The 139,867-nt window shown below is 41.5% G+C and overlaps 5 protein-coding genes across 7 annotated transcripts; all 5 read right to left on the bottom strand.

Annotated features, from left to right (window-relative positions):
- Nucleotides 1-20,157: 20,157 nt before the first annotated feature.
- LOC124130896 (uridylate-specific endoribonuclease-like) lies at nucleotides 20,158-54,534 on the bottom strand. The gene is made up of 7 exons (XM_046493953.2): nucleotides 54,389-54,534; nucleotides 27,053-27,172; nucleotides 24,958-25,080; nucleotides 23,321-23,474; nucleotides 22,265-22,464; nucleotides 21,390-21,616; nucleotides 20,158-20,422 (listed from the first exon to the last, which is right to left on the bottom strand). Exons 1-7 carry the CDS (start codon nucleotides 54,450-54,452, stop codon nucleotides 20,192-20,194), a joined length of 1,119 nt encoding a protein of 372 aa, XP_046349909.2. The 5' UTR covers nucleotides 54,453-54,534; the 3' UTR covers nucleotides 20,158-20,191.
- Nucleotides 34,947-53,399, bottom strand: LOC124130895. 3 transcript variants are annotated; one of them, XM_046493950.2, is made up of 8 exons: nucleotides 52,670-53,399; nucleotides 50,797-50,959; nucleotides 47,037-47,521; nucleotides 44,729-44,881; nucleotides 42,539-42,641; nucleotides 39,776-40,150; nucleotides 39,011-39,197; nucleotides 34,947-37,798 (listed from the first exon to the last, which is right to left on the bottom strand). In XM_046493950.2, exons 3-8 carry the CDS (start codon nucleotides 47,501-47,503, stop codon nucleotides 37,416-37,418), a joined length of 1,668 nt encoding a protein of 555 aa, XP_046349906.2. In that variant the 5' UTR covers nucleotides 47,504-47,521; nucleotides 50,797-50,959; nucleotides 52,670-53,399; the 3' UTR covers nucleotides 34,947-37,415. The 3 variants fall into 3 exon arrangements, with proteins under 3 accessions (XP_046349906.2, XP_046349907.2, XP_046349908.2); XM_046493951.2 differs by lacking the exon at nucleotides 52,670-53,399 and adding an exon at nucleotides 52,307-52,645; XM_046493952.2 differs by lacking the exon at nucleotides 52,670-53,399 and adding an exon at nucleotides 52,345-52,645.
- Nucleotides 54,535-56,719: 2,185 nt separating the features above from the next.
- On the bottom strand, nucleotides 56,720-68,649 carry LOC124130974 (uridylate-specific endoribonuclease-like). Its single transcript, XM_046494026.2, has 6 exons — nucleotides 68,506-68,649; nucleotides 63,450-63,581; nucleotides 63,047-63,257; nucleotides 59,267-59,466; nucleotides 58,069-58,295; nucleotides 56,720-57,385 (listed from the first exon to the last, which is right to left on the bottom strand). Exons 1-6 carry the CDS (start codon nucleotides 68,567-68,569, stop codon nucleotides 57,155-57,157), a joined length of 1,065 nt encoding a protein of 354 aa, XP_046349982.1. The 5' UTR covers nucleotides 68,570-68,649; the 3' UTR covers nucleotides 56,720-57,154.
- Nucleotides 68,650-73,142: 4,493 nt separating this feature from the next.
- On the bottom strand, nucleotides 73,143-91,822 carry LOC124130973 (uridylate-specific endoribonuclease-like). The gene is made up of 7 exons (XM_046494025.2): nucleotides 91,710-91,822; nucleotides 90,370-90,483; nucleotides 80,171-80,287; nucleotides 77,589-77,727; nucleotides 75,736-75,917; nucleotides 74,564-74,787; nucleotides 73,143-73,387 (listed from the first exon to the last, which is right to left on the bottom strand). Exons 1-7 carry the CDS (start codon nucleotides 91,795-91,797, stop codon nucleotides 73,169-73,171), a joined length of 1,083 nt encoding a protein of 360 aa, XP_046349981.2. The 5' UTR covers nucleotides 91,798-91,822; the 3' UTR covers nucleotides 73,143-73,168.
- A 4,227-nt stretch (nucleotides 91,823-96,049) lies between these two features.
- LOC124130894 lies at nucleotides 96,050-135,673 on the bottom strand. Its single transcript, XM_046493949.2, has 9 exons — nucleotides 135,400-135,673; nucleotides 107,420-107,625; nucleotides 106,212-106,402; nucleotides 105,209-105,282; nucleotides 104,372-104,417; nucleotides 103,245-103,316; nucleotides 99,797-99,921; nucleotides 98,439-98,648; nucleotides 96,050-98,045 (listed from the first exon to the last, which is right to left on the bottom strand). Exons 1-9 carry the CDS (start codon nucleotides 135,524-135,526, stop codon nucleotides 97,042-97,044), a joined length of 2,055 nt encoding a protein of 684 aa, XP_046349905.2. The 5' UTR covers nucleotides 135,527-135,673; the 3' UTR covers nucleotides 96,050-97,041.
- Nucleotides 135,674-139,867: the final 4,194 nt, after the last annotated feature.

The raw sequence follows: 139,867 nt of genomic DNA, 5'->3' as shown, positions 1-139,867 counted from the left end.
ACAAAACATTTTTATGTTTTCAGATAAAACAGTAAAAAAACCAGTAAAACTCTGTGGAATGTAGCCCCCACCCCTGTCATACAGACTCTGAAACAAATATATCCAATACAGCCCATGCAAGTCTATAAGATTTGGCAAGTCTAGATTACTGCAGTATCTGAAAATGACGAAAGTCTCTGGGCCCCTTTTTTATTATATTTTATAACTATAATTTAACAACTGTTTTTTCTGTGAAATATGTTCATTTCATAGACTAGATGTTAGTCTACCCCACCCCCGGACAGACTGTCGTTGTTTCGGTGTAGTTGACCAACATGCCGAGGTATTGCCCCACCGTCGTCGACCATAAGCTGGGGGTAATTTCCGATGAGTCATGAAAGTAGGATATACCGACTGGCCTCTAACATGTTGGTATTTCGTAGATACATTTCCAAACCAAAACATGACGAGTAGTTCCCATAGTTTTTAAACGCGACGGATGCGGTGGTTATTTTTATAACATTTTTTTTTCGTGGGAATTTCTGGCCAATGCAATCTTTAGTGAAAAATACAAAAAACGGACAAATATCTTGGAATGATCCTTGATGATGTGTCTGTACTTTGTCCGTCAAAAACGGGCCGATATGATAGCCCAGTAGATAAGGCGCTCGTTCATCCAGCCGAAGACCTGGGTTCGATTCCACACGAGCCGAATGTGTGAAGTTCATTCCTTGTGTTCGTAGCCTTGGTATTAATGAATACTTTTAGTAGCTCCGTGAAACTTAACAGCATTCTTGTCTACTGTATGGGAAAGGTTTCAAAGCCGACAAACAGAATTCCGTCGCCACCACATCATCAAACAGGAGAATTACTGATGTCCACAAGGCGAGACACGACCCCGGATGTAACGAAATAGGATATTTAGAAGTATCGACTATACTGATTGCCGATGAACTTATTAACGAATGTAAGATATGTTTTTGAATTGAACTGATTGGAATTGAAATGTTGGTTGTAGTGTGTGAGAAAGTGAATTGAGTTTAACGCCGCTTTAAACAGTATTCCAGTTATATCACGGCGTGCCAGCTTAATGTGAGAGGAAATCCCGAAGTGATGCAGGTCTCAGACGTTTACCGCTTGGGTGAAACCCACAAGCACGGGTATGGTGCTGACAAACCTAGAAACATAATCGGGGCGAACCGGGATTCGAACCCACAATCATAGGTTTCTGGTGTGCCTAAGGGTCGCAACTCTGGACAGCGAATTGCAGCGCCTGAAGTGACTGGACTACTGGTGTTTGTAAACGGGGTTGAGGACTAACCTACGTCTGACAACACACTACAGGTGGAAAATGGTCAAAAATCCGTCGTCAACTCAGCAAAACGGTGGATCACAGTAATTATACATACGTATGACGTGTAATTATACACGTATGGAGCTATCCAACAAACGAAACGGTTCATTCTCCACTGATGTTGCTGACTGTCAATGACCACCGTATTAATTACGTCATCACATTTCGTGTACGCATCACCGACGTTGGCACGTGCTGGTCTCACCGCCCTCTAGCGGACAAAACATCTATGGGCAGCTGAGGAGAGCCATAGGAAAAATGACTAATATTCAGTAAATGACTCGTGTCGCGTAATGGGTGTAATATGTTGAGGAAATTACACATTATTCGGATCAGCCGTAGTAGATAGGTCTCAATTGTAGCAATTAGCTTCATCATCCAGTAGTTAGTACGTGCTTAAACACATGAACATCTTTCTGATTACTTTAATGAGATCATCGGCTGTCATGTTGTCGTGTGATCGCATATTGGAGAATATTATGTGACACAGAAGTTAACTAATATTGTATACCTGTCAGAAACGGCTGCGGATGTAATTATACTTAAACAGTTAATAACGAGATCATCACTTCAGATCAGAATATATTATAAGGTATCAACGAAATAAATTATTCCAAGTCGACTGATAACATTTGAATTGATCGGCTTCAATCTTGTATGTTTTTAGATGCGATTTTTGCATTATTTTGTTGTCCTATCGACGGTGTATTTTTTTCATTCTAATTGCCACTCGCCCCCTCCCCCCCCCCCCCCAAAAAAAAACAAAACCAACTAATCGTTTTATTTTTTTCATTAAAAAATATATCGGATTAACACTCAAACACGTTCTGCTACGGTTGAGTAATCTCTTAGTGGTGGAAAGTGTTTTGTAATGTCGGAAATGATTCTTTTGTAACTGGCACCTAACATAATCATTTCTGTTTATTTCAAAATATCCAAACTCTTTTCCCAAGCGGACTACCGTTTAAATAAATTGTGGGTATGGTTTGGGGAACGTTGATAACCACTTCTATCATCTTCACTGGAGGTGATTTGTGGTAATCATTGCGAAGTACTAGTCACGCTGTGAAAATATTATTATTATCATTAACGTTCTTATATCAGCTTGCATTAATCTAGATGTATTGAATGTTTGTGTGAACACGACACGGTTTGTGATGATGAGACTTAATTTACATAAACATTTATACTGGTGACACATAATGCTATTATTATTATTATTTTTATGTATAAACGCCTATTTTACGACTGTTTTTTTTGTTATTGTGTACAGTGATGAGACAAAAATAAAATATCTGTCAGTGCGTCTGCTAGCTTATTGTAGGTTCAACAAACTTTAGAATAACACCTGACAATTGAACTCGCGGATCTTCATGCAGTCGATAACAATTTTATAAAAAAAAGTATATTGTCCCCGAAAATTCTTGAAAAACATAATTATGCTGTTGAAAAAAACCATGTCTGCCACAAAAAAACACATGTTTTTCCTCAAATAGATTCAGGCTCATAGGTTAAGATAAAAAAAATTATCTGTTTTTTTAGCTGTAGCCGAAAATATTTAATGTTGATATAAAAGCCCAGAATATCAAATGTTCGGTCCCTAATAAGTAAGCAATCTCAAGTGCCCGGAGTCAACTTGGCCTGTATACTCCCCAGGGAGTTGAGAATGATAACTAGCAGGCATACGGATAAAATAAAGCGCACTTGAGCAGATACTTGTATCTGGATAAATGTGGTACATAAATGTATAATATACTAAAGAAGTCACAGAATATTTAGCCAAGTTTGAGACTCTTACAAAAGCCTTCATGATTATTACTCCATTACAGACCATGGTGAAAACGATACAACATTATAGATCCGAACATTCCGAACTCTCAAATTCTGAAGTCGAGGAACACATATCGTACCATTGCCTCAATGAATAATTCGTAATTGTCAGTGTGTGTTGTTTTTTATAGCAAGTGACTTTTATTAATGATTGAGTTTATGTTCTTCAGCACCCAATTTCAAGCATTTATTTTCTATTGCCTGGTTTAAGAATTATTTATCTACACAACAAAGGATCGATGATGGAAAAAAAAAATATACACAGTTGCTAAACAATATTGCTTAAAGTCGTCACTAAATAGTAAACAAATGGTAGCTATGAAATTAAAGAACTACATGATCTGTTTTATAACAGTTAAAGCCAAGAAATCTGTGACAAAGCACGGAAACAATTATCAGACAAACTCTCTTTTATTCCATTTACGTTACGAGCCCCGATTACCATTAGACACAGGATTCCTTGACGTTATATATTTTTTTTAATCAATTGTTTTTCAGGAAATTCATTTTTTAAAGATTTTAAGTAGAATTTGTTTTGTTACACTTTATATTGATAAATTAAAAAAAGAAAAGAATCATGTAATTTCATTTATATTTGCTAAACTTTTTAATTGCTAATTGAAGTGTACAGGGAACATTCGGAGATATAATAATATAAAAAAGTTATAAATGCTGTACGTATTTAAACACACGAACGAAAATTACGTATTATTTATGGCCAATTATCAATTGATAAATACATGTAATGGCATATCAGGGGGAGACAGTAATCTTCCCACTTCCACTCAGATATGCGGACACGGCGCCAAACTGTTTAAAAACACAACAAATAAAACATTATTTCATTTCAATGTATCATCCATGGTTCATTTTCAAAGAGTCTCCACTCCGACCCGTAATTGTATATTAGAAGTTGTAAATGTCAGATTAGGTTTGGAAGGCTACAACAAAGTAATTACTTGTTCGTTCGATAAAAAATATTTCTGTTTGCAAAATATTTGGTAGCAAATGTAATAACATTTTACAGTTACAATAGACCCGCGAAGATCCGGGTTAGAAAACCGATGCTTGTCTTTAGAGTCGAGGAACAGGATCGGGTGGTCAGGCCCTCTGACTTGGTTGATGCATGTCATCGTGTCCTAAATGCATAGATCGATGCTCATGATGCTCATGATGTCAATCACTGGATTATCTGGTATTTACAGACTGCTGTCATATTAGCTGGAATATATCTGAGTAAAACAACAACCAAAAAAACAAACAAACAGCTGCTATAGGGACTGTTACCTATGAGCATGTACACTTGTACCATGAGAAATAACGGCTCGTAAAAAAGTTTTTTTTTTATGGCGCTCGAAATGACAAAATCTAACTCTAAGTTATATTATAAACCGTTTTCCACTTTTCCAAAGTTTCTGTTTCATTTAATTGAAAATTAAACGTTCTGTTGTTGAACTTGATTATATCTATTTAATCATCACTCTCTGCAACAATTTGTGAAAAGATATTCTGTGGCTGGATAGTGTTGTGTAAAAATAAGTTGCTTCAATGAAGACCGGAGTAAGGCATGGATTTGAAAGTACGTGACCCCAAGCATGTTTGAAATGTTGAAACTTTGTTTCGCAAAAAGCAAATTTATTGATTTTCAAAAATAAGATGTCTAAGATACCATCAGCAGCTGTGTAGTATGCAAGAAAAGTTTTAAATCAAATTACACTCTAAAAAATAAAACCACGTAGGAGTATACTTTGAGTGCTGACAAAGCGCCTGTACAAATTTGTTTTAATATAATATCGCTAACTTCAACCATGATAAAATCAATTGAAATAAATGATTTTTCAAAAGAAATATATTTGTGTAATAGTCTAGTAGTACCGTATAAATCTTATATTTCTGGTACAAGAGAATCAGTCCACATATGCTATGTGGTCTCCTGAAATGCCTATAATCAAACAGGGGGCACGGGGGGCTTGCGTCTTTGAATAAAAAATATCCCAAATTTTATAATATATTACTTGTCATGTCGAGCAGAACATGCTCTTCCATTTTGAGAAGTCATCACTGATTATCAGTAATCAATTCACATAATTTTCATCACTACTTAGTATTTAACGCTCAGCTCTCTGTTTCGGCAGATAAACGAACCTGATTGTTCTCTTGGGTTCACGTTTCATATTTTCAAAAATAATGACATTTGTAATATCTTACAGAAACACACGTCTAGCGATATTATTTTAATTCCGTGCTAAATATGTGTTGTATGGTAACGAAATTTTGTTTATAATTTTCGGTTAACGAATTGACATTGTGAATATTTATTCACCATGTCCGTCGAGCGAGTGACAGTCGGGGTACAAAATGCGAATGAGTCCCTTGTGGACACGCGTTAACAAAGTTGACGTGAAATAAACATAAGAAACACAATAACTGGCCTTAGAAATTCTACGTTAATGTCAATGTGAGATTGAGATAATATCTTTGTTAAATATAGCTACAAAAGGGAGTAACGGAAAAATGCAAAACAAAAAGGCAAAAGCGGCGAACAAAGGAAACACACGATCGATTAAATAATCATTTAATAACCCGCGGACTATGATTCTGTCAAGCCCCCTCCCCCTCCCCTTTCCTCCCGTCGAACTCCTCCTCCTCCTCCTCCTCCTCTTCCTCCTCAACTCACCATCACTCCGTGGATGCATGCAGGTGCGTGGAGGTTTGTAATCAACCAATACGTCCTTCATTAAAGATCGTGTCCCAGTGAAGTTGCTCACTTAATTTCACATCGCACTATGCGGGATGTGGTTTTATGTTAACGATGGCTAATTTCGAAAGTTCAAATGGATATTAGTAATTCTGGAAAGTTCATATACGTCAACTATGTGATGTAAATCAGCTTGAATAGACAGATTGGAATATTCATCACTGTGTGAAATTATGACTGTGATGACAGACGATGACTTCAATTACAAGTATCTTTATAAGTTAATAAAAGGTTAAGTTTAACGTTATACATTAACTTATAACAGTAGCAAAAGTTACACAAAATAATACTGTAAGATACTATTTCACAAAATAATACTGAAAGATATTATTTCTAGAATCAAATAAACTTGCTACCTTTTGAAAATTCTTTGTGTCCACATCAAACATATTTTAGGCTTGACCGATTTATTCATCGTCTTTTGACAAATACTACTACTACTACTACAACCACGACTACTACTACTACTACTACTACTACTACTACTTCTACTACTACACCACTACTACTGCTGCTGCTACTACTACTACTAATGATAATTATATAGTTCGCGCGCCGATACAGTGATTACAGTCTCTAGTTTTCTATGTCACATTGAAGCGTAGATCTATATATATTTATTTTTATATTTCCGCACTCAAACGTAAACACAATAGCATCCATTTAACAGAGTACAGTGTCGATATATGCGTTCGGCGTGAAAGGAAAGCGTCCCCAATGCTCTCGTTATTAAATTAATCGCCGCATCAACGCATTAGATCAATATACTGGTAGATTATTTTAGTCCTTAAAATATGATAATTTATAAAATATTAAAATTCATAATTTGTACTTCACTGATGTAGCAAGCAGTGGGACTACTGTGGGACGTCTGCAAATACAACATTGTATAACTGCATCTGACAGAAGTGTTTACATAACTGATGCTTCACCTAACGGTAATATAATCATTTTCATCCATTATAGGTGAGGTGAAATGGATTATTGCAGTTATATAGCGACGTGTGTGTGTGTGTGTGGCTGCTTGTACTAGTCCGGACTGATGCCGATTTATAGTGTTAACTCACTGAGAAAACATGCCGCAGTTTAACATGAATACCCCACTCAGACAGGGTGACAACAAGTACCATCTTTTAAAGTCTTTTGGTATCACGCGGTCGGGGATCGAACCCCGGACCTTCCGCTCTCCGGGCGGACGCTCTACCACTAGAACACGAAGGCGGTCTCATCCATTATAACTATAACTATATACATTTGTTCAGCGCAAATAGCCAATATGAGAAAGCTACGCGATAAATCGCAAAGAACAATGAAGAACGAAGTGTGGTATATTTCACAATAAAACATTGTTCTATCATGACGTAATTTCTGGAGATTCGAACATGCACTCGCAAACTTGATGACGTCGTACATGGGATGACGTTAGTTTTGAGAGGGGAGTGTTTAGTGAGTTGTTCCCCATAGATGTAGCTAGGCCACGCAGGTTAACGCGAAGGCTGGACGATCGTATCCAAAAGCAAGAGAGATGTGACAATCGGTATTGGAAGAAAAGGTACAGGTAATAGACATTAGGATTGTGTGAATATGCGGGAAATAACCATCTGTGCCCAAAATGGACTGTCCGATACTATTAAGGGAGTTGTCATTATTTAAATACGGCAATATTGTTAAAGCTTGTAAACTTCATCATCGTCCTTAAAGAGGCTGTACAAAATGTTGATATCTCCTATGAAAAATCGACCCGTGGTCGTTGTTTATCGTACAATAGAACACTGCAGGGAGAATAAATATTAGTGGTTTATTCTCCCTGCAGTGCTTTATTGTGCGATAAACAAGTCCCACTCGTCGTATATTTCTTAAATAAACTGCCGCTCAAACGCGCTGCCGAGTCCGAGTAATGTCATGATAGACAAAATGAAGAAGTCTGAGCACTTCATAAACCTGCTTCAATTTGATCTTAGAGGTTGCAAGTTACTTGGTTATCTAACTTTGACAGACACCGGCGCCGAATCAATTTCGCACGTGCAACACGTTTCCGGTGAAAACAACGAGTGCGCAGCCATTTCTTTCATAAATATAGTGAGTAAGTAAGTTTGAACAGTTTTCAAGTTATACCACAATTTGTCAGTTTATGTAGGCGGAAATACCCAAGTGATGCCTTCTCGGACTATCACCACTTTGGTGAAACCCACGAGCACGGGTATGGTGCTGACAAACCTAGAAACACAACAGAACAGGGATTCAAACCCACGACCATAGGTTTCTGGCGTGACCAAGGGACGCAACTCTGCACAGCGAATTGCGGCGCCTTAGACGACTGGGCCACCCGTGCCCCCTGATTTCTTAAAGGGTAAGGGAAAGCATACCCTGTTCTAGCACCCGCCACATTCATATCATATTTGTCACAAAAGCTTGCTTCATCTGATAAAAAGAGTATCTGCTTGGTGTTAATGTTTCTTTCGATATTTGGATATATCGGCATATCCTTGCATGTTGATATGCCTCGATCATTTCAAGAGAGTCTCGAGCCGTAACATTATCATCAATTTAAAAAACAACATTATTGTTTTAAAAAGTGATGGAGAATGTTGCAAAAATGATAGAAATTATACATCACCCCTCGTCGATAAGAGAAGATATGGTGATTCATTTAACACAAGACGCTGTGAGAGTCTTTACATTGTCAATATTATTGTCTCCATTAACTATAATAACATTTGGGGGGCACGGGTGGCCCAGTCGTCTAAGGCCCCGCAATTCGTTGTGCAGAGTTGCGTCCCTTGGGCACGCCAGAGACCTATGATTGTGGGTTCGATCCCGGTTCACCCTGATTATGTTTCTAGGTTTGTCAGCACCATACCCGTGCTTGTGGGTTTCACCGAAGTGGTAAACGTCTAAGACCTGCATAACTTCGGGCTTTCCTCCCACATTAAGCTGACACGCCGTGATATAACTGGAATACTGTTAAAAGGGGCGTTAAACACAACTCACTCACTCACTATAATGACATTACTAACGGCACATTAATATTGCTTCATATAACCCGTCAAATCGAACTAGCAAAGCTCTTGTTGACTCCTGTGTTTACACCATACACTGTGGACGGTGGGGTAGCCTAGTGGTTAAAACGTTTGCTTGTCACGCCGAAGGCCCGGGTTCGATTCCCGACATGGGTTAAGTGTGTGAAGCCCATTTCTGATGTCCCTCGCCGTGATATTGCGGGAATATTGCAAAAGGCGGCGTTAAACCTTACTCACTCACACCACTCACAATACTCATTAGGAGTCTCCACACAGCCAACAATATTGTCTCCATCAACATTTCTAACTGCATATCAAAGAACTATAATATCACTTAACGCGGCTTCAGTTGATCAGAGTTTATTCAAGAGAAGTATTTGAATTTCGGCTTCATCTGATCACGTGGTCGCGACAGTTTTACCCAATTCTTCTCTTTTCGGCTTTAAGTGGACAATAGCTAGGGCGCATACGAGTCAATAAAATTGGGATCATTGTGTGTGATTGTTGCGGAATGTGGTCTCTTGTCATCACATCGGAACGTAGCCTCCGCTGCTCGTTTTCAGCCAAATTACAAAATTGCTATCTATTATTGTCAATTTGATTAAATGTATCTGCGGGCCGTTCCAATCTTCCTAAATCTGCCTTCATAAACAAGATTCTTCAATCGAAAGTTTACAAACTCAAAATTGTAATTTTAATACAAATCCGAACTGTGAAATGAAAATAAGAATGTTTGAATTTCTAAAGCAACATGGCTACACATATGTCAGAGAAGATATGACAATATATATTAATGATGTTCTCAAAGAGCAGGGTGAACTTTAGCCGCGATGATTAGTGCTTAGATTTAGGCTTGAACTTTAAACAACCAGCTGCGAGTTATTTAGGCCAATTGAAATCCGTCAACAAAGTTCTCTGTGCTAATAAATAAAATATTTTAACCGATTAGTCATCGCACACGTGGAGAGACGATCGCCATTTCTGTAAGCTGGTACTTCAAATGCCAGAATTGAAGGTTGTGTTTTAACAGAAATGACTAGAAAGATATTTGATGAAATAAATACTGTATAAATGAATGAAAAACGTGGGCCCATATCCTGAATATTGGTCAATCTGTCCAACAAGCATGCCGGACAGTTTAACTTAAAAGCTTGAAACCTGATAAAAGTAGCTTTTTAAACATTCATATAAAAAAAACCCCGTAACATAAGGAAATGAAATTAAACAATCTTTAACGTATACAAAAAAGACGATAAACGTTTTATCTAGATTGAAGCATATATTCTATTTTCTCCTTTTATATAATGACTTGTAAACAACCTTTTTAAAAAGTTATTACCAAGTAGTGATTAGGTGATAAATCCACTCGACACCTATAAAAGAACAATCACAGTCATAATGACTACAATCAGTTATTCGATACTAATTACTGCTAATATATGACACGTCCTTTGGTGTATATGTGATCTATCCTCGGAGTAGTCAAATAGCGATAAACTGCTGAATATGGATATATAGTCAGAACGATAGCTGAAATAACAGCAGAAACGGACCATCTCTAATTTGTCGCTTATTTGGCGTGGTCTAGGAATTCTTCACCATTGACACTATTAGGGAAAATACGTAAAAAATAACACATTGGAAATGTCATCTTGCGCTTCCTCGTACACAATGACATTACACGTTGTGATTATCAAGTACACAGTGGCATTGTCATATTGGGCATAATAGATCTATAAATTAATTACAATGCCGAAAGATGTTTAGAATGTGATTATTTTTTTGGATAATGAGGGATGTTGTTAATAGTGAGGCAATTCGATACAGTAAACTACGGTTATAACGAACTCAAAGGGACCACTAATTGGAGTTCGTTATAACCGTAGTTCGTTATAAGCATCTATACAGCATACCTACAGCAAATAGTCGGGACAAAAAAGTAAGTTCGTCATATCCGTCAGTTCGTTATAAGCGTGTTCGTTATAAACGTAGTTTACTGTAGTTTTAATTCCGTTTTTTACGATAGCGTAAGATCGTATCTCAACTGCTTAGAGCGGTGCTCATGATGTTAATCACTGGATTGTCTGGTTCGGACTCAATTATTTACAGACCGCGGCCGTTTAGCTGGCATATTGCTGAGAGGGCGTTAAACAACTAACAAAACATTCGCCAACTTACTGGTGATGAAAAACGACTGATTAGGTAGACTGTAAATAGGTATTTTACTTGTGTAGGCTACCGTAGGGGTGAGTGAATTTGGTTTTACGCCGCTTTGGCAATATTCCAGCAATATCACGGCGGGGGACACCAGAAATGGGCTGCTACTGTAGGAATTTCGATTAACATTTACATATGATCTGTACTGAATCCATAACATTTGCAAAGTTTCCACATTGCTGACCGCGAAGGCAATAAGGGACACACTACCCGCCCACAGGACCTCGTGATTGATACAGCAACTGACAGCTGAGAATCGGATGGCTAAACTGTGTGACCTGGCTGTTTGTGTGTCGTCTTACCCCGACTGCGTGGATGATGATCACGCCGTTGAAAAGTAGCTTGCCTGGCCTACTTGTACGCCTATTTACTGCCGCTGATAGAGCTGAAATACGGCGGGCTGCGGCATTACACAACATTCACGCACTCACTACGCTTTAGTTTAGTTTAATCATTTTTTATTGACAAAACAAAATATGATTGGACAAAAGTGATATATCATATCCTCACTGGGACATCAATTAAGGCATTGGCATCTATGAAATCTACAAACTCAGCTTCGGAGTGTGTCGTTATAATAATAATAATGATGATGATGATGATGATGATGATGATGATGATGATAATAATAATAATACTAAACATTCATATTGAGTTATATTTCCACACTACAGAGGGCCATGCTCAAAGCAGATCAGTGGGCACTCGAATTACATTTTCAGCTCCCTGGGGAGTATACAGCCAAAGCTGCCCGTGTAGTTGCTGTGGTATTTTTCGTTCAGAAACCTTCACCTACTCCCCTAATGGCTCAAGGCAAAACTGATGTGTTCAACATACTCCGATTACCCTAAACCTCCGAGCTGACACGCTCGACAAAATTGTCCAACAATTTTATAACCCATAATTTGTCGTGTACGTTATTTATTGAAAGCATCTACCCAGGCGACGGGCAGACGACACACAAGTCGAGCAATTGGTTCGCGTAGTGGTTAAGCAGTGCTGACCTTTACTTGACGGGCTATGGAGAGGTGTTGGGCTCAACGCACGGGCAACACGTTCACACGCATGCCGGAAATGATTCACTCTCGGGCAGACACGGTACAGCGGGGCGTGGCACCCGACCTGACATTTCCATAAACACAGGACAAACAAGTGCGCTTCACTTTCAGACTTCGTCAACACACGCATAGACAGCCACACACATTCCCCGCTCTTCTCTCGCTGCCTGATTATGTAACTCTCCATGTTAGTTTGAAAATTAATCGTCGTAATTAATGTCCTAGCTCTATTTTTACAAGTTTTGAGTAAACGAAAATTTAAAATTTGAAGTGCTGTATAATATTCACTTAAAAGAGTGAATGAGTGAGTGAATAAGGTTTTACGCCGCTTTTAGCAATATTCCAGCAATATCACGGCGGGGGACACCAGAAATGGGCTTCACACATTGTACCCATGTCGGGAATCGAACCCGGGTCTTCGGCGTGACGAGCGAACGCTTTTACCACTAGGCTACCCGACCGCCCTTCACTTAAAAGAACAATATGCATTTATTTCACATGAAGTATACAAATACAAATTAATTGATATGTTTTTAAAGCAAAAGTAATTATCTATTTTCTCACTTAAAGATAAATGTTAGTTTTATGTAAGAGTGCGAAAAGAGTTAGGACATTCCGGCGTAGTCTGATTATTCTTGACCCAAGTTTTCACCCAAAGGAGAGATCACGTATTTCAGACAGCTTATCGTAATGAAGTCATCACCTTTATTTCAGCTGACAGATCAGAAAATTCACTCCCAAAGTTCACATTCTACAGTTGATAAATGATAACCAAATGGTTCTATCTCCAAATGATTTGGGACCATGCGGTCCTATCTCCTTGTCACATGATCTGTGTCAAGTCATTTGATTGGACACATGGACATTAACATGAACATAGAACAGGCTGGTTCTAGGTAACTTATGGTGAGTGAGTGAATTTGGTTTAACGCCACTTTTAACAGTATTCCAGTTATATCACGGCGTTTCAGCTTAATGTGGGAGGAAAGCCCGAAGTGATGCAGGTCTCAGACGTTTACCACTTTGGTGAAACCCACGAGCACGGGTATGGTGCTGACAAACCTAGAAACATAATCGGGGCGAACCGGGATTCGAAACCACAATCATAGGTTTCTGGCGTGCCAAGGGACGCAACTCTGGACATCGAATCGCGGCGCCTTAGACGACTGGGCATCCATGCCCCCCCCCCCCCCCCCCCCCCCCCCCCCCCCCCCCCCCCCCCCCCCACCCCCCCCCCCCCCCCCCCCCTACCCTATTTGAAGGACCGCTGGATTATAGTCATAGTTCCAACGACATCTGGGTGCAGGATTACACTAAATCAGCATGGTCCCCAGTGAAGATCCGGGTGAGAATTAGTCTTCAGCAACCCATCTTGTCGTAAGAGGCGGTTAACGGGATGAGGTGGTCAGGCTCGCCGACCTGCATGCTTGATGCATGTCATCGTATACGAATTGCGAAGATTGATGCCCATTGTCACGGAAAAAAACCCTATAATAAAGTAATAATAGAAACGTGGTAATAGGTTCACATGTTTATTATCATCAGCTAGATGTAAGCATAGATGACAATAAAAAGGATAAACAAATAAATTTAAACTGACAACGAACACTGATTAATGAAACCAGAACAAACATACAAGCTGATTGGCTAAGCTACTGTAAAGCAGTAATTAAAAAGAGAAGCTAAATCAACAGTTTGACAAGATACAAACAAGATGCACAGACGGTCAATGAAGTCAGCTGCGACCAATTAAAACCCCTGAGAGTATAATTAACTCAACACTCTAATGAGTGAATAACCTCGACTGTATTAAAAGCGGGAAATAAACACGTAGAGCCTATCCCTAACATAAGTGTTTTGAATCATATAATAGACAACAGACGCCTGAATGCAAACTGGTCTTATGGACTAAATCCTCAGTCATTTTGAGTGGGCAAGGACATTCTAAACTTCCAAAACATTCAAGATACTGGAGGTAGCTACATAGGGAGAATCTAAGCTCACAATCTTTGAAAAGGGTACATGACCAAAATAGTAACTTGACACCCAATAGTAATTAGGTACTTGGCCTAAACTAGACAATCGCGGGAAAATTGGTTTTCCACGGATTACTAGAAAAACGGGTAGGAAATATAAAAGCCTATCCAATAAGTTTAAGCTCCGTACCACCAGAGTAAGTCGGTACCAGAGAGAAAACTACCCTATAACCATTTACAAACGAAACCCAAGTTTCGACCTGATCAAACCAGTATCAAGACGACCCGTATATGGTCGAAGGATACACGTGAAGATTCGGGGATAGAATAGGTCTTCAGCTACCAATGCCTGCCGTAAAAGGCGACTATGCTTGTCGTAAAAGGCGACTAACGGGATCGGGTGGTCAGGCTCGCTGATTTGGTTTATGCATGTCATCGGTCCCAATTGTATCGATGCTCATGATGTCAATCATTGGATTGTCTGGTCCAGACTCAATTATTTACAGACCGCCGTCATATAGCTGGAATATTGCTGAGTGCGGCGTTTAACAACAACAACAACAACAAATAAAACATCTAAGGATACCTGGGGGTGAAGACACACGATTTCCCCCAGGGTTTTCACCCTGATGCGCGGACCTCGGAGAGGGCAAGGTGCCCTGGTCACCCGGGGAATGCAGTATCCTGGCGAGGAGTGAGTGAGTGAGTTTGGTTTAACGCCGCTTTTAACATTATTCCAGTTATATCACGGCGTGTCAGCTTAATGTGGGAGGAAAGCCCGAAGTGATGCAGGTCTCAGACGTTTACCACTTCGCTAAAACCCACGAGCACGGGTATGGTGCTAACAAAACCTAGAAACATAATCGGGGCGAACCGGGATTCGAACACACAATCATAGGTTTCTGGTGTGCCCAAGGGACGCAACTCTGCACAGCGAATCGCGGCGCCTCAGACGACTGGGCCACCCGTGTCCCCGCCTGGTTTTCACCCTTATGCGCGGACCTCGGAGAGGGCAAGGTGCCCTGGTCACCCGGGGAAAGCAATAGCCTGGTGAGGAAACCAGAGTGTGTTTCCTGACATAAGGAGACCGCCTCTGTGGTCTTGTGGTAGAGCGTCCGCCCGGAGAGCGGAAGGTCCAGGGTTCGATCCCGGGCCGCGTCATACAAAAAGACGTTAAAAGATTGTACTTGTTGTTACCCTGTCTGGCGCTCGGCATTAAGGGGCTAAAACAAGGACTGGTCGGCTCGGAGTCAGTATACTGTGTCTGAGTGGGGTATTCATGTTAAACTGCGGCATGGTATCTCAGTGAGCTAGCACTATAAATCGGCATCAGTCCGGACTAGTACAAGCAGCCACACACACACATACACGTGCATGCACGTCGCTATGTAAGTGCAATAATCTTGGACGCGACGTTAAACCCAATTTCACCTCACCTCACCTCACATAAGGAAACACAGCAAACTAAGTACTTAACCAATACGGGAGATGTAAGTACCCACATAAAGCACTGAAGATAAGATATCCAACGGCTCCAGTTAAGATTTACAGACAGAAATGTACTAGTACAATTACAAGTACTAGATAATCCCGCTACTGCGTGAAAATCTATGTTGCTAAAACAATTCCAATGCATGAATAAGTTTGCAGACATACACGAGATAACATATAACATACGTGATACAAATATGCGATTAAACCGCTAGCGAATAACAATAATGGGTCACAAATTTTCTAACAATGAATTTATAATATTTATATATGGCCTAGCTTGTATGGATATAATCATAAAACCTGTATCTGTCGTTCGGAATACCCCGTGTTAAATATTTCGTGGTTGCATGATTAGACAACACATTCCGACAGTCACTTTCATGATCTGGTAAGCGACGCTCTGATTGGTTGGATGAAAGGTCGCTCTGACGTGACCCGTAATTGGATGTCCTCAGATCTTTGTTTAGCGATAGCGAGAACTAAGATCTGATTTTAATGAGATTGCGCCAGACTTTACGTGGGAAGCCTACAAATAGGAGAGAGGGAAGCGGCGCGGTCACTAGACCGTGACCAGTCTGGTTTTACGACTCAATGGCACTCATGATGTCAGTCACTGGTCAAGAGTCGATGATTTGCAGACCGGAATATAGAATGCACAGCTGCAATATTGCTGAGTGCGGCGTTAAACAACAAATTAACCAGGTCGGTAAAATCGGACGGTTTATATGTGTAGTCGTATACAAGTTGAATACACAGTACACACTGTAGACGGGATCGCAATCAGGGCGTAATACATCGAGCCGTGTTTTGATGATTCGATTCGGTACCAAATGACATCGACACGTGAAGATCCGGATTAGTTTTGGTCCTCAGCAGTCCATGCTTATCGAAAGTGAGTGAGTGAGTGAGTGAGTATGGTTTTACACCGCCTTTAGCAATATTCCAGCAATTTCACGGCTTGGGACACCAGAAATGGGCTTCACACATTGTACCCATGTCGGGAATCGAACTCGGGTCTTCGGCGTGACGAGCGAACGCTTTAACCACAAGGCTACCCGACCGCCCCTTATCGAAAGAAGCGAATTACAGAATCGGGTGGCCAGGCTCGCTGAGTTGGTTGATGCATGTCTTCGTATCCCAATTACATGGGTCGATACTCATGATATCATTCACTGGATTTTCTGGTCCAGATTCGATTAATTACAGACCGTCGTCATATATAGCTGGAATACTGTCGAGTGCAGCGTTAAAAAACCAAACAAACAAAAACCAAAATGACATCACATTCACGCCGCACTCAGCAATATTCCAGCTACATGACGGCGGCCTGAAACAAATCGAGTCTGGTCCAGTCAATCCAGTTATTGTCATGATGAGCATCCATCAACGTAACTGTGATACGATGACATTCATCAACCAAGTCAGCGAGCCCGATCACCAGATCCCGTTATATCAATACTAGCGATCCGAAATTGTTGATATGTATTGCCTCGATGTGGCACTCCCAAAAGGGGATAAGAAATGATAAGATAATTATGAAAGCAATGATTTGTGTTTTGGCACACATGACTAACCTACTTTCTGTCAGCTCTGCCAACTCAGGTATTACTCCTGGTTTTAAAGAACACACACGTGTCCGTCTTTATCAGTCCGTCGTCTGAATGGTGAAGACCGCACCGAGAGTTGTACATGTGTTGTGCCGGGGATGTCGAGTGGTCCAAGACGCGGAGTTTTGAGTTTTGTTTTGTGTCTCTGAAACGCCACGATGCTCTATTTGTGAATTCGAATCCTTGATTCCCCCAGACCCTTGAAGATCCAGGGCGCAATAGGTCTTTAGCAACCAATGTTTGCCGTGAAAGGCGACTAACGGGATCGGGTGGTCAGTCACGCTGACTTGGTTGACGCATGTCATCGTATCCCAATTGCGTGTATCGATGCTCATGATGTCAATCACTGGATTGTCTGGTCCAGACTCGATTATTTACAGACCGCCGTCATATAGCTGGAATATTTGTGAGTTTGGCGTTAAAACAACAACAAAACAACCAAGCATAACAACAAAACCAATTTTGTCGTTAAACAACAAACCAACAAAACATGGTTTTATTAGATACCTTCTTTTCCCCGGCAGTTAAGTAGCCTCCCTAGCCCTGCTTAGATTCAGGTAACTCCAATAACATGGGCACTTCCAGTCAAATTTTGTGAGTGGCAGGTGCTACCAGTAGGGCAGGACAGGCTTACTCTTTTCGCGAACACCTGATGTCATCACTGATTTTCAGTGATCCATTCATATAATTTCCATCGCCTTTTGCCCTTAAGAACAATGGAATCTGTTTCGGCAGATAATCGAGACTGGTTATTTTCTTGCGTTAACGTTATACATTTTCATTTTCTTGCGACCGAACTTGCACCTCCTGTATAGGGCCCGGTTCCACAAAGCTAACGTAGCCATGAGACGATCGTAACTCCCATATTGCAACATAGACTTACGACAGTCGTAGCACTGAGGCGATCGTAACTCCCATATTGCAACATAGACTTACGACAGTCGTAGCACTGAGACGATCGTAACTCCCATATTGCAACATAGACTTACGACAGTCGTAGCACTGAGACGATCGTAACTCCCATATGGCAACATAGACTTACGACAGTCGTAGCGCTGAGACGATCGTAACTCCCATGCTTCAATACAGACTTACGACAGTCGTAGCGCTAGGATTACTTGGTGGAAGGGGACCCAGGCTGTTCAGTGTGTACCACGGGGCACTAGAGGCTGCCTTTAAACCACTGTGCGTCTTCAAAATATGTGAAAAGTATATGAGTATACAAGTATTCGGGGGCTTATGCGCTGAACGTTCTTGTACCCACCTCGAACGACTTACGAGCTGTGGGTTCTGGAAGTTAATATGTAAGCTACATATGTGACCCAGGACTTCTTCATTTCATGAAATTTAAGCTGATGCTCAGGTACGTCTAACGCAATATGAGAAACTATTCAACAATTCAATAATTCACCTATTTCACGAAAACGATCTGAAATGAACGAATCAACGGACCTCGTCGGTCGTTTTCGGAATGTGTTTTAACAGGACGGCAACCTGCCAATCCAACAGCTCGATTGTATGATCAGTAACACAATATATGACATCTGTTTCCCCCTGTTCAAGAAAGTGGACGTATTATGCATTGTTTGAGATAAAATACAGTTTACATAACTGTTTTAGCATCAGGGCGACCTTCCTCTGCATTGTTTGTTTGTTTGTTGTATCACGCAGCATTCGCCAATATTCCAGCTACATGACGGATTTTGGTAAATAATCGAGTCTGGACCAGACAATCCAGTGATTGACATGATGAGTATCGCTCTACGTAATTGGAATACTGTGACATGCATCAACTAAGTCAGCGAGCCTGACCACCGAATCCCGTTAGTCGCCTCTTACGACAAGCACTGTCTCCTCTCCAAGCACCGACAAGATGACTTTTGTTATAACAGATGGTATATTTCGGATAACACTTTCGCAGTAAAGTACAGATTCTCGTACTATTGGGGGTTGAATCCGGTCTGTAACATTTCACCACTTCCTAAATGGCACTGTGTGTTCATAGCTTTCGGCCATGGGAGCTGTGCCACTTTACACTTGTCAGAGGGGTACACAAAGTACGTGATCTAGACTACCAGTTGTCGGACTTTCATTTTTGTGAAAGCCTCGGTGGCTGAGTGGGTTAGATCGCTGGCTTTGTGTGATGGCAACTAGGTGCCCCACTCTGGCAGTGTGGATTCGAATCCCGGACGATACTCAACCCCCAAAAGTACGAGAATCTGTACTTTACTGAGAAAGTGTTATCCCAAATATAACATCTGTTACATTTGACCACTTTCTAAATGGCATTGTGTGTTAATGACTTTTGTTATGTTGTACCAATTATATATAAGCAGCGAAAATACTGTCTTTGTACTGTCTGAAGATTAATCAAGAATAATAGACCTATGACCGTAGGTTCGAATCCCGGTTCTCTCAAGGTTTGTAAGCACCATACCCATGCACAATTGTCTCACCAAAGTGATAAAAGTCTTAGACCTGCATCACTTCAGGTTTTCCCCACATTAACGTGTATGGATATTTACATGACTGATGTCTTCCTAGAATAAGTACAATGTGTGAAGCATTTCTGGTGTCCCCCGTCGTGATATTGCCAAAAGCGGGGTAAAACCATACTCACTCACAAGTAGATCGTATTATTTACCCAGTACGAGTAAAGGTTGGCCATTATTTCAATTAATGGTTTACACATTCTCCTTTTCCAAAAACACGTTCCACGATCGAAATTAAAATTAAAAATTAAAAACTATATTGAATTTTTTTTTCAACACTGAATTTATTTAACAGAGGATTTTCTTTTTACATCTGTGAATAGTTAGGTCGGAGTAGCGATGAATAAAATAATTGAAAAACGCCTTGAAAGGGATGGCTGTCCTGGCATAACCAGTGACGTATATTCTAGAAGACGACGTACGCCGTTGCGAGTTGGGGACCAGCTGCGTTAGAGGCGTCCCACTGTTTTATCCTGAACTGATTGCCATTGAGACTGAAGTCACACTCCGAATTGGGTTTGGTGAGGTAGCACACGGTGCCCAGAGCCATGTCGAACGCCGGACTGGAGCCGACGATGAAGGAGTTGGTGTCTTTGTAGTGGCCGTTCCAGGTGAATGGGAATTTTACCATTTGTTGCTGCAAAGGCATAATCAATGGGATGAGTGAGTGATAGAGTGAGGGATAGAGTGAGTGAGTGGAGGCTCTCGGGTTATCGTATTCCACAGCTAGATTACCAGTAGTCTAAGGCGCCGCGATTCGCTGTGCAGAGTTACGTCCCTTGGGCGCGCCAGAAACTTATGATTGTGGTTTCGAATCCCGGTTCGCCCCGATTATGTTTCTAGGTTTGTCAGCACCATACCCGTGCTCGTGGGTTTCACCGAAGTGGTAAACGTCTGAAACCTGCATCACTTCGGGCTTTCCTCCCACATTAAGCTGACACGCCGCGATATAACTGGAATACTGTTAAAAGCGGCGTTAAACCCAACTCACTCACTGACAGCTAGATTAATGTTTATATGAATTACATGTATATCTTAAAAGTGTTTATGTCTGAGCTGGTGTTGAATCAAATCTGTCTCTCGATCCATCACTGTGAGTGAGTGGGTTTAACACGGCTTTGAACAATACGTCAGTTATAACACCGCGTGTCAGCTTCCTATAGGAAGACACCCGAAGTGATGCAGGTCTTAGACATTTACCATTTTGTCGAAACCCACAAGCAGCGTTATGGTGCTGACAAACCTAGAAACATAACCGGGGCCCACGACCATAGGTTTCTGGCACCTTTAGTAAGTGAATATGGTTTCACGCAATATTAGCAATATTCCAGCAATATTACGGCAGGGGAACCAGAAACGGGCTTCACATATTGTACCCATGTGGGAACCGAACCCGGACGTTCAGCGTGATGAGCGAACGCTTTAACCACCAGACTACCCAACCATCCCCTGGCATGCCTAAGGGACGCTTGCAACGGAGTAATATTTTTTCGTTTTAGGATGACCATAGCAATAACAAATGTGACCAAAATGCCCCCGTCCCCGTTAAGCTTAATTCACTAACCAAACAAGAACCGGCCAACCGATGCATCAGAGGTACTTACCCCCCTATATTTGCTGTACCCGAGGTAGTTGATATGGCCAGCCTTCTCCTCTGAGTAGAAGCGCACCCAGTTGTGGAGCCCCTCGGTTTTCGTGCCCTTATATTCTCCTACAAAGACGTGTTCAAAGGCGCTGCTGTCGCGGGGTTTTCCTTTAGACCTCGAATAGGGTTCGAACCACAGTGAAAATATCTTCTTCCTGAAGGCTGCCATGTCACCAGTATATAGCCCTGGAATAAAGATAGGGCATTATTAACAAGCAATAACTGCATATGGGATAGAATCTATTAATGACAGCTAGCATCGCCCGTGGGGATTGCGGGTAAGACCGTAGATACTATGTTTCTCGTAAGAGGCGACTGAATGGAGGTAGTAAGGTTATGTGACTTGGTTGACTGGTTGATCGATGCGCATGATGTCAACTATGGAAAGCTGTGCGAGTGGAATTCATCGTTTGTTGGATATCCACCAGGATAACGCCCTCCCCACTCTTCACCTAATGAAGCCCTCCTCCCAACACACACATACACAGCGCGGTTGCTACAGGTTTATGTTAGGAATGGGCCGGGATAGAACAGGTCTTCAGCAACCCATGCTTGCCGTCAGGCGACTATGCTTGTCGTAAGAGGCGACTTACGGGATCGGGTGGTCAGGCTCGCTGACTTGGTTGATGCATGTCATCGTATCCAAATTGCGTGGATCGATGCTCATCATGCTCATGGTGTCAATCACTGGATTGTCTGGTCCAGACTAGATTATTTACAGACCGCTGTCATATAGTTGGAACATTGCTGTGTGTAGCGTGAAACAACAAACAAACAAACAAACACAACTGTGGAAATGGGAACATCCATGGTGGTTTAATGAATTCAACTTGCCGTGGTCCACGAGGTACGTGTGCGTCTCCTTTATCACCGGAGAGGCCATGACGACATCCAGAAAGTGACCGATCTCCACCTTGTCCGACCCATCCAGAGGATCTGACACACCCAACTGGGGCTGGTAGTTGTTGTACAGGGAGAACAGAGTCGTGTAAATCGGCCGAGCCAGCAGGTTGGAGTTCACACTGGTGAACAACCTGGAAGTGAACGATCGGCCATAAAATCAGCTGGAAGAATTGATTTTCAAGATATGTCTTGTCTTCATGTAACGTAACAGTCTTATGTCTTATAAACAAACTTAGCAATGTCCGAGTTTGTGAAATTCCGCAGAATGAATAATTGAACTTTAAGGGAATTAATGTTAATCAAGAGGTGATGGCAAATAAACACATATGAACAACACACACACACATCATGTCACATTGGTAAGTTATAACATACGGGGGTTACCTTATCCATAAATCATTTCATTTTGGAAACTTTAATACAAATTGAAGTTGATATTTCCACGTTCTTAGCGGACATGTCACAATACCCTTAGTCAGATATGGGGCGGTAGGGTAGCCTAGTGGTTAAAGCGTTCGCTCGTCACGCCGAAGACCCGGGTTCGATTCCCGACATGGGTACAATGTGTGAAGCCCATTTCTGGTGTCCCCCGCCGTGATATTGCTGGAATATTGCTAAAAGCGGCGTAAAACCATACTCACTCACTCACTCACTCACTTAGTCAGATATGACACTTTCGGTTGTTCAAACGACCATAGGGATATCTCTAAAAGCCATCATCACCACATTTAATTAAGGATTGACTGTGTATTTTTTTCGGTTCATTGTGGTATGAATCGAAAAACCGATGTGCAAACTGTATGAATCCGCGTAATTAATGATTTTTCAACCACCATCGCCCACATTAAATGCTTATCCGAAATATCGGGTTTAAGGTATAAAGAAAATTTACATAATATGACTTTTGGAAAACGTCAAATAATCGAGATTTTACAGAGCCTGATGAACGATAGATGGTAATCTGGTTCTATAGTTTTGTCCACTCACGGTAACGGGGATCTGTCTTGGGTGTTGCCTGCGTAGGTGTGACCGCCGAGGTTGAGATGGACGTCTTGGGTGTCGAACTTGTCTGGGTCCATAGTCCACAGTCTGTCCGCCAGGGTAGCCTGGGTGATGGAGGTGTGGGATGTCGAGCTGCCACCTTCATGGTTTTAGATTGCATAATTATCCATGGTGCAATATTTTGTAAAATACATTAAAACTTTGAATTTGATCGCCCAAGGGATGTTGATTCTCAATGACATCAAGACCATACACAAGTGACAATGCTCCGCAATACTTACTAAGAACGGCTAAGTGGGTGAGTTGGGTTTAACGCCGATTTGAACATGGTTTTAATTATCGAATAGAGGTGGGTGAAGTGAAATGAGCTTAATGTCACGTTCAAGACTTTTGTATGCACGTGTGTGTGTGGCTACTTGTACTAGGCCCGACTGATGCCGGTTTTATAGTGCTAACCCCATGCCGCAGTTTAACATGGATACCCATTCAGACACTGCAGAGCTCCAGATAAGCTGCGTATCTGCGTGAAATACGCATCAGAAATGCAGAAATACGCAGTAAAATAAAATCCAAGCGCATCATATACGCAACGAACATTACAGATACGCTACAAAAATAAAACTTGGGGGTATCATCAAAATATTGTGAAGTAACCCTGCGTATTCGATTAGCAAATCAGCAACTTATTTTGAAATTATAAACGGGCATTCCGTCAACCTTGCCAAACTCCACGATGACAGTTACATCATGATCATTTGCCATCACACTTTCTTGTGGAAGTATCGCGGAATTTTTGAGTCCTATAAAGCTCTCGAACCCACACGACACCAGTTTGCAGGGCCTAGATGAATAGTGTTTTTAAATATTTAACTTAAATACCCACATGTGTAAAAAAACTAGTGGGTAACAGAAATTTGAATACCCAGATAGAATTACTGATATCCATTATCCAATGATTTTAAATTGCATGGGTAAAATACCCACAACACCAAAAGCTTATCTGGAGCTCTGGACACATAGTATAATTAAAATTCAGAGCCGACCAGAACTTGTTTTAGTCCATCTTAATCAAGGGTTGGTGAAGACCTATTTTGACCCGGACCTTCACCGGGGGAGACAAGCATTGGTTGGTGAAGACCAATTTTAACCAGATCTTCAAAGGAGTCACGTCAAGTGGACCATACCGTATAACTTACCCAAAGTGGTTATCTAAAAAGACATTAGCAATATATCGTTTCTTTTTCCAGCTCTTGATGAGGCCACATGATAAAATAAATGTTTCTCGGTCACATACTTCTCAAAAGTTATGAGGGACGAACACTTTTCACTACACCAAGCACACCTAAAATCACAGCTGGGCACACAATGAACTCAGCTCTTTGATGAAATGTCAGTTTCCAGCATGGATCACAGTGCTTCATTTAGTAATTCTATTTTTTTTAAATTTATTTTCTTTAATTTTTTTTTAATTTAATTTAATTTAATTTAATTTAATTTATTATTATTATTTTTTTATTTGGGGGGGGGGGGGGGGGGGGGGGGGGCAATAAGGTGACACGCCAATACCCGAGAAACAATTTCTTATTTTTGTTAGCCTCCTAAGAGTCTGTCTCGTGGTCTACCTCCGCACGCCGTGGAGAAGTCGCTGCAGCAGTTGGAGTGGCTGGAGCAGGCGGTGTTACACTGACACGTGGCGCTGGGGTCATAGTTAGACAGACACCGGCTGACACATGACTTGTCGCCACCTGCATAGCAATAATGATGATGATAATGATCGTATTAAATAATATAAACAGAGACATTGATAATAATAATAATACATAACAAAAAGTATGAGGAACTGTCATAGGAGTTATTACCCAGATAGCATTCAGACGTTGGCAGTGTCGCGGTCGGATTTCATACGTTGGCCCAACGTTGTTACCACGTCAGGTAGCATTTCGGAAATTATTTCAAATGGGCGCTACTCTTAATTGAAAGTCTCTCATAGAGGGCGCTGCGGGTTTTTTCGCCTCTCGACGAGCAGACGACGCGACACAAGCACAAGCTCGATCATCGGAATACTGATTTCCTCGAATATATAGAGGTAAGTGTTTAATTAATGTCTTGTTATAATGTTTAAATAGTACCCGAGAAAAAACAACCATTGTTCTTTCAGAAATATCAACACGAGTAATTATTTTCCAGAAATTGAAAACACCACGTTCACTAACTTCATGACCGAAGCCGAATAGGAATATGTCAGTCCGATTACTTGCAAATATAGCATACTATTACTAGCATACCCAAATAATCGAGCTAGTCATAAAGCTATCATAAAGTTTGTCGTGATCGTGAGGACAAGTTAGTGCAAAGAAATGTGCACCGTATCGCGTAAGTTGCAGTGTCGATCTTAGCTAGTTCTAACAGTTGGAGGGCGGTCGGGTAGCCTAGTGGTTGAAGCGTTCGCTCGTCACGCCGAAGACCCGGGTTCGATACCCGACATGGGTACAATGTGTGAAGCCCATTTCTGGTGTCCCCCGCCGTGATATTGCTGGAATATTGCTAAAAGCGGCGTAAAACCATACTCACTCACTCTATTAGTTGGAGGTCACCGGACAGCGAGCGACCACATGACTACCTAAAAAATACTGACTGTGGTATTTGTAAATGAATACTGGTTGTTTCTATTCTCGCGTATGTTTAAAAATAACAAGCAAACTCAACTGAAAAGGTCAAATTCGTTCTCGTTTGTGACAACTTTACGGTCAAAAAGATCAATTAAACTGAACAATTTAGAACGAGGCTTCTAAAACTCAAAGCGAACACTAGGCTACACGACCGCCCCCTTTATAATAAAGATATCTTGCAGCACCCAATTGTTTATGATAACGGTAACCATGGAGCGTTCATTCAAAGCGCTGCTTTATCGATAAACGAGACTTAAATTAATGTGCTCTATAGTGTCATGAGGATGTCGACCCACAAGTCCTTGTTTTACGACATTCATCACCACTCGCCCCTTTCCGTAACCTGCAAGAAGGCTTATCCCTGAATAACACGAGTGGGTCACGAATGGTTTTACGAGGCACGTTCAATCAAGATGTGATAAAACTAGTGTCGTGTGCACAATGGCGATTCCACTGTGACGTGTTAAGGTCTTCGAATCGCGTCTTTGGGTATAGGTTAGACTAACATTTAGTCTCTGAAATCTTATATTACACAATATCCTTCTTGACTCTAAATAAATTCCCTATGCTGATTTCAGAGCTAGTTTGAGCTGGCTAGACTTGCTTTTGTATGCATTTCTAGATTATTATTTTTTTCATAAAATAAATATATTCCACGATCCTGGTGCAGGACTAGGTATCGCTCGATGCCTTCATATTAAACATTTTTGTATGCCAGTTTTGCTACCGAATCAAATTTTATTGATTCATTCCATAAAGAAGTGACATTTCACTGTTTGCCGGAAATGCCGAAATTTGCTGTGCAGAGTTGCATCCCTTGGGAACCACACCATGATCGTGGGTTCGAATCCCGGTTCGCCCCGATTATATTTCTAGGTTTGTCAGCACCATACCCGTGCTCGTGGGTTTCACCAAAGTGGTAAACCTCTTGACACCTGCGTCACTCCGGGCTTTCCTCCCATATTAAGCTGACACGGCGTGATATTACATGGGAACTGTCCAAAGCGGTGTTTAAGTAACGGACTCCTGACCCCAACACAAACCTTACCCTCACATGCCAGGTGGAAGTCAGGGCAACAGTTGCCGTGCTGGTTGCATTCGGCGTTGCACTGGCAGATGAGAGACGGGGTGTACGCCTGGAGGCATCGCTTCTGGCACGACCCTGACACTGAGCAGAGAAACAAATATGTTGATGAAAAACACTTATCAGTTTAGGTGTGGACTGTGGACCCTCCGTGTCCGGATTCAAAAACGAAATGCCAAGGGGAAAATTTAATTAGAGACCCAGGATCGGCTACAAAACGCCATTTTCCAGTTTCGCGAAATTAGTCCGTCCAGAGGGACGTACCTTTGCAGGGGCAGATAACTCTAAACGGGAAAACTGAAAAATGGCTTACAGTATTCGACGTAATAACACTGATTCTCAGCTAAATGGTCTATTTCACATATCAAATGTTAAAAAATATATTTCTTGATATTGAAAAACTTAACTTATTTTCAGTAAAAACAGTATTCAGGCTTTCAGAATCAATCATTGGGGGACCCAAATGACATCAGAGTTGTTTTTAATGATAACGGAAATAACATATGTCAAATGTCCTGTAGTCAGATACGTTAGACTGCATGTTATCATTGCAATCAAAATATATTGCACAGCATTAATTAACTTGCAAAAAGTGCTATTGTCATTTGCATAGGACCACATATTATATCATTTTCAAACGAAGTCATTGCCTAAGGATCATTTGTCTCCAAATAGGAAAGTGTCGCGGACACCTGTTCAAGAAACACATTTTCTACAGATATTAGCAAATAATAACAGACACGTGTTGGCTATGAAAGTTTGTTCATTTTGCAAAAATAACTTGATAACAAACATTGGTACAAATATCGAACAAACTACATGCCAAGTCCCTGGCCTTCAAGAATTAGTCTACTGAGAACACAGCAATAATCTTCAACTGCAAAAACTGACGTATCTGATGTCAACCTGAATCAACAACACAAGTTCACAAGTGGCCGATCTTTGGCTTAAAAACGTCTGAAGTTTAAACATTTATATGAAAGATGAGGTTTATATTTTCTCCATATGACATTTAGCACAAACTCTAACATAACGTATCTGATGCTTTTTGAGGCATTGTGGTTGAAATCTTGGCAATTCGTAAAAAATACAAAGTGAATGTTCATTTGAATGCCTTCTCAATACGGGCGACGTCACGTGCAGCTACGTTGTACTGGCGCCTTGTTTTGCCAATAGCGACCGGTTCATCAATAAAGCAGAGCACATCGTCAAATTCTATCCAAATTTCATCAGGACGAGATGGCCACTTGTAGGTCTTGCCTTTGTCTTGTGTTTTCTCCATGAAAGTTATTTTGGTATCGCCATCATCTATGTCAACTTCGAGAACCTTCCCGATGAACCAGTTACCATCATATATGGCAGCCAGAAATCTGCCAACAACTGGGACAGCAGGTACATGTGGTGCAGCAGGTACAGGGGATACAGAAGCCTGTGTGGGCTGCAGTACATGCGTTTCCTGGGATATGGTTTGGTCAACATGGTGACGGCGCCAACCAACACATAAGTCATTGCCGCTCAGACAACCTGTACAGTAGCATGATACAGTTCTTGAAAAAAGAACCCCATTCTGCTGCATGACTGCGTGCAACTTCATTGTGCCATGTACAACCTTTGCGTTAGAGGTAGCTATGTCCTGTGCAGCCTTCTCTACTTCAGCAATAGAGTAGAATCTGTATTGGATTGATTTTTGATTGTGTCTCGCCCACTCATAAAAATCGTGGGCATCTTGAATTGTCGCTTTGCCTTGTTTTACTGCATCAGATGCCTGGCGTTTACATGCACCTCCTAGTCCATCACATGGACCTTTCCCGTGTCCACACTCAAAATAGTTCCAACGTGCCTCAAGCCCAAACAGCTCCTTATGCTTCAGAATGACATCAAACATGTACCGATTTCGGTACTGTGATGACGGGCTATCAGTCCAATAGTGAACATGCGTTGCATCAGGGAAAGTTGTTTTCAGTTCAGGTAACATCCGTTTTAGGATTGTAAGTACCGCAGTCGAGTTGTGCTGATTGACGTCAGACACATAGATAAAGTTTTTGTGTACCAGTTTGTCCAACTTGTAGTATACCACTACAGGGTGAAGCGTGACATTTGTTGGGTTCCAGTATGCACTTTGGATTTCATCCATGCTGGAACATGTAAAGTTCTCAGCAAAGTCCATCTGTATGATGATATGGCCATCTGGGAGTGTATCCTTCAACTCATGGATAGCTGCATATTGCGACTTTACTCTTCCAACGTGGTCACGGAACTCAGCAAATTCAAGTAGCATATAATTCTTGAAGTCAGTGGCATTCTTTATTATCTTCACCACCTTCATTTTCTTTTTCCCCTCAACATCCACACGCCTCCACTCATCATATTCAACGTCATCCTGAATAGTTTCCAGCATCTGATCCATTGCGTCCACGGATACACTGTCATACGCCATATCCGGTGATTTTGGAACTGTAATCCAACACTTCTCAGACATTTGAGTTTCATGGCCATATTCTGATGTTTGTTGCATAAGCAAGTGTTTCTTGAAATGTGTGATGTGAGCAAGATGTATCTGGGCCGTAGCCTACAGAATGATGCAAAAGACAGTTTCATATTCTGGTTTTCAATCTTGAACTTAGCATACACCTCAGACAGATAATCATTCATTATTCTTGTTTGATGTTTGACACCATTTAGGCTCTTGGAATCTGCTTTGCCTGGCATACATACGCTGATATCATCTCTCTCCATGAATGAGACAATTAGTCTCTTAATCTGCTCTCTTACGAGAGTGAGACGGGCTCTTCCTCGAATCTCTATTACCTTAGAGGTGGTCCGAGATAAACCTGTAGCCTTGTTCAAACCCGACACACATCTGTACTTCTTAAGTACTTTCCCTCCAACAAGAGATGTCATCACATTCATTTTGCTTTGCTTTTTGTTGGCTGCGACACTTTCTTTAATTTCTCCAAAAAGTACATTAGCCATTGTTAATTGTCTAACAACAGTGGCTGGCAAGTGACTGGGACTCACACCGTTTTCCCGGAGATCATGTCTGGTTTTTGTTGAAGGTGTTGCTTCAGACTGTTGTTGAAGACTGCCTGTCGTCTGATCCGAGCTATTTTCAGTATTGTTGCGGCTAGTCTGTTTGGATGTCCCATACTTCCCCTTCATCCTCTGATATCGTTTCTTCCATTTCTGTTGCTTCTTTTTGTAGCTAGAGAGTTGTTCAGTCAACTCTTTTACTTTTGTATTTGCTCTTTTCAGTGCACACAAGCGTTTTGGTTTTCTCTGTTTATTTGGAAAAGTCATTTTGACCAAGAAAGGACCTGGGCGTGACCTTGACTGCCGAGATGCATCAGTACTGCTTGATACTGTGTCGACCTGGTCAGTTTCTGCATCAACGACCACATCTGTGACCTCAACTATGCTGGCACCTTGTGCTTGTTTGTGTGTTTTCTTTCGATCCCGGTATGCTTTACTATAGAGTTTATTCCTTTCACGAACTGCCTTTTTTTTCTTTGTTTGCATTTGATCAATTGGTATTCTGTACCCTTTGACTCGAGCACGTTCTTTGGCTAGATATTGACTGTCATTTCGTTTCTTTCTTTCCCGATACACCTTTTGGTTTTCTGCGTCTGTTTTCGCCATTTTCTAAAATCAAGCATAGACAAAAACATGCTGAAACAGTCGTCGAAGTGAAAGAGATGTTTGCACTATGAAATAGCCACCCTTTAAAAATGTTCATACTTTATTCTTTGTGAAATATGCTAATTTCATCAGATACGTTATAAAAATCATCACATACGTTAGTTGGTATTTAGGTGTTTAGACAGGAGCTTGAGTAAAATATAGTACTTTTCCTATCAATGAAATGCATACCGACAGAAAACATCAGTAGAATGTTGTGGTCTTCACTTCAGAAACATATCTAATCATTAAATTACATTCGTAAACTACGTTAGGTTGGCATCAGATACGTTAGGTTGGAAAACATGCTCTTTGGGAATTGCTAATATACAGTAAGGGATTCATTTTTTCCATCCTAATGAACAGAATCTATTTTATCAAATAATTATCACCTATGGGGTGGCTTTCAATTCAGATGACCCATTTACTAAGATGGCAAAGATTACTTACCAATTTGTGATGGATTGTTGAGAACCGAAACCAGGTTGCAGGACGTTCTTGGCTGAAAATCGGAAGTAGAGAGGTGGCACGGCGCGCATGTGCATTGATAAGATTCAACTTATCGAGATTACTGAAGTTCGATGACCATCTTCCGATGTCGCTGGTGTTATCTAACGTATCTGACAAAATTGTATCTGATGACAACTTTGCGAATTGGTCAGAAATTTCGAAAGTATACTCATGTCAAGGTTTGGGATGGACATTTCTCATAGGTGACACGTTGTTTTATGAAAGTAACAAACACAACATCATATATTGTAGTTTATCAGGCGTGTGCGGCAATAAATCATGCTAACGTATCTGATGAAAAGTATCGTACCCAGCTGGTATAATTTTGTGATTTTGTGATTCATGATTTTTCTTTAAGTTTTTTTAAGAAATTGATGATAAAAAGTGTTAAGACTATGCTTGAACAAATCATATCTGACACATTGTGTTATAATGTTTGTTTAGTTGGTGTGTGACTTCTTCACACAAAAGTGACCAACGTATCTGATGGTAAAATCGGGGACAGTAGAATATTGCTAGCCAAAGATATTTTATCAGAACCATTGCTTGAAAACTGCTGGTAATGCTGATATATGATCATTACGCATGAAAAAAAAGAGTAAAATGCAGTAAAAATGTGCAGAATATTTAATTATTCAGTGGAAAAGTCACACACTGAGCACGGGGACAAGGCTGGGGACGACTTTATAAGCAACACTAGTACTATAGACTGGTGAAGATACAAACTGAACGAAGTACATCAACATGTGTATTCATTTAGCCGTTCAGCTTGCATTATATGATTTGTAACAGAAAATATATTTTCAGCTAAGATATTAACCAGGTTTTCCGCAGGGGACAGCACAATTGTGTAATTTACCATTTAGCTGAGAATGAATGATAAGCTCCCAGGGCGCTCTCAAATTAGATATAGGGGGCTCTTCGTAGAATATAATTCTGGTGAAAAAAAAACAGAGTTGAAAGATCGTAACTTTCGTGGTTTATGCTGACAGCCTGAAATATTACAAAAGAAAAGTCTCTGCGTATTATACACGACAGTTATATTTTTCCAGAATTTAATTGCCCGTTATTAATGGTATATATAACACACGACTGCGTATTATAAAGGGATAAATAAGTCTTGTGTACATTAATCAATCGAAAGGGGTGCTTATTGGGATTGTTCACTAGCCAAAGTAGAAATCGCTGTGGGAGCTTATTAGAGCGGGGCGCTTATTACGTACGTCGGATACGGTATTTAAGATATGTTAAAGTATGACAGGTTATATATTGGTGGTATACTGATTACCCGAGACCAAGCAGAGAACAGTGAACAGGTTATAGAATGTGTGTAATCACCTTTCACCGGATAATAGGATAAGATAAAGTTTATAAACAAACAAGGCAAGCGACAATGAATTAAGTAGTGTTCAACTCCCAATAATCATTAATAGAGGTCACCACACGAATATAAGAAACCTCTGAGCATGTTTCTAGATGACGTAACGCAAATGACGTAAGACATGGCACGTGACCCATGCCATGGCTGGATCCAAAGGTTCTGCGGGACAGATAGGACAAGACAGAGACATTTACAACTGGGTTGATTTGAAATACAAACAACAATGAAACGTTTCCTCATTAGGATCAAAGTTTATTCATGTTTTTTTCACAACAGATTGGTACACTGGTTAGTACAAACAGAGATAAAAGTAAATTGATGAGATTAACTAAAACATTTTTTATTACCATGACCATTTTGACTTTTTGGCTGTGACCGTTATGTTTTTTCTGTTTGGGCTACAAAACGACTGTGGGTTGTAGCCGTTTTGACTGTACCTTTTTAGGCCATTCTGACACGATCCCGTTTTGTTCGCTCCCTTGATGATTTGGTTGGTTGGTTTGTTGTTTAACGCCGCACTCAGCAATAGTCCAGCTATATGACGGCAGTCTGTAAATAATCGAGTCCGGACCAGACAATCAGGTGATTGATATCATGAGCATCGATCAACGCAATTGGGATCGATGACATCAACCAAGTCAGCGAGCCTGTCCACCCGATCCCGTTAGTCGCCTTTTACGACAAGCATAGTCACCTTTTACGGCAAGCATGGGTTGCTGAAGACCTATTCTACCCCGGAATCTTCAAGGGTCGCTCCCTTGATGAAGCATACATGCCCATTTATATTAATCACGTCTAGCTGCCATAACCGCATCTCTGTGCTGCTCCCTTCAAAAGATTTTGATTTTGACTTGTCGCTTCACAGATTCCCACTCGGAATTCACTGACAGAAATAGTAAAGCTTACTGAGTATGAGTAAATTGCCACGAAAACATGTTAGTAGACTTAATTGACCAGTCAGCATTTCTTTTACAAATTAGAGGAGTAGGTGACCCATCGTACATTAGTACAAATTACTAATCAGTTAGTAGAGATTACTATCCGTCCTTCAAAGACTTACTGGTTTAAGTCGTAGATTATTAGGACGATACACCAACTGTGCGATCTGATACGTTTCACGATACTTGCACGTGCTCTTATCTGTGATGGGTAAGCCTTCTTTTTTCATAAACAGGATGGACAAATACCTGGCACACTGACAATTTACAGTTGGCAGTGTCAAGTATGGCGCAATGGATGAAAATGTTTACATTTACACAACTCATTTTTACTAGTGATAAGTGTTTGGTGTAACATTTATTAAAAAATACATTTAAGGTAAGAATCTATTCTTTTGAAAGTGAAAAATCGCGTAGCATCGGTGTATTGTCCCACTATTTTAAATTATATAACTTAATAAGTGCTATTTACTTATCGTCTTCCCATAATTTACAACTTGCAATAATATATATTTACTTATCGTATAGTAAGTTTTACTATACTTTCATGAAGGCTGTTGATATCGCCTGAACACATTGGCAAATAAGTAAATAACAAATAACAAGCAATACAGGTCAAAGATAACATATAATGACTTTCCCTGAAATTGTAAGTTTAATTACACAATACTACAAAAAGTAATTTACATATCATCAAAATATTATTTTTACAAAGCCAATTCATACCAATCAGACTCAATCACCAAAGGATATCTTTATCTCCTTGTGGAAAAGTGAACAAGGTGTGTGTGTGTGTGTGTGTGTGTGTGTGTGTGTGTGTGTGTGTTGTTTAACACCGCACTCAGCAGTATTCCAGCAATATGATGGCGGTCTGTGAATAATCAAATCTGGACCAGACAATCCAGTGATTTACATCATGAGCATCAATCCAAGCAATTGGGATCGATGACATGCATCAACCAAATCTGCGAGCCTGACCACCCGATCCCGTTACGACAAGCATAGTTGCCTCTTACGGCAAGGCATTGGTTGGTGAAGACCTATTCTACCCCGGATCTTCGCGGCTCTGAACAAGGTGAAACAATAAACACATTTACATGTATAGAATAATGTGAATGTCCAAACATTGACCTTGCTAATAGAAAACAAGAGTCATCAGAAGCTGACAAATCTTTGGCAACACCATTAAAATGCCTTTCATAAGACCTAACACATCCATGAATCATGTCAATATTTGTTTTGTTTGTTTGTTGTTAAACACCACACTCCGCAATATTCCCCACCTATATGACGATGGTCTGTAAACAAATAAGTCTGAACCAGACAATCCAGTGATTGACATCATGAGCAGCGATCTACACAATTAAGATAAGATGACATGCATCAACCAAGTCACCGAACCTGACCACCTGATCACTTTAGACGCCTCTTACAACAAGCATGGGTAGCTGAGGACCATTTCTAACCCGGATTTTCACGGATGCATCCTATCAATGAAAGTTACCATTATGGACTAATAAAATGAAATTTCTAGTTTCGTGTTTGCAAAATGTTTAAAAATATAAACAAAAGTATCCAAAAATATGTAGGGTCACGATAATTCTTTATCATACATTTAGATATGATAATATATAAAATCAACTCTAACAAAATATATTCTTAAAAACTAGGAGACTGCAGTTTGAAGCGAAAGAATAACACACTGGTCAAGTAACAAAAATGCTGCATTGCGAAACAAACAGTCTCAATTGACGAGTTAAATGAGAAATTTACAGTTTATAATGAAACATTTTCAGCGTCAGTAATTAGTACTAGTTCTGTAGTCCTTGCAAAACTGCCCAATAATTGAGATATCATATATAAAGGACTAGTAGAAATTTGCCATTCTTAAGGGTTTTGCTATATGTTATCATTGTAAGGACTTGTGGACTAAAAATGTTAGTTTCTACTGATGATTTTCGAGAGAATAACAAACAGCAAGAAGTAATATTAACTCCATAAATTACCATCTGCCATTATTTTGCCATGTCACTGTGGAACTAGTGTAAATAGGACGTCAATGTTTTGTGTATGGGCTAGACACTTATGATAAAGGGAGACAGTTTAAGGGGAGGTAACTCTAGTATGACAATATATCCGTGTCATGTTCACAGCAGTGAAATATCAAGTGATATGTTCACTGCAATGAAAATGTAACTTTTCTCAAATTCAGAAAAGTCAGTCTTTCACACTGAAGTATATAATAAATAGAAGATATTTCATGTGTTGAGTGAAATATCATGTTTCCCTCATCTCGTGAGAGGGGAAAAGGAGACATTTTCACGAGTGGCATAGCCAATAGTTCCCTCAAAGTTCTATATGCACTGCAGTGAAATATCAAGTGTTATGTTCACTGCAATTGAAAATATCACTTTTCTCAACCTCGAACAACTCAGTCTTTCACACTGAGGTATATAATAAAACCCATTTCTCCAAATTATTATACAAGTACATTGATAAACGTAAGTGTTACTATGATCATGATAATACAAATGATGATGTTTAATATAGCTAAATCAAGCCCTGCAAGATTAGCCAAATGCTGCAAAGACACCTGTTTTCATTCATATTTTAAGTCAACAGCAACAAAATAAGCTTGTTTTTCTTTGTGTAAAATATATCACAAATTGGATGCCATGATCACTTACAAAAGGATCAGTATCCAGGAATTTATCTAGACTAGCTAAGAGGCTGATATTTGGTCCCAAGTGTGCAGCAAATGATAATAAAAATTCAAAAAATAATTTTAAAAAAATAAATAAAACTGTGACAAATACCAACATTGCCATACAGCAGGTTCTTAAATGACATGGCTTTAATAGGTTAAAAAAAAAATAGTCCTGGTTTACAGGCACCGCTTGTATCATCAAAAAGTTCGCTGCACAATTTATTTTTATTTCCATTTTACAAACAAACAAAAATATCCTTTAATTTCACATTGTATTTCAGTATTTTACTCATCAAGGAATGTATTTATGTAGGGAGGCCCTTTCCCAGGTTGATTGTACACAACTGTTTATTTGGTTTCACACTTGTTTCTTAGGTTACATTCTAGTTTGAACAACACCGCCCACCCGCACTATGTTTTTAAAAGCCGTTGCCTGAGAAAAAAATTCTTTTATTTTTTTAAGCATTATATAATTGTGTAACAAATGTTTTTAAATGCCCCTGTACATAACAGTTCATGATCTGTAACTACAAACCTCTGTGTACAGTGCAACCTCATGGTAGCAGTGTTCGCCATCACGTCAAAGACTCGGGGTCGATTTCCCACATGGATACAATGTGTGAAGTCCATTTCTGGTGTCCCCTGCCGTGATATTGCTGGAATATTTCTTAAACGGAAAAACGATACTACCAAACTCACTATCTATAGTAATAACACAAAATGTACACTTTCAGGATAAAACAGCAAACAGAAAACTACAAAGTTGAAAAAAACTTTATAGATACAGAAAAAACATCAAATAAACAAAATTATGTTCATAGGTCGTGATTCAATGAAAAACATGTCAATGACTCACACCATCCATTCACTTGCAAAAGGTTCTGTCATCAATAGGGGCGGTCAGGTAGTCTAGTGGTTAAAAGTTTCGCTCGTCACGCCAAAGACCCTGGTTCGATTCCTCAAGAGGGTACAATGTGTGAAGCCCATTTCTGGTGTTCCCTGCAGTGATATTGCTAAAAGTGGCGTAAAACCAAACACACTCACTCTCTCACTCTGTCATCAATAAATACTATCAAAGTTGATATCGCGTCATGAAGGATACACTCTGGTGTCTGTTTATTTGGAATTATTTCTTTCTTTCTGGATTTGGGCGAGGACTGACACTATCCTCTTGTCAACTTGCTCATCATCTGCCAGTCTCAGTACAACTTTCTGAATAAAAAGGAAAGTTTTTTCGCATTCTTTTGGATAAGCAAGATTGAAGGTGTAGATTGCCGCCATGAGACCTGCTACAGCCTGCATGAATGTATCTCCTACAAACACGAGGTGGCCTTCTAGGTGGACTTGGAAGGCTCCACTGGAGGTAGTAGAGATTTTGTCCAATGCAATAAGCTGGATAGCCATCTCGCCATCAGGAGTGTCCTTGACCTTCACGACCTTCTCCATCTTCTCCTTGAAGAGGGTCCCTAGTCCCAACACCGCTGCACACTGACTTGAATCTGTTAAAACATACACAACAGTCTTCAAACATTACTTACAGACAAACAACAATGCTTCTTAAGTTCTAACATGTTCACAGACTTGGTTTATAATAAACATCCTCGCGTACTGTGTTTTTGAGCCCGTAAGAAGTATTTCTCTATCATGTCTAATATTACAATTGCAAAACAATAAAATTAAGTCTTATCTTTGAGAACTTTTATTTCTGTTAACAACTGAAGAGTCACATGACCACATCTTGTCAATTTCATCGTGATAATGCCTCTTAAAGCGAGACAGTCAATCAGGCGCTATCTCATTACCGTCACATGATTTCGAGCCCTACCATGACAGTCAAGTTAAAAATAGATGCAAAACATGATCAGTCACATGACATGACAGACAGGAAATTTACAATCAGCAGCCAATACAGCATTTGTGCATACGATTATTCTGTTGCAAAATTATCGTCAGATCAAGTTTGATTAAAATGAGTATAAGTGCAATCTCATTAAAATCAGATCTTAGTTCTCACTACCGCTAAACAAGGATCTGAGGGCATCCCATTACGGGTCACGTCAGACCGACCTTGCACGAACTTTGACTGACCAATGGAAAGACCAATCAGAAGGCAGCTTTCTCGTGCTTTACGGCACTAATTTCAAATTGGCAACTACGCTTCGAAACATATTTTGACAAATTCTCGATTACAAATTTGAAACCTTAACAAAAGAACATTCTTGAATGGCTAATATATGGTCTAGATTGTATGGATTCAGTCGTTAAACCCGTAACCATCGTTCGGAATACCCTGTGTTAAAGTTTTCGAGGTTGTATGATTAGAAATCACATTCCGACTGTCACTTTCATGATCTGGTAAGCAACGCTCTGATTGGTCGGATGAAAGGTCGTTCTGACGTGACCCCTAATGGGATGTCTTCAGACCTTTGTTTAGCAGTAGTGAGAACTAAGGTCTGATTTTAATGAGATTGAGCATAAGTGCAAAAGTCAAGTTTTGAGGTATGTTTTCTTACTTATTCAATATCTAACCTCGTGCAGCTTAACGCGTAACATAACTTTAGTGACAAGTGCGTTGAAGAGCTTTGAAGAGCTTTGAAGTGTCTACCTTGATTAGGTCATCACGCTCATGGTTACCATGGTTACATATTGTTTAGGGGCTTGAAAAGGGGTGAGGCTCGAAAACATGTTACATGGGGATATATATGTCTTACACTTTCGTTGGGAGTCAATTCTTAGAAGCAGCATTTCTTCGTAGAAGTCCCGCTGGAACCTGGGCATCTTCCTTCCCTTGGCGAGATGAGTGATGGAATCGTGGTACTTGCTGAAGCCATCCATCAACAGGTCGTCCATGTTCTGGCAAGCTGTGTTCGGCTCAAGTCGGCTGAACTCTGTCAGCAACTGTGACACAAGGTGTTGAATGTATGAATACTTGTCGTTTAGGCCGCCTCCTGGGTCTAGAGGCATAGCGTCCGTCGATCCCCGGCCACGTCATACCAAAAGACTTTAAAAGTTGGTACTTGTGGTTACCATGTCTGGCACTCGGCATTAAGGGGCTAAAACAAGGACTGGTCGGCTCGGAATCAGTATACTGTGCCTGAGTGGGGTATTCATGTTAAACTGCGGCATGGTATCTCAGTGGGCTAGCACTATAAATCGGCATCAGTACAAGCAGCCACACACACAAACACATGCATGCACGTTGCTATGTAAGTGAAATAATCTTCAACGCGACGTTAAACCCCATTTCACCTCATCTCACCTCACTTGTTGTTTAAGAGAGACAAAAGTGAAAGCTTGACAAACAATGACCATTCTTCTTCTAGGCATGTTAAAGTAACCAAATGAAATTAATTTAGCTGCTGTCATACGGAATAATAAAATGATGCATGCAGGCACACAAACAAAGGGAATGAGGCAAGTTAGTCCAAATTGTATAATCATTCTAGGAATAAAATCAATGTACTTAATGACCTCACCTGTTCTCTTTGATGTAACCATGGATACTTCAGCAGAAGGTCACCGACGTCAAGACCCTGTGTAATTACATTCCTCCGTCTTTCTGGAAAGGTGAGGTTCATCTTCAGATATACTTTTGGCATACACGGAGCTGTCTTCTTGAACTCCCTCTGGAGCCAGTCGACGTGTGCTTCGATGGATTCACTATCCTCAGACGTAAGTGGAGGAGGCAGGAAGTTGGCCAATCCCCAAGTGAGGTTGACTCTCTTGGAAGCAGGTTCCTCGGAAGGTTCTGATTTTTTTTTTCGTGTTCTTGCCTGAACTTCCGGCCGATCCCTGTCCCTCACCTTCCTCTCATTGCCCCATTTCTGTTTCAGCTTTTCTCTCCAGTACACCTGTACCGAACAAAGAAGGTCACGTTATAACACCATGGCAGAAGAGGTGAGGTGAGGTGAAATTGGGTTTAACGTCGCGTCCAAGATTATTGCACTTATATAGCGACGTGCATGCACGTGTATGTGTGTGTGTGGCTGCTTGTACTAGTCCGGACTGATGCCGATTTATAGTGCTAGCTCACTGAGATACCATGCCGCAGTTTAACATGAATACCTCACTCAGACACAGTATACTGACTCCGAGCCGACCAGTCCTTGTTTTAGCCCCTTAATGCCGAGCGCCAGACAGGGTAACAACAAGTACAATCTTTTAACGTCTTTTTGTATGACGCGGCCCGGGATCGAACCCCGGACCTTCCGCTCTCCGGGCGGACGCTCTACCACAAGACCACGGAGGCGGTCTCCATGGCAGAAGAGTAAGTCCGTCAGTCAGTCAGTCAGTCAGTCAGTCAGTCAGTCAGTGGGTGATTGAGTCAGTGGGTGAGTGAGTGAGTCAGTCAGTGGGTGAGTGATGGAGTGAGTGAGTGAGTGAGTGAGAGTTGTGTTCACCACCGTTTTTAATAGTATTCAGGGATTTATCTAGCATTCGATACAAAGAGCCCTTGTCGGCTAACTTGGGAAAAAAACATTACTTTATTCGAATTTTGGATTATTTCAAATGTTAAATGTTCTTAGCACCATTTACTGCCACTGTTATAACAGCTTAGTTCTGCCAATTTAAACATAAGTGTCCACCTTATAATAATGGAAGTGAAAACAGCACAAGTGGATGCAGAAAAACAAGTGGAGAGAGATAATACAGAATATTTTTATTAAAATTTGGTTCATAGGTTACCATGGTTACTTTAAGAATTACACAGTAATAGGGATTTTCATGGAAAGGTGCAAAGGTGTTAACGTCTTGACGCATCCTGATATAAATCTAAAAGGATTGGCGTAACCCCATCGTTTTTTAAACTCAGAAGTATTTTAACGTAGCACTTGAACACTGCATTCAATGCAGTAACATACAATTTTGCGTTAAAGGCTCTCCGTGTTTAATGGTCCTGTTGTCAGTGAAATACAATCCCTCTAAAACCTAAGTGAACATGAATTGGGAAATTTTAAATCCCAATCTGGGAATGTTACTGACATTTGCTGCAGATTCGGGGCTGTATAACAGCCTCTGATTACGTCTTGACCAATCCACGGTATTCCAGTTATATCACATCGTATCAGCTTAATGTGGGACGAAGGCCTGAAGTGATGCAGGTCTCAGACATTTAACGCTTTGTTGAAACTCATGAGCACAGGTATGGTGCTGACAAACCTAGACTCATAATCAGGGCGAACCGGGATTCGAACCCACAATCATAGGTTTCTGACATGCCCAAGGGACGCAACTCTGCACAGCAAATTGCAGTGCCTCAGACACCTGGGCCACTGTGTCCCACCACCCCTGGCATAACGCATAACAATAACCGGTACAAAACCTACAAGCCATTATGACAATCTTTGTGCTATTCTAGTAATGGAACGATACGCCGATGCATCAGTAGATCGCGATTCTTTACTTCTCGATATAAGTATCGATCACAATCGCACACAAAGTAAAAAATATCGATTTTAACCTTTAGCATGTTTAGTGTTTGCTTTAATAACTGTTAAACCAACCACTACTTAGTAGTGAAAAATAGTAGTGAAAACGTACATATTTTCACCCATTGTGCCATACTTGACAGTGCCAACTGTAAATCGTCAGAGCGGCAGGCATTTGGTCATCCTGTCTGTATAAAAATGGCGTATCAGATCATGAGCAAAGTAACATGGTCTGTTTTGGATCACAGTTGGTGTATCGTGCCAGCCCTCATCTTCCCGAGGCAAGTGAGTTAACTGACTATAAAAGTCCAGTTTCCACCCTTGCCGAACTAGGCTGGTATTATGGAGTTACTTTTTGGCTGGATTAACGAGTCCATGCATAGTTCATTCAAAATCGCGCACCGAAATCAAAATCCGGTTCGTAGAGTGTCATGCAGATTTCGGTAGACTGCAGGATTTGTAAAGCATGTGCACTGCTAACTCGTTGTCAACAGATATTTTCTAAATCTTTTCGTGTTTTTAATCAAGGTGCTCACGTGATTTGATGCACTTCGCGATGTAAGACTCGTTTTATCACAATGTAGATCTTGATTATCGATCAGATCGTCTTGCCTGGGCGCCACCATTTTGTTTGAAACAAACTCGTAATAGCCACTGTTGGCGCTACGATCGAGCCCAGGAATTCCAGCCTAGTTCGGCTGGTGGAAACTGGACTTTTAAAGTCACTTAACTCTCTTGCCTCGGGAAGATGGCCAGCCCTATATTAAACACATCACTGCATCAACAAACACACGAACCAGGTCAACTTACCCTGATTAGATGAAGGGGCATGTCTTCACCCTGCTTGGCCAGATAGGGGAATGAGCTGAGGATGGTATCCACCAGCAAACTGTATCGTTCCACAGATGGGTACCTACAAATGGAAAACTGATCAAATCATACAAGTCAAGTTAAAGTGAGTGAGTGAGTGAGTTGGGTTTAATGCCGCTTTTAACAGTATTCCAGTTGTATCACCGAAGTGATGCAGGTATGCGTTTACCCCTTCGGTGAAACCCACGAGCACAGGTATGGTGCTGACAAACCTAGAAACATAATCGGGGCAAACCGGGATTCAAACCCACAATCATAGGTTTCTGGTGTGCCCATATTATACATATATAACCATGATAACTTGCAAATAAAATAATTTCTCAAACAAAACACACACACACACACACACACACACACACACACACACACACACACACACACACACTAAATGAAGCTGAATCTAAACACTTTCACACTGCTTTAAATACGCTTTACCAAAACCTTGAATGAAATTACTTCACAGAAATTGGTATATTCTGATACCTAATCAGTTATCTTTTACAGAGAAATATTTCTTAATTAAAATAGAAAAAGCTTAGAAAGGTATTTGGAATTCATAGCAACTCAAATCAGCGTAATCTTTACCGAATTTAAACAACAACTTTAAAATCACACTCATTCACTTATTTGTGCCCCGTGGAGATCCGGGGTAGAATAGGTCTTCAGCAACCCATACTTGCCATAAAAGGTGACTATGCTTGTCGTAAAAGGCGACTAACTGGATCGGGTGGTCAGGCTCGCTAACTTGGTCGATGCATGTCATCGATCCCAATTGCGTGGATCGATGCTCATGATATCATCACTGGATTGTCTGGTCCAGACTTGATTATTTACAGACCGCTGTCATATAGCTGGAATATTGCTGAGTGTGGCGTTAAGCAACAAACCAACCAACCAATCACTTATTTGTCTATTGTTTGTATGTACCATCTTCCCCAGGCAAGGGTGTTAACTGACTTTAGAAGTCCAGTTTCCACCCTTTCTGAACCAGGCTGGAATTATGGCGTTATATTTTGGCTGCATTAGTGAGACTATGCATAGTCCAATGAAAATCATGTAACAAAGTCGACATCCAGTAAGTTATCTTCTGTGCGGCCGATTTCCAACTGGGCATCAACAGATATTTTCCAAATCTCACTTGATGCACTTTGTGAAGTAAGACCTGTTTTATCCCAATATAGATATTGAAATCGATCAGATCATCTTGACTGGACGCTACCATTTGTTTGAAGCAAGTGCATTGAAGTGGTATGAGGGGTGGAATCCAATTGGTCAATAGGAGGGACATAGTTCATAATAGCCACTGGTGGAACTACAATTAAGTTCAGAAATTCTAGTCTAGCTTGGCAAGGGTGGAAACTGGACTTTTACAGTCAGTTAACTCCCTTGCCTGGGGAATTCACAAATACAATAACAAGTCAGCAGTTGATGTATCATTTGTCATATTCAGCATGTTCAGTGAGGCAACAACAACATAAATTATTTGACATGGTTTGTTAATTTTTAATATATTATTAAATATATAATTCATTTATATACTGCATTTATCCAGGTACTAGTATCTGCTCAAATGCAACAATGACCAGTGACCACAATACTGTCAAATTAAATAGTATAAGAGTGTTGCCTTATGAAGAAATCTATGCATAAAATATGTTCTTATGGGTATTTTTTTTATGTAAATGCATATGCTTGCATATTCATAAATATTCAATTCTAGTGGCCACGAATAACGAATTCAATTCATGAATGGATAAGGTTCGATTCACCGAATATGCGAGTGAATTGTAACAGCCCTAATTTTTAATATGTCTTTTTAAAAATAATCAAAGTATATCTTCATTCACTTCAGGAAACTTTAGAAATGGAACAGGAATACAAAGCCTGAGCGAACTGACCCATTTATTATGAAGTGCCAAACAGTTTTCGGCCATGTTTGTTTACATCGGGAAACCTGTTATCTATTGTGGAAAGTTTTGCAAAGGTTTTGCTGCAAATTAGCATCCCATCAATGTATATAGTTTTATGGAAAGTAGTTCCAACCAGATAATCTCATTTGCATATTTATCAGATTAGTTTATTGCATTGATACACTATCCATTATAAGATAAACTACATTATAATACTCACAGTCCCCCTTCGTACAATGAGGCATCCTTGTATAAGATGTCTTTGAGGAGGCTGATGTCCCGTTTTTCCAAAGGTTCCTGTGTTTCCAGCTTCTGCAGCAGAGACCTGGGGCAGGCTGCAGATGGGAAGACATAGGTCTTCGGCCATGGCTTTCTTCACAAAAAAGTAAGGTTACATATTAATTCAAGCAAAATTGGATGTTGGATAAAAAAGACAAATAAAGGTAAATAAATGAGGATATTTCATCCAAATATTCCTCACAATCATGTATTTCATATCATACATAATCTGTTACTAAAACCCCCTTACCATGCTTAAAGGTGACTATGCTTGTCGTAAAAGGCGACTATGCTTGTTGTAAAAGGCGACTAACGGCATCGGGTGGTCAGGCTCTGGATTGTCTGGTCCAGACTCGATTATTTACAGACTGCCGTCATATAGCTGGAATATTGCTGAGTGCGGCGTTAAACAACAAACCAAACCAACAAATACAGCATGTACATTCAGGCCTCAAAGTTGCGACTAAAATGGTCGTCAATTCGACCTAAATTTCAATTTGTCTACTGTCTAAAATTCAGAGGTAGCCAAATGACTACCGTGAAAAACATCTTGTGGCAACTAAATTCTATTGCTTCACATTTGAAGACACAAAATAGATACTAGCTGATTGTGGAAAACATGTCTGCTAATAATTGTACTTGCGTATAATTCCTCCTTAAGTCGATAATAAACAGAAATACAGAAATATTAATGTAATAAGTATTTATTTTAGTTGTCAATGCTCATTGGATAAGCAAGGATATATCTCAATAATCTTGTCACATAAATTGCATCATTGTTTGAGTCACAAATAACAAAAATCAAGTAGTTTCCACTAATATACAATTTCAAGACAAGTAATATGACTTGTACATATTATAATAGTTATTTGATAAAAGACAACTTCAGATGCTTTTGGCTACCTACAATATTGGCTTGACTTCTTGATTTTAATACTGGCTACCTAGAAAAAAAATACTTGTAGCCATATGGCTACTTGGTAAATATTTAAACTTTGAGGCCTGACATTTAAAAATGTAAACAAGATAACTAACTGTCTCATCTACACACAGATGTTTCGTTTCCAGCTATTTGACACTGCAATTCTTTGAATAATTAACAGGCATGAAATACTCCTATCCCACCAATATGACATGTCTGGACAGTTGTGCGCAAGATATCAGCCCTCCGGAAACGAGCACTACCGCCATTTTCAGTCTAAGTCGTTGCAATGGAAACTTGAAAAAATAATTTTTTCCAAAACCCCAAAATACCGGTATCAAAAGGCACCAGTTTACTGCTTGAACCTATCTATGTGCCAAGTTTGGTGCAGAAATATTTTACGGTTTTCAAGATCTGCTCCGAAAAGGAGCACTACTGCCACGTTCAGGCTAGGTCAAAGTTGTTGCCATTGAAACTTGAAAAATAAAAACACCAAACTATGAAAAGGCACCAGTTCACCACTAGGCCTGTTGATGTGCCAAGTTTGGTTAAGATATCTCTCATGGTTTTTGAGTTCTGCTCCAGAAACGAAATGTGAAGGATATGTGGACAGAAGGCACCATCCCAATATCCCACCTTCACTTCGTGGCAATCTCATTAAAATCAGATCTTATGTTCTCGCTATCGCTAAACAAAGATCTGAGGACATCCCATTACGGGTCACGTCAGAATGACCTTTCATCCGACCAATCAAAGTGTCGCTTACCAGATCATGAAAGTGACAGTTTTCTGATCATGCAACCTCAAAAAAGTTAACATGGGGTGTTCTGAACGACAGTTACGGCCCGTACGACTGATTCCGTCAAAATTACCATCTATCTCTCGCTTCCGTGGGATAAACATTTGAACAGAGGAGGCATTTCACAGTATGTGGGAAGAACTGCCATACAATCGCAACCACATATAAGACATTCCAGAATGGTTTTTTTTAGTTTTAAAAATTTTAATCGAGAACTGTGTCAACATATTTTTCAAGCTTAGTCTGAAATGGAAGTCGCCATGTTGAAACGAGTGCCGTAAAGCTCAAGAAAGCTGCTTTCTAATTGGCTGATGTTGACTTCTCGTTCGGTCAAAGTTCGCGAAAGGTCGTTCTGACGTGAACCGTAATGGGATGTCCTCACATCTTTGTTAAGCGGCAGCAAGAACTTAGATCTGATTTTTATGAGATTGACTTTGTGTTGGGGGATAAAAATATGCATCAATACACTAACAAATCACCTGTGCCTTGTCAGAGTAACTACGCAGTGTAGAGAAGTTACAGGCTTACCTGTTGGGGAGTTCATGGGTAGACTCCAATCTGCCGTCATCAGCTGGTGTCTTGCATCCTTGGCTGTATGGAGGTGCTTCCTCACTGGTTCTCGGTGCATCCGTCTCCATCTTCACCTGCTGTACCTCAACCAGCATCCCCGAGGATGGCTGGACCTCATCTCTTGGGGGCTCTCTATGCTCTCGTTCTTGGTCAAGTGTGGTAACCATGGTAACGCCAGCCACTTCAGTATTTGGAATGGGAAAAACCCTCACTTTAATTACTCTGTCCTCTTGAAGATCCTCTATGGAAGATTCTTCCAAATCTACAAAGTCTTCCACATCCTTGTCCCAGTACTTAGCAGTGAAACTTGTTATTCTGAACTTAGCCCTGATATTTTCAGAAACTAAATTGAGGGTGAGAGCTCCGCTGAAAACAACCTTCTTCGAAGAGTTATAATATTGAAGTAGCAGAAATCTCTTCTCCATGATGAGTAAAGTCTGGAGCTGAAAAATAATATTAAAACATAAAGTAGTTTTAGTGTCACAAAACACCATGCATGTATGTTTGTTTGTTGTTTAACGCCACTGTCAGCAATATTCCAACTAAATGACGGCGGTCTGTAAATAATCGAGTCTGGACCAGATAATCCAGTGATTGATGTTATGAACATCGATCCACGCAATTGGGATACGATGACATGCACCAACCAAGTCAGCGAGTCTGACCACCCGATCCCATAAGTCGCCTCTTACGACAAGCTTAGTTGGCTCTTACGGCAAGCATGGGTTGCTGAAGACCTATTCTACCCCAGATCTTCACAGGTCACATGCATATTCAAACAACAAAATTAACATGATCAAGCTGATAACAAGTCTCAATTTTAGGATCCTGATCTAACTTGACATGAGAACCAAGATGCACCAAAGAAAACTAGGTTGCACCCTGGTCCCATACATTTATACAAGTTGAAACTCAGGCTGGTTGTTTAATGCCTCATTACTGTAAACCAATAGTTGGTGTGTTCCCCAATCTAACTGGTCATCCTACCTCGTCAATTATCTTTCAATTCCCACAAATCCAATTAAGCCTTTTAACTGAGTATGAACAATGAGTGAGTGAGTGAGTTTGATTTTAAACCACTTTTAGCAATATTCCAGCAATATCACATCGGGGGACACCAGAAATGGGCTTCACACATTGTACTCATGTCGGGAATCGAACCCGGGTCTTCCGTGTGAGCTGCGAACACTTTAACCACTAGGCTACTGTGTATGAATAAATAAACAGTACTATTTCTCAAGACAAGCCAAAATGTCAGAAGATAATTTTCAGAAAATTTAGATTACAATTCATTTTCATATGACATCAGAAGTTTCCGCTAACATGGCTAAACCAATCAAATCTTTATCTCGCTAGTGAATGTGATGACCAGTTGTCATATTCAAGTTAAAGGTATGATCCATTTCTTAAAAGGGCAAAGTTTTAGTACAAGAAATCACATAAGACATGATAAGAGTTGAATGTTGAAAACTTTCCAATTTTGCACTTATAAAGTTCACTGCACTTAACAGTGAAAATGTGTCTTCAAGTTTTATAGCTCTAGTAATAGCCATTTCAAAAATACATGGGTTACCTCCCTTGCCTTGTCATTACAAGGAGATTTGAATGTGAAAATAACCAGGGTTTTACCTTGACTAACAAAAGTGGCGGTCTGGGGGATCCCTAATAATAAATTTTAAGGGTTCTTGCAGGCAATATGGAGATCCTGTAAGGTAATGAAATGGTGTAGTGTACTGTATGTACATTTAGAGTCTGGAATGAATCAATGATCATGTTTTGTTTGTTTGATTTGTTTGTTGTTTAATGCCACACTCAGCAATATTCCAGCTATATGACAGCGGTGTGTAAATAATAGAGTCTGGACCAAACAATCCAGTAATTGACATCATAAGCATCGATCCATGCAATTGGGAAACGATGACATGCATCAACCAAGTCAGCAAGCCTGAACATCCGATCCCGCTAGTCGCCTTTTACAACAAGCAATAAGTTCAAGCATAGTCGCCTTTTATGGTTAGCATGGGCTGCTGAAGACCTATTCTACCCCAGATCCTCAAGGGTCCAATGATCATGTGCACAGTAGTCATGACCCATAACTGCTCGATACGCCGTAGATACAATGACGATTATTGTGCGTCTTTCAGGATGCAGCATATTTTCCTTTTGCGTCCATTTTTCTACATTTGAGCGTACTGGACACACATTAGTGCGTCGCATAATCCCTGAATAAAACACCTCGTAATTTGAAGACATCAGTGAAATCTCAAGACGGAACGTCATTAAAGAATTACCTCCCTACCGAGTTAACGTTCTTTTCGCACGTCAAATAAACCTCGACAAGCTCTAAACACCATGTAATCTGAGTGCAGAATTGAAATTTATGTACGCCTTGAAATCTGTTGCTGAGTCCGAACCGGGTCAACTGTGGTGGGAAGTCTCAATCTCTACGTTACGTTACTCTATGTTTCATGAAGAGGCATGTACTGAAACATGCTGTTTCTTCAGTATACCCTGTGCATGAAGATCATACTCAACAGATGTTACATTGCCAAAGTGATCCTTAATATACTTATTTATTTGGTGAGGTGAGGCGAAATTGGGTTTACCATGGCGTCCAAGATTATTGCACTTGTTTTGTGATGTGGATGTACTTGCGTGTAGCTGTTTGTACTAGTCCAGACTTTATAGTGCTAGCCTACTGAGATACCATGCCACAGTTCAACATAAATACCCCACTCACAGAATACTGACTCCAAGCGGACCAGTCCTTGTTTTAGCCCCTTAATTTCGAGCACCATCTTTTAACGTTTTTAGTATGACGCGACCGGGGATCGAACCTTGTGCCTTCCGCTCTCCGGGCGGACGCTCTACCATTAGACCATGGAGGCAGTCTATTTTTTTGGTACTCAGTATCTAGAGCATTGCAAGCATCTTCAACTTGTGAAGGATGATTGAATATATGGTTGGTTCTACTCACTCGTCATCTGATCCATTTTCCACCAGAAATCATCTAATCTTCTTACTGAGTGAGTGAATACAGTTTTATGCCACTTTTAGCAATAATCCAGCAATATCATGGTTTGGGACACCAGGAATGGGCTTCACACATTGTACCCATGTCGGGAATCGAACCCGGGTCTTCGGCGTGACAAGCGAACGCTTTAACCACTAGGCTACCCGACCGCCCCTTGGGACACCAGAAATGAGCTTCAAACATTTGCAACCCAGACCTTCAGAGTAATGAGTGAACGCTTTACCCACAAGGCTATTCCACCGCCACTGAGTTCTGCATCATGTTTAACAACCAGACATATCAATTTCTGCAAAACTTTTGATATAACCATGATAACATGGGTGGTTCTTTTGATTCCCCCATTAAACTAGCCTCCGTGGTCAAGTGGTAGAGCATCCGCACAGAGAGGGGAAGGTCCAGGGTTTGATCCCCGGCCACATCATACCAAAAGATATGAAAAGATGGTACTTGTTGTTATCCTGTCTGGCGCTTGACAATAAGGGGTGAAAACAAGGACTGGTTGGCTCAGTATACTGTGTCTGAGTATGGTATTCATGTAAAACTGAGGCATGGTATCTCAGTGTGCTAGCACTATAAAATTGGCATCAGTCCAGATGAGAAGAAGCAGACACACACACACACACACATCCCTATATAAGTGCAGACCCAGTTTCTTGCTCAGTGCTTGGTGTTATGTTCACTTACTTCATTCAAAGCCTCATCGTCGTCATCATCTTCACAGACAGAATCATGTTCGAGAGCATCCAGAGGCCCACTCTCTCTATCAGACTGCTTCCATTTTGAAAAATGTGCTTGATAGAATTCAGGATGCTTCAAGTATTATCCTGTATGTCTGTAGCACATCTGTCTACAGAACAAGAGAACGCACAATCTCAGTCTGGTACACAAGCTTATAGTGTAAAAGTAGTTATGGCAGGTGTCTGCTTTGAAAATGACACTCAACACATGGATACATATTTTATTCCAGTGGCTCAAAAAATTATTAACTGTAACCGATGATCAGATAGTGTGCTGTTACACAATATGGATCATTAAGCACCATTCCAAAATTACCATATTCGACGGAATAAGCGCCCAGGGCGCTCTTAAAATTAGAAACAGGGGGCTCTTATTAGAATATTATTTTGATGAAAAATAAGGGAACATTGATTATTCGGAAGGGTGCCAATTGGTTCACTAGCCAATATATTAGCAATTATCGCCGTGGGCGCTTATTAGAGCGGGTCGCTTATTACGTCGAATACGGTATGTTTAATTTGGCAGACAGCCACTGGTAATCCAGTCTTGAAAAAATCTGATGTATCACTATCAGGTACATAGAAACTTGAATGATTGTTTGTTTTATAAAAGTATGTTCAGGTCACATTCACATGTGCCATTTCAATGCGTATGCACATACTATCACTTGTTTAGCTGAACCCATATGTCACCTACATAATTTCCTGCCTCAACATATTTTACCATGTCTTGTAAAAACTTTGTTTTCCCCATTCTTATGTATGGTGTAAAATAATCTTCTTTTCTATGCTCTCCCATTGTTGCATCCTAACAAATGAAATACATTATAATTCATTAATGTCTTATCCGAAAATACTACAATTAACCAAACCAAATTGCTTTTGATAATTATTCAGAATGAATTTTGAGAATATGCATGAAAAATAATGATCATGAAAAAGAATTCCTCATACCCGGAACTGCAAATTATTTTAATGGAGCTGTCTCAAAGTAATAGAAATATATGCCCAGGTGTTTAATTGAGGAAATACGGTACAATAAATGGATAAGACTATGATTGTTCATGACTTGGAACCATGAAAAATAAGTGTTTTTTTTCGGTGATTTCCTTGAAAATAACATGGGAAAGAAAACAATAACAAGAAAATGTTCAATAAATTTTAATGTTTGGGTTGACTTTTTTTTAATTTTCGAGAAAGAAGGAATTTTGTGCACCTTGAAAAGGTCTATAAATAAGGACTGACGTGCATACACAATATCATTTACCTGATACCACATATGAAGTTATTTTACATGCTGAGAGTGAGACTGAGATATATATATCCTTCACTCATTATATCAAATGGGTCTATTTCTTATGCCGTGCTAGATTCATTATTTGTTTCGAAATGAACAAGTAATCGGCACCCAATTAAACATGATTAGAGTTCTGTCACAGAACAATAATAGGACCTACTGTCCAGCTTGAATACTGCCCACAACAGCATTGTTTACCGTTAGATGCAACCCATGTTGTCCCACTTAGCTGTACTGTTTTGTTAGAGTTACCCGCCCTTGATTAACAAGAAGACATGTAAAATCACCAGGGTGCATTAAAACAGCATTGCACACAAAGAACACGAAGAAATATCAAGGAAGAAAAAAGTTACAAGAAGTTATATTGATGGTTGCTTAAATTACTAATCTCCAGAGGTCTAAATGTGAAGCTTGAGAGCGTGAAACACGAGATATATAATGGCAACAGTGCATATCGTTGAGGCTAGGAATAGCAACCACCAGTATGAAGACGAACATTTGTGATCAATATGAAATGTCTTACCTGGAGTTCGATAGATTGATAATTTCTCAGCAGCTCCCCTGTCTCCTCAAAATGGCGAGCGTGACCGCCCAAGGCGGAAGTGAGCAATGTTATCAGGTCTTGGCACCGAAACTGAAATATGATAGCCTCGTCTACCATTCTCATCACCGCCGCCGCGGGCAATCGAGCCTAGACCTACCAGACACGAGCGTAGATTCGCTGTTTACTAACCCCCCTGGCTGCTGTTACTAATTAAGTTAGAAGAAAGCACAAGGCTGTTTAGCAGTGAACATGCCGCACTAACAACCCTGCCATAATGTATATGAATGGTAATCCCACGAAAACTGCAATACGATTCGCTTCCAAAAACACTAGCCTTCAAATATGTGACTAGCGGAGCGACCTGGTTTCGCAATGGACCGCTGAACCCCGTTATAGCGCGCACGCGATAGCGTCTCGTTTTATTTTTCCTTGGTTTCCGGCGCTAGCCCGATTCTATTTCCGTGTATTAACGAGTGACCACGGGAACTAGCGAAGTTTTACTCTTGACGCGGTTTCATGAGAGAGAAATGTTTATCCGAAAATGATAAAGAAAACTTACTCTAAAAATTGTTAGGTATTATTAAAACACACCCCATGCATATATATTTAAGCACCTTGCTTAAATACGTTGGAAAAGACACCCAGACAGTGTCACGTGACTAACTCACGCCTGAACAAAATTCCAACAACACGATTCTGCACATTAATTTCCGACGTTACTTACTCAAAATGTAATTCTAAAACCTCATTTAGCTATTTTTCCGAAAATGCCTAAACTGTATATAAATCGACCCATAGTTCATAGATAGTTTCAAATTGATAAAAGCATATCTTTAAAATTTTACAGAGAAATAATTATGAAAGCCGAGGTATGTATTGTGATGTGTTCAGTAACAAGATATGCACCTTCCCGAGGCAAGGGAGGTAACTGTTAACTCGGGAAGATGCAAGTTCCATTAAATAATATCATCATAACCCCGGATACCCTTTCATTGCTCTGTCATATATATCGATCGGGTACCGGGTACACACTCACTGCTGTTACATTAACATCGGGTACGAATTCACTGCTGTGTCGACCCGTGAAGATTCGGGGTAGAATAGATCTTCAGCAACACATGCTTGCCGTAAAAGGCGACTATGGTGGTCGTAAGAGGCGACTAACGGGATCGGGTGGTCAGGCTCGCTGACTTGGTTGATGCATGTCATCGTATCCCAATTGTGTGGATCGATGCTCATGATGTCAATCACTGAACTGTCTGGTCCAGACCCGATTAGACTCATTAGTTACAGACGGCCTTCATTTTGCTGGAATATTGCTGAGTGCGGCCACGGACTTGTCCGTGGTGCGGCGTGAAACAACAAACAAACAAACACTGCAGTGTCATAACCATATCGGCCCCTGGATACCCAATCTTTACCCTATCATATCATCACATCCTACCAGGTACCCAATGAATCCCGCATCTTCACTATTTCACCCTACCAGCCTCCAAACAGTGATCTATCGGAACTACCCCATCCTATCGGGTACCCTAGTCACAGCTGTATCATTACCATTTCATCCTACCGGGTACCCATTCACAACTCAAAGTAATGGTGTTTTCCAACACATCAGCCATTACACTCAACTAACACTCAAGCGACAACAGACAGTACAAAGAAAGTGAACGTTATTAAAGTCCATGCGTTACTTACGTAGGAATCCTTCGACGACCTTCAGTACCAGAATACTAACCAGCAAGTCTGTACTGCCCTTCATGTGTGCAATTTCTCAACATTAAGATCGTACAGATGTTTCGTAACTGCAGGAATGAATCTGCCGATTTCTTATCTCCCTACAATAGTCGTTATCTTGGTCAGGAAAAAATGACATGTTGTGTCACTCAGACCTGAATATACATTATAATACTCAGGCATGGTGACATCCTAGAAATATGTCAAACTTTGACATACATTTAGACTTCGTCCACTCGTTACAATTAACTCTAGTGAAACGTGTTGTGTAACTTGTATATTGAAAAGCGATCGTAAACAGTGTCAAAATGAGAAATTGTGACGTAATTACTGTGTGACCTCATGACACATCAGGCTGATAGTGATGTCGGTATGACTTCGACAATGGTGTGAGCTTTGATTTGTTTGTTTGTTTGTTGTTTAACGCCGCACTCAGCAATATTCCAGCTATATGACGGCGGTCTGTAAATAATCGAGTCTGGACCAGACAATCCAATGATTGACTTCATGAGTATCGATCCACGCAATTGGGATCGATGACATGCATCAACCAAGTCAGTGAGCCTGACCACCCGATCCCGTTAGTCGCCTCTTACGACAAGCATAGTCAGCTTTTATGGCAAGCATGGTTGCTGAAGACCTATTCTGCTCAGGATCTGTGAGTGCTTTGAAATATGTATTACAGGTATGTGTCATATTGATAGTAAGTGATTCCTTCATCCTGAAAAATATATATAAACTGAACTGCAAAAGAAACTTTACACATTTGAAAATAATATGATTTTAAATTAGTTGTACTGGTTAAAACCCATATAGGCACAAACACATCGCCCAAACACATCGTTGTTGTACCTGTAATTTTTACCGGCAATGCGCACGATGTTTTCGAGAAAATGCGAAAAATGTAAAATCACGTGATGTAATTGCTGGTAGAATCGCACGTACCACAGGGGTGTAAAAACTGCGCAGTATCAATGTCAAACATCCATATTGTAAAATAAAACACATTTGAAATGCCAAGACTAATATCAGAACAGCGTGAGTCGTTCCTTACAGTGGAGGTGGCGTTATGGTGTGGGGTGCAATTTGTGGATGCCAGTCAACGCCCCTCGTCGTCATCAATGGAAACCTCAATGCGCTATGCTATAGAGATGACATCCTCCTTCCAGTAGTGCTGCCCTACCTCCAGCAACAATCCCGATGTGTTCTGTACCAACACGACAACGCCGGACCCCACACAGATCGTATCATAGTGGACTCCCTTGCCAACAACGTCAACGTCTTACCGTGGCCTGCATGTTCTCCTGACTTATCACCCGTAGAACACCTCTGGGACGTCTTGGACCACACCCTACCGCCAACACGCAATAGTTGACACCAGCTCTACACCAAATGAATGGAACCGCTTGCCACGTGACCTCATCAGACGTTTGACGTTTTCCGTCCGACGCTGAGTCTTTGCATGTATGGAGGCACGGGGTGGCCACATTCGGTATTAAAGTGACAAATTTTGTGTCTGTGGTCACTGTCCGTGTTCGAATGAATTGTGGTAAAAATCTGGACAACTGAATTTTCAACTCCCACTGATTTTGTTTATCTGGTGTACAAATTTAACCGCAAAATGTCAAGTTTGAGTTGTTCAATTCTTTGTGGAATTGCTGGTGTATTAATTATACTTTACCTCAAACTTTTTGTTATTTTTAGTTTATCAATTACAGTCACTTCAATCTGGTGCAATGTGTATTTTGCCGTTCAGTTTAGATATTACATTGAGCTGTTGAGGTCATTGATTGATGTCTTGAAAAGCAAACCTTTTTTATATGAGTACGGTACAGAAGTTTAACTCCATTTTCCTGGGATAAGTACTCTGCACCCACTCAGTATCATTGCTTCGTGTTAAATGGCGTTTCAAGGCTAAAAATAGCTGTCCAATCAAATCACACCTGTAATATTAGAATCGGTCTACAGCAACCCATGCTTGCTGTAAATGCGACTATGCTTGTCATAAGAGGCGATTATGGGATCGGGTGGTCAGGCTCGCTAACTTGATTGATGCATGTCATCGTATCCCAATTGCGTGGATCGATGCTCATGATATCGATCACCGGATTGCCTGGACCAGCCTTGATAATTTAGAGACCGCCGTCATACAGCTGTAATATTGCTGAAAACGGTGTTAAACAGCAAACAAACAAACACTATTATTATGATTAAGTGTTCAGTTACTCCAAACGTGAAAACAATGTCATTCTTCTCCAAATGACAGCTACGAAGATATATCAATACATAACACACACTTGAATCTTTTATTGAGACAGACATACGTACATGCATGTATCCGTTGTGGACTAATCGACAGTTTGACACGTACAAGTACAAACACGTAAAAATGCACATAAAAATATCATACACTTTGTATAACCCTGAATTCCGGTCTTTCAACCAAATCCTAAATCATTATATTGTGGAACCTGGCTAATGCGGAACTCGCACTTACTTCTTAATCCGGAGTTTCTCTAATCCGTGCGCATCTTACAAGACCAAACCATGCTGTTAAAGAGGTCCCAGAATAATAATATAGGATATACCCGTTATAAAATACACACGACTCACGCACTCAATAGTCGAGGTATGCTGGAATATAGCTGACTGCGGCGTCAAAACAAATCTATTCACTCACTCACTCACACCATTAACGTTACAGAAAGGCGAGGGCTCACACTGTGTTTAGAACACAGTATAGGCAGTGGCGAGCTGTACCCCGGACGTGTGGGCCTCGTCGTACTGCTGGATGTGGAAGCTGTGGCCGTTGAGGGTGAAAGGACAAGAAGAGCTTGGCCTGGTCAGTATACAGATTGTCCCCAGGGCCATGTCGAACGCTGGACTCGACCCGATGATGAAGGAGTCAATCTTCTTGAAGTGACCGTTCCAGGTGAAGGTGAACTCAAGCATCTGTGGCTGAAGAAGAAATCAACAGAAGGTTTGTTTTTTGTTGTTTGTTTGTTGAACGTTGATTGTTTGTTGTTTAACGCCGTGCTCAGCAATATTCCACCAATAAGACAGCGGTCTGTAATCTGTCTGCTAATCCAGTGACAGACATCATGAGCATCGACATGTACATACGCAATTGAAATACAAAGATCAGTGCATCATGTAACATGGAGATTCATAAGCATGTCAACCATTGCAAGCGTTGTCCTCGAGGAATATGATCTGCACCAGAGAGCTACACACCGAGACGACCCGTGAAGATCCGGGGTAGAATAGGTCTTCAGCAACCCATGCTTGCCGTAAAAGGCGACTATGCTTGTCGTAAGAGGTGACTAACCGGATCTGGTGGTCAGGCTCGCTGACTTGGTTGATGCATGTCATCGTATTCCAAATGCCAAGATAAATGCTCATGATGACAATCACTGGATTTTCTGGTCCAGACTCGATTACTTACAGACCGCCGTCGCATAGCTGGCATTTTGCTGAGTGCGGCGTTAAACAACAAACAAACAAACACAAAACCTACGAAAGATCAGTATATCATGTAACATGGAGATTCACAAGCATGTATATCATTGCAAGCGTCGCCCGCGAAGAATATGATCGTGGACACCCTGCACCAGAGAGCAACACAGCCAGACGCAACCTACCCCGACTTGCTTGAGGTACCCGAGGTAGTTCGCATGTCCAGCTTGTTCCTCCTTGTAAAAGCGCAACCAGTTATGAAATCCCTCCACTATGGACGACTTGTACTCGCCGACAAACACGTGTTCGAATCCGCTGCTGTCCTTTGACGACCCGCCAGATCGGGAGTAGGGTTGAAACCAGAGGGAGTAGATTTTGTCTCTTAAGGCTGTCTTACTTCCGCTATATATATCTAAAATAGATAAGAATATATCTGAAATGTCAAAAATATATTTTAAATATGTTGAATGCTGTAGGCACCATTGCTTCTGTCGCTCGGTGGTTCGTTAAACTTTGAGACATGGCCAGGCAGATCAGGGGTTTATAGCAACGATGACACACATCCAGATCCTTTAATTTCTTGCCACTTCTACGCTTCTATGCATGGTGTACACAGGACCTTTTAAGGCCAAGTATCCCACTTGACGAGTTAACTTGTGATAAGTTGTGTTTCAACGAAATAATTATCGTGCGAATGGATTGTCTGGTCAAGACTCGATTGTTTAGAAGCCGCCGTTGTATGAGTGAGTGAGTTTGGGTTTACACCGCTTTCAGCAATATTCCAGCCATATCACGCGGGGGACACCAGAAATGGGCTTCACGCTTTGTACCCAAGTGAGGAATCAAACCCGGCGTGACTAGCGAATGATTTAACCACTAGGCTACCCCACCGCCCCCACCGTTGAACGGCGTTAGGCAACACTAACTTACTCTTTTTCATGCAATTTGTGTGAGTTGCGGGTGCTACCGGTAGGGCAGGTCATGCGTACCCTTTTCGCGAACACCTGGTGTCATCACTGATTTTCAGTGATCCATTCATAAAAAATTCACCACTATTCTGCCTTTTACGTCCAATGGAATCTGTTTCGGCGGATAATCGAGACTGGTTTTTCTCTGGTGTTGATTTTATTTCTAACTTATTTTTAACTGTTGAGACTATAAATTGAGTTCGAGACAACCGGGAAGTCGACACAAACTTGATGTTGTGCAAAAAATGTGTTGTGACACCCACCCCTCTTACATTTAAAAAAACCCAACAACCTTGTATCTCTTGTATGGTAATATTAAATGGTAAGTCCCGAATATGTCAGGCACTCCTGAAAATGCAGACCCAGCGTTAAACGTAACGTCATGCTGCGTAACGCCCGCTACATCAGTACGTACGCTGGTCGACGAGGTAGTTGTATGTTGTCTCCATGACAGGAGAAGCCATGACAATGTCAAGGAAGTTGTTGATTTCAGCTTTGTCGGCGGCGGTTACTGGGTCTGCGGACCCTCTCGTCGGGTTGTAGTTGTCCCAGAGCGCCATCAACGCCTGGTACACTGGCTTCCTTAATGGCGCAGCGTTCACATTACTGAACAAGCTGAAACAGACAAAGAACATTCATGAACAAGGTAAGAGGATATTATCTGACGCCAATGTCGGCAACATTCCAACTGTATCACGAAGGCCTGTGTGGAAATTCTGAAGTCGGGACCTGGTCATGATAGCATGAAAAACGAACCACGACATCAGATTATGATGTAGTTCGTCTCACCGACTACCAATTCAACATATATTTTTTTAATGTGAAGTTTACACGATATACACCTTTTTCAATGGACGAGCCGTAACATGACCGCGAAATTGACGTTCACAACTGTAAGAACGACAAAACATTCATACGTTTTTCACGAGACCATATTCTTGAAATGACCAACCACAGACGGACAACTTCCACATTCTTTGGGAAAGCCTTGAGAATTCCCTGGCACGAATACATACAGAAGCGCTGATTCCGATCATTTGGACCCTATTATCTCAGCATACATTGAGAAATGTCAGAGAGTTTGACTGCATGATCTTTACAAATATCCCCACTACGAATACAATACATATCGATAAATAATGAATACATAATGTTATCATGATGACCTGGGTGATGAAAACCATTATTTATTTCTACAGGACTATTTGGACAACATTAGTACACATAGTCTCAAGATATCAGACTCTCTGCCTAGAGATAGCTTGTGAATATGTATTAATTTAAACTTCCCCTTGAGAAGGACCTCAAATGAAGATTTAAATTGACGCCATATGTAATGCTTACATATCTGGATATTTTAGAAAAGAACATTTATGTATGTTTTTTAATTCCTTATGGCAATCCCACAGAAAAAGTGTTCTTAAGAAACCACAATTTCACTAGTCGCCATCAAAAACAAATATGCTACTCTTTAACCTCAACATACTAAACTGATGTCCTAAAGAAACCTTAGAACTTAAAAAAATGAGTGAGTGAGTATGGTTTTACGCCGCTTTTAGCAATATTCCAGCAATATCACGGCGGGGGACACCAGAAATGGGCTTCACACATTATACCCATTAAAAAAATGAAATAGCAAAAGATTTAAAAACACAAGTTCAAACTAAATCAATGCAAAACACATCGTCCAAATACAACAATACTCTATGCAGGGACCTTTTCGTATGCGAAAAAGTGAGAAACACGTGCCACTCTGGCCGACACTACACGTGCAATTAAAGTATATACGGACGGCATGTCACCGACACGACTGACACCCGAACAACGCGAGCGGGCCCTCGGCATGATGCAGATTGCTAGAACCTTTGGATGCTCCCTTGTTGTTCTAAGGACTTCTTCGCAGTCCGAATCACACAGAACGTCCTTGCAGCCAACAACGACGTGTTGCCTTGGCCTTGCACGCTCCCCAGACATTGTCCCCAGAGAACACCTCTGGGATGTCATGGATCGTCGTGTTCGACAGCGCGCGACTACACTTCCAGCCAAGCGACAAGAACTGATCGAGGCCCTTCAAGATGAGTGGCGACGTACCCCACGTGATGTGTCATCAGACGACTGACTTTTTCTGTGCGACGGCGAGATTTTGCATGTCTTGTCGCATGGGGTGGTCATACACGCTATTTACGTGTCATTAAACTTGAGCGATTTTTTAGATGTGTGTGCCCTTTGTCCATTACGTCGAAAGTTTGTTTTTACTACCCAACCTCAATTTGGGCAACTGTCATGCCAATATCGGATGACTTTCATTTTAAATGTTGATTTCTTTGAGATTTTGGTCTTTCCAATACATTAGACTTCATGCATCTATCTATTGTGTTTTTTTTTAACTAGAGTGATTTAGAACTATGGTAAAGTTTCTTTTGGCCGTCAGTTTATGCACATAGTCTTAAGTGAAATTGGGGGCACGGGTGGCCTCGTACTCTCAGGCCCCACAATTTGCTGTGCAGGGTTGCGTCCCTTGGGCGCGCCAGAAACCTATGATTGTGGGTTTGAATCCCGGTTCGCCCCGATTATGTTTCTTTGCTTGTCAGCACCATACCCGTGCTCGCAGGTTTCACCGAAGTGGTAAACGTCTGAGACCTGCATCACCTCGCGCCTCCTCCCATGTTAAGCTGATTCGCCGTCATATACATGTGCTGTTAAAAGCGGCGTTAAAACCAACTCACTCACTCACTTAAGTTGAACAAAATTCTGTTCTGGGACATACAATCAACAGTGTTACAAAGTCTAGTCATCTGATCTCCATTTTAGTCGCTTCCTTTGACAAACACGAGTACTGGGGACGACTCTGAATCAGGGGACACCAGAAATGGGCTCCACACATCGTACCCATGTCGGGAATCGAACCCGGGTCTTCGGCGTGACGAGCCAACGCTTTAACCACTAGGCTACCCGACCGCCCCGTAGATGGACTGAAGGAGCGGGTATTGATTTCCGTATTTTAAGGTTTCAGTACATTAATATATGGTACCAGCATTGCAATAAATGTTTCCAACTGACTACTTGTTTCAGCTATAAACACATAAATCGCCAACAAGTGCCATCAAAGCCTCTTTTAAACCTAACGACTTGAGGACATGTCAAAGTGTTTCGTCGTTGACGTTACATGATGTGTCGTTTGTTTAGCTTGCTGATCTAAAAGTTTAGAATTTGTTTGTTTATTTGTTTTTTAACGCCGTTCAATATGACGTCGGTGTGTAAATAATCGAGTCTGGACCACACAATCCAGTGATTGACATCGTGAGCATCGATCCATGCAGTTGGGATACGTTGACATGCATCAACCAAGTCAGCGAGCCTGATCACCCGATCCCGTTAGTCGCCTCTTACGACAAGCATGGGTTGCTGAAGACCCATGAGAGAGACCTGGTAATATGGTAATACTTAAAGCTATTTGTTTCCTTTCGGCTCAATAAATCGAAGATGCACTTATAAAATCAGTACAACGTCACGTCAACTATCGCTTGCGTTCAAATGTGGGCTATGTCACCTGTTGAATTTCCCAATCGATTCCATATTTGGTTCATCCTTATATGGTCATCAAATGATCTAATCTCAGGTCACGCGACAAATAAAGGTCTAACTTAAGAATGTAGGTCAAGGGATCGGTACAACGGGATTGTTTTTTTATTTAGATACACACATTGAAATACAATCTATAAGATTGGCATAATTTGTAGCATTGATAACAGAGATGAGTGAAACGGACGATTATCTTTATAAACTAGGCATGGGCAGCGGGGTAGCCAAGTGGTTAAAGCGTTCGCTCGTCACGCCGAACGTCCGGGTTCGAATCTTCACATGAGTACAATGTGTGAAGCCCATTTCTGGTCTCTCCGGCCGTGATGTTGCTGGAAAAATGCTAAATGCGGCGTAATCCCTAACTCACTCAAACTAGGCGCCACATCAGCTCTTCTACGTCACCGAAGGTCCATGGCCTCGCCTGTAGCTTTATCCTTACAGAGACTGGGACCTTGGCCATGTCGATAACGGTTAACAATATTCTGACATTGGTTCTGAGTTAACATTTCACAAACTGGTTTGAATTGTTGCGTCACAATAACAAACACGAACTGTAGTACGTTATACCCGGGGTTGATGGAAGTTAAAAAGATAAGTGAATTCGTCAACTTACTTGCTCTTGGAGACGTCCGTTGTCTTTCCACTGGTAGCGTGACTGCCGATGTTAATGGTGATGTCGGCCATGTCAACCTTATCAGGGTCAACCTGCCAGAGTGCATCTGCAATGTTGTGACTGCTCACTGGGGTGTGGGGTCCCTGTGTGTGTGGTGCCTGTGTGTGGGGTGGTGCTGTACTCGCCCCAGCCTGACTTGTGGGGTGGGTGCCTGTATATACAACGGAAGAGTGGGTGGGTATGGTTTTACGCCGCGTTTAACAGTAGCAGCGACAACATGACAGTGACACCAGCAATAGGTTCCACACATTTTCCTCATAGAGAATCGAACCCGGCCTAACCTTCGGCCTTCACTATATGTCTATCACTCGAGCTTAACAATGTGTCTATTCGCTGGCCTTACCTTTGTGTTGGCAGGCGTAGTCGAAGTCGTTGCAGCAGTCGCCGTATTTGTGACAGATGTAGTTGCACTGGCAGCCTTGAGCGTTATCCAGGTGTGTGTAGCATCGACCCAAACAGCTGTTGTCGTCAGATACTGGCACAGAAACATGAGCCATTGAATAATGTTGATTCTGTCGTCTACAGTAAAACAATAAAATGTTTTATTCAATTTGGTGGCCACATATCCAGTATGTCATGTGAAAGAGCGTTTTTGTAAAAGCTGAGGGACAAAAATCCCAGAACTCTCGTGAACCTTCTATTTTATTTTGAAAAGTCCCCAATATTCTTTTTTCAGGACATCTAGCAATATTCGTCGCCAAAAATATTCTTTTCCTGTATATTATCGCTCTGAGTAGGTTAGGGCGGGTAACAAGCGGTCTATGATTTGTGCACAGCTTTACTCATTCATGTGCACGACGTCACCCATTGATGTACACGACGTCACTCATTCATGTGCACGACGTCACTCATTCATGTGCACGACGGCATGTCGCCACGTCACTTCACCAGCCACGTTAATTCCAGTAGTTCTTCATCAACCATCACCTTACCTATCTCAGTACATGTGCAGTATTGGCCACTGAGGAAATGATGGACAAGACCTCTGTGAAACTTATGGCAACACTTAGTGTGAACCAGTCAATTTAAATCTTGATCAATTCATAAAACAAAATCGGGAAATTTGACATCTTTTCGGTTTGTGCGTGCGGCAAGCTGATTGCTTGAAAACGTTAATTAAATTGTTTTTTATAAGGATTTTTTTCTCAATACCAAAATTCTTAAAACATGACATCCGGCTTTGCTTGGCCTGGTTTACTGTACTCCGCATTCTGTTTTATAGGCAGGTTCGGCTTTCAGAGCAGCATATGACGTCACCCATTGTGGCGTGACGTCATACAATTCTAGAGTGACGTCATGTCTGTCTCTTAATTGTGAGAATTCACATATAATGACAGTTCTACGGAAGTTCGCTGATAACGTAAATATTTTACAAGCGTGGTTTATTTCGCGATAAAACATTGCTCTATCATGACGTCATTTCTGGAGAATCCAACAATCGCTCGCAACTATATGACGACGTTTTTTTTGAGAGGGGAGTTTCTAGTGAGTTGTTCCCCATAGATGTAGGACATGACGATGGCCAAAAGCGTGAGAGATATGACAATCTGTATTGGGGGAAAAGGTACAGGTTATCGACGTGAGGATTGTGAGGATTGTCCAATGGAAAAGCCGTATATCGTGTAAACTTCACATTGAATAATTATACACTCAATAACACCCAAAAATCTCCCAAATACCTACATTGAGTACATGCAGAGTGTTCTACAGTTACCACAAAGACATACCCATGACCAAACCCGTATTGTTAGTTTTGTTCAGTCACAGCGTCATCTGTTTTGACACATCAGTGTAGTTTATCAGTCAGTATACAGATTTCTGTAGATTTAACCATTAAATTGAAACCAAATAAGAATTCCAGCACAAATACAATGGACATGTATTTCGCGAATTCCTAGTTTGTTTGTTTGTTGTTGAACACCGCAATATTCCAGCTATATGACGGCGGTCTGTAAATAATCGAGTCTGGACCAGACAATCCAGTGATTGACATCATGAGCATCGATCCACGCAATTGAGATACGATGATATGCATCAACCAAGTCAGCGAGCCTGACACCCGATCACGTTAGTCACCTCTTACGGCTAGGATAGTCGCCTTTTCCGGCAAGCATGGGTTGCTGAAAACTTATTCTACCCCGGATCTTCACGGGTCGCGAATACCTGGTGTCATCACTGATGTTTTGGAGGACAATGGAGAGTGATTACTCCCTGGCGTTGACGTTATATGCATGTATTATGACAAAATAAATTTATTACAAATCAAACAGTTGGAAACAAATCAAGACTAGTATGGAATATACCAGGTGATGTGAACGTAAGACACCGGGTGTTCTACAAGTGCGGCAGAACCAAGGCTGCCATGTCTGGAACTGAGACCACCAGAGGCGCTATCTATGTCGGAATGTCCACCGAGTTCCATCAGGTCAGTCAAGTGGACCGCACCTCTGATTGTTGTACTGGATACTCCGTGGACAGATAAGGTCACCGCGAATAAATCTGTTTGAAGCATTCTACACTTATCCGTAACACAAAATCACTTATGATCCTAAGGAGACATTAGTGACCAACTCGAATAGCGACTCGTGGCCCTCTCGTGGCTATTTTTGCGACCGGGTTCCGTCTTAGCGCAAACGGGCATACCTAAAACAATTGTCAACTCGTTGCGTAATGGTTCACATTTATTTCCCCATATATTATATAAATTTCAGATGCAATTTAAAGCACAACGGGAGATGCGGAATTGTACAGTATGAATGAACACATTTAACTATGTCTTGGGTATATGTTAGATGCAAGACATATGTAAAATCAAAAATTATTTCTGAGGGATTCTTTGACGAAGAACTTGAAATCATACGCGCATTCTGATTGGTTTGTCGTATTTTCGCACATAACATTCATCGATAGGGGGACGAGTCTTCTTGTAGGTTACGGAAAGGGGCGAGATGTGACGAATACCTAAGGACAGTCAATGTCCCAGCCAATGAGCAGTCGTTCAAAATAATTTAAAACTTTATCTCGAGTGTCACGATTCAAATCCGTTTATCCGTTTCTATCGATTGCCACAAAGAAAAATATTAGGTGGATAAGTCGAAAAGATAAAAATATAAAACTTACATATTTCATTTTTTTATTTTCTTAAAGGGTTCTGTAGGTACCATAAAAAGTAGGGGCGGGAAGAATAGGGAACGAAACAAGCTTAGAGTTGACCTCCCTTCCGTTTAAGACACGGATATATCGAAGTTCGTCATAATTCATTGTGTTTTGAAGTTTCTAAGATCAATTTTCTACAGGTTTTAATAACTGTATTTTAAGTTTTAAAATATTTATATTGATAATGACAGTACATGAGTGTTTCTTTTTACATTTTACTTATTTCTGGTCGGGGGAATAAAAATACCCATTGTTTTTTATTTTATTTTTTTGCATTTCAATTTCGGGGGATTCGTAAAACCAAGTGTTATAAAAGTTCTGACCCAAGAGCACATAGCCCACATATTAGGTTCACACAGGGTATGTCTAGACGTCGACTGGACATGGACCGCACAGCATTGTCTAACGTTCATCTGTCATGTCTGTGCTCGTGGATTTGACCAAGTGCATCACTTCGGGCTATCCTCCCACATTTAACAGACACGTCGTGAGGTAACTGGAATATTGTTCAAGGCGGCGTTAAACCCAACTCCCTCAAGTCTTTGAACGGCCGGGTTTTCTTTCTAGCAACTTCAAAGTCTGTCTGTTTGCCAACTCAGTTAGCCCCGACGTGTACCTCGCAGTTGGTGAGTCTTCTAATTCCATAGACACAATGTGCCGGTTGCACACACGCCATTCATTGCAAAGTCTGTTCAAGAATGGATAAAGGGAAACAACAGTTGCATCACCCCCTTTAAGAAATGCGTATGTTAAGCGTATGGGGGTTACTAGACCGATGAAATAACTCATGCCTGGTTCGTACAGAATGCCAGTATAAATCGTGCTAATGTCTGTTGCAGATTGTAATGATTGTTTTGATGAGTGACGTTTTAGAGGACTGCAATTTTAAGTGTGATGGTAACAAAACCATTAAAACAGATCATTGAACAAATCACTTTTAGACGTTTACACATACATACAGTTATAATTATGTAAGTAGATCGGAGATTCACATCTCTCAACGTGTGGTAGAATATAAGAACAATTTTACATATTATGAACAATCTAACGTATTAGCAGATGGAGACTAACGCTTAACGGGCCAGAAGCTAATTGCATCGGTTCATTTTCAGAAAGTGTTCCTTTAATTTAGATTCATGAATCAATTGAAAGATGTGGCCTTCATGGAGTATGTTTAGTACACACTGATAACCTAATTCCTGTAGTGCTGCGGGGTTCAGAACTGCTTACTAAGTAAAACAAGCTCCATTGGGGAGGATCAAGAAGAAGAAGAAGAAGAAGAAGAAGTTTATTCATGAATGAAGGCCACATGGCCCAGAGTTCATTTACATGAATAATATTTGCTTTGCACATGCATATATTTTCTTCTCCATTCTGGTGGATCAGACATTGAATGAAAGGTACTGGCAAGGTTCGTTTTTTTGCAGGTTTTGTTTGTAGTATCAATAACAAATCTGAATGAGGATGCGAAATGAAAATATCTGAATAATCACAAATGTCTGTCATTTGATGTGTCTCTGCTTATCGTATCGCATATATTCTGCAGAAAATATATTTTTTTAAACGTTCAACTTGGCAACATGAATTTGTGCCAGGGGATCGTATATGTCGCTGTCATTACAAGTTGATGGGAAAAGGTTACATATTTTTTCAAGAAAAAGCGGTTTAATCAGTTCAACGGTTAACCTTATCTTATTGCCTGATATGTGGGTACTCTGAAATGTGTGTCGCAAGTATGTCAAATCAATATGTCACCAAATGAAACGAATCTTTATCAGTACATTCTATGCGTTTACTCATTAATGATACACACAATTCCACGTGCACTATTCAACATATTAATGACGAACTCTCATCCGTTCTAACTCTCTTAACAGTTCGCCATCTAGAAGGTCGACAAATCATTTTGTTTTGTTTTGATTTCTACCATCATATAGATATATGCTTCATATTTCTCTGAAACTAATAGGCAAATAGTTCACTTACACGTCATTTAATGTCATTTGATGTCATTTGATGTAAGCTTTAAAACAAAAGGTTACAAAGCCAAAGTTCACGCAATGCCTAATAAAGCAAAAATACAATTATCTGATTAATATACAAGTTATTATTCAAAGCAGCACAACGCCCTTTGAAAATATAAATATTTGCATGAACAAAATGCTTAGCGCTTAATTGCAGATACCAACATGTAACAAGACAAAACAAGTTAAAGTAACCAGGATGCAGAATGAGGTACTCACAGATGAAGGCAGCAGCTATGTGGAGTCCCAGAAGGGAGGAGGCGACGGCGGTGAAGACCTTCATGCCGCGGGTTCCGTCAAGACTGACCTCAACTCTTCTCGGTCCGACTTCTTATCACGCCCCCGTACACTCCTTCAGCGTTTTGTAGTACACTGTATGACGTTTGATAAAAAGCAAACAAGGCAAGAAACACGACGCGTTCTTTGGTATTTCCAGTAACCAGTGGTTAGAAGCATGCATTTTTGTATTACGTTACATATTTCGGATAATAAATCAGATGGAAAATAGAAAGCCATGTCACAAACTTTGCGATTATTATTTTTATATTTATTATCATTATTATTATCATCATCATTATTATTATTATTATTATTATTATTTACAGATTAAAATTACAAATGCAGCAAAGAGGGTTTGGGTGATCCTGGGACAGTCAGGCTGGTTAGGTTCATCATCAGCTCAGGACCCTTGCCCCCTCTACACGCAGCCCAGACAGTGAGTGGGACTTCTCCCAGGAAGCTGCCTAGTCAAACCCTTCCAGAACTTTTCGGAGAATGTGAAGACTCCCCAACACTGCAGCCTTCTGCATTACCCATACTGTCAGAAGGGCTGTATTCCTGGTAGCAAACCCGGGTACTCTCCCAATGTCAGTAAACCGATTGGGATGTACCAAACCTAAGGCACAGACAACAATGGGGAGTCGGACAACTTGGTACTTGGATGCAAGCGTGACATTTCGGAAGCGAGGTCCGCATATTTGCCATATATATCCTCAATCTTGTCAATCACATTGTCAAAAGGGACAGAAAATTCAATGATATAAATGATTGAATTGGATTTATCAAAATGGACAAGATCAGGTTTGTTTGCCTGGATACGTCTGAGGCTGTATACGGGCCTTTTCCAAAGAATTTTGTATTTATCATTTTCCATGACGCCCTCTACATATTCCGGGTCGTACCATGGTTGGACCTCTGTGTCAAAACCATAAGCATGTCGAAGACGGTAATAAAATGATCGAGCCACGCCGCCATCATGTCGCTTAAGATACTGTGTTTGTGCCAAGGCTGGGCATCCACTGACAATGTGTTGGACAGTCCCATTAAATTCATTACATAATCTACATTTCATGTTTACATTTTGATGCAACATCACACATTGACGGTTTCGATTAGGAAGTGACTGGTCCTGAGCAGCAAACAGAAAGCCTTTTGTTTCACTTTTCAGGCCAGATGACTTCATCCAAGTGAAGGACTCTGCAGGGCTGCTGACCTTCTCAACACACTGCACATACACTCGATGCAGTAGTCGTCCAGAAAGCCTCTCCTTGAAAAACTGAGTCTGGGCCGATTTGCTATGGCACTTCCCTTGGTTGACACTCATTTCTATACCGTCCAGCAGTACAGAACCATCAACAAAATCAACATTGACATTGAGATTATGTCCCACACCCTTGGTTCGTTTTAGAAAACTGTGGAATGTCATGTTCTCATCATGAGTTTTGACATGCTTCACAAAAGGATCATCAGACAAATAAATGTGTGCAAAAGTGCACAAAACAATTCTATCATGAAGAGCCCAAACGTTAATCAAACCACGTCCTCCCATAATGATTGGTAAATATAAGCGATTGAGGGAAGAGCGAGGGTGGTGGAATCTATTGTCTGACATGATTCTTCGTGTGAGGGTGTCAATACCCTGAATGTCTTGTTTCGTCCAATCAACAACACCAAAAGTATATGAAAGGACGGGCACAGCATAAGTATTTGTGGCTTTTACTTTGTTGCGAGCGTTCAGCTCTGAACTCCGGATTTTCTGAAGTCTACATTTGTACTCTGCCCGAGGTTTTTCCTTGATATGGGCATTCTGGAGTTTGTCTCTAATCTGCATCCCTAAGTACGTATATGCCTGACCTTCCACGAGATGGCCAATAACTCTTCCTCCAAGTAAACTGTCTGATCCTCCCTCTTCTACCTTGCCACGTTTCAAATGAAGAATGTTGTATTTGTCGAGTCCAAAGGACATGCCAATATCATTAGAAAAGGACTCGACAAGCAGAATCTGTTTTTTGAATGTGGATCCCCCACTTCAGTTCAAGGTCATCCATGTAAAGGATGTGAGTAAAGGGTGTTGGGGATCTGTGCCGAGGAGGTCCAGGATGATAACCTTCCTCTTTGCTAAGCAAAAAGCTTAAAGGATTTAATGATAAACAGAAAAGCAAAGGACTGAAAGAATCGCCCTGAAATCTTCCTCTTCTAATAGAAATGGGTTCCGAAGTCACCACCTGCCCCTGCGAATACATCTCAAGTTGAGGTGACCAGCAATTCATTAAAGACTTGAGTAAAACAAGTAGTCGCTCGGGGAGGTCAATACATTCCAGTGACTTCAAAATCAATCCGTTAGGTACAGAATCATCAGCTTTTCTGTAGTTTATCAAACACATTGAAAGGTTACGGTGGTAAGTTTTAGCCTCTTCGAGGATCATTTTCTGAACCAGCAATTGATCCTTACAACCCCAACATCCCTTTCTGGCTCCTTTCTGCTCCATGTAGATAATGTAATTCTTCTTCTTCTTCTTCTTCTTCTTCTTCTTCTTATTATTATTATTAGTGGTTGTAGTTGTAGTAGTAGTAGTAGTAGTAGTAGTAATCAACGGTCCCAGGCCTCCAGAGTGAGTGAGTGAGTGAGTGAGTGAGTGAGTGAGTCATATAATCCTATTGTTGACACAACCGTGTTATGTGTATCAGGCGTCTGTTCCGCGATCGTGTCACTGGATTTTCTGCTCCATCACTAGATTGTCTGGTTTGTTTACAGGCCACCGTCGCATGGCAAGAGTACTGCTGTGCAGGGTCCGATAACAAACTCCCATTTTGTTTATGCAAATTGTATAAATGGCGGGTGCTACCGGTAGGAAGGGACACGCTTACCCTGGTGTCATAACTGATTGTAAGATAATGTTCGTCGTTATTTTCCTTTTACTTCGCTCGTCACGCCGAAGACCCGGGTTCGATTCCCGACATGGGTACAATGTGTGAAGCCCATTTCTGGTGTCCCCCGCCGTGATATTGCTGGAATATTGCTAAAAGCTGCGTAAAACCATAGTCACTCACTCACTCACTCATTATTTTCCTTTTATGCCCAATGGGGCGTGCTCCGAACTAGGCTGATACTTCCAGGCTCGATCGTAGCGCCACCAGTGCCTATTAAGGGTTAACTGGAAACTGGACTTTTATAGTCAGTTAGCTCCCTTGTCTCGGGAAGATGAGTTAACCATGACCAACCCTTATCCAATCTAGTCAACCATTGCCTTTTCGTATTTAAAATAGTTAATCAATGTCAACCCTTATTTAACCTTGTCGACTCCTCCTATCTAACCTTGACAACCATTGACAACCCTTTTTCAATCTTGTCGACCATTGCCTTCTCGCATGTAACATAGTTAATCAATGACAACACTTATTTAACCTTGTCGACCAGTGCCTTCTCTTTTAAACATAGCTAATCAATGTCAACCTTTAATTCAATCTTGTCGACCATTGCCTTCTCGCATGTAACGTACTAAATCAATGACAACCCTTATTTAGCCTTGTCGACCATTGGCTTCTCTTTTAAACAAAGTTAATCAGTGTCAACCCTTATCTTACCTAGTCAGCCATTGACGACCCTTTATCTAACCATTTTCAACTCTTTTATCTAACCTATTCTAGTAATGCAAAGCCTTATCTAACCTAGTCGACTACTGGCAACCCCCATCTAACCTCACAACCATTGCCTTGTTTTATCTAACCTAGGTTGCCAAAACCAGCTGTAATCTAACCAAGACAACCTTTGCCTTCTCTTTTCTAACCTTGTCAACCATTGTTCTCATTTGTTTAACCAGTTTAACAATGACAACCCTTATCCAACCTAGCTAACCATTGTCAAACCGTATCTAAACTAGTCAATCATTATTTACTCTCACCTACTCTAATCAACCATTGCCGTCTCTTGTCTTACCTAGTTAACCATTGTCAAATTCAAAGTCTTCATTTCTCCATAGACCACCGACGGTGGTACAAGAGCATATATACACTACAGAAATAAATCAAGAAGGCTGTGTGCATTTAGATTTAGCATTCAAAGTGGTAAATACAAATAAAACATAGTTTGATAGACGTTTAACCTCGTTTAGTTTAGTTATTGAAAATAGACTTTTTAATGAAAACACATTTGACCAAGTTAAATATCTGCTAGGAATAAGTAAAAGTTATCAAAAGCTTGACATCGAAATACATAATGGAATTCATCAGCTATTGCCGGGGAGTGACAGAGTGAACAAAAACGTTCTCTAGGTACATTATTCCAGCGGCCAGTCTCGCCTGGTAAAATGTGGTTATCAGTGCGAAATTTTAAGAGCGGGTAATAAACCGATTTAGGTAAATAGCGATAGTTTTCAAACAATGGCATTTCTTTAAGATATTTATAATAGAAACCTTTTGAACTCGACATTATTGAACTTTTCCAGGATTGTAGAAAATGATCGGTCAAACTTATATTTTTGGTGGATGACGTCAGGCTTGGAACGTATACTCCAGCTGCCGTATAGTAATTCTCCAACATCCTATAAAACGAAATTTGAACAAAAGCCATTTTCTGGGACATACTGTGATCTTTATTCCAACATTACAAAGCTGGGTAAGCCTCGGTGAGCGCTATCCCTTGTCTGTGAGTCACGACTCTGAACGGCGTGCTGTTGATGTTATAACTGCAGGTTCCTGTGGTATTGCTAAGGGCACAGATGCTGCTCAAGTTGATGTCAAACATAGGACTGCTTCCGAGGAAGAAGCTAGTGACGACTGACCTGGTGTTACTGGGCATTGTAAACACTGCTTCAACCAGGAACTGCAACACAGAAGAAACTGTCATGTATACAAACTGTAATCATAATGTTATTACTAGTGGTATACAACAAGAGCTAGGAGAGTTATGTCTCTTTGTAAAGTAGCCAGCAAGCTCCTTCCCAGCGCGTGACACCTTCGTTACACTCTCGGTAACATCACTGCCACCATTGTGGGAGTGGCCATTACAAGAATCATGAAATTTGCCCTCTATCCCAAATGTAGTAACGTTTATACTTTTGTTTATGTCTTTGGGAATGCCAATACAGTTATTTTATAAAAGGTTTATGACTGACCATATTTTCCAGATGAATTAACCTTTTTGTTTGTTTATCATCGACCCTATATATAGAGTGTATTAAGTGTCCATGGTTTTATCGGATTGGTTCGAGATTGCAAACGAACGGAAAGTCAACCAACTTCTCCCTTACATTCTTACCATACCAATTACACGATAGTTGTAAGGAAACAGAAATTCAAATTCACAAACAAAGAAAGTAATTTAGCAGGGGTAAGAGTATTCGGCATCACGGCAGTCATCACTTGTTGGAAAACATAACGGTCAGTCGGTTGCTAGTTCAACTCAAAGCATGGCTGTAGCCACCTATCACAGTATAGAGTTTTGATTGGTGGCAGCGATAGTATAGGGGGCTCCGCGAACGGGATATCGCAGCAAGGAGCTGACATCCATACATTTTCTTGTCATTATTTATAAATGAGTTGGTTTTAACGCCGTTTTTAACATTATTCCAGTTATATCACGGCGTGTCAGCTTAATGTGGGAGGAAAGCCCGAAGTGATGCAGGTCTCAGACGTTTACCACTTCGGTGAAACCCACGAGCACGGGTATGGTGCTGACAAACCTAGAAACATAATCGGGGCGAACCGGGATTCGAAACCACAATCATAGGTTTCTGGCGTGCCCAAGGGACGCAACTCTGCACAGCGAATCGCGGCGCCTTAGACGACTGGGCCACCCGTGCCCCCTATTTATAAATGATGCGAGACTGGGTGTAACAATACCACGATGTCGTTGTGATTTAAAACACCTACTCAGCTAAATCCATCGTCGACTTCACACATTCACATACACACACCGATTGATGGTTTGGTTGTAAACTTAATATTTTTCAATAATTATCGATTATAGTATAAGATCTATTTCGTGCCAACAACCTACGTCGGTTTTCTTTGTGTATCCCCAATACCCGATTCTGCCGGCTTTCTCTTCAAGATAGAATCGAACCCAGTTATGAGGCCCTGAGTTACTGGAGCCTCCCTGTCGACCCAACACCATAGTTTGGAAGCCAGTTGTGTTAGACGTTGATCCGCTGCTCGTGTAGGGTTTGAACCAGAGATTGGTGAGAGCGCGGCGGTAATCTGACAAGTTGCCTTTGATATAATCTGAAAAGGAAACATAAGGTAAAACCTTCACACAGTAAACGTTTCTTTACCATAAAGACATGATTATATTAAGTAAAAATACGTATATAGGAAGTTATTGTGACCTCCCGATCCTGTTAGCCGCCTAACGACAAGTATAGTTACCTTTTACGGCAAGCATCGGTTGCTGAAGACCTATTGCATCCCGCATCTTCACGGGTCACGTGGTAACGACAGCCATTTAGTGTACAGGTTTGCTCTGTTTGATACGCAAACACGCCTACATTCTATTCAGTTCATATGTCGTATACCGTGCCTTTGCATGTGTTTGTGACGTGTGCCACCTGTGTGACAGGATACGCTTACCTTCAGGCAAACACCTTGTATTATCACTACATGATACTGATTCATAAACACATGCTATAGACGTAGTCGGAATTGTACAACGGACTCTGCTTCCTGCCGGGCGGTCGGGTAGCCTAGAGGTTTAAGCGTTCGCTCGTCACGCCGAAGACCCGGGTTCGATTCCCAACATGGGTACAATGTGTGAAGCCCATTTCTGGGGTCCCCCGCCGTGATATTGCTGGAATATTGCTAAAAGCGGCGTAAAACCATACTCACTCACGCTGCTTCCAGCAGGTATTTCTTATAATTATGGAAATGGTTATGTCGAGTGTACATTTACTATACGATATCTCGAAGAAGTGATATTAGACCCTCCCCCCGTAATCCGCATGCAACCGATCCCTCCGCAGACAGCTGAACGTCGTGCACCAGAAATGTCTTTTATGGTTTAGAGACATGACGTTTACAATTTGACATCGAGCGAAATTTGCAAACGGAAAACGAAAACCCCTAGAATGTGAACCAGTGAAACTAGTGAAGGCGCTTCCAACATACAGATTCATTCAATGTTAGCCGATATTCATTCAATGATGTGTGCGGAGCGGCTATCCTTGGACAACTTACTGTTTTTAAGGAGATGCGCATGCGCTGTTCGTGTTACCTCCGACGTAAACAACGCATCTAAGAAAGCGTCGACCAGCGATTGGCTAGTTTGACCAGTTGGGGGATCGTAGCTGTTTATAAGTGCGATAAACGTCTTGTATGAAGGATAAGTGAAACGACTTTCATCCACTTTGGTAAATAATCTGAAGAAAACATTAAATATTGTTAAAATAGTTCATAATATTTTTCCTAAATGATTCCTACCGCCTATTAGACGTGACATTGCCATTTACGAGAGATGACTGACAAGTTCTGAGCCTAACTATGAAGGATGAATATTACACCCATAACAAGTTGTATGCATTAGGTGAGGGGAAATTGGGTTTAACGTCGCGTCCAAGATTATTGCACTTATATAGCGACGTGCATGTACGTGTGTGTGTTTGTGGCTGCTTGTACTAGTCCGGACTGATGCCGATTTATAGTGCTAGCTCACTGAGATACCATGACACAGTTTAACATGAATACCCCACTCAGACACAGTATACTGACTCCGAGCCGACCAGTCCTTGTTTTAGCCCCTTTATGCCAAGCGCCAGACAGGGTAACAACAAGTTTCATGTTTTAACGTCTTTTTGTATGACGTGGCCAGGGATCGAACCCCGGGCCTTCCGCTCTCCGGTCGGGCGCTCTAACACTAGACCACGGAGGCGGTCTGCATGTATTAAGTGCACTTTTGTCCATGGGTACAGGCTGCATGCGACACAAATATTCAACCAGGCAGCATATGTCTGAAGGCATCAAAGTGGCTAGTTGATGGAAATGGACAACACTGGCTATCGCGCTGCCATCACGTATTTCCGACCGAAAGGGCGACTGAAACCACAGCAGCCAACCATGCGGACATAGTGTCAACTTAAGGGGATGATGCTCCTACCCTTGCCACTACTAAGAGGTGTGTGTGTGTGTGTGTGGGGGGGGGGGGGGGGGGGGGGGGGTAATTGGGAAGACCTCCAACTGCCACCACTCAAAGGAAATGTTGATGAAATACATCATGACTGTGGGTGATCTGCGACTCACCACATGTAACATAGCCAACACAGTAGGCGTCTCTCGTGAAAGACTTCGGGACATTCTGGGGAATAAACTGGGTATGACAAAGGGTTTCAAAGCGTCTGACTCCTAATCAGTAACGCTCCACGTTCACCATAACTTATTAGAATGTACGTTATGTTCAGTGAGTGCGTGAGTATGGTTTTACGCCGCTTTTAGCAATATTCCAGCAATATCACGGCGGGGGACACCAGAAATGGGCTTCACACATTGTACCCATGTCGGGAATCGAACCCGGGTCTTCGGCGTGACGAGCAAACGCTTTAACCACTAGGCTACCCGACCGCCCACGTTAGTTTGAAGCAGACCCAGCTTATTGTATTGACCGATGTGTAGCCATGGATGAGTCTTGGGTTCATCACTATCGGCCAGAGATTAAACAGAGCAGTGCAAACATCTAACGTATCCTCCACCGCAAAAGTTAATGTCTGTTCCACCGGCGGGCAAGATGATAGTTTCGGTTTTTTGTGACTCTAAAGAAATCCTACTAGGGGACTACCTCCCGAAAGGTCAGATCATAAACTGTGTACATGTATGCCTAGTTTTCAAAACTGTTGGTGGTTTTAATGTAACTACAGTAAACTACGGTTATAACGAACACGTTTAAAACGAACTGACCGATATAACGAACTTATTTTTTAGTCCCGTCCATTTGTTGTTTATATGCTGTATATATGCTTATAACGAACTACGGTTACAACGAACCAAAATTAGTGGTCCCTTTGAGTTCGGTATAACCGTAGTTTACTGTATAAACTTACGGTTGTGATGTCTGGTTGAAACTTCCGTTAACGTCCACGTTTGGTCCGTAGTTGACTGTGATTTCGTCTGGTTCAAATCTGTCCACATCGATCTTCCACAACGTCTCTGCTATCAAAGCTGAGGATGCTGAAGATCCCCCTATGAATCAGAACAGGAAGACATCGCGCTCTGATCAAAGGTATTCTGTCATCATACTTCCGTAATAGAAAATTATCTATTATTCAGTTTCGTCATATAGAGGGTATTCTGTTATGATAGTGACGTCATACAGAAGGAATTCCGTCATGATAGAGACGTCATACAGAGGGTATTCTATCATGATAGTGACGTCATACAGAGGGTATTGTCATGATAGTGACGTCATACAGAGGGTATTCTGTCATGATAGTGACGTCATACAGAGGGTATTGTCATGATAGTGACGTCATACAGAGGGTATTCTGCATTGATAGTGACGTCATACAGAGGGTATTCTGTCATGATAGTGACGTCATACAGAGGGAATTCCGTCATGATAGTGACGTCATACAGAGGGTATTCTGTCATGATAGTGACGTCATACAGAGGGTATTCTATCATGATAGTGACGTCATACAGAGGGTATTGTCATGATAGTGACGTCATACAGAGGGTATTCTGTCATGATAGTGACGTCATACAGAGGGTATTGTCATGATAGTGATGTCATACAGAGGGTATTCTGCATTGATAGTGACGTCATACAGAGGGTATTCTGTCATGATAGTGACGTCATACAGAGGGAATTCCGTCATGATAGTGACGTCATACAGAGGGTATTCTGTCATGATAGTGACGTCATACAGAGGGAATTCCGTCATGATAGTGACGTCATACAGAGGGTATTCTGTCATGATAGTGACGTCATACAGAGGGAATTCCGTCATGATAGAGACGTCATACAGAGGGTATTCTGTCATGATAGTGACGTCATACAGAGGGAATTCTGTCATGATAGTGACGTCATACAGAGGGCATTCTGTCATGATAGTGACGTCATGTTGAGGTTGTTATTACGGTAACGTCGCATACATGGTATTATCTCATCATAGTAAAGCCATTTATAAAATAGCTATGTGATAAATCGCAAAGAAAAACGAAGAACGAAGCATGGTTTATTTCGCGATAAAACATTGTTCTATCATGACGCCATTTCTTGAGATTCGAACGTGCACTCGCACCTTGATGAGGACGTTATTTTGGAGTGGGGAGTATCTGGTGAGTTGTTCCCCATAGATGTAACAGGGCAACGCAGGTAAACGCGATGGCCGGACGATCGCATCCCAAAGCGTGAGAGATATGACAATTAGTATTGGGAGAAAAGGTGCAGGTAATCGATTTGAGGATTCTGAGAATATGCGGGAATTACCCACATGTGCATAAAATGGACTTTCTGACGTTGCCGAGGTCGGACTCTATATTATCTAAATAGGTGTTAATATAAATAAAGCTTGCACATTTGAACATCCTTAAAGAGACTGTACATAATGTTGATATCTCATATAAGAAATAAATGACTCGTGCTCGTTGTTTATCGTACAATAAAACACTGCAGGGCGAAAAATACTCGGAGCTGCGCCCCGCATGGTTTATTCTCCCTGTAGTGTTTTATTGTACGATAAACAACGAACACGAGTCCTTTATTTCTTAAATGGAGATTACTCCGTCATGAAATCAGGCCATAAAGAGGGTAGGTTGTCGACATAGAAGCTTCAAATAGATGACTGTCTATCATTAACGTAACGTCATATAGAGGGCATTTTGACAAAGTTGTAATGCTATGTAGATTACTGTCTATCTTTAAAGTAACGTCATATAAAGGGTATTTTGACAAAGTTGTAATGCTATATAGATGACTGTCTATCTTTAAAGTAACGTCATATAAAGGGTATTTTGACAAAGTTGTAATGCTATGTAGATGACTGTCTATCTTTAAAGTAACGTCATATAGAGGGCATTTTGACAAAGTTGTAATGCTATGTAGATGACTGTCTATCTTGTTGTTACCCTGTTTGGCCCTCGGCATTAAGGGGCTAAAACAAGGACTGGTCGGCCCGGAGTCAGTATACTGTGTCTGAGTGGGGTATTCATGTTAAACTGTGGCATGGTATCTCAGTGAGCTAGCACTATAAATCGGCATCAGTCCGTAGTAGTACAAGCAGCCACACAAACACATACACGTACATGGACGTCGCTATATAAGTGCAATAATCTTCGACGCGACGTTAAACCCAATTTCACCTCACCTCACCTCACATTGGGCGTAAAAGGCAAAATTGCCGTTAATATTGTATTATGACACCAGGTTTTTGCGAAAACTGCAAGCATGTCCTCTCCTACCGGTAGTAACCGCCTTTTACACAATGTGTATAAAAGTATGTGCTTGGTACCTGATGCCGCGCAAACAAACCAATCAAGTGTTGGACGAAAAAATCCAGTGACACTATAGCACATTTTGTTGTTGTTGTTGAAACCAAAATCGTTGTACTAATTTTGAATTACGTCTGATGTGTACAAGGGCAGCGATTCTGCTGCTTGGAAGTATGGATCTAACACACGTCACCTTCAGGACATGCTGTCTTGTAGTCACCACAACAGTTGCTGTACTGGGAGCACAGGTCGTTACACTGACAGGGCAGTGCAGAGTCGTAGAAATTGTGGCACTTCCCGGCACATGTGCCTGTCAAACACAGACACCTGCATTAAACTACAGGATATACAGCACACGGAGACCTGCGTTAAACAGGAGAACATAGAACATACAGAGAACTGCATTAAACTACAGAAACATAGAACACACGGAGAAATGCATTAAACTACAGAAACATAGAACACACGGAGATCTCTATTACACTACAGAAACATAGAACACACGGAGACCTGCGTTAAACAAAAGAAATATACAACACACGGAGGAGACCTGCATTAAACTAGAGAAACATAGAACACACGGATACCTGCATGAAACTACAGAAACACAGAACACATGGGAACCTGCATGAAACTACAGAAACACAGAACACATGAGAACCTGCATGAAACTACAGAAACACAGAACACATGGGAACCTGCATGAAACTTCAGAAACACACAAAACACACGGAGATCTGTATTACACCAGACAGACATAGAACACATGGGAACCTGCATGAAACTTCAGAAACACAGAACACACGGAGGCCTGTACTACACAAGACAGACATAGAAAACATGGGAACCTTCATGAAACTACAGAAACACAGAACACACGGAGATCTGTATTACACTAGACAGACATAGAACACATTGGAACCTGCATGAAACTACAGAAACACAGAACACACGGAGGCCTGTACTACACAAGACAGACATAGAACCCATGGGAACCTGCATGAAACTACAGAAACACAGAACACACGGAGGCCTGTACTACACAAGACAGACATAGAAAACATGGGAACCTGCATGAAACTACAGAAACACAGAACACACGGTGATCTGTATTACACTAGACAGACATAGAACACATGGGAACCTGCATGAAACTACAGAAACACAGAACACATGGGAACCTGCATGAAACTTCAGAAATACAGAAAACACGGAGATCTGTATTACACTAGACAGACATAGAACACATGGGAACCTGCATGAAACTTCAGAAACACAGAACACACGGAGATCTGTATTACACAAGACAGACATAGAACACATGGGAACCTGCATGAAACTACAGAAACACAGAACACATGGGAACCTGCATGAAACTACAGAAACACAGAACACACGGAGATCTGTATTACACTAGACAGACATAGAACACATGGGAACCTGCATGAAACTACAGAAACACAGAACACACGGAGGCCTGTACTACACAAGACAGACATAGAACCCATGGGAACCTGCATGAAACTACAGAAACACAGAACACACGGAGGCCTGTACTACAGAAGACAGACATAGAAAACATGGGAACCTGCATGAAACTACAGAAACACAGAACACACGGTGATCTGTATTACACTAGACAGACATAGAACACATGGGAACCTGCATGAAACTACAGACACACAGAACACATGGGAACCTGCATGAAACTTCAGAAATACAGAAAACACGGAGATCTGTATTACACTAGACAGACATAGAACACATGGGAACCTGCATGAAACTTCAGAAACACAGAACACACGGAGATCTAGATTACACTAGACAGACATAGAACACATGGGAACCTGCACGAAACTACAGTAACACAGAACACACGGAGGCCTGTACTACACAAGACAGACATAGAAAACATGGGAACCTGCATGAAACTACAGAAACACAGAATACACGGAGATCTGTATTACACTAGACAGACATAGAACACATGGGAACCTGCATGAAACTACAGAAACACAGAACACACGGAGGCCTGTACTACACAAGACAGACATAGAAAACATGGGAACCTGCATGAAACTACAGAAACACAGAACACACGGAGATCTGTATTACACTAGACAGACATAGAACACACGGATACCTGCATGAAACTACAGAAACACAGAACACACGGAGATTTGTATTACACTAGACAGACATAGAACACATGGGAACCTGCACGAAACTTCAGAAACACAGAACACACGCAGATCTGTATTACACAAGACAAACATAGAACACATTGGAACCTGCATGAAACTACAGAAACACAGAACACACGGAGGCCTGTACTACACAAGACAGACATAGAAAACATGGGAACCTTCATGAAACTACAGAAACACAGAACACACGGAGATCTGTATTACACTAGACAGACATAGAACACACGGATACCTGCATGAAACTACAGAAACACAGAACACATGGGAACCTGCATAAAAACTACAGAAACACAGAACACACGGAGATCTGTATTACACTAGACAGACATAGAAAACATGGGAACCTGCATGAAACTACAGAAACATAGAACACATGGGAACCTGCATGAAACTACAGAAACACAGAACACAAGGAGATCAGTATTACACTAGACAGACATAGAACACATGGGAACCTGCATGAAACTTCAGAAACACAGAACACACGGAGGCCTGTACTACACAAGACAGACATAGAAAACATGGGAACCTGCATGAAACTACAGAAACACAGAACACACGGAGATCTGTATTACACTAGACAGACATAGAACACATGGGAACCTGCATGAAACTACAGAAACACAGAACACACGGAGGCCTGTACTACACAAGACAGACATAGAAAACATGGGAACCTGCATGAAACTACAGAAACACAGAACACACGGAGATCTGTATTACACTAGACAGACATAGAACACACGGATACCTGCATGAAACTACAGAAACACAGAACACACGGAGATTTGTATTACACTAGACAGACATAGAACACATGGGAACCTGCATGAAACTTCAGAAACACAGAACACACGGAGATCTGTATTACACAAGACAGACATAGAACACATTGGAACCTGCATGAAACTACAGAAACACAGAACACACGGAGGCCTGTACTACACAAGACAGACATAGAAAACATGGGAACCTTCATGAAACTACAGAAACACAGAACACACGGAGATCTGTATTACACTAGACAGACATAGAACACACGGATACCTGCATGAAACTACAGAAACACAGAACACATGGGAACCTGCATAAAAACTACAGAAACACAGAACACACGGAGATCTGTATTACACTAGACAGACATAGAAATCATGGGAACCTGCATGAAACTACAGAAACATAGAACACATGGGAACCTGCATGAAACTTCAGAAACACAGAACACACGGATATCTGTATTACACTAGACAGACATAGAAAACATGGGAACCTGCATGAAACTTCAGAAACACAGAACACACGGAGATCTGTATTACACTAGACAGACATAGAACACATGGGAACCTGCATGAAACTTCAGAAACACAGAACACACGGATATCTGTATTACACTAGACAGACATAGAAAACATGGGAACCTGCATGAAACTTCAGAAACACAGAACACACGGAGATCTGTATTACACTAGACAGACATAGAACACATGGGAACCTGCATGAAACTTTAGAAACACAGAACACACGGAGATCTGTATTACACTAGACAGACATAGAACACATGGGAACCTGCATGAAACTTCAGAAACACAGAACACACGGAGATCTGTATTACACTAGACAGACATAGAAAACATGGGAACCTGCATGAAACTACAGAAACATAGAACACATGGGAACCTGCATGAAACTACAGAAACACAGAACACAAGGAGATCAGTATTACACTAGACAGACATAGAACACATGGGAACCTGCATGAAACTTCAGAAACACAGAACACACGGAGGCCTGTACTACACAAGACAGACATAGAAAACATGGGAACCTGCATGAAACTACAGAAACACAGAACACACGGAGATCTGTATTACACTAGACAGACATAGAACACATGGGAACCTGCATGAAACTACAGAAACACAGAACACACGGAGGCCTGTACTACACAAGACAGACATAGAAAACATGGGAACCTGCATGAAACTACAGAAACACAGAACACACGGAGATCTGTATTACACTAGACAGACATAGAACACACGGATACCTGCATGAAACTACAGAAACACAGAACACACGGAGATTTGTAATACACTAGACAGACATAGAACACATGGGAACCTGCATGAAACTTCAGAAACACAGAACACACGGAGATCTGTATTACACAAGACAGACATAGAACACATTGGAACCTGCATGAAACTACAGAAACACAGAACACACGGAGGCCTGTACTACACAAGACAGACATAGAAAACATGGGAACCTTCATGAAACTACAGAAACACAGAACACACGGAGATGTGTATTACACTAGACAGGCATAGAACACACGGATACCTGCATGAAACTACAGAAACACAGAACACATGGGAACCTGCATAAAAACTACAGAAACACAGAACACACGGAGATCTGTATTACACTAGACAGACATAGAAAACATGGGAACCTGCATGAAACTACAGAAACATAGAACACATGGGAACCTGCATGAAACTACAGAAACACAGAACACAAGGAGATCAGTATTACACTAGACAGACATAGAACACATGGGAACCTGCATGAAACTTCAGAAACACAGAACACACGGATATCTGTATTACACTAGACAGACATAGAAAACATGGGAACCTGCATGAAACTTCAGAAACACAGAACACACGGAGATCAGTATTACACTAGACAGACATAGAACACATGGGAACCTGCATGAAACTTCAGAAACACAGAACACACGGAGATCTGTATTACACTAGACAGACATAGAACACATGGGAACCTGCATGAAACTTCAGAAACACAGAACACACGGAGATCTGTATTACACTAGACAGACACAGAACACATGGGAACCTGCATGAAACTACAGAAACACAGAACACACGGAGATCTGTATTACACAAGACAGACATAGAAAACATGGGAACCTGCATGAAACTACAGAAACACAGAACACACGGAGATCTGTATTACACTAGACAGACATAGAACACATGGGAACCTGCATGAAACTACAGAAACACAGAACACACGGAGATCAGTATTACACTAGACAGACATAGAACCCATGGGAACCTGCATGAAACTACAGAAACACAGAACAAACTGAGATCTGTATTACACAAGACAGACATAGAAAACATGGGAACCTGCATGAAACTACAGAAACACAGAACACACAGAGATCTGTATTACACTAGACAGACATAGAACACATGGGAACCTGCATGAAACTACAGAAACACAGAACACATGGGAACCTGCATGAAACTACAGAAACACAGACGAACGGAGATCTGTATTACACTAGACAGACATAGAACACATGGGAACCTGCATGAAACTTCAGAAACACAGAACACACGGAGGCCTGTACTACACAAGACAGACATAGAAAACATGGGAACTTGCATGAAACTACAGAAACACAGAACACACGGAGATCTGTATTACACTAGACAGACATAGAACACACGGATACCTGCATGAAACTACAGAAACACAGAACACACGGAGATCTGTATTACACAAGACAGACATAGAACACATGGGAACCTGCATGAAACTACAGAAACACAGAACACATGGGAACCTGCATGAAACTACAGAAACACAGAACACACGGAGATCAGTATTACACTAGACAGACATAGAACACATGGGAACCTGCATGAAACTACAGAAACACAGAACACATGGGAACCTGCATGAAACTTCAGAAACACAGAACACACGGAGATCTGTATTACACTAGACAGACATAGAACACATGGGAACCTGCATGAAACTTCAGAAACACAGAACACACGGATATCTGTATTACACTAGACAGACATAGAAAACATGGGAACCTGCATGAAACTTCAGAAACACAGAACACACGGAGATCAGTATTACACTAGACAGACATAGAACACATTGGAACCTGCATGAAACTTCAGAAACACAGAACACACGGAGATCTGTATTACACTAGACAGACATAGAACACATGGGAACCTGCATGAAACTTCAGAAACACAGAACACACGGAGATTTGTATTACACTAGACAGACACAGAACACATGGGAACCTGCATGAAACTACAGAAACACAGAACACACGGAGATCTGTATTACACAAGACAGACATAGAAAACATGGGAACCTGCATGAAACTACAGAAACATAGAACACATGGGAACCTGCATGAAACTACAGAAACACAGAACACAAGGAGATCAGTATTACACTAGACAGACATAGAACACATGGGAACCTGCATGAAACTTCAGAAACACAGAACACACGGAGGCCTGTACTACACAAGACAGACATAGAAAACATGGGAACCTGCATGAAACTACAGAAACACAGAACACACGGAGATCTGTATTACACTAGACAGACATAGAACACATGGGAACCTGCATGAAACTACAGAAACACAGAACACACGGAGGCCTGTACTACACAAGACAGACATAGAAAACATGGGAACCTGCATGAAACTACAGAAACACAGAACACACGGAGATCTGTATTACACTAGACAGACATAGAACACACGGATACCTGCATGAAACTACAGAAACACAGAACACACGGAGATTTGTATTACACTAGACAGACATAGAACACATGGGAACCTGCATGAAACTTCAGAAACACAGAACACACGGAGATCTGTATTACACTAGACAGACACAGAACACATGGGAACCTGCATGAAACTACAGAAACACAGAACACACGGAGATCTGTATTACACAAGACAGACATAGAAAACATGGGAACCTGCATGAAACTACAGAAACACAGAACACACGGAGATCTGTATTACACTAGACAGACATAGAACACATGGGAACCTGCATGAAAATACAGAAACACAGAACACACGGAGATCTGTATTACACTAGACAGACATAGAACACATGGGAACCTGCATGAAACTTCAGAAACACAGAACACACGGAGATCTGTATTACACTAGACAGACATAGAACCCATGGGAACCTGCATGAAACTTCAGAAACACAGAACACACGGAGATCTGTATTACACTAGACAGACATAGAACCCATGGGAACCTGCATGAAACTTCAGAAACACAGAACACACGGATATCTGTATTACACAAGACAGACATAGAAAACATGGGAACCTGCATGAAACTTCAGAAACACAGAACACACGGAGATCTGTATTACACTAGACAGACATAGAACCCATGGGAACCTGCATGAAACTACAGAAACACAGAACAAACTGAGATCTGTATTACACAAGACAGACATAGAAAACATGGGAACCTGCATGAAACTACAGAAACACAGAACACACAGAGATCTGTATTACACTAGACAGACATAGAACACATGGGAACCTGCATGAAACTACAGAAACACAGAACACATGGGAACCTGCATGAAACTACAGAAACACAGACGAACGGAGATCTGTATTACACTAGACAGACATAGAACACATGGGAACCTGCATGAAACTTCAGAAACACAGAACACACGGAGGCCTGTACTACACAAGACAGACATAGAAAACATGGGAACTTGCATGAAACTACAGAAACACAGAACACACGGAGATCTGTATTACACTAGACAGACATAGAACACACGGATACCTGCATGAAACTACAGAAACACAGAACACATGGGAACCTGCATGAAACTACAGAAACACAGAACACACGGAGATTTGTATTACACTAGACAGACATAGAACACATGGGAACATGCATGAAACTACAGAAACACAGAACACACGGAGGCCTGTACTACACAAGACAGACATAGAAAACATGGGAACCTTCATGAAACTACAGAAACACAGAACACACGGAGATCAGTATTACACTAGACAGACATAGAACACATGGGAACCTGCATGAAACTACAGAAACACAGAACACACGGAGATCAGTATTACACTAGACAGACATAGAAAACATGGGAACCTGCATGAAACTACAGAAACACAGAACACACGGAGATCTGTATTACACAAGACAGACATAGAACACATGGGAACCTGCATGAAACTACAGAAACACAGAACACATGGGAACCTGCATGAAACTACAGAAACACAGAACACACGGAGATCAGTATTACACTAGACAGACATAGAACACATGGGAACCTGCATGAAACTACAGAAACACAGAACACATGGGAACCTGCATGAAACTTCAGAAACACAGAACACACGGAGATCTGTATTACACTAGACAGACATAGAACACATGGGAACCTGCATGAAACTTCAGAAACACAGAACACACGGATATCTGTATTACACTAGACAGACATAGAAAACATGGGAACCTGCATGAAACTTCAGAAACACAGAACACACGGAGATCAGTATTACACTAGACAGACATAGAACACATTGGAACCTGCATGAAACTTCAGAAACACAGAACACACGGAGATCTGTATTACACTAGACAGACATAGAACACATGGGAACCTGCATGAAACTTCAGAAACACAGAACACACGGAGATTTGTATTACACTAGACAGACACAGAACACATGGGAACCTGCATGAAACTACAGAAACACAGAACACACGGAGATCTGTATTACACAAGACAGACATAGAAAACATGGGAACCTGCATGAAACTACAGAAACATAGAACACATGGGAACCTGCATGAAACTACAGAAACACAGAACACACGGAGATCAGTATTACACTAGACAGACATAGAACACATGGGAACCTGCATGAAACTACAGAAACATAGAACACACGGAGATCAGTATTACACTAGACAGACATAGAACACATGGGAACCTGCATGAAACTTCAGAAACATAGAACACACGGAGATTTGTATTACACTAGACAGACATAGAACACATGGGAACCTGCATGAAACTTCAGAAACACAGAACACACGGAGATCTGTATTACACTAGACAGACATAGAACACATGGGAACCTGCATGAAACTTCAGAAACACAGAACACACGGAGATCTGTATTACACTAGACAGACGTAGAACACATGGGAACCTGCATGAAACTACAGAAACACAGAACACACGGATATCTGTATTACACTAGACAGACATAGAACACATGGGAACCTGCATGAAACTACAGAAACACAGAACACATGGAAACCTGCATGAAACTACAGAAACATAGAACACACGGAGATCTGTATTACACTAGACAGACATAGAACACATGGGAACCTGCATGAAACTACAGAAACACAGAACACATGGAAACCTGCATGAAACTACAGAAACACAGAACACACGGATTTCTGTATTACACTAGACAGACATAGAACACATTGGAACCTGCATGAAACTTCAGAAACACAGAACACACGGAGGCCTGTACTACACAAGACAGACATAGAAAACATGGGAACCTTCATGAAACTACAGAAACACAGAACACACGGAGATTTGTATTACACTAGACAGACATAGAACACATGGGAACCTGCATGAAACTACAGAAACACAGAACACACGGAGATCAGTATTACACTAGACAGACATAGAACACATGGGAACCTGCATGAAACTACAGAAACACAGAACACACGGAGATCAGTGTTACACAAGACAGACATAGAACACATTGGAACCTGCATGAAACTACAGAAACACAGAACACATGGGAACCTGCATGAAACTACAGAAACACAGAACACACGGAGATCTGTTTTACACTAGACAGACATAGAACACATGGGAACCTGCATGAAACTACAGAAACATAGAACACATGGGAACCTGCATGAAACTTCAGAAACACAGAACACACGGAGATCTGTATTACACTAGACAGACATAGAACACATGGGAACCTGCATGAAACTACAGAAACACAAAACACACGGAGATCTGTATTACACTAGACAGACATAGAACACATGGGAACCTGCATGAAACTACAGAAACACAAAACACACGGAGATCTGTATTACACTAGACAGACATAGAACACATTGGAACCTGCATGAAACTACAGAAACACAAAACACACGGAGATCTGTATTACACTAGACAGACATAGAACAAATGGGAACCTGCATTAAACTTCAGAAACATGCATCAAACTAGAACATACAACGCACGAAGACGAGACTCGAACACTCCACCACCCCTAGTCCTATGGTGTCTGCCCTCTTACTCACCGCATTCCCGTTTGTAGTCAGAGCAACAGTCCCCAAACCGAGCACACTGGTCGTTACAGAAACATACGCTGTTGGCGACATACTTGTGGCATCGTCCCCGACACGACCCGTCAACTGCAACCACATGGTAACATGGGCTACAGATCTAGAGTAGCCTTGTCTGAATGAACTCCATTATCTCGACATACCTCAGTCTGCTTTTTTCGAACAACGGATACGCCGAAATACGTTCGAAGGTTATGCTAGATCTGGTACAAAGTGCATATTGGAGATTACTCATTGTGGTTACTTGTCAACAGGGGAGGTAATGCTCTTTTTCAGAATGTTTCTTTCGAATAAATACCCGAACACACAGTTCAAAGATGAACAGGGTGCCGAGTCTAAGACTTAGTAACTCCCTGTGCAGAGTTGCCTCCCTTAGGTGTGCCCGAAAACCTATGAAAGTATGTCCGAATCCTTGTTTAGCTACAAGGCTATGGCGTCTCATCAACGCTGTGACAACGTCATGGCATCTAATCAACGTTGTCACAACTTCATGGCGTCTGATCAATGTTGTCACAACTTCATGGCGTCTGATCAACGTCACAACGTCATGGCGTCACATCAACGCTGTCAAAACGTCATGGCATCTAATCAACGTTGTCACAACTTCATGGCGTCACATCAACGTTGTCACAACGTCATGGTATCTCATCAACGTTGTTACACGTCATGGCGTCTGATCAACGTCACAACGTCGTGGCGTCTGATCAACGTTGTCGCAACGTCGTTGTATTTCATCAACGTTGTCACGTCATGGTATCTCATCAACGTTGTCACAACGTCATAGCGTCTCAACAACGTTGTCACAACGTCGTGGCGTCTTATCAACGTTGTCACAACATCATGGCATCTTATTAACGTTGTCCCAACGTCATGGTATCTCAATAACATTGTCACACGTCATGGCGTCTGATCAATGTCACAACGTCATGGCATCCCATCAACGTTGGCACGACGATATTCACGACGGTATTCCGTCTCATCAACGTCATGATGTCTCACCAACCATATCATAGCGTCTGCATGGTCAACGTTGCCATTGCATCATGGTGTCTCATCAACGTCTTCACGACGTCATGGTGTATCGTCATCGTTGTCAGGACATCATAACCCAAGTTGGGTTTATTGATTAAGTTAAATCTGTTTATTAGCTTTTCAGCCGAGCCCTCTCTTATACATTTGACATATTGTATAAAATTCCGACATGGATGATCTGACCATGAAAATACTGACCTTTCAGGAACAATTCTTTAACTGGACACAATTCCCACTTATGGTGAATACAAGATACAACTCACACAGCAGTGTTGACACGAGTGGCACACCAAGCAGCACGCACACGAAGATTCTCGCCATGTTGATATGTGGCACGATAAGATAACGCATTTTGTGTCAAATTGAAGAAATGCCCAGATTTGAGTCACTGCATTCATGCAGGTCATGTTCGTAAAGGCCTATGTTCTGGCTCCAACAATAAGATCACACGTATCACATGAGAGCTTAAGAGTCGGGTTCGATTCCGCACATGGGTACAATGTGTGAAACCCATTCCTGGTGTCCCCCGCCGTGATATTGCCAGAACAACTCCAAGCATCAAGTGGCATTAGGTGACGCAGGTCACTTTACAGTGATTGCCTCCCTTAGTTGCAAGGATCCGCTGATTGTCAGTTTGAATTCGAGATTCGTCCATATTATGGTTCTTGGTTGACAACGCAGTAAACGTCACCTTTGGGTTTTCTGTCCAGAATGTCTCGCGAAAACCGGATAATCAGATTATCTGGCGAAACAGATTCCATGCGCGTAAAAAAGCACAATAGTGGTGAAAATGATATGACAGTGATGCCACCAGGTGTCCACCAGCATGTCAAATCAAAAACAACAACAAAAACGTGAACAACAGAATAATATTTTATTGGCAACTTCAGTACCATTTAAGAAAGATGAGTCTACATTAATCACAGCCTAAATGTTTAAATTTCATAAATAGCACTTAATGGCTTTTGGGCATATACAGCAAACTACGTTTAAAACTTATTTTTTAGTCCGACCATTTGTTGTTTAAATGCTGTATATATGCTTTTAACGAACTACGGTTATTACGAACTGAAATTAGAGGTCCCTCTGAGTTCGTTATAACCGTAGTTTGCTGTATGAATAGAAAGCTATAATCTACATGTTTCGTGGCAAGATTGAAAGTGAAATGTTAATCTTATCCAAAATGTATGCAACTCCAGATAAGCTTGAGAAAACAAATAGAAGCGTTGCTACAGACAAAAAGATCTTACATTGACGGAACTTCGTTTCAAATTTCGAGCGAGTGAGTATGGTTTTACCCAGCTTTTAGCAATATTCAAGCAATATCACGACGGGGGTTACGATGGGCCTCACAAATAGTACCCATGTGGGAAATCGAACCCGGGCCTTCGGCGTAACGAGCCAACGCTTTAACCTCTAGACTACCCCACCGCCCCATGAGTTATGGTACATCTTCCCGAGGCAAGCGTGTCCACTTGACTACATCAATATTCCTAACGTCTAGTTTCGATAAAGGCAAGTGGACACTATTTCATCAGGTAGATGATGCATTCCTACAGCAGGCTTAAGCGATAACAACTTAGAGTATAATAAGTAAGAGATTATATGGATGTCAACGTCTTTATTATGCTTACTCCTTTATCATGTGAATGCCTTTCAAAGACTTGTTACGGGATAATGCCTTTGACATTACCTAGTCCTGTTTTGGACTGTTTGATTTGAAACGCCCTCTTTGCAATGAGATAAGAAATCTATATTATTGTTTATAAATAATACAAACATGAATGTGGCTATATTGGTTGGTGCTTTGAAATAGTGTCGTTGTGGTTCCAAAGTGTCTGTAACTACCTGTGATATTATGCGATATGGGTGATCCAGTTTGTACCTCCATGTCAGAATGAAGAGATCTGATTGGTCAACGTGATCTTGATAAAAAACTATGGATCTCGCCTAAGAAGGGAATACATTTCTCAGCTTATTTCTGTAAGCTTATGTATTAAAGTAAAAGTGTATGATGACCGCTGTAACAATACAGTGCACGACATAACTGTATGCTAACATGAATAACCATATGATATATATTTATAACCATATCATCACATGACGCTGTTCGTTGTCCACATAAAACTTCGATACACAGCTTACCTGAATAAAACAAAGTACAAAGACACAAAGATATAAACGAAATATTCTAAATACTGAAGTTTCGTCAATCTAATATAGATATTTCGTCGATAATTTGGACAGATACATCAGCACAAATATATTCTAACTATTATAGTATTGTCATGGCAACCAGAGTATACATGTAATCAATGTTTTGGCAATTGTAAGTAGACAAGCAGAACACTTTCAAATATATAAACATTGACACACGTGTATATTTGCATTCTAATGGCGTAAGTAATTACGAGAAAAAGACACAATAGCACAATTATAATAGTAACAAACTTTGAAAATAAATGGATTTTGGTAACAACACACAAGCACTTTCTGATTACAATGGAAACGTGTAAGAAAAGACAGTCAGCTTTTATATTATGAATACAAATTAACTGATAACAGGAATATCGATTCCACCATGAAGTGAATCTGTTTTCCTGATGCTAACAACCCACAAAGTTTTGCATTGTACTACCGCTTCACTCCGTGTACGTGTAGAGTAAGTAGGTGAGTGAGTGAGTATGGTTTGACGCCGCTTTGAGATATAGTCCCGCAATATCACGGCGGGGGACACCGGAAACTGACTTCACACATTGTACCCATGAGGGGAATAGAACCCGGGTCTTCGGCGTGACGTGCCAACGCTTAACTGGGATAGATACCCTTGACCCATTCGTCACCATCTCGTCTTCGCTATATCTCAAATTAGCACACACGTTCCCTCACGTATTTGATTGGTCGGCTACATTTAGCGGATCTTCCTACGGCTAAGGGACGGAACTCTGTATGTAGATAATTGGCGTGTATTGGAATTTACAGCCATAAAATACGTGAAATGTGAAAAGGTGGAGTTCAACCACATGACAATTTATCATAAAGCAATGATATCTACATACCCCTCGCTATCCCTGTCAATGGCAATAATATGCAAAAATCATCAAACGTTAGAATTGGTCTTCAGCAACCAATGCTTGTCGAAAGGGGCGACTAACGGGATCGGGTGGTCAGGCTCGCTGCATGTCATTGTATCCCAATGCGTTGATCGATTCTCATAATGTCAGAGGGGCGGTCGGGTAGCCTTGTGGTTAAAGGGTTCCCTCGTCACGCCGATGACCCGGGTTCGATTCCCGGTACAAAGTGTGAAGCCCATTTCTGGTGTCCCCAGCGGTGATATTGCTGGAATATTGCTAAAAGCGGCGTAAAACCATACTCACTCACTCACTCACTCATTATGTCAGTCACTGGATTGTCTGGTCCAGACTCGATTATCTTAATACCGCCGTCATACAACTGGAATATGCTGAGAGCGGCGTTAAACAAAACAAACAAACAAACAAACAAAGGGGAACAGCTAAAGCATCGGGTGAACTTCTGCACCAAATAAGCACCGACATAAGACTGAACAGGACATGCATATGTATAGCGGATACGGTTACAATGGATAGTGACCAAGATGACAGTGGATAGTGCGTAGAATGATAGTGAATATGATATAAAATGATAGAGGGCAATACGACAGCGGATAGTGACTATTTCGACAGTATGTGTACCCTGTGGATGATAGCGTTCACAAAAAACAGCCTATCCACGTGATCATGAGATGATTAATCGACCACAACGCACGCTCCGTGGGTAATTCAAGTACAATGTAAATTAAATACTTTGCGGTAAAATGCCGACCGAACACTGATGTTTCTAATTGAAAGCAACCCTTTCCATATTCGCTAGACATCTCTGCAAAAACCAAAATCGATTCCCTTTCCGGCTCTATCATAAGCATGTGTTTAGGAATCACTATCAAATGGTGATGGTACCAAGCGCTCACCTTAAAAAAAAACACAGGAAAATAACATGTTCTACATTTCAATGTCACATATACCAATCTGTCTGTAAGTGAGAGGGTACGGTTTACGTCGCTTTTACTAATATTCCAGAAATATCACGGCGGTGGACACCAGAAATGGGTTTCATACATTGTACCCATGTGGGGTGACAAGCGAACGCTTTAAGTGAAAAAATACAACAAATTAACTGGACTGAAGTCGGAAGTAGGGGTAAGGGAACCGAGTGTACACCTGGTGAAAAGGGAAGCACGCTCACCATGTGTTTCCACAAGAACAGCCGCTTAAAAAATCGCATCCTATTTTAATACTTTTTGTTTGTGTACACAAAGTGACATACACGGTATTAAAAAAAAATACCCGAAACCGATTATCTAAAGACATGTTTTGTAACTGTTTATTTGCAACAGTTATTTGACTGCCTTCTCCAATACTTGGCAGGGGGCACGGGTGGCCCAGTCGTCTAAGGCGCCGCAATTTGCTGTGCAGAGTTGCGTCCCTTCGGCACGTCAGAAACCTTTGATTGTGGGTTCGAATCACGGTTCGCCCCGATTATGTTTCTAGGTTTGTCAGCACCATACCCGTGCTCGTGGGTTTCACCGAAGTGGTAAACGTCTGAGACTTGCTTTCCTCCCACATTAAGCTGACACGCCGCGATATAACTGGAATGCTGTTAAAAGCGGCGTTAAACCCAACTCACTCACTCACTCCAATACTTGGCCTGTTCCTACATCATATGATGTGCCTAAGTTCTTTCGATCATCTAAAGGAGCTGCATTGTTCTCGTACTAACGTTGCAACAGCTATCAGTGATATCGTAGACACATTTCACAATGAGACCAATGACACATGTTGATATTTCCATAAGATACATGGAAGATCAGAATATATTAAAATGAGAAACAGGTGTTCCCGGCATTTTTCCAGGTGCAATTTTCATCTTGAAGCACATCTTACATGTTTAAGGGGCGATTCATGTTATCTCGGAATTCTGTTCACCATTGACTTGGGAATTAGGAGTCCTCGGCCACACTACGAAACCCTTTCTCCTCAAATCTGCCAAACTTTAGACGGATAGGCATATTACGATTTGAAACACAAAATTGTTTTTCACAAACTTGAACCAATCCTGCTGGATTCCAATTGGCCCGTGTCAAGTAACAGTTAAGAGCACAAATACGTCTATGTGAAACAAACAGGGATATCTTTGATATAGGAAACATTTAGATGGAGGTTTGCTGAACTGATGTTGATTATGCTGTTTTAGTTGGAGGATGAAACATAAGAACTAACTTGACCTTTTGTTTCCTCTTCAGCTATAAAATACATTTCGTATATTTCAAAACACATTAAAACACCAAAACGGCATGGTAGTGACCTATTTCATAGGTAAAACATTGAACACATAATTATATATGTCACAGCACGAAAACATGATTTTTAAAACTATAAAATATAATTAATCATCCAATGAATATTAATTCATTGTAAAGGTTGTTGAATGGCAGACAGTTTAACGTGACGTAACACGTGGTAATGCTGACACGGAAATGCTGAAGTAATGCTGGAATAATGCTGAAATATTTTTGAATCAAGCTTCTGGTAGCTTCACGTCATCTTCTGTCTGTGGAACAGAGTTATCTCCCTTGGAGACTTCTTTTGAGGCGAATTCTTCCGCTGCACTATTATCTCTTATGCCATCATCAGCAGTGTCATTTTCATCACTAACCGACGCTTCTTCAACAGTTAGAGCGGGTATAGCCATGCTAGTAGCGTTACCCAGTACTGGCCTTGTATCCTGGGTTTCGACGGAAGTGTTGATGACGTCACAGTCACCATCCGGGCCCTTTTTATTCTGACCATTCTCTGTTAAGAAGAACGCAACACTGGCATCATTGATGGGACCCGTAAGAGGGGGACTACTTTCCTGCGCAACCTCTTCCTTGGACGGTGTGATGGGGCCTTCAACGACTTCGTCGACGTCTGGCGTCATGTCTTGCTCACTCATCTGTAACGGCTCCATTGAGGCTCCATCCGTGACACTAGGGAGTTCAATGTCCAAGTCCTTGAATGCCAAATGTTCCTCGCCAGCCATAGGTTCATCACGTGGTATATCATGTTCCTCTGTAGGTTCTTCCTTTGGGTTTTCCAATATTTTCTCTTTAATTTCTTCTGTTTCCCTCTGTATGGTAACACTTTTAACACTCCCGGGATGAGATCTTGTCTGCGGAACTGCGTGTGCGTTGATTATAAGCGGTTCGTCGTTCCAGTGATTTGAATCACCGGACACTGACGGTACATTTACCGATCTGTCCACCAAGATCGGCTTCGGTTTCCGGGGTTTGATTACCGGCTCCTTCCGTGGTTCCTCATCGTCCTTCACCTTCTCTTCTGTCATGTGATTCGATTTATCCGCTCCATCCTTGGCCGACATGGCATTTGGTGTAGGAGGAGGCTGGTTGATCAACGATGTTTCCTCAACAGGGTCACGTGACTTCCGGATTCGCTCCATCGATATTCCTTGCACGGACGGTAATCGGGAGTTCAGCTTTGGCATGCTGTTAGCTCGGTTCAATGTGACACCCATTCCTCGACCTGAAATATAGTCATGTTTCTTCGTTTCTTCGGAATTATATGTAGATAGATTTCACACACATATCGTGATAATATTGCAAATATTAACCCATTTAAATAGTAAATTATCTTAATTCCTACAAAGAAACAGTTTGTTTTCAGTGGATTGTCATTTGATTAGCATTAAAACTGCTTTTCATAAGGTGTTTTACAGGAGAATGATCTATTATTTGATTTGAAATGCGTTTTTATTGACAGTGTTGCAGATGAGGCTATTTATTTTCTTCAGCGTCACAATTATTTACCGTTTAACCCATTTGGCGAAAAGACATTTTTCAAACGAAGATTTTTTTTAAACTGCTTTGATTATTTATTACAGCTTGTGTATATATATTCTTTCAGGAGAATACTGACCTTTCACGTTTAATCCACTTGGCCAGAATATCAACTCTTCATAAACTCTCTCGTCGCCATGTTTGTCAGCCTCGTTCCCGTGACTGTCGCCCCAGGCCTGTTTTGGTTGGCTGGTAGCCGGAGTAGGTCTTCGGCCATATCCGGGAGCTGTCTTTGGTCTTCGGGGAGTCATCGGGGAGGAAACCTCATCAACGTCAGAGCGGGGTGAGTCTGTGTGAGCAATGAGTGAACGAGCAAAGGAAGGAGGGAGAACTACAGTAAACTACGGTTATAACGAACTCAAAGGGATCACTAAGTTAAGTTCGTAATAACCGAAGCTCGTTATAAGCATATATACGGCATATATACAGTTACTGTACATGTCCGGGACAAATAATCAGTTCGTTATATCCGTAAGTTCGTCGTAACCGTGTTCGTTATAAACGTAGTTTACTGCGTCAATATACGTGACTATCTTGCTTTTATTTGAAGTTGTGAGCGGTTTGGGAATAAATGAATAAATATATTTAACGTCCCTTTGAAAAGCACTTCGGTTACATAATTACGAGTCAGCTTGGTGTTGAAGGGCGCATGAATGTGATATAGGTTATAAGCGAGAATCTCTTTGGGGATGATCAACGATCGTCATGGGAACAATGTCTACGTAGGGAAGAAGTGAGTGGCTGAGTAAGTTTTAACGCGGCTTTTAACAGTATTGCAGTTATATCGCGGCGTGTCAGCTTAATGTGGGAGGAAAGCCCGAAGTGATGCAGGTCTCAGACGTCTACCACTTCGGTGAAATCCACGAGCATGGGTATGGTGCTATCTAATCTAGAAACATAATCGGGGCGAACCGGTACTCGAACCCACAATCAGAGGCTTCTGGCGTCCCAAAGGGGCGAACCGGGATTCGAACCCACATCCATATGCTTCTGGCGTGCTAAAGGGACGCAACTCTGCACAGCGAATCGTGGCGCCTTAGACGACTGGGCCACCCGTGCCCCCGTCGGGAAGAAGGGTGTTCTGCTTAAGACTGTGAACTGGAAGATGTTCAGGGCCCACTTGCACAAAGCGATCTTACCGCTAAGATGATCGTAACTCCCATACTTTAACATAGGCTTACAATAGCCGTAGCGCTAAGATCGCTTAGTGCAAGTGGGCCCTGATCACTAATACCCACATTCCAGCTCTATTAGGACGGGAGACACGCGAAAAGTTTCGAATATTTCACTCCGAGTGACCGGCGAGCGAACTAACCACACCGCTCCCCACAGTCGGGCTATGACGAAATACTTGTTTCTCCAAGCAATCATATGTCATTGATATGAAACGGGAAAAGTATAACGGTACTGTTGAGTCTTGATATGTCGAATACCTACCTGGAGGGGCACACGGAGTGTCGAATACATCCTTCAGCTTGTGAGTGACAAAACACGCTGTAGGATTGTTCCTCGGCATGTAGACTCCATACATTGTCAAACTCTTGGAATCTAAACAGTGGGCCCTGGAATTAGAAAGACACATGGTGTGCTACTTTATTCGCAGTGAAGATATATACGTATGTGACCCGCCAGGAGAAAAGGGACCTTACGGCTGCAAGGATACAATTGTGCTGTGACGTCATAAAAGAAATACAATTGACGTCAGTATTTACCCCGTATAAATCGCGGTGTTCGGATCGTACAAACATATCTTACTCTTCGCTCGTTCGTTCTAAATGTAATGAAAATCATTATGTAAAAACTTTAGATGTCTTATTTCAGGGGCGGTCGGGTAGCCTAGTGGTTAAAGCGTTGGCTCTTCACGCCGAAGGCCCGGGTTCGAATCACATGGGTACAATGTCTGAACCCCTTTTCTGGTGTCCCCCGCCGTGATATTGCTTGAATATTGCTAAAAGCGGAGTAAAACCAAACTCACTCACTCACTCACTCACTCTTATTTCAAATAATGAGACAACTATCTAAAAACTGCAATCATTACATAAACAGTTATAAGCCTGAAATGAGTCCAAATGTTTGTTGTCCTGTATTTTTGTAATACATATGACTTGAAGGTTATGAGTTGTATTTCTGTGGATACTGTAGTTTTAAAATATAAAAAATTTTGATTTGAAGTTTACACGATATACGGCTTTTCCATTGGACGAGAGGTCGGTCACATGACCGCGAAATTGACGTTCATAAGTGTATGAACGACGCAATTTGACGTTCATACGTTTTTCACGAGACTGTGTTCTTGAAATGACGTAAACACTGACGGACTACTTCCACATTCCTGGGGAAACCCCTGGAAATTCCCTAGCACGAAAACATGCATAAGCGTTCTTTCTGATCATTTAGAACCTTTATTCTTGGTCTCAGCGTTTCAGTATACTTTGAGAAATGTCAGAGACCATGACTGCATGATTGTTCACGAATATCCTCGCTACGGCCCATCCTAATGAACAAACGAAGAAATGCACATCTAAACTATCGTAGTATCGACTCGATCCGTGCCTAGGCTGACATTGACCGTCTCCAGCAATCTATGAATTTACCTTTGTGTCTGTTTGACGCATCTTTATTCACCTTTCAATGATCGGCCAGTTGATTAATGATGACTAACACATGTAACCGCCAAAGGTTCATCAACAACTTCGGAAATCTCTCCCGTCACGTTTATCGTGTCGGCCATTTTGATGTCTTGTACTTGATGTAAATGTATTACGACGCGCTGTCATTGTGACTGACTTACTGAGGTAGTTCTTTACAGACCTTTCTCATCTAATGAGGATATGATTTGAACACATGTGTTGCGTAAGATGTTTCTGGAGAGCAAGTTGTGCATCCATACGCCCATGTCACCTCTCTTTTTGAGGAACTATTTTACTCCGCGATATAGCTGGTTGTTGTATGGCTGTCAGTGTAAACATGAAGATACACGTACTAAATAAAATTGTGTTTAGATCTAGGCCTACGTCGCAAGCTCCGACGTTCATACAGTTTGGCCCTCACTCTATGAAGGTTCATACTCCAATGAACTCACACAAAGTGAAGGTCAATTCTTAAATAAGTCACAATGTGACTTGTCACCCAGAAGGCCCTTATCTCATGGTTGGTCACGTGTTCTGTTGTCTACTTCTCCTACGCCGCCTTCAGTTGGGGACCGGCCATTCATTACAGGGGAGAGTAATAAAAAAATAATATATTTTTGCATTTTGTCTATTGAGGGAGAGTCGTGAAAAAAAATGTTCTAGGACATGGAGAGGGTCATCTAACAATATGACCAGGATAGGGGGAAGATAATTATTTCAGCACATTAGCGCATCTTAAACCTCTGACCTACCCGACCCTGAAATAAATGACCGAACCCTTGAGTCACGACGTGTCGTATTGATGACAATGATGCAGATCTAGAACGTCTGTAACCACTTTGGTGAAACGGCTCAGACGGCTAGGGCATATACGACTAATAATTCTAAACTGCAAAACGGTGAGTACTACACTCCGTGTGCTTCCATGATATAGAGAGTACAGTACATACAGACCTTACATGGACAATAATCTTGAAGTCCTTGAGATAGGGAAATTCAAAAGATTGTCGCATAACAATTTTCTTGAAAGTTGTCACTGCCAGAGGCTGACTATATAGAGTAGTCTGTCATACAGACCCTGAAACAACTATATCCAGTACAGCCCATGCAAGTCTATAATATTTAGCAAGTCTTGATAACTGCAGTATCTGGCCGAAAATGAAAAAAGTCTCTGTGTTCCTTTTTATTATATTTTATAACTATAATTTAACAACTGTAAACAGATTTTTTATATTTATGTTCATTTCAGAGATTAGGTGTTAGTCTATATATAGAGTGACTTCCCTTACAACAAACACACACACTCTCTCTCTCTCTCTCTCTCTCTCTCTCTCTCTCTCTCTCTCTCTCTCTCTCTCTCTCTCTCGTAGAACTAAACGGGAAAGCTCACGTGCTGTTTTACGATCTGACCATGCTGCAAAGTGTGGTAAGACACGAAGGATATGATTCTTGATAACCGTGTTCATACCAACGAGAGTAAAAAAACACAGTGAATTTGCAGCGCCAGTTGGGATTACCTCCCTTGGGTTAACCTGCGTGCGCACCAAACTGAGGCGAAGTGTGGACATGTGCACACTCACCAATTTCATTGATCTCATCTTGTTCGATTCGAAACATCTCATCGTCAAGATCTGATAAACCCCGGTGAATGGTGCTGAAAAACTAAGAAACATAATCGGGGCGAATCTGACAATCGAACCCACGATCAAAGGTTTCTGGCACGCCTAGGGGACGAAAATACACAGCGAATTGCGGCGCCTTAGACGACTTGGCCACCAGCCCCCCAACTCGAAGTGACGTGATGCGTGTGTGATGATGTATGTGCAGTCGCTGCTGTTGATGTGCAGTTGGAACCACACCAACATTCAAGTAAAGTATAGGCCTATTATCAGTGTCATTTTGAAACTTTACTGTTCTAGTTCCAACATATGAGGCTACTAACCCGTCTATTGGTACGCGGAAATCGGGACTTTGGTCCGCGGGACGCAAATAAAACGGTATTTGCTCCTCATATTCAACATTTAAAAATAATAACCGTGTACGCAAAAGTCTCCTATATAATATCTTATTTTTGATATTTTTTCAGTCATGTAACTTCAAATCGCACCCTTTTCTCAGTGCTTTTGCGATTTGTGTTTAGTAGTATTCGGGATTTAGGGGTGAGAAATTAGACCCAGTGTGAGAAATTAGATCGTATCTGGGATTCAGTGGAGGAGTGGGATGGCACCCCCGCATATCCAGTTGTTCCGTCTCACCTGTTGTAGCGTGCTCCGGTTATGAAGGAATGGAAAGACTCGCCATTGGTTGCGTGGAGTTCTTGAAAGAATCTGTGGTAACAAATAATGTGGGGTAAAGTATCCAAAAATGTTTTTACGTCTACATCGCCAAGAAATGGTGAAAATTGTTAGAATTATCTTTTTAAATGTTTGTTTGTTGTTTAACGCCGCACTCAGAAATACTACAGCTATATGGCGGCGGTCTGTAAACAATCGAGTCAGGACCAGACAATCCAGTGATTGACATCATGAGCATCTATCCACGTTACAATGTTAATTAATGGTGACAGCAGTACTAAGTTGGACATGGTTTATGTACGAATTTCGCTCATTATGAATAATCTACACAGTTAATCAGGGTTTGACAAATGTCTTATCTACACACTAGCCCACTGGTCCAGTAAGAAATAAAAACTACTGGCCCAGATATTAAGTTACAAGTCCAACAGAAATTCAGAAGTTTAAGAGCGCAAACACTTGTCAATATAGTTAAAGTCGTTTTATTCATGACTTTACTGACTTTGTTTATTTCATGCACTTCTAACCATGGAAATTTGAGCTTCCACGACTGTTGGAATGTCCTTCCCCTCTTTCTTGTACTTTGTGTTGGTTCGCAGGGCTTTTCTATTTGCCGCAGTGGCTCTAGAAACTTCCACGAAGCGGTTCCGGCCGTAACGGCCATTACAGAATTGTGAGCGTAAAAAGTAGCATTAAGTTGATAGGTCACATTAGTCACTTCTTGTTTGCTACGATGGAATTTATTGGTTATTAACAACTGGTCTCTCACTTTCCTATGTAGAGTTGTTATCACAGCATGTGCATGCCACACGGACATAAATAGCCAGTTTACAGATATTTTATACATCGTGTTACGGTCTCGGTAAGGGAGGTAACTAAGATTGGTAGTTGGCAGAGACAAGTTGCTGCACGGCTTTTGTTGACCGAATAAAAGATCGAGTGAGTTTTAGCCTAACTTAAAGCGATTGGTACACCATTATTATTTCAATAGCCAGCTGGTCCAGTATAAATATAAAATTACTGGCCCAGATCAAGTTTCACTAGCATTTGTCTAGTTGGCCGGCGTATTTGTCGAACCCTATACTTACTCTTTGGTGTTTGTGTATGCAGAGCCTGTTTTAATCTCGCCCTCCCCTGAAACAAGCATATGTATACTTTTTTTATAATTCCGAAACATGATCAATATGTTTGTAATTCTAAAGAAGTCAATGGTATATTGTTAAGGGTGGTCTCGTCCAACTCAGCTGGCTCATTTTGACGATCGGGTTCTGGGTATATTAGTTGGTTGGTTGGTCGATTTGTTGTTTAACGCCGCACTCAACAATATTCCAGCTATATGACGGCGGTCTGTAACATAATCGAGTCTGGACCAGACAATCCAGTGATTAATATCATGAGCATCGATCCGCGCAATTGAGATCGATGACATGCATCAACCAAGTCAGCGAGCCTGACCACCCGATCCCGTTAGTCGCCTTGTATGACAAGCATAGTCACCTTTTACCTCAAGCATGGGTTGCTGAAGACCTTTTCTACCCCGGAATCGTCACGGGTCTCTGGGTATATTAATATACCCAGTGACGCATCAGTGGATGGGGACACGGTGTATAGTCAAATTTGAAATTATTAACAACAGTATATGTGTATGTTGGTTTGTTGTTTGACGCCACACTCAGCAACATTCCAGCTAAATGAAGGCGGTCTGCAAATAACTGAGTATGGACCAGACGATCCAGTGATTGATATTATGAGCATCGCCCCACGCTGTCGGGTACGTTACACGCCAATCCATGTAGTCGCCATTTAGAGCTACGACGTATCACAGATAGCTCTCACTGAACAGTATAACCGAAGGACAACGAGAGGGTAGCACCGTTCCTTAAATACATCTATTCGTGAGAAAGGTAAACGGATTAAATAGTTACGTTTCATTGTCTCTCGTCGTATTTCATAGGAGTTGACGGGTGCTGAGTTTGTTCGTTGTCGTGCCCGGAGTAACCTGCAACATAGGGACACAAACTAACCCTGGATTTTGTTTCTATAAGTGAGTGAGTGAGTGAGTGAGTGAGTGTGGGTATATTTTTACGCCGCTTTTAGCAGTATTCCTGCAATATCATGGTGGAGGACACCACAAATGGGCTTCACACATTGTACCCATGAGGGCAATCGAACCTGGGTTTTCGGCGTGATGGGTGAACGCTTTAACCACTAGGCTACCCCTACGCCCCTGGTTGCATAAGTAGAAGTATAGATACGTATATAAAGTAAGGTTTTATATTATTAGTTATAGTGTCTTTAGTGTGATATCAGGTTCGCAGAAAAAAATATTCGGCGAGGCGTAAGCCGAGCCCAATATGTTTCTGCTAACCTAATATGACACCGTATACGGCAACTAAAGACACCCTAACGAATTTATAATGCCTAAAAGGTTACATTCTCTGGTATCCTTATCTCACGTGTCATGTCAAAATGAAAACTTGACACTAACAACCGTACGTTGACGTGAAGGGTCAAAGGGAGACTACTCTTCAAACCTTAGAGGCCAAACCTTGTTCAAAATTTTAATATAATCATGAACGTGATCTAAAAACAGATTGATGTCCTTTCACATCACAATTAATGATAGTAAAACACAAAACAGTGTCAAATAACGAATTTCGGTTCCAGAATTTCCATGCGAAATATGTGAGGTGGGTGTTGGAAAATCCAAAATGGCTGTCACTGACGGTATACAGTCTCATATTAGGTCAGTATCAAGCATTTTGGATTTTTACTGACGGTATGCGGGCTCATGTGGGGTCAGTAGATCTGCACCCTGATTGGTCAATCTCACTTTGAGGCATAATAAGGATTTATATTTGTTTGTTTATTTGTTATAATAACAATTGTTGTTAACAATAGTATCACGTCTTTTCTATTTCAACTCACGTCGTTCTGGTTGGTCGGCCATACTTCAGGTTGACCTCGTTTTGGCTCTGGTCCTTCAGTTCTGTGGCTGAGAGGTACTGGTGGGTTCTGTTCGGCCGGTAGTACGTGACGCCGTCCCGGGACAGGGGAGGCTGACATTTGTTGGGGTTCAGTACTGCTGACTTGCTGAGCCGAATGTACTGGTGTTCCTCCTGAAACAAGGAGCATGTGTTATACCAGTGGCTCAGTGGGTTGAAACTTTACTTGTCATCGGCAGACTTGTCTTCTTGGCTTGTTGTATAGTTTCTCACTCAGCAATATTCCAGCTACATGACGCTGGTCAGTAATTAATCGAGTCTGGACCAGACTGTCCAGCGATTTACATCATGAGCATCGATCTACACAACTGAGATACGATGACATGCATCAACCAAGTCACCGAGCTTGACCACCCGATCCCGTTAGTCAACTCTTGTGACAAGTATGGGTTGCTAACTCGGATAATTACGGATCGCATCGGCCGAACTTCAAGATATTAATAGGACTTTAATAATCTATAATTTCTGTGTGTCGCCATGGTGACGTCTGTAAGTAAACACTGATCAATAGTGACGTCTGTCAGTAAACATTTACGCATGGTGACGAGAGTCAGTATACATTGGCCCATGGTGACGAGAAGTAGTGTACATTGGCCCATGGTGACGAAAAGCAATATGCATTGACCTAGGGTGACGAGGGTCAGTGTACAATGGCCAATGGTGACACCATTAACTATGGTGATGCGAATCAGAATGTACAAAAAGGTCATGTATTCACAAACTATGAGTGAGTGAGTTGGGTTTAACGCCGCTTCTTAACAGTAGTCCAGTTATATCACGGCGTGTCAGCTTAATGTCCCCGGGGGGAAAACCCGTGTGATGCAGGTCTCAGACGTTTACCACTTCAGTGAAACCCACGAGCACGGGTATGGTGCTGACAAACCTAGAAACATAATCGGGGCGAACCGGGAATCGAATCCACAATCAAAGGTTCCCGGCGTGCCCAAGGGACGCAACTCTGCACAGTGAATTGCGGCGCCTTCGACGACTGGACCACCAGCGCCCCCTCACAGACGATGACGATATCATTATGCATCATCCTACGTTGACTAAACCGATAAGACATTGCCCTGTGTTTCACTAATCACCAATCACACATTGTGGGATGACCAACCTTGACCGTTCGCTTACCTTAGAGGGAGACATGAACTTGTGCAAGAAGAGCGGCGACTCTCCACTGTGAGTGACCTCTTTGCTCGCCTCCACGCTCCATGTCGGAGACCCATGGACCTCAAGGAACTCCTCGTCAAACAGCTGGTCGATCTCCGCGCGCAACTTCCGGTGGTACTCCCGGCTCTTCTCCTGAGATAAGGGCGTGGGCGGATGTTTCGAACATCCTGCAACAGAAGCAGTCGGCGGTTAGTTCAGTTACTTGGTTGTTTTATCAAATTACGTTTTTTTCAAAATCACTTACATGACTTTTTTTTAATATTGTATATCTGGTTACCTTTAAAATATCTGCAGTCTGACATCTTACAACTAAAGTCCAACGAAATACGGTTTAATCAAGGTCCTGTCAGACATATGTGAAATTATCCGTTGTAAGAGACATGTAAGGCGATATTTCAAATACTATCAATAACTTTGCAGGACCATTGAATCACTTCGTTTCTGACAGTAAACTACGGTTATAACGAACTCCACGGGACCACTAATTTTAGTTCGTTATAACCGTAGTTCGTTGTAAGCATATATAGAGCATAACTACAGCAAATAGTCGGGACAAAAAATTAAGTTCGTTATATCCGTCAGTTCGTTATAAGCGTGTTCGTTATAAACGTAGTTTACTGTATTTTGAGATATTTTGTTTGTGTCATCAGGTTTATTTTCCAACATACAAAATGCGGTAATGACAGCAAACATATCAGTCAAGCTGAGGTGGTACAACATGAATTCACAGGCAAAAGAATTGACAATTTGCCCTTGAATTGTCCCTGTTCTGGCATTTGTATATTCAGCCGATTATATCGAACCTTGTGCTGTGGAACAGAATCAGTAGATTCATGGAGGAAAGTAGGCTAACGCTTAGTCTCCGAAAATATATAAGTTTGATTTAGCAAGCCACTACATATAAATTGAAAAGGAGCCCCGGGGAGTTGGTAGATTCAGAACGGGCTTCACTTAGGGCTATAGAATAACAGTAAGGGCTGTGGGAAAGGGGAAATAATATGGCTCAGGATTGTTATGAATACAATTATGTGTGTACAAAGGGTGAAAATCGTAAGGTAAGACTGTTTAGTTGAAGGTTGCTATGCATGAAACCCATCTTCCCCTGCCTCTGTGAGAGTACTGGTTAGTACAGGTTCTCGGTAACCCATGTGTGTCGTACGAGGCGATCAGATGGATCAGTCCGGTGAAGATTCTGGGTTCAGTAAACAATGCTTGTCGTAAGAGGCGACTAACGGGATCGGGTGGTCAGGCTTGCTGACTTGGTTGATGCATGTCATCGTATCCCAATTGCGTAGATCGATGCTCATGATATCAATCACTGGATCGTTTGGTCCAGATTCGATTATATACAGACAGCCGTCATATAGCTGGAATATTTGCTGGGTGAGGCGTTAAGCAACAAACAAACAAACAGATCAGATGGATCGATTGGTCTGATTTTCCATAGCGTTCTCTTGCCTTCCCCTACCGAGGACCCGGGGTAGAAGGGGGGGGGGGGGGGGGGGGGGGGGTGAGTGAGTGTGGTTTTACGCCGCTTTTATTCAGCAATATTCCAGCAATATCACGGCGGGGGGACACCAGAAATGGGCTTCACACATTGTACCCATGTGGGGAATCGAACCTGGGCCCTAGTCGTGACGAGCGAACGTTTGAACCACTAGGCTACCCGACAGCCATTGGATGACCTGGTTGATTGTGCGTATTCGTACCACAAGGTCAATCACTATGCATGTGTTACTGGTGGGGCAACTCACGCTCATCTGTCCTCAACATGTGTTGAAGGTAAGATATTGGAATGACTTCGCCCTTTGGCCTTCAGGCATAATTCTTTTATAATGAACATATACTCAACAAAAATGTTAGGGATCATGAATATTTTCGGGGATATTTTTATAAAATTGTGTGTTGAATCTTTACAACAAATAAGTATCCTCCAAATATTCATGATCTCTGACGTTTGTAGTAGATCCTTAAATCGGTTATGACGCTGATCCATTTGCAAATCATTCAGTACAAGAAGCTGGAGGTACAATAGCGTATTTAATCTTCATTCGCAAAGGAGCAAACCACAGCCTGCATGTGGATATTACAGCAGTACACGGATATGAGGAGGGACCTGGTGGCACATTCGATTGGGCAGAGTTGCGCCCCTTCCCCACTTTCCGGATCCGTTGGTTGCGGGTTCGAATACTGAATTTGACCCAATTACATAAAAGATCCTTTTGTAATCTTGTATTATTATTGTTGTTGTTGTTGTTGTTGTTGTTATCATCATCATCATCATCATTATTATTATTATTATTATTATTATTATTATTATTATTATTATTATTATTATTATTATTATTAACTGCATTACCCAGATTGTCAGAAGGGCTGTATTACGGGTAGCAAACCCTGGTACTCCCCCAATGTCAGTCAACAGATTGGGAGGCACCAAACCTAAAGCACCGAAGACAATGGGGAGAAGTTGTAGTAGTCGTAGTAGTAGTAGTTGTGGTAGTAGAACTACATAAATATATAAGATACACTGATTGACTCGGTCATCAGGATATGTGTTTTGGTTCCATTAATTTTGTAAACGTCTAAGATCCACACAACTTCCGGTTCCCCTTCCATGTGACACGCCGTGACATTACTGAAACCAACTCACAGCAGTGAGTACACCTGTCCTTGCATCACAAACTTTAACGAGACCCTTTTTTTCTTATTAAAGTGAAAGCATTCTCCGCTATGTGCTCAGAGACCTTCCCGTGAAGACAAAGACTTGAGTGCAATATTACACTGAGGAGTAGATAATGCACGCGATATTGCGCAGCAGCATATTAAGGACACACTGTTAAGAACGTGTTCTTACCAATTTGCCGGGAAACGTAATATTTCTTCAAAGAATTCCCACTTTTGTATGCACCAGGTGCGTGTTGACAAAACACCTTATGTGCATTAAGGCATTAGCGGGAGATCACAAAAGGTGCATTGACAACAAACGGAACGAAATCTATGCAACAAGCTCTATTCACGAAGTAAGGTAACCCGAATACTATAAAAGAGCTTTTCAGAAGTCCTTAGCAATTCATGTACGTCGTTTAAATTGATCTGAATAGCTCTGGAGATACACGAAATGTAGGTAACATTTACTTAAAGGCCTTGCCCTTTCTGACACAGCTGAAGGAAAGCGGTTTTAAATTATGAGCATTTAACACAGGACTACGAACAGACAATTTGAATACATGACATGGTCATGTTCGCCGATAAGTGTCAAGTTGCGTTCACAGACGTCTGAACTAAGGTGACGCATGATTGACAAACTCTTTCTTCCCCGCTGAATTACGCTGTGTTAAGCCAGGTCATACTGTGTGAGATGCGAAAAGTGTTTTGAAACTTAAAATAATCTTTGAGTCGTGTAGCGAATTTTTGTTGTAGTTTTATTATGATGGTCGACTTAAGGATTTCAGCTTTATTACGATGGGCTGGAAGTAATCGAGGTTGGATCTGCATCAGGAACACCAGAGACAGATCTCCGCCATCGTGGTACGTTGACGCGCAACCAGCCAGGTCACCCGACCACTCGGTTCACAATAGTCTGGTTAGTTACTGGGCCCTTTAGTAACGCGAAGGGGTGGCGGGGGAGCCTCATGGCTAGATTGCTCGCTCGCCATGCTGAAGACCCGGTTTCCATTCCCCACATGAGTACAACATGTGAAGCCGATTTCTGGTGTCATCCGCCGATGAATTATGCTGAGATTAGTGATGAATTATGATGGAGTAAGTTATGAATTATGCTGAGATTAGTGATGAGTGAGTGAGTACGGTTTTACGCCGCTTTTAGCAATATTCCAGCAACATCACGGCGGGGGACACCAGAAATGGGCTTCACACATTGTACCCATGTCGGGAATCGAACCCAGGTCTTAGGCGTGACGAGCGAACGCTTTAACCACTAGGCTACCCGACCGCCCTAGAGATTAGTGATGAATTATGCTGAGATAAGTGATAAATTATGTTGAGATTAGTGATGAATTATGCTGAGATTAGTGATGAATAATGTTGAGATTAGTGATGAATTATGCTGAGATTAGTGATAAATAATGTTGAGGTTAGTGATGAATTATGCTGAGATTAGTGATGAATTATGCTGAGATAAGTGACGAATAATGTTGAGATTAGTGATGAATTATGCTGAGATAAGTGACGAATAATGTGGAGATTAGTGATGAATTGTGCTGAGATAAGTGACGAATAATGTTGAGATTAATGATGAATTACGCTGAGATAAGTGACGAATTATGCTGAATGATTTCACGTCGTAATGCTGTATCCGAGCAGCTTGAACTTCGTCAAGACGGCCAGAGGTCACCAGTGGGGTCAGTGATACATGCATGCACTGACACGGCCATACCCTAGTGACCATACAAGTTCTACTCATATAATACTGCCATTGTGACCACTCAAAACCCACGGGCTACTGATGACAAATGCTGCATTGGAGCGTGTTACACGGGACTTCAGACAGCTATTCCAGTTCGGAGACAACAGTATTAACCAACTACCGATGTAATAAACTAACAGACAGCATATAAGGTACCTAATTTAAGACGGTACTAAAATTAGAAATTAACGACCTTCATTAGAAGTGTTTTTTTCACGTGAAATCCCCATCAGCGTACCGTATACAGGCAATCAATCAGTCGACCTTTTCCCAAAAAAACAACCATAATGGCTTTACTTGATTATGTGTCATTTGGATTACAGCCATCAAAGTCAGCAATCGACATTGGTGCAGTTATTGAACCTTATTTACGTTTCCTTTTTATCAAGCCATTGATTTCATGTCTGCCATACATCGTTAACGTGTGTGTGGTCGCCCACGATGTCTGGTGTCGTGCATGGTGGCCTTGTGAACAAAGGCCAACTTCTATTTACGTGTGATGGAATTATTGCGGTACCTGTGGTGTGAGAATCGTTTTGCGCTTCCTGTATTTATATTCACGCTTCCTGTATTTATATTCACGCTGGAAAGATGCTTCACAGACTGTAGGGAATCGAATACGACCTGAAAGCGTTAACGTTTTACCTATCGAGAACCTATGTGTTTATCTCCCCCCCCCCCCCCCTCCCCCCTACACACACACACACACACACTTTATTGATAATATCGATAGGTCTAGCGGTATTGATTCCAATTGTTCATATCCTAACTTCCCATTGTAAACCTATAGGTCCATGCATAGATTGCCTCATCAGTTGTTATATACTCCACTCTCCAGCTCCCCCTCCCCCTCCCCCCTCCTCCCTGTAATGTAAGATGCAATCGTGTTTATCTGTATGTACATTCAATTTGGTTTCCAAAACCAATGCAGTTTTCATATTAAATTACAAGTATCCAATCGACTGTGTTCGATTTACATAATTCAGCACTGGTGGCCCAATCGTCTAAGTAACCTCAATTCACTGTGCAGATTGTGGGTTCGAATCCCAGACTCATCCTTACTGGTTTGTCAGCATCAAGGGCGTGCATGTTGGTTTCACTGCTAAAGCGGTAAACGTCTGAGACCCATATTACTTTCCCCCTCCCAATTGATATGATTCACTGTTCAAACCGGAGTTACGCCCACTCATATATAAGATATATAGTCAGGGCAAATATGTATTAACTTGTATTTGTTGGTAATACATAATTAACAGCGACAAATACCATTTCCGTTATCGTAAGAACTTCTACGATCACGACTGTATCATGAGTAGTTCTTTATGAATCACTATCAAATAGTTATGTCAACAGGTGATCGCGTAAAGGTGAGCGTATCCTGACCCAAACGGTAGCAACCGTCACAAACACATGCAAAGGCAAGTCAGTTGTTCATCTGAAAATCGCGGGAACATAGGGATAAAATAGGGACTTGCATCGGACATAATCTAAAATGGCAACACGTGATGACATTACACAATGAACCTTTGTGAAATGTAATACACGGGGATATATGAAGGTGGAAAGTGTTTAAATAAAACACTATTATTTGATTTTTGTTTCTTTGTTTGTTGTTTAACGCCGCACTCAGCAATATTCCAGCTATATGACGGTGGTCTGTAAATAATCGAGCCTGGACTAGACAATCAAGTGATTGACATCATGAGCATCGATCCACGCAATTGGGATGAATGACATCAACCAAGTCCGCGAGCCTGACCACCTGATCCCGTTAGTCGCCTCTTACGACAAGCATTGTCGCCTTTTACGGCAAGCATGGGTTGCTGAAGACCTATTCTATACTCCGGATCTTCACGGGTCCCATTATGCGATGAAAATATTAATATACCATAGGAGATAGAGCAAAGACGTCGTCGATTCATGTAGCAACAATGACCAGATTCTATACATGGTGTCTTTCAATGAGAGGTGGGCATTCCTGGCCCCAGTGTCAGTTAACAGCCGCGACAGTCAAGAACGTCCAGTGTTATTGTCAGTGTCAGTGTCGAAAGCAGTACCGACACGTTTAAATCGGGTGCTGAGATATCACATAAATCATATGGTCAGAAGTACGGTAAATATCCATGTGTTCAAGAGGGCACACCCCCACCCTCCTTCCAGAATAATAAATGTAGGATTTGTTAAGCTTGTAGCGTTTGCATCAGGGAAAATAGCCTTAACGTGTGTTGCTATTATGACATTATTTATGCTGGCATTAAAGCGAGGTTTGACTGAACTTGAATAAATTAGTTGCATAGCCGTCCGGAGCCATAATCTCCCAGTTCATTATTAGCACTGGTGTAAGACCAGATATATAAATTAGAGTCATTTATCAAACAGACGTCATGTAATCATATAGAAAACATTCTTATCAATCATTTCTCGCGACATCCCGTCAATACATGGACATTAGAGCGTCAACAGTCGACTTGACCTCCTGAGACATGTTGTGCAAGAACCCAAGCCTAATGTCAATAATGTTAAGAGCTTCAAACGATATGCATAAAAAGCCTGATTGAACACGTGCTATTCGCGATCAGAGTAACACAAGGCTCAACGTAATAAACATGATAATACATGCAATGAATTTAATGAGACTGTCCAACGCATAGTCAGTGGATGCCCATCTTTTGCACAAACACAGTATCTTAAGCGACATGATCCTTTTATTACCGTCTTCGCCATGCTTGTGGTTTTGACACAGAGGTTCATCCATGGTACGACCCAAATATGTAGAGGGCGTCATGGAAAATGATATTAAATACAAAATCCTTTGGAATGGTCCGTTTATAGCCTCAGATATATCCAGGCCAACAAACCTGATCTTGTCCTTTTTGATAAATCCAATGAAAACATTTATATTACATAATTTTCTGTCCCTTTTGACACTAATGTGATAGACAAGATTGAGGAAAAACATGGCAAATATGCAGACTTCGATTTCGAAATGTCACGCTTGCATCCCATGTACCAAGTTGTCGGACTCCCCATTGTTCTCGGTGCCTAGGTTTGATAACTCCCAATCTGTTGACTGACATTGGGAGAGTACCCGGGTTTGCTACCAGGAATACAGCCCTTCTGACAATCTGGGTAATGCAGAAGGCTGCAGTGTTGGGGAGTCTTCACATGTTCTGGGTGGGTTTGACTGGACCGCACTTTCTGTGAGAAGTCCCATTCGCTATCTGTGCTGCGTGTAGATGGGACAAGGGCCCTGAGCTGATGATGAGCCGAACCAGCGTGACTGGATCACCCAAACCCTCTTTGCTGCATTTTTTATTTTACTCTGTACATTCTATTAATACAGAGCCCTCAGTCATATGATCTTTTGAAGAAATTCAAAAGTTATATAATAATAATTATTTCGATATGTAATATTTTATACACCACGACGATGCATCTAGACACGTACATGCCTGCTTTTCTTTGAACCATATAATAAACTTATCTGATGGTGTTTCGATGTAAACTCCAGGAGCCCTTTAAAAATCACGAAAAAAGCCAAACATCGCGACATGACCTCGTTATAAAGGATATCAATTGATAGACTTAGGAATTAAGTTTGTTTATTAGTCAACCCGAGGTCTAAGTAAAGAAATACATTTCCAACATGCAAGTTGTTTCATATTATTCTAAACTAAAGTTAACTCCCTGCAACAATATACGCATGAAATAGGGTTTTATTCAGTTAATTTAAAGTTAACAAATAATCTTATTCCACTTAAGAGAATCATGGGTTTCAAGTGTAACATTGAAGAGATATAGACACACGTTACAGTACAGTACGACAGGTGAAGTTTGAAACATCTTACGTCAATATTCCGAACATGAATCTATGTGTTTAATTGATTCTTAGAGAGTTTCAGATATGGTCGTCAAATGGGTTCGATATATCCGACTTAAATATATCCAGACTTGACTGTTTCTGATAAGGTGAAGTGAGTGAGGGAGTGGGGTTTAACGCCGAGTGGAATACCATTGCAGTTTTTCGAGATCACGGCCGGTCAAGGTGAGTCGAGGTGAGGTGAGGTGAGGTGAGGTGAAAGGGGGTTTAACGTCGCGTCCAAGATTATTGCACTTATATAGCGACGTGCATGTGTGTGTGTGTGTGTGTGTGTGTGTGGCTGCTTGTACTAGTCCGGACTGATGACGATTCATAGTGCTAGCTCACTGAGATACCATGCCGCAGTTTAACATGAATACCCCACTCAGACACAGTATACTGACTCCGAGCCGACTAGTCCTTGTTTTATCCCCTTAATGCCGAGCGCCAGACAGGGTAACAACAAGTACCATCTTTTAACGTCTTTTGGTATGACTCGGTCGGGGATCGAACCCCGGACCTTCCGCTCTCCCGGCGGACGCTCTACCACTAGACCACGGAGACGGTCGGCCGGTCAAGGTGATTTGGGATTAAAACCGGAAGTGGTGCAGGTCGTTGACGTTTACCACGGGTATGATTCTGACACAAACCAAGAAATATAGCCAGGGCGAATCTAGGACTTGAACTTACGATCATAGGCTTCTGGCACGCCAAAGGTACGCAACTCTGCACACAGCGAATATCGCGCCTTAGGCGACCGTACCCCATAAGTGTTCCTAGCCGACGGTTTACATTGAATACAACCGAAATTCGGGAAGCCAGATATCACATAACGGTCGACTGTCTACATTGCAAGACAGGTGTATTACCGAAAGATTCAATTGAGATGAATGGATAAACGGTTAAGATGAACTCAGGCAGTGTTGAAACTTTGAAAACAGTCCAGGCGCTTATAGATAAACCAGCCCTCGTTTGTTGTTTCTTTGTTGTTTAACGCCGCATTCAGCAATATTCCAGCTGTATGGCGATTCCAGCTATTATATGTCAATAATCGGGTCATTGACATCAGGAGCATCGATCTACGGAATTGAGATACGATGACATGCATCAACAAGTCAGCGACCACCTGATCCCGTTAGTCGCCTCTTACGACAAGCATAATTGCCTTTCACTGCAAGCATGGGTTGCTGACGACCTATTCTACCTCGTATGAATAGGCTCACGTTATTTGAGAGTACCCCGGGGAGTACCCATGCCTGTCGTTGAGAAAAGACAATGGAGGCTCGGTGAGGCCGATATCACCGTTAATGCTGACTCGATTTTTCATTGGCCATTCGACTGTGGCTGGTTGCGGCGTTAAACAACATACACTGTAGCATGCAAAACGACACTCTGGGATAACAAGTTATTAAGTTTGATTAGTAACAGGATTTATCATTTTCATTCGTGGCATTGTAACAACTAGAGCGGCGTTGTAACAGATACAATTTTACTGAGCGGCGTTGTAACAGACACAATTGTATTTAGTGGCGTTGTAACAGATACAATTGTACTAAGTGGCGTTGTAACAGAAACAATTGTATTTAGTGGCGTTGTAACAGATACAATTGTACTAAGTGGCGTTGTAACAGATACAATTGTATTTAGTGGCGTTGTAACAGATACAATTTTACTAAGTGGCGTTGTAACAGATACAATTTTACTAAGTGGCGTTGTAACAGATACAATTGTACTAAGTGGCGTTGTAACAGATACAACTGTATTTAGTGGCGTTGTAACAGATACAATTTTACTAAGTGGCGTTCTAACAGATACAACTGTATTTAGTGGCGTTGTAACAGATACAATTTTACTAAGTGGCGTTGTATCAGATACAATTGTACTTAGTGGCGTTGTAACAGATACAATTATACTGAGTGGCGTTGTAACAGATACAATTGGAGTGGCGTTGTAACAGATACAATTGGAGTGACGTTGTAACATACAGTTGTCCTTAATGGCGTAACAGCTACAATTGGAGCGGCATTGTAAAAGAAACAATTGGAGTGACGTTGTAACAGATACAATTGTACTTAGTGGCGTTGTAGCAGATACAATTGGAGTGACGTTATAACAGATACAATTGGAGCGGCGTTGTAGCAGATACAATTGGAGTGACGTTATAACAGATACAATTGGAGCGGCGTTGTAGCAGATACAATTGTACTAAGTGGCGTTGTAACAGTTACAATTTTATTTAGTGGCGTCGTAACAGATACAATTTTACTAAGTGGCGTTGTCGCAGATACAATTGTATTTAGTGGCGTTGTAACAGATACAATTGTACCAAGTGGCGTTGTAACAGATACAATTGTACTTAGTGGCGTTGTAACAGATACAATTGTACTTAGTGGCGTCGTAACAGATATAGTTGGAGTGACGTTGTAACAGATACAATTGGAGTGGCGTTGTAACAGATACAATTGTGCTTAGTGGCGTTGTAACAGATACAGTTGGAGTGACGTTGTAACAGATACAATTGGAGTGACGTTGTAACAGATACAGTTGGAGTGACGTTGTAACAGATACAATTGTACTTAGTGGCGTTGTAACAGATACAATTGTACTTAGTGGCGTTGAAACAGATACAATTGGAGTGACGTTGTAACAGATACAATTGGAGTGACGTTGTAACAGATACAATTGGAGTGACGTTGTAACAGATACAATTGTACTAAGTGGCATTGTAACAGATACAATTGTACTTAGTGGCGTTGTAACAGATACAATTGTACTTAGTGGCGTTGTAACAGATATAGTTGGAGTGACGTTGTAACAGATACAATTGGAGTGGCGTTGTAACAGATACAATTGGAGTGACGTTGTAACAGATACAATTGGAGTGACGTTGTAACAGATACAATTGGAGTGACGTTGTAACAGATACAATTGGAGTGGCGTTGTAAAAGATACAATTGGAGTGGCGTTGTAACAGATATAATTGGAGTTGCGTTGTAACAGATACAATTGGAGTGACGTTGTAACAGATACAATTGGAGTGGCGTTGTAACAGATACAATTGGAATCTTGTTGAAGCAAAGTTCTACCTCTGATAACCGGTTATTTGCGGAAAATGTCGCATGTGTTTGTCAATGAATCGATAATTATACTTTTCTATTTATAAACATGCACTGTTTTTATCAATCGTTAATCTGTAATCACAAAATATGTTCTGTTATGGTCCTATTTGTAAGCATTTAATATCGTTATAACTGGGCGATGGTTGGTTACGGGGGAAATACACCGACCATAGAAGTTAAGTATATAGGTGTTCCCAGATAAACACACACCATTATAGAACCATACCATTTGTTTATTCGCCATTTCTTGCCGATAAAGGGTTTTTGTGTTCAAGGACAATCCCCTGCACACGCACTCTCACTGGGGAGAAAATGGGTGTTCTTTGTTGAGACCGTAAAATTGTATTTGCCATTGGGTGTAGGCTAGCGTAGAAGTAGATAGACACGAGTGTGTTATTGCCTGTTTAGGGCCATAACCAGGCGACTGTTGACATCTTCTACTATCTGGCAGAACAAATGATAAATAAAAGTGTAAGATATCCAGAATACTTTAATGAAAATTGAAGACACCTTGCTTCAATACTACTACTACTACTACTACTACTACTACTACTACTACCACTACTACTACTACTACTACTACTACTACTACTACTACTACTACTGCTAATAGTAGTAATAAAGATAATAATAGTGGTAGTAGTAGGAATAGACCCGTGAAGATTCCGGGGTGGAATTATAGGTATTCAGCAACCCATGCTTGCCGTAAAAGGTGACTATGCTTGTCGTAAAAGGCGACTAACGGGATCGGGTGGTCAGGCTTGGTTGATTCATGTCATCAATCCCAATTGCGTGGATCGATGTTCATGATATTAATCACTGGATTGTCTGGTCCAGACTCGATTATTTACAGACCGCCGTCATATAGCTGGATATTGCTGAGTGCGGCGTTAAACAACCAACCAACCAACCAACTACTACTGATAATAATAATCCTCTTATTTAGACGCGCATGAGCGAAATCCAGCGTAAGCGCAGAACGTGAGTGAGTGAGTATGGTGTTTCGCCGCTTTTAGCAATACTCCAGCAATGTCACGGCTGCGGACATCAGAAATTGGCTCCTCATCTTGGAACCCATGTTGGGAATCGAACCAGGGCCTTCGGCGTAACGGGCGAAGTCTTTAACCACTAGGCTACCCCAGCGCCTCTTAAACATTAAAAGTACACCTCGAGACCAGAGACTGTGCCAGGCTCGCTGACTTGGTTGATGCAGTCATCGTATCCCAATTGCATTGATCGTGCTCATGATGACATTCACTTGATTGTCGATTATTTACAGACCGCCGTCATTTCGCTGGATTGTTGTTCGGCGTTAAAAACAAACAAACAAAACATCACAGCAGGACATTTCTCATTGAGAATAGCGTAAGTCATGAAATTACTGCATCACCAAGTAAATACGAGTACCGTCTTGTAAACTAAGAAAAGAGTATTTGAAACGTAGAATCCTTCTTGTCACTTACAAATCACAACCGCTAGTACTATGTGCTGTAATTATACCATGACACCAACAAACACGTACAAATCACAACCGCTAGCACTATGTGACGTAATTATACCATGACGCAACACACACGTACAAATCACAACCGTTAGTACTATATGACGTAATTATACCATGACGCAACACACACGTACAAATTACAACCGCTAGTACTATATGACGTAATTATACCATGACGCAACACACACGTACAAATTACAACCGCTAGTACTATATGACGTAATTATACAATGACGCAACACACACGTACAAATCACAACCGCTAGTACTATGTGACGTAATTATACCATGACGCAACACACACGTACAAATCACAACCGCTAGTACTATGTGACGTAATTATACAATGACGCAACACACACGTACAAATCACAACCGTTAGCACTATGTGCTGTAATTAAACAATGACACCAACAAACACGTACAAATCACAACCGCTAGCACTATGTGACGTAATTATACCATGACGCAACACACACGTACAAATCACAACCGTTAGTACTATGTGACGTAATTATACCATGACGCAACACACACGTACAAATCACAACCAGTCCTGTTTAGAGTACGATAACATGGCCAATATATCATACAGATCACACAACGTGTTCTCAAATGAGCGACAGCCCTGACCTGTGTGACGGCTGTTTGCACCAAAATGGTCATGTCACCCCGTGAAAGGTTAATATCAAAAAATCAATTCTTCACTGCCCAAGTAATACTCTTGATCCCCTAATATCCTTATGACACCACGGCACACTGCCCCGAACCGGCAACCGTACGAGTCGCCCGTTAGTTCACATAGCTGGGTTGTTGTACAGTGATCAGTACCTTCTGTCGGCCATATACTTCCCTGTAGATTACGCTATGCAAGAACGTCGTCATCACACAACACCCTGTTGTCTGAACTGTGTGTATCTTTGGGTGTCCCTCTGTGTGTCTATCTAGGAGGTTTCCATGTGTCTATCAAGGTGCATCTCCATGTGTCTATCTAGGAGGTTTCCATGTGTCTATCAAGGTGTATCTCCATGTGTCTATCTAGGAGGTTTCCATGTGTCTATCAAGGTGTATCTCCATGTGTCTATCTAGGAGGTTTCCATGTGTCTATCTAGGAGGTTTCCATGTGTCTATCAAGGTGTATCTCCATGTGTCTATCTAGGAGGTTCCCATGTGTCTATCAAGGTGCATCTCCATGTGACTATCTAGGAGGTTTCCATGTGTCTATCAAGGTGTATCTCCATGTGTCTATCTAGGAGGTTTCCATGTGTCTATCGAGGTGTATCTCCATGTGTCTATCTAGGAGGTTTCCATGTGTCTATCTAGGAGGTTTCCATGTGTCTATCAAGGTGTATCTCCATGTGTCTATCTAGGAGGTTTCCATGTGTCTATCAAGGTGTATCTCCATGTGTCTATCTAGGAGGTTTCCATGTGTCTATCGAGGTGTATCTCCATGTGTCTATCTAGGAGGTTTCCATGTGTCTATCTAGGAGGTTCCCATGTGTCTATCAAGGCGTTGCTCCATGTGTCTATCTAGGAGGTTCCCATGTGTCTATCAAGGCGTTGCTCCATGTGTCTATCAAGGCGTTGCTCCATGTGTCTATCAAGGTGTATCTCCATGTGTCTATCAAGGTGTAACTCCATGTGTCTATCAAGATGTATCTCCATGTGTCTATCTAGGAGGTTTCCATGTGTCTATCAAGGTGTATCTCCATGTGTCTATCTAGGAGGTTCCCATGTGTCTATCAAGGTGTATCTCCATGTGTCTATCTAGGAGGTTCCCATGTGTCTATCAAGGTGTATCTCCATGTGTCTATCAAGGTGTATTTCCATGTGTCTATCAAGGTGTATTTCCATGTGTCTATCAAGGTGTATTTCCATGTGTCTATCAAGGTGTATCTCTATGTGTCTATCAAGGTGCATCTCCATGTGACTATCAAGGTGTATCTCCATGTGTCTATCAAGGTGTATCTCCATGTGTCTATCAAGGTGCATCTCCATATGACTATCAAGGTGTATCTCCATGTGTCTATCAAGGTGTATCTCCATGTGTTTATCAAGGTGTATCTCCATGTGTCTATCAAGGTGCATCTCCATTTGTCTATCAAGGTGTATCTCCATGTGTCTATCAAGGTGTATTTCCACGTGTCTATCAAGGTGTATCTCCATGTGACTATCAAGGTGTATCTCCATGTGTCTATCAAGGTGTATCTCCATGTGTCTATCAAGGTGCATCTCCATGTGTCTATCAAGGTGTATCTCCATGTGTCTATCAAGGTGCATCTCCATGTGTCTATCAAGGTGTATCTCCATGTGTCTATCAAGGTGTATTTCCACGTGTCTATCAAGGTGCATCTCCATGTGACTATCAAGGTGTATCTCCATGTGTCTATCAAGGTGCATCTCCATGTGTCTATCAAGGTGTATCTCCATGTGTCTATCAAGGTGCATCTCCATATGACTATCAAGGTGTATCTCCATGTGTCTATCAAGGTGCATCTCCATGTGTCTATCAAGGTGTATTTCCACGTGTCTATCAAGGTGTATCTCCATGTGTCTATCAAGGTGTATCTCCATGTGCCTATCAAGGTGTATCTCCATGTGTCTATCGAGGTGTATCTCCATGTGTCTATCAAGGTGTATCTCCATGTGGCTATCTATGTGTATCTCCTTGTGTTCATCCAGGTGTATCATGCCGTGTGTATATCCCGGTATGTCTCCATGTATATGTGTGTCTATGTGTTGACTATGTGTCTCTCTATGTCCATCTCCGTGTGTATATCCCGGTATGTCTCCATGTATATGTGTGTCTATGTGTTGACTATGTGTCTCTCTATGTCTATCTCCGTGTGTATATCCCGGTATGTCTCCATGTATATGTGTGTCTATGTGTTGACTATGTGTCTCTCTATGTCTATCTCCGTGTGTGTATCCCGGTATGTCTCCATGTATATGTATGTCTATGTGTTGACTATGTGTCTCTCTATGTCCATCTCCGTGTGTATATCCCGGTATGTCTCCATGTATATGTGTGTCTATGTGTCTCTCTATGTCCATCGCCGTGTGTGTTTCTCTGCCTGTTTGCCTACATAAGTCTGGTAGTTCGTATATCTGTAGCTTCTGTCATGCTGTCTGCCCTTTGTCTGACCATGTGTCTGTATTTCTCTGAATGTCTAATGTAGGTTAACCACCTTGGTAGTTCGTATATCTGTAGCTTCTGTCATGCTGTCTGCCCTTTGTCTGACCATGTGTCTGTATTTCTCTGAATGTCTAATATAGGTTAACCACCTTGGTAGTTCGTATATCTGTAGCTTCTGTCATGCTGTCTGCCCTTTGTCTGACCATGTGTCTGTATTTCTCTGAATGTATAATATAGGTTAACAACCTTGGTAGTTCGTATATCTGTAGCTTCTGTTATGCTATCTGCCCTTTGTCTGACCATGTGTCTGTATTTCTCTGAATGTCTAATATAGGTTAACCACCTTGGTAGTTCGTATATCTGTAGCTTCTGTCATGCTGTCTGCCCTTTGTCTGACCATGTGTCTGTATTTCTCTGAATGTTTAATATAGGTTAACCACCTTGGGAGTTCGTATATCTGTAGCTTCTGTCATGCTGTCTGCCCTTTGTCTGACCATGTGTCTGTATTTCTCTGAATGTCTAATGTAGGTTAACCACCTTGGTAGTTCTTATATCTGTAGCTTCTGTCATACTGTCTGCCCTTTGTCTGACCATGTGTCTGTATTTCTCTTAATGTCTAATATAGGTTAACCACCTTGGTAGTTCGTATATCTGTAGCTTCTGTCATACTGTCTGCCCTTTGTCTGACCATGTGTCTGTATTTCTCTTAATGTCTAATGTAGGTTAACCACCTTGGTAGTTCGTATATCTGTAGCTTCTGTCATACTGTCTGCCCTTTGTCTGACCATGTGTCTGTATTTCTCTTAATGTCTAATGTAGGTTAACCACCTTGGTAGTTCGTATATCTGTAGCTTCTGTCATACTGTATGCCCTTTGTCTGACCATGTGTCTGTATTTCTCTTAATGTCTAATATAGGTTAACCACCTTGGTAGTTCGTATATCTGTAGCTTCTGTCATACTGTCTGCCCTTTGTCTGACCATGTGTCTGTATTTCTCTTAATGTCTAATGTAGGTTAACCACCTTGGTAGTTCGTATATCTGTAGCTTCTGTCATACTGTCTGCCCTTTGTCTGACCATGTGTCTGTATTTCTCTTAATGTCTAATGTAGGTTAACCACCTTGGTAGTTCGTATATCTGTAGCTTCTGTCATACTGTATGCCCTTTGTCTGACCATGTGTCTGTATTTCTCTGAATGTCTAATGTAGGTTAACAAAGTGTCTTCCATTTTGTCCGATTGATTCTCGTGTCACCAGTGACTCCACCGTACACTGCACCCCAACGTACGTGGCAGCTGTAACACGCGACTCTTCTGTAGCTATTACCCGGGACGCCAATGTCATCACTGTACGCTACAGCTATTACCCAGGACGCCAATGACATCACTGTACGCTACAGCTATTACCCGGGACGCCAATGACATCACTGTACACTACAGCTATTACCCGGGACGCCAATGACATCACTGTACACTACAGCTATTACCCGGGACGCCAATGACACCAGTGAACGCTACAGCTATTACCCAGGACGCCAAATGACACCACTGTACACTACAGCTATTACCCAGGATGCCAATGACATCACTGTACGCTACAGCTATTACCCAGGACGCCAATTAAATCACTTTACACTACAGCTATTACCCAGGACGCCAATGACACCATTGTACACTAAAGCTATTACCCAGGACGCCAATGACACCACCGTACGCTACAGCTATTACCCAGGAGGCCAACGATACCACTTAATACTACAGCTATTACCCAGGACGCCAATGACACCACTTTATACTACAGCTATTACCCAGGACGCCAATGACACCACTTTACGCTACAGCTATTACCCAGGACGCCAATGACACCACTTTATACTACATCTAGTACCCAGGACTCCAATGACACCACTGTACACTACAGCTATTACCCGGGACGTCAATGACATCACTGTACGCTACAGCTATTACCCGGGACGCCAATGGCATCACTGTACACTACAGCAATTACCCGGGACGCCAATGACATCACTGTACGCTACAGCTATTACCCGGGACGCCAATGGCATCACTGTACACTACAGCTATTACCCGGGACGCCAATGACACCTATGAACGCTACAGCTATTACCCAGGACGCCAATGACACCACTGAACGCTTCAGCTATTACCCAGGACGCCAATGACATCACTGTACATTACAGCTATTACCTAGGACGCCAATGACACCACTTTATACTACAGCTATTACCCAGGACGCCAATGACACCACTGTACGCTACAGCTATTACCCAGGACGCCAATGACACCACTTTTCACTACAGCTATTACCAAGGACGCCAATGACACCACTGTACACTACAGCTATTACCCAGGACGCCGTTGACACCACTTTACGCTACAGCTATTACCCAGGACACCATTGACACCACTTTACACTACAGCTATTACCCAAGACGACATTGACACCACTTTATACTACAGCTATTACCCAGGACGCCAATTAAATCACTTTACACTACAGCTATTACCCAGGACGCCAATGACACCATTGTACACTAAAGCTATTACCCAGGACGCCAATGACACCACCGTACGCTACAGCTATTACCCAGGGCGCCAATGACATCACTGTACACTGCAGCTATTACCCAGGAGGCCAACGATACCACTTAATACTACAGCTATTACCCAGGACGCCAATGACACCACTTTATACTACAGCTATTACCCAGGACGCCAATGACACCACTTTACGCTACAGCTATTACCCAGGACGCCAATGACACCACTTTATACTACATCTAGTACCCAGGACTCCAATGACACCACTGTACACTACAGCTATTACCCGGGACGTCAATGACATCACTGTACGCTACAGCTATTACCCGGGACGCCAATGGCATCACTGTACACTACAGCAATTACCCGGGACGCCAATGACATCACTGTACGCTACAGCTATTACCCGGGACGCCAATGGCATCACTGTACACTACAGCTATTACCCGGGACGCCAATGACACCTATGAACGCTACAGCTATTACCCAGGACGCCAATGACACCACTGAACGCTTCAGCTATTACCCAGGACGCCAATGACATCACTGTACATTACAGCTATTACCTAGGACGCCAATGACACCACTTTATACTACAGCTATTACCCAGGACGCCAATGACACCACTGTACGCTACAGCTATTACCCAGGACGCCAATGACACAACTTTACGCTACAGCTATTACCCAAGACGCCATTGACACCACTTTTCACTACAGCTATTACCAAGGACGCCAATGACACCACTGTACACTACAGCTATTACCCAGGACGCCGTTGACACCACTTTACGCTACAGCTATTACCCAGGACACCATTGACACCACTTTACACTACAGCTATTACCCAAGACGACATTGACACCACTTTATACTACAGCTATTACCCAGGACGCCAATGACACCACTTTACGCTACAGCTATTACCCAGGACGCCATTGACACCATTTTACACTACAGCTATTACCCAGGACGCTATTGACACCACTTTACACTACAGCTATTACCCAGGACGCCAATACCACCACTGTACACTACATCTATTACCCAGGACGCCAATGACACCACTTTACACTATAGCTATTACCCAGGACGCCATTGACACCACTTTACACTACAGCTATTACCCAGGACGCCAATACCACCACTTTTCACTACAGCTATTACCCAGGACGCCAATGACACCACTTTACACTACAGCTCTTACCCAGGACGCCAGTGACACCACTTTAAACTACAGCTATTACCCAGGACGCCAATGACACCACTTTACACTCCAGCTATTACCCAGGACGCCAATGACACCACATTACGCCACAGCTATTACCCAGGACGCCAATGACACCACTTTACACTACAGCTATTACCCGGGACGCCAATGACACCACTTTACACTACAGCTATTACCCGGGACGCCAATGACACCACTGTACGCTACAGCTATTACCCAGGACGCCATTGACACCACTTTACACTACAGCTATTACCCGGGACGCCAATGACACCACTGTACACTACAGCTATTCCCCAGGAAGCCAATGACACCACTTTACACTACAGCTATTACCCAGGACGCCATTGACACCACTTTACGCTACAGCTATTACCCAGGACGCCAATGACACCACTTTACACTACAGCTATTACCCAGGACGCCAATGAACCCACTGAACACTACATCTATTACCCAGGACGCCAATGACAACACTGAACACTACATCTATTACCCAGGACGCCAATGACACCACTTTACACTACAGCTATAACCCAGGACGCCAATGACACCACTTTCCACTACATCTTTTACCCAGGACGCCAATGACACCACTTTACGGTACAGCTATTACCCAGGACTCAAATGACACCACTTTACACTACATCTAGTACCCAGGACTCCAATGACACCACTTTACACTACAGCTATTACCAAAGAGGCCAATGACACCACTTTACACTACAGCTATTACCAAGAACGCCAAGGACACCACTTTACACTACATCTATTACCCAGGACGCCAATGACAACACTGAACACTACATCTATTACCCAGGACGCCAATGACACTACTTTACACTACAGCTATAACCCAGGACGCCAATGACACCACTTTACACTACATCTTTTACCCAGGACGCCAATGACACCACTGAACACTTTATCTATTACCCAGACGCCAATGACACCACTTTACGGTACAGCTATTACCCAGGACTCAAATGACACCACTTTACACTACATCTAGTACCCAGGACGCCAATGACACCACTTTACACTACATCTATTACCCAGGACGCCAATGACACCACTGAACACTACAGCTATTACCCAGGACGCCAATGACACCACTTTACACTACATCTTTTACCCAGGACGCCAATGACACCACTGAACACTTCATCTATTACCCAAGACGCCTATGACACGACTATAAAGAGCAGCAGAAGCCTTTTTTACACACCCTACCAAGATTACTAAACAAAAGACATGACTGTGGTAATTGTTAATAGTATGACCTTCGCTGGGTTATCGCAATGATCTTTTCTCACTGGGATCTTGTTGCGTGTCTAACACTTGACGTGGAGTCGGTGCGTGTGTTGTGTAAAGCATATAGGATAACGTGTTACAGTCGATATCAGTCTGTCTGGCGATCATTGTTTGTTGTAATCAAAAGATTGGCAGATCAAGCGTACAAGAAAGATATACATGGATGTGTGTTGATCATTATATATTTATAGAGCAATGGGGGGGGGGGGGGGGGGGGGCTGCTTCTTGCTGTCTGTACCAGTAAACAAATATTCCCAAACTAGACAACTACAGTAGACAAAATAATTACTCCGTGTAGGAAGTCGAGCCGGTGTCTACAGTCACTCAGATTACCGACGTTCCTTAAAAGCCTCGAAACGCCACGTCCATAGCACGGCTGAGACCCTAGCGTATCAGTCCATCTATAAATAACAATCTGGGTAAGTTAACCTCCGCGTTATCTGTCTCCTGTCGCTACACACACCCATGGGAAGATACAGAAACATGTCTACTGTCGCTACACATACCCATGGGAAGATACAGAAACACGTCTACTGTCGCTACACATACCCATGGGAAGATACAGAAACATGTCTACTGTCGCTACACATACCCATGGGAAGATACAGAAACATGTCTACTGTCGCTACGCATACCCATGGGAAGATACAGAAACATGTCTACTGTCGCTACACATACCCATGGGAAGATACAGAAACATGTCTACTGATCGGGCACATTTCTCACCAGGCAAATCAAACGGTTATTACAACAAACCGAAGTTTATTAGCTCAACGATATATATTGCAAACAATATGTATTCATTTTCATCTTATATGAGGCATCACCAATTATGCTTTTAAAAGTCGGACTCGAACCCGGTCCGTGTGCTTGGAAAACGGACCATTTGACCGCTTATTAAAAATGCGTTTCCGAAGCAAAGCCTCTCTATCTAGTCAAAAATTAATTTGTAGAATGGTACCAAGTGTTTTAAAATTTAAAATAAGTTACACGAGGTGAAAACAGTTGTTAAGTTTTTTATTGTACTTCGCCCGACCGCTCTCCTTTTGGGTGAGGCTGGAGATGGGAAACGCTTAAAAAATGTGGATGGCATAATATTGGTAAGACTGATGCAATACTACTGCGAGGGGACCTGTGAAGATTCCGGGGTAGAATAGGTCTTCAGCAACCCATGCTTGCCGTAAAAAGCGACTATGCTTGTCGTAAGAGGCGACTAACGGATCGGGTGGGCAGGCTCGCTGACTTGGTTGATGCATGTCGTGGATCCCAATTGCGTGCATCGATGCTCATGACATTAATCACTGGATTGTCTGGTCCAGACTCGATTATTTACAGACCGCCGTCATATAGCTGGAATATTGCTGAGTGCGGCGTTAAACAACCAACCAACCATCCAACCAACCAACCAACTGCGAGGGTTTGTTCAACGCGTGCAGCGTCCTACACAGAATAATACCATTGTATGATTCGACATGACGAAGCCTAACACGCTATGTCCAAGATTCAGCAGCTGGTTTGGGATGCTCAGTTGTTAACAGTAAGGTCCCTCTGATAATTGTCTGATAAGACATTGGTATTAATACCAACAATAATATTGATACCAACGTGTCTCTTCAAACAAGTTGTATTAGGGTCCAAGCGACTGGGAAAGTCAACGATTTACAGTATGCTTGTCATACTATCATATTTGCGATACTAACTAACTTTTGATGTTAACTGCTATGTGTAAACTGTATCCACGTTTTGACATCGGACCATGGACAAATGCGATAAATTGTTAGTCCGACAGGGATGTATCTAGGAGATCTCAGAGACTGATTTTCGGCCCCAAGTAAGCAATAAATGTAAGTCACAAATTCACAAATTGGAATTGAAAAAATAAATCTCCATTCATAATATTACAGTTATGATCAAAGATAACTAATCAAAATAACTTTGTTACATGTACTTCACTGATAAGAGTGTCAAAAGAAAGGATCTTAAGAGTCTTGAATGCAACGTTAAAATACCTCCTAATTTGAAAAAATGAGTACTTTAACAAAATTCCGAAATTGTGTTAAAATATATATTTTCTCCCCCAAATTGCCCAAGTTCAGAGTCCAAGAGTCCCTGCTACGATCAATCATTCCAACCCGTTATAAGCAAAGTACAGGCGTCTCCGTATTCGTCAGTCCAACTGTACCATGAAAAAGATATATTTGAAAAGATATATATACACTAATATGTGTAATATCCACTTATATCACTACCTGGATAAAAGCTTACATCAATTATGTATCGGAAGACTCTCACACTGTTGACAATGTAACTATGTGACGCATGGCACACTGGATTAGCGTTCACGTCATACAGGACAACTCAGCATTGATTATGAAATGTAATAAACAGAAGGGACATGTTTATTAATTATTAACTGAGATGTAAGTTGAAACACTGACAACAGCAAAGGAAAATGAGTTTATATTGTCAATTATTTACACGTGCATTTATGTTCCTTATTACATGATAATATATTTTCGTCGAAATGCTTTTTATAAAGGTTGGTAAAACTTAAAATTTTGTTTTAGGGCTTGAATACTACTCAACATTTGCTGAGGACAAAGCCATCTTTTGTCAACGATGTGATCCTTAGCAAATGTCGAGTGGTATACATAAAGGAGTATTGGAAGGTGGGATAGCCAAGTGATCAAGGGTGTGATCGCCATGCTGAAACCCAACATGGCCACTTAATATGCCCCGATGTTCCCCTGACAGCTGAAATATTGCTGAAACCCCTACTCTATACCTAGTGTAAGTACACCATGCATGCTAAAGTGTGTCCATCCCCATTAAAGTACGTCATGCACGCTAAGTGTATATCCCTTGTATTAGTACATAATGCATGCTAAAGTGTGTTCTAAGTGTGTGCTAAATTAAACAGGGGCGGTCGGGTAGCCTAGTGGTTAAAGCGTTCGCTCGACACGCCGAAGACCCGGGTTCGATTCCCGACATGGGTACAACGTGTGAAGCCCATGTCTGGTGTCCCCCGCCGTGATATTGCTGGAACATTGCTAAAAAGCGGCGTAAAACCATACTCACTCACTCACTCAATTTACACAGGTACTTGCAGATGTTGAGTACAATTGTGGTAAATGAAAACTACTTATGTTTTATCGAAGGTATTTTAATCCAACTGGACCAAAGAAGAAGACTCTTTAAAACAAAAGAAAACTAGACAATAGAGCACTGATGAAACTAAATCAAGTATTATTCCTGTTAATATGCTTCGAATACATAAGGGATAGCTAAACAGCACCACGGCCAAAAAATTCACCAATAACTAATGCAAGCAATCTGCCAACAAAATACATACAACTCTAAAGAAGTTAAAGAACTATCGATTTTGTCACATGGCAATAGTTCATCTGTCATGGCCAACTCCATGGCCACAGCAGACTAACTATAGTCCTATGAGACTATCGGGATTTCTCCAACTCCATAGTCCTGGCAGACTAACTATAGTCCTATAAACTATCGGGATTTCTAAAACTCCATGGCCACAGCAGACTAACTATAGTCCTATGAGACTACCGGGATTTCTCCAACTCCATAGTCCTGGCAGACTAACTATAGTCCTGTAAACTATCGGGATTTCTAAAACTCCATGGCCACAGCAGACTAACTATAGTCCTATGAGACTACCGGAATTTCTCCAACTCCATAGTCCTGGCAGACTAACTATAGTCCTGTAAACTATCGGGATTTCTAAAACTCCATGGCCACAGCAGACTAACTATAGTCCTATGAGACTACCGGGATTTCTCCAACTCCATAGTCCTGGCAGACTAACTATAGTCCTATAAACTATCGGAATTTCTAAAACTCCATGGCCACAGCAGACTAACTATAGTCCTATGAGACTACCGGGATTTCTCCAACTCCATAGTCCTGGCAGACTAACTATAGTCGTGTAAAATATCGGGATTTCCCCAACTCCATAGTCCTGGCAGACTACCCATAGTCATATAAACTACCGGGATTTCTCCAACTCCATAGTCCTGGCAGACTTACTATAGTCGTGTAAAATATCGGGATTTCCCCAACTGCATAGTCCTGGCAGACTACCCATAGTCATATAAACTACCGGGATTTCTCCAACTCCATAGTCCTGGCAGACTTACTATAGTCATATAAAATATCGGGTTTTCTCCAACTGCATAGTCCTGGCAGACTTACTATAGTCGTGTAAAATATCGGGATTTCTCCAACTGTATGGCCACAGCAGACTGACTATAGTCAGATAAAATATCGGGATTTCTCTAAGTCCATAGTCCTGGCAGACTAACTGTAGTCATATGAAACTGTCGGGATATAAACTATTTTAACAATGGGTGTTCTTTAACTTCTTTTCAGTAGTATATGTTGCTTAATCGAACGTTAACATAATCACTCAGTTTGCTTTGCCCAATATGTCAGTACATAAGATACAATGGCAGCATTATATAACACGACATGCCCTATTGTTACTGTTCAAACAATATTACTGGCCAATTCAGGAAGTACACCTGTACATATATGGCACGGGGAAATTTATACCTCCTTATAGATAAGCTTCCGGGCCTATAATAACGCTTTCTTTGTGGTTTAGTTAGGGTGTTATTTATTCATATATTCGAACTTATGTTAGTGGAATGTGGTAAAGTTTGGAATTCATCAATCGGGAACTTGTCTTTCCGGACAGTTGTACTATCTGGGCACTGAAGGATTTACTCTTCGCTATCTACATGGAGCTGGATACGTGACACTCCATCACTTTTATAATTTTGAAAACGTGGTTTTTCTCTACTCCTGGTATTCTTCACTTGACAAACTCGTTTATCCGGACACATACTCGGATTAACCAGGTTTGACTGATCATGTTTGGCGAACATGTACAAAGCGTCAGAACACATTTCCGAAACATGATTTCTTTTACAAACTAAAGTCATATTCATTAAACGGGATTCATTCATAGCTGTAGTGAATGAACAATGCCAAACATGATTGTTCTGAAATATAAGCTGATATATCATGTGTAAGAGAACGTATATGTTGTTTTACGCTGCTGTTATATACATTCACGAAATATATATCACGGCGGACACCACATAGGGACTTCGCACATTATGTACCCATGTAGGGAGTCGAACCAAGATCTGAGGCGTGACCAGCAAACACATTAACCACTAGGCTGCCCCACCGCCTCTCTGGTGAATACAAGGATCAAGGTACACCGGTGTGTGTGTGTGTGTGTGTGTGTGTGTGTGTGTGTGTGTGTGTGTGTGTGTGTGTGTGTGTGTGTGTGTGTGTGAGAGAGAGAGAGAGAGAGAGGGGGGGGGAGGGGAGAGAGAGACACACACACACAGACACAGAGAGAGGGGGGAGAGAGACACACACACACACAGACACAGAGAGAGAGGGAGAGACAGAGACACACAGAGAGACACAGAGAGAGGGAGAGAGAGAAACAGAGGGAGAGAGAGACACAGAGAGAGATAGAGAGAGGGAGAGAGAGAGAGAGGAGGAGGAGGAAATAATATTTTTGATAGTGTCACATGTTATATACTACGAGACTCTAGGTATAAATAACATCATATGTATAACGTCATGATCAGGATAAGATAAATATAGACATATACCAACACGATGATTGAAGTAATTTTAAGTTAGGAAAGTCGTTGAACACAAATACGCACAGGCACATGCAGACGCACACGCCAAATTACTTACACAGCCACGCACGCACACAATCATACACAAACACGTAGGCACATACACAGGTACAAGGTACACTTGGGAACATGCATACTGTCAGGATCATAATCACATACACTATAGGCATATGCGTACCCTTCCATTACATATCTTCCGACCACACCCCTCCCTCACTCCCTACACGCGGTCGGGTAGCAGAGTGGTTAAAGCGTTCGCTTGTCACGCCGTAGACCTGGGTTCGATTCCCGACATGGGAACAATGTGTGAAGCCCATGTCTGGTGTCCCCCGCCGTGATATTGCTGGAATAGTGCTAAAAGCGGCGTAAAAACCATACTCACTCACTCACCCCTACATACACATATAACATGTGGTCTTGCAAACTAAGTACATACCCCAACACATACATGTGTAGGTAACAAAATGTATGTATCAATCCTCCGATCATAACAAACACTATGTACCAATGCCACTGATTGTACAATAGCCCAGTTGAGCTCCGGGTTAGAATTGATCTTCTGTAACCCCTGCTTATCGTAAGAGGCGACTAACGGGATCGGGTGGTCAGGCTAGCTAACTTGGTTGATGCGTATCATCGTACCCAAATTGTGTAGATTATGCTCATGATGTCAATCACTGAATTGTCTGGTCACGATTCGCATATTTACAATACCAGCCAGCTGTGTAATTTCCTATTTAGTACAGATAACGCGGTTTCTGTTTTGTAAAAAAAAAGTTAGTGAGTTAGACTTTACGGCATTTTATTTATATTCCAACAATATAATAGCGGTGACACCACGACTGAGCTTCAAACAGTGTACCCATGCGGGAAAGCGTTAACCGGCCGTAACAGCAAAGAGCGTACGATCCACTAAAAAGATTAAAGTGCGATACATGTTAATATTTACTACGCTATTCAAGCAAACGTATATAAACTTATATCTATACGCTATCTACTTAGTGGATAGTCTATCACAACGTACAACGCTTGTCATCACACATGTTCTGATATTTGAGTTTATTGCACTGTTGACTTTCCACACACTAACTATACGGTTACCTTTGTAGCCCCCGTGTGGTCGTCTCCCGTTACTGATGCCGGCGCGATGAGCCTGGTCACGTCCTTCAAACGACAAGTCCAGATATCGCAGCCTTGGCTTCTTGGCACATTTGTTCTTGTTGGTCATTTTGGGAGGAATAACGTCATTTTGCGAGAGGCATTTAACTCCAGACGCCGTCACATTCTTGCGGCGATCAGTCGGCGACTTGCCTCGACTGTAGCGGGGAGCTGATTGAGCGATTACACAGCCGCCATGTTGTTTACTGGTTGTCAATGGTAATGGCTTTACCCGGACGGGGGACAAAAACCAGCTGGTTCTATTGACAAAGCCCTAAGCGCTCACAAACTCAGATCAGTGGCACGGTACTGCCTGCCGGGCTTGGTAAGTCACTTACCGCAAAATTGGCCGTTCCTTATCGCTGGTGTTTTATGCGGTGTAAATGCCCTTCCGACCAGGTAAGCCTGTAGGTATAGATCGTTGTTGGGACATTGCGCTGGCTGAATATACGGAGATATATCATTCGGATCCGTGTCACTTGCTAAGATCTGCCAGTGAGGTGACGCTTTGTAAAGAAATGCTTGAATCTCTGGGAAATTCCACAACTCATGTACTATTGGATTTACAAGTTGACTATAGAGCGGGTGCTGACATTTGGATTTTATGAGACCACATGAGTTTTGAGTTATCTATAAGTATTTGGACAGGGTTACTTCAAAAAGGTAATTTATGTAAATCAACATGAAAGTTATCATTTGACGGGGTGTATTTAAATTTTGAAAAATTAATTTCTCATATAGTAAATAAGTCTCTGTGTTGATGTATCTGCTTGTTGTTCTACTTGAATGCAGTCGTGTTTGTTTGTTGTTTAACGCCACACTCAATATTGCACCAATATGACTGCGGCATGTAAGTAATCGAGTCTGAACCAGACAACCCAGTGATTGACAGCATGAGCATCAAGCCACACCGTCGGAGTATGATAACACACAATCAATTCACCAAGTCAACGAGCCTGACCACCCTATCGGTTTAGTCATATCTTACAACCAGCAAAGGCTTCAGGGGACCTAGATTCCTACATGGAATCCCCTCGGGGCAAAGAATAATGATTTACCCATGCATATACAATTATGATAAAGAAAATGTGATTTTCTGATTTTTTAGAACTTTGGTGGTGTTTTGTTTTTCACAGGTTATTTGGTAGTTCATTATGAAACGCATCGGTAAAATAATCGAGTCTGGACCAGACAATCCAGTGATTGACATCACGAGTATCGATCCACGCAATTGGGATACGATGACATGCATGAACCAAGTCAACGAGCCTGACCACCCGATTCCCTCAGTCGCCTCTTACGACAAGCATGGGTTGCTGAAGACCTATTCTACCCTGGATCTTCACGGGTGCTTTACGTTTTTAATTATGATTAGATACACTATAATGGCTACATTTTTTAAAAGGCTTGAACTCTCTCCTCCCATGTAACGAGCCAACGGAATAAGCTCAGCGCGACCAAGCAGCTTTCTGTTCTTTGGGGGTGCTAGAGTAACCTCCCTTCGGAAACGATAAGCACACGTACGGTGGGCGCAGGTTTGGAAGAGGTTTTTTAGGAACTTTCCAACTTCATTCAAACGTCCGCTCCACATTTTGCCACTTACATTGTGACCATGTCGGCTATCGATATTTCGAGGTACGCGCGCAATGTTTCCCAGGTAGGTGAAGCGCCCTACAATCACAGTAACACGCCATGCCCATCGATGTTCCGAGCTTTGCCAGGTTTGTGTGTTGATTGAAAATGGAGATCCCTTCAAAATCACTCAATTCATAAAACATATGATGCCAAAGTAGGCGACTAACGGGATCGTTAACATTGAAAGTTATTTAATTTTTTTGCAGTAGGTTTAACTGAAATGACTTTCCCACTGCTTCTGATGTCATCGCAAATACGCCTGTTTGGGTCTAAAAGCATGAAAAGCATGCAGACTGTGTTTGTTTGTTTGTTTGTTTCTTTCTTTGTTGTTTTACGTCGCACCCAGCAATATTCCAACTAAATGACGGCGGTCTGTAAATAATCGAGTCTGGACCAGACAATTCAGTGATTGATCGCATAAGCACCAATCCATGCAAATTGAGATACGATGACATGCATCAACCAAGTCAGCGAGCCTGACCACCCGATCCCGTTACGACAAGCATGGGTTGCTGAAGACCAATTCTACCCCGGATCTACACGGGTTCCATGGTTTAGTGGTGGAGCATGTGCCCTGATGGCGGAACAACCGTAGATCCCCGGCCGTTTCATACCAAAATTGTTCAAAATACCTGGCACTCGGAATTAAGGTGATAAAACAAGGACTGGTCGGCTCGGCGTCTGTATCTGAGACGGGTATCCATGTCGAACTGCGGCAATGCATCTCACTGGCCTAGCAATATAATACGCTGCTTAAATTACCTTACCCTATGATCTAACGTATCCATGGTAACACTGTTCTATCATGACTATCAATCAAGATGGCGCATCCTCATCAATTAACGACTGTCGAAATTAAACTTGTCGAATAATTGAATTTTATTCCCTGGGAAGAAATATGGCAAGGTGGTCACCTCCATCTCTCATGCCGCGGGGTTTTGCCAACATAAATGTATTTAAACCTCAGTGTACGTTCCACAGCAGCACCAAGTTGTCGAAGGGCGTTGGTGCTCTCAGGCTTACTGTATGATGTCTCTGGGCACATTGATGAGCATTCTTGAAAATACTTATAACCAGATGTACACCTGTCCCGTAGTGTTGGGGGCGGTCGGGTAGCCTAAAGGTTAAAGCGTTCGCTCGTCGCGCTGAAAACCCGGGTTCGATTCCCCACATGGGTACAGTGTGTGAAGCTCATTTTATTAAAAAATAGACTTTAAGCATATATACTTGTGCTATACTACATCGATAACAAAATATTCAGTATATCTTAAAAAATAGATCTGTCCTTGAAATAAAACCAAATCATAAACTGTCCTGTGTACATTGCAAAAACCCTGATCATGTTGAAATAATTATATTTAAAAAAGCAAAGGATATAGATTTAGAACTAATATCCAATAATTCGTAGATCAATATCAAATATGAAAATACCATGATGATATCAAACCTGAAGACACAAGTTGACATGAACAAACAATGCGCTCGAGATTGTTTATTGAGATATTGATGGCGGTGGTGTAGCCTAGTAGTTAAAGCGTCCGAACTTCGCGCTGAACACCCGTGTTCGATTCCCACATGGGTACAATGTGTGAAGCCAATTTCTGGTGTCCCCCGCCGTGATATGGCTGTAATATTGCTAAAAGCGGCGTAAAACCATACTCACTCACTCACTCACTGCTCAGTGTTGCGCATTTGACAAGCATACTACAGTCAAACAAAAAACGATCTCTCTTCCTCCGCCATACCATACCCCGACCGTCGTTTTACGTCGGTAACGGTATCAGGAGGGCAACCTATTCAGAAAGAACACCATTCCATGGCTTGCAGATTCTGCAGTCTGCTAACTATACTGGTGGAAACAGAGTCGCAATCTTTATAACAGACCACATCTCAACTCACAATAGCCTACCTAAAATAATTTTCGTTATAACGGAAAAAAGATTCGTTATTACAAAATAAATTCGTTTTTACGAAAAAAAGATTCGGTATTACAAAATAAATTCGTTATTACTTAAAAAGATTCGTTATTACGAGAATAAATTCGTTTCAACGGAAAAAAGATTTCTTATTACGAAAATAAGTTTGTTATAATGGAAAACAGATTCGTTATTACGGAATAAGGAAAAAGATTCGTTATTACGAAAAAAAGATTCGTTATAACGAAAATATTTCTGTTATAACGAATTTATTTTCGTAATAACGAGTCTTTTTTTCGTAATAACGAATCTTTTTTTCCGTTAAAACGAAATAATTTCCGTAATAACGAATTTGTTTCCGTTTTAACGAATTTCTTTTGGTGTCTTTTCCATATTTCAATTTTGTCCCCAATAGGCTTTCGTAATAACCAGCGACACAGAACTTGTTCAGTGCTTACATGTGTTGGCCCCGCCCCAAAGTGCGCCAGTGGAATCTTTGGAGTCACGAGATTATACTGCAGCAAATTAATATAAAACAACTCACATTTAATTCCTTCTCATTGCTGCCTGGGATTAAGGAAACTTACACATTGAACGGATAATACAATATGACTAAGTTAACAATAAACTACCCATGTTGGTGGTGTTGTTATGTGTAAAACGTTCCTAACGTAAGGGTGCAGGCAAGTAGGTGGACCAGCCCAAGTAATAAAGTTTGCTGTGTCGTCCATCAACAATAATTTTGGTGGCACCCATGTTTCCAAAATTGATTTTATTAAACACACAATCACGGGACAATTCTTGATTATCAAATAATAATTGACCTGAACTAGAAATTCCAGTATTGTCATGTCCGAATA

Source organism: Haliotis rufescens, unplaced genomic scaffold (genome assembly GCF_023055435.1).
Source record: "Haliotis rufescens isolate VD_foot unplaced genomic scaffold, xgHalRufe1.0.p SCAF_143, whole genome shotgun sequence".
NCBI classification, from domain to species: domain Eukaryota; kingdom Metazoa; phylum Mollusca; class Gastropoda; order Lepetellida; family Haliotidae; genus Haliotis; species Haliotis rufescens.
The sequence above is the reverse complement of the archived record's forward strand: the minus strand, read 5'-3'. Positions and strand labels throughout refer to the sequence as shown.

Coding starts and splice junctions, on each gene's coding strand:
- LOC124130973 (XM_046494025.2), bottom strand. CDS start 91,797: ATGCGTTATCTTATCGTGCCACATATCAACATGGCGAGAATCTTCGTG. Junction 77,728..80,170: donor CAAGACAGCATGTCCTGAAG/GTGACGTGTGTT, acceptor TCTGATTCATAG/GGGGATCTTCAGCATCCTCA. Junction 75,918..77,588: donor TTCAACCAGACATCACAACC/GTAAGTTTATAC, acceptor TGTTTTCTTCAG/ATTATTTACCAAAGTGGATG.
- LOC124130894 (XM_046493949.2), bottom strand. CDS start 135,526: ATGACCAACAAGAACAAATGTGCCAAGAAGCCAAGGCTGCGATATCTG. Junction 103,317..104,371: donor GCATACACAAACACCAAAGA/GTAAGTATAGGG, acceptor TTGTTACCACAG/ATTCTTTCAAGAACTCCACG. Junction 99,922..103,244: donor ACCGGAGCACGCTACAACAG/GTGAGACGGAAC, acceptor TTCTAATTCCAG/GGCCCACTGTTTAGATTCCA.
- LOC124130974 (XM_046494026.2), bottom strand. CDS start 68,569: ATGAAGGTCTTCACCGCCGTCGCCTCCTCCCTTCTGGGACTCCACATA. Junction 59,467..63,046: donor ACGGACGTCTCCAAGAGCAA/GTAAGTTGACGA, acceptor TGTCTGTTTCAG/CTTGTTCAGTAATGTGAACG. Junction 57,386..58,068: donor GGTACCTCAAGCAAGTCGGG/GTAGGTTGCGTC, acceptor TTTCTTCTTCAG/CCACAGATGCTTGAGTTCAC.
- LOC124130896 (XM_046493953.2), bottom strand. CDS start 54,452: ATGAAGGGCAGTACAGACTTGCTGGTTAGTATTCTGGTACTGAAGGTC. Junction 27,173..54,388: donor GGTCGTCGAAGGATTCCTAC/GTAAGTAACGCA, acceptor TTCTCTGCTCAG/TGTCAGGGTCGTGCCAGAAG. Junction 20,423..21,389: donor GGTACAGCAAATATAGGGGG/GTAAGTACCTCT, acceptor ATGCCTTTGCAG/CAACAAATGGTAAAATTCCC.
- LOC124130895 (XM_046493950.2), bottom strand. CDS start 47,503: ATGGAGAAGAGATTTCTGCTACTTCAATATTATAACTCTTCGAAGAAG. Junction 44,882..47,036: donor ACCCATGAACTCCCCAACAG/GTAAGCCTGTAA, acceptor TTTTTTGTGAAG/AAAGCCATGGCCGAAGACCT. Junction 40,151..42,538: donor TGCCCCTTCATCTAATCAGG/GTAAGTTGACCT, acceptor TGTTCGGTACAG/GTGTACTGGAGAGAAAAGCT.